At 35.5% G+C, this 144,179-nt stretch overlaps 2 protein-coding genes and 2 long non-coding RNA genes across 6 annotated transcripts in view; 2 read left to right on the top strand and 2 right to left on the bottom strand.

The window, feature by feature from the left end:
* The window catches only part of LOC105217030 (uncharacterized), a 1,506-nt gene extending 996 nt beyond the window's left edge, over positions 1 to 510 (top strand). The window contains exons 2-3 of the long non-coding RNA XR_851960.3: positions 1 to 43; positions 156 to 510. The exon at positions 1 to 43 is cut by the window's left edge and continues 429 nt beyond it. This is a non-coding gene — a long non-coding RNA (uncharacterized LOC105217030). The remainder of the gene's footprint in view (positions 44 to 155) is intronic.
* A 14,051-nt stretch (positions 511 to 14,561) lies between these two features.
* Positions 14,562 to 16,975, bottom strand: LOC128921442 (putative nuclease HARBI1). The gene is made up of 3 exons (XM_054229160.1): positions 15,593 to 16,975; positions 15,166 to 15,534; positions 14,562 to 15,109 (listed from the first exon to the last, which is right to left on the bottom strand). The coding sequence occupies exons 2-3, from the start codon at positions 15,236 to 15,238 to the stop codon at positions 14,562 to 14,564; spliced, it is 621 nt and encodes a 206-aa protein (XP_054085135.1). The 5' UTR covers positions 15,239 to 15,534; positions 15,593 to 16,975.
* A 35,427-nt stretch (positions 16,976 to 52,402) lies between these two features.
* Positions 52,403 to 53,348, bottom strand: LOC128921553 (uncharacterized). The gene is made up of 2 exons (XR_008470990.1): positions 53,160 to 53,348; positions 52,403 to 53,060 (listed from the first exon to the last, which is right to left on the bottom strand). It is a non-coding gene; the product is annotated as an uncharacterized LOC128921553 (long non-coding RNA).
* A 16,262-nt stretch (positions 53,349 to 69,610) lies between these two features.
* LOC105217029 (transcription factor SOX-5) lies at positions 69,611 to 136,354 on the top strand. Of its 3 annotated transcripts, none has more exons than XM_029043356.2 (8): positions 69,611 to 69,797; positions 78,970 to 79,905; positions 96,220 to 97,244; positions 98,507 to 98,670; positions 124,120 to 124,186; positions 124,327 to 124,454; positions 129,702 to 129,790; positions 133,521 to 136,354. In XM_029043356.2, exons 3-8 carry the CDS (start codon positions 96,367 to 96,369, stop codon positions 134,169 to 134,171), a joined length of 1,977 nt encoding a protein of 658 aa, XP_028899189.1. In that variant the 5' UTR covers positions 69,611 to 69,797; positions 78,970 to 79,905; positions 96,220 to 96,366; the 3' UTR covers positions 134,172 to 136,354. The 3 variants fall into 3 exon arrangements, with proteins under 3 accessions (XP_028899189.1, XP_028899188.1, XP_011190134.1); XM_029043355.2 differs by lacking the exon at positions 69,611 to 69,797 and adding an exon at positions 75,690 to 76,051; XM_011191832.3 differs by lacking the exon at positions 69,611 to 69,797 and adding an exon at positions 75,690 to 76,210.
* Positions 136,355 to 144,179: the final 7,825 nt, after the last annotated feature.

The following is a 144,179-nucleotide window of genomic DNA, read 5'->3' as shown; positions in this document are numbered from 1 at the left end:
TTAAAGCATAATGCGCATGCGTGGAAGAGAGAGACCGGATAAAGTGAGACTACGTTGATTTTCTCACAAATTGCTGTTATAAATTTGAAAATTTATTTCTCTTCCTTTTCATTGCAACTCCCGCATTAACTCAACATATTTTATGGTGGGATTAGCATAAACCAAAGTGTGGAGCAGGGCATTTTTTCGAAGGCAACATTTTTGAGTCTATGTCGAATTGAGGCGCTCGTTTGCTTTGATAGCGCTATCCACGGGGGGTGTTTAATTCATAGCGGTCAGAAGCCACTGGAACCAAGCAACAATGATTGCGGCCCTATTCAGCGGCGCATTTCAAAATGTTGCTTGATTTGTTAAGTACAGGGGGGAAGAACAACAAAGCAGCGCTTTCAGATTGTTTCCTCTTACATCTGTGCAGTTATAAAACACCTACATATGTATATACATACTTATGTTTTAAAGAATTGTATTTTTCAGTTAAAACAGGAAGCTATTAAACGTATGTATGTCATGTATGAATATTGTTACTATTTTAGTGAAACTGGGAATATTTTCCTAACCAAGTTTTTAAGACTCCGTTACAATACCTATGTATGTATTATCAGGGCAAACTGTCTTTACATGAACCATCTAAACATGGGGTGGTGCTACAGCGATAGTAGTTGATGGAGGCAAAGAATTGTGCCCAAAAAATCTCTTCGCTCGACGGACGTCTAAGTCAAATGCAAGAGTGCAAATAATTATTAAGGGTGATCCATTATCTACTTTTGAAAGAAAAACACTATTTGACATTTACTTTTTTTAAATATTATCTCATTCAAATGTTGGCTGCGGATACGATACTTTCCAAGGACCCAGATAACGAACAGTGCCTATGGATTCATTTTTACCGAAAACATCGGTAAATCACTCAAAGATTTTATAGAAATTTGGAAGGAACCTTTTTCTTACATACATACATATACATATATATACAGTGGAACTTCCATAACTCGAACTTCTATAACTCGAATATCTCCATAACTCGAACTTTTGAATTGGCAATAGAAGTCAAACTTCATACAAATCTCCTTCTATAAATCGAACTTTTCGACCAGGGCATAATACAAAATTTATAATTTTACTAACGAGGCACAATTAGAATAGAGTTCCTCTATATCGTATAGAGGAGAACAAAAAATATGATATTACTCTAATGGATTTCATAAATCATGAAAAAAAACATGGGATACCGAGAGAGAGCCAGACAGTAGCAAAGGTCAACAATCAAAATTAAAGAATAAATGTTTTAAAACGTTCTTAAGACGTTATGCGAAGTCAATAATTAAAACTGTGTATAAATCTATATTTTACAGCTTTTTGAAAAATGTATGTTTTAATGAAAATTCTATAACTCGGAGTCTCTCAAACTTGAAGTTCTTTTGTGGATTATGGTGATTCGAGTTAGAGAAGTTCCACTGTATATACATATATATGTATGTATATGAATGTTGGCAAGTCGATTGCTTCCATTACTAAATTTGTTGTTGATCTCGACTTTAAGTACATTAGTGAGTATGTCGATGCTTGTCGCAGACAATTAATAAAATTTTCTGCCCTTTTCAACTAGTACATACATTTGACAAGAAATGTTTCCTTAGCTCCAGAAGAATAACTGCACTAACTAATATTTCTACCGGATACAAAGGGATTAACACCCACAGATGCCAATCACCACACCCACAAATTCAATTAGACACACACCATGGGTGATCACCATCAGAAAAGTGAACGCCACTAATCGTTGCCAGACGCGGCCAATTTGGCTGGCATCCAACTACCAACATTTAGCGTACAATCAAACTATCTCTTCGAGAGGGAAAGGAACGTGTCTGCTCCGCGTGCTCAATTAAACATTAAGAAAATTATACAATCATATCTTGTATGAATGTATGCGTTTGGAATAAGAAATAAAAATAGAACACACATACAAACTTAAATTTGAGTCAACTTGTAAAGCCGAAGTTGTCCTTTGGAAGTTACATATTAGCACTTGCATACACACTCACACATGCTTATATGTATATACATATGTATATCAATGAGCGTTCTCGTACAGATTGGCGACTGATTGGCTGGAGCTGCTTGTAGACACTACCTGTTAGGCTTGCTGCGTGACAGTGCGACTGGGAGAGGTAGTGTGGACACTGTTGTGACCATGTAACAAGGTGCTAAATCATTGCCTTGACATTAACCCCAAGGAATGGTGCACTTAATCAAAGCGCTCGCCCGGCGATTGGGAGTGTTGTTGATGAGGCGTAAAAAGCACAAAAGACGAAATAAAAACAAACCAGTCGATGCTATTCAGTGCTATTTTTACTCCGATGTTAAAGATGTTGGTGCTTTGGATAATATATCTCAGTTATCAGCTTATAATTATTAATTTGTAAATATTCAGGCATGTTCTGGAAATCGCTCGATTTCAATACGGATTCGAAATTACAATTCATACGATTTGGTTTTAGGTGTTTGGAAATTCGTAGGATTTAATTTGTTTGCGAATTTCGGTTTCGAAACAGCCGATTTCTTTGTGACATTTTGACAAATCAAATATAACAGAATTCGTTGGATCAAAATTTTAACTAATTTGAAAAGAAACAGTTTTTATTAAAGAAACAATGGTTTATGTGGCCGTTTATTATAAAGGAAGAATCGAAAGGCGTCATCTGAGATACCATTCCAAATCGTTTCTACCTGTCGACTTGAGATGGTTTATTTTTGTTTCAGGTTTGTTTCCAGCTAATCGTTAAGAAAGCATGCATTTTTAGAAATACTCAACGAAATCATAGCTTTAGTTAAAGAAACACCCATACCTAATTTAATAAAATTGGCGGCGAGTCGTAGGTTTTTCGCTGAAGGTTCATATCAACGTTCAATTGGAAAGTATACCGATATTGCTACAGGTAGAAGCACAGTATTCAACATTTTATCCGCAATGTAAATTTGGAATACCAAGAGTAATAGAATGCATTGATGGAACTCATGCAGCTACGGTGAACCCATTTATAATCAAAATATTTTTTTTTTTTAACAGAAAAGAATCTGAATGCGCAACCAAAACTTAACCCATATGTTTTGAAGTTGTTCCTAACCCTCAAATAACATTTGTATACATTTCACAGCTGTCTAAAAGTTGCATTTTCATTGATGGAAGTTTTATTACATCGCATGATATCGGATCTGGTCCCAATGACTTTTTACTGTGCTTCCACCTTAACGAATTCTCGCTGCAACATTAAGCAATTTACAGTTTATAAAGGCTATTTATGTAAAAGACAAAACGTATTAAAAATCGTATTTGTAAATTGAAGCAAACATGAATACTGTGATAAATAATTAGTCTTCAAAATAGAAAAAAATTTTGGAAATTTATTTCTCAACATACTATTAACGTTTTAACTAAATATATTTGATCTAGCAGTGGATCTGCATGTCAGCGATGCGCTCCTCATTCGACTCAAATTTCTGCCAGGATTTTACTTTTATTTTCTGCAGTTTTTACCTATTTTATACAAACATTTTAAATCTTTTATCTTTTATTTACATACTTCTTATGACTTTCTCAAGACATTCTTGTGCGCAAGTTTGCTAAAATTTAAATCGGCATGTGTGCATTCCAAACCACACATTTATAATTTTTTACATGGGCGTGAAAAATCTGTGTTCATATGAGTGTCTATTGAATGTCATTGTAGTCGATTTGTTGTGATTTTTCATTGCATTCTCGTGTCTGGTGTATGGTGGCAGCTTCGTTGTTGTCCCTTGTGCACTTTACTTTTATGAATTTGCAGCATAGTTGAGCGCTTTTCTACACTTTATTTGCATATTGCCGGTGCCCACTGTTGCTTTGGTGAGTTTTGTTGTGGTTGTTGTGCATTTTTGTCACGCTTTTGTCAATGAACCGGCAAATGGGTACACTTCGGACTGTTTCTTTTTGCGCGAAACCATTCACATGCCAGCGTGTAGACACATGTGGTAATACTTCGACTGTATGCGACAGATTTCTGTAACAGTCCATAAATTAAAAATTCCTTTTTTCACTTCTGTACCTTTGAGGACGGTATGAAAAATATTGAGTTTTAATCTTTTACTTTTTTTGGTGGCACTTTATTTTGTTGGGACTTTAATAAATTTATGGACTAACCATGCTTGGAATTAATACTAAAATAACTGAATAACTAACAAACCTCATGCTCGGTCTCCTCCATCACAACAAATTGTTAAAAAAACAATTTTGAAAAATTGGTGTTCTCTTAGCTATTTTTAACACATTTTCCCTTTGATGCAATCAAATTTATGGACACTATGTTAAACACAATTATTTAATTGCTACATTGACACTTAGTTTGAGAGATTTTATTGAAACCTGCCACATGTATGTTCCTTGGCACCATAAGAAGGTTTTTTGTGTAGAAATCGAACCATTGCCACGATCACAAAATGGCGTGAACCGAGAAGCTCGAAGCTTGGTGGGTCTAAAAATAGATGGAACTACTCTACCAATTTTAACCGAATTTTGTATATAATATTTCCTTGACATCCTGACATATCTTGAAAATTGGCGAAATTGGTTTATATATCGGTTTATAACCACACTTACTTCCCACATATTATATAATCCATCTGATTCCTTCACTTTAAATATATACATCAGGCACATATGAAGCCATTGGAAAAAAATCTAATCGGACTACAACTCTTCAAGGGCCCAGATACCTACAGAATATGAGTGCCTCAGAGCACTACCGAAAATATAGCTCAATCTCTCTGATATTTTAAAGAAATTCGGAAGAAATATTTTCGTACTAATAATGCTCTTAATATTACGATTTTCAAACTTTCCATGATGTGTATGGATTAATTTACCTTTACAAAATTAAATAAATACAAGTTTAAGCTCCAGTTACCCATACTTGACTTGACCTAGAGAGACTTGATAACTGTCACATAAAAGATCCGTTTAATGGGCCTTGCATGTATTTGATTACCGAACGCATGACTTGACTTGAAAGTCTGTTGAATTTAGAATTTCAAGTTAAGTTGACATTTCAGAGAGTGGCATCTTTGCTCTCTCCCTTTATTTTGACATTTCAGAGAGTGACAGCTCAGTTATTTCGCGCGCTTTTTTGATAGCACGCTTCATTTCATTTTCATCATTTCATTTTCATAATCTCATTTAATTTTCTATATTTAATTTGCCATTTGATAAATAATCCGAATAAACACAATGAATGATGAAAAATTAATAGAAGAAGTGCGGGCGCGTGAAATTTTATATAACAAGGCCTGCGTAGGCTACCGAGTGCCGAGCCGGAAGAGGGACGCGTTGGTAAGCGTGGCGAAGGAGCTAGGTGCTACTGGTAAGTAATTGTTATTAACAATTTATTTATTAGATTGTAATATATTTTGTATATATATATATGTGTAGATGTTAATAGTTTAAGTTGTGTTTATTTTACAGAAGAGCAGTGCTCGAAGAGGTGACTGACTCTAAGGGAAAGATTCAGTAAGGTGGTAAGGAAAATGGAGGCACCATCAGGAAGTAGGGCGAGTAACGCCGAAACCTGGCCATTGTTCGATAATATGAGCTTTTTAAAACTATATATACGGCCCAGACCGTAAGTTAATATTTTTTTAATATTTTATACGTATTAAATATTTATTTCCCTTTTACAGAAATCGTTGCACCACAAACATTTTAGATGATATGTTTTCGCAGGAGCTGTTGAAGCCAATTAGTTCTCAGACTAATTTATCGTCGCCTTCGGAGTTGTCGTTTTCAACTCCGATCCGGAAAAGAGTAAAGAAAACAAGTAAGGAAGGGCTAAGTTCGGGTGTAACCGAACATTTTATACTCTCGCAATTTATTGATGTAATTTTATAAAGACAACACAATTCGACCCATATATTCGGCATAAAGTTCAATAGAATAACGAAAATCATCATAAATAGTATATGGGGACTGAGGTAATTCCTAAACCGATTTCACTCGTTTTCACCACCAAGATACAATGTATCGAAGACTATACGATCACTTAATTTAATATTACTTATAATTAGGTATATAGGATCTGGGGGAAGTTATGACCCGATTTTTACCATTTCAGGTGCAGAGAGAAACTGTTATAAGAAAAAAATTCAGAGGGAATGAATTACATTAAAATATCTGAGGGATTTACCTATATTTTCGGTGAAAAATTAACCTTAGGCACTGAGTTCTTCATGTTTGATATCAGGGGCCTTGAAAAGTCATGGTCCGATTTTGACAATTTTTCCACAAGTGATGTGACAGCTCAAATACAGTATTTGTGTAAAGTTTTATTCCGCTAGCTTCATTGGTTCCTTATGAATACATTATAAAGTGAACGAATCAGATGGAATTCAAAATTGGGTTATATGGGAAGTAGACGTAGTTGTGAACCGATTTCGCCCATGTTCCACCCGTGTCATCAGGGTGTCAAGAAAGTGTTATATACCGAATTTCATTGAAATCGGTCGAATAGTTCTTGAGATATGGTTTTTGACCCATAAGTGGGCGACGCCACGCCCATTTTCCATTTTGTAAAAAAATCTCAGTGCAGCTTTCTTCTGCCATTTCTTATGTAAAATTTGGTGTTTCTGGCGTTTTTCGTTAGGGAGTTAACCCACTTTTCGTAATTTTCAACCTAACTTTTGTATGGGAGGTGGGCGTGGTTATTATCCGATTTCTTTCATTTTTGGACTGTATAAGGAAATGGCTAAAAGAAACGACTGCAGAAAGTTTGGCTTATATAGCTTTATTGGTTTGCGAGTTATATACAAAAAAACTTATTTGAGGGCGGGGTCACGCCCACTTTTCCAAAAAAATTACATCCAAATGTGCCCCTCCCTAATGGGATCCTATGTTCCAAATTTCATTTTCATAACTTTATTTATGGCTTAGTTATGACCCTGTATAGGTTTTCGGTTTCCTCCATTTTGTGGGCGTGGCAGTGGACCGATTTTGCCCATTTTCGAAAGCAACCTCCTCAGGGTGCCAAGGAACATGTGTTCCAAGTTTCATTAAGATATCTTAATTTTTACTCAAGTTATCGCTTGCACGGACAGACGGACAGACGGACAGACGGACGGACAGACATCCGGATTTCAAATCTACTCGTCATCCTGATCATTTATGTATATATAACCCCATATCTAACTCTTATATTTCTTGGTGACACAAACAACCGTTATGTGAACAAAACTATGATACTCTGTGCAACAGGTTGCGAGAGTATAACAAACAGCGATGACGACGGCTGCTTCAAAGAAGCGTGCGAGCTATACAAAAGCATGTGTGCAGAGAGGAGCAAAGGCAGCGAGGCGGTGAGGTCGTTTGGTGTTATGTTGACCTCTATCATGAACGATATGAGCGAGGTAAAACAAATGAAAGCAATACAAGTTTTAACAAATTCATTATTTGCTATTAAATCGGAACCCGAATAATTTTTTTTTAATTTTTAAATAATTTGTTTGATGTTTTATACATATATTGAATTAATATGTAAAAATGTTTAAAAGGCTTGTTACCTAGACGTTAGAAACAACGATGTATCTCATTTTTCAAAAATAGTTTTAAAATGTTTAAAACGCTTGTTACCTAGACGTAAGAAACAACAATGTACCTCATTTTTCAAAAATATTTTTAAAATGTTTAAAACGCTTGACGTTTTATACTTATATTGAATTAATATGTAAAAATGTTTAAAATACGTAAGAAACAACAATGTACCTAAATTTTCAAAAATAGTTTTAAGAATGTATTTGAAAAAAAAAATAAAACAATTTGTTTTTATAACTCTTTAATTTTGTGTCTTTGTCTTTTATTTTTTGTGTGTTATGTAGTTATGTTGGTAGTGATTTTGATAGGGAAAAATTATCCTATTTTGTATGTACATTTATTTGATTATACAGCCTAGTCTTATTTTATTTACTAATTAGATACCGTCATAATTATGATTTTGTCGGTAAATAAAATATATACATATATTTTCGTAATAAACTTTACTATACAGAATTCATTTGCCATATGCCTGTGTAATCTTCCTAATACAGATAATTACCATCTTTTTCAGTAAATAAAACAATATTTATAGATATATCTATGGTGTATACGTATGACACAGGTATACTTACGTGCGGAATTATAACCAGTATGTGAAAGGGGCAAACACACGATATTTGTAAAACGTTATAAAAATTATTATTAGGTTTATTAAATGGAAATTCTCTTTGATGAAATACAATTGGTTTGTTACAAGTTTAATAAAATTAATGAGGGTTACTAAGATTCACCACACACATACAAAGCGCGGAAAAATATGTTACTAAGTCATGTAAACATATGGTTTAATAAAATATCATAAAAAAGTTAACGTAACAAAAAGTATAGTACTTCATACTTGGATTACAATTTTACACATTAAATACGATATAAATAAATATAAATAAAATAAATATACACTAAATACGATCTTCTTGAAATGAAACTGCTCCCTGGTTAATAACGGGTGATTTTTTTGAGGTTAGGATTTTCATGCATTAGTATTTGACAGATCACGTGGGATTTCAGACATGGTGTCAAAGAGAAAGATGCTCAGTATGCTTTGACATTTCATCATGAATAGACTTACTAACGAGCAACGCTTGCAAATCATTGAATTTTATTACCAAAATCAGTGTTCGGTTCGAAATGTGAAATCCGCTTTTTCATCGACAAATTTTGTTCAGCGATGAGGCTCATTTCTGGTTGAATGGCTACGTAAATAAGCAAAATTGCCGCATTTGGGGTGAAGAGCAACCAGAAGCCGTTCAAGAACTGCCCATGCATCCCGAAAAATGCACTGTTTGGTGTGGTTTGTACGCTGGTGGAATCATTGGACCGTATTTTTTCAAAGATGCTGTTGGACGCAACGTTACGGTGAATGGCGATCGCTATCGTTCGATGCTAACAAACTTTTTGTTGCCAAAAATGGAAGAACTGAACTTGGTTGACATGTGGTTTCAACAAGATGGCGCTACATGCCACACAGCTCGCGATTCTATGGCCATTTTGAGGGAAAACTTCGGAGAACAATTCATCTCAAGAAATGGACCCGTAAGTTGGCCACCAAGATCATGCGATTTAACGCCTTTAGACTATTTTTTGTGGGGCTACGTCAAGTCTAAAGTCTACAGAAATAAGCCAGCAACTATTCCAGCTTTGGAAGACAACATTTCCGAAGAAATTCGGGGTATTCCGGCCGAAATGCTCGAAAAAGTTGCCCAAAATTGGACTTTCCGAATGGACCACCTAAGACGCAGCCGCGGTCAACATTTAAATGAAATTATCTTCAAAAAGTAAATGTCATGAACCAATCTAACGTTTCAAATAAAGAACCGATGAGATTTATATATATATATATATTTATTTATATGCCACATGTATGTTCCTTGGCACCATAAGAAGGTTTTTTGTGTAGAAATCGAACCATTGCCACGATCACAAAATGGCGTGAACCGAGAAGCTCGAAGCTTGGTGGGTCTAAAAATAGATGGAACTACTCTACCAATTTTAACCGAATTTTGTATATAATATTTCCTTGACATCCTGACATATCTTGAAAATTGGCGAAATTGGTTTATATATCGGTTTATAACCACACTTACTTCCCACATATTATATAATCCATCTGATTCCTTCACTTTAAATATATACATCAGGCACATATGAAGCCATTGGAAAAAAATCTAATCGGACTACAACTCTTCAAGGGCCCAGATACCTACAGAATATGAGTGCCTCAGAGCACTACCGAAAATATAGCTCAATCTCTCTGATATTTTAAAGAAATTCGGAAGAAATATTTTCGTACTAATAATGCTCTTAATATTACGATTTTCAAACTTTCCATGATGTGTATGGATTAATTTACCTTTACAAAATTAAATAAATACAAGTTTAAGCTCCAGTTACCCATACTTGACTTGACCTAGAGAGACTTGATAACTGTCACATAAAAGATCCGTTTAATGGGCCTTGCATGTATTTGATTACCGAACGCATGACTTGACTTGAAAGTCTGTTGAATTTAGAATTTCAAGTTAAGTTGACATTTCAGAGAGTGGCATCTTTGCTCTCTCCCTTTATTTTGACATTTCAGAGAGTGACAGCTCAGTTATTTCGCGCGCTTTTTTGATAGCACGCTTCATTTCATTTTCATCATTTCATTTTCATAATCTCATTTAATTTTCTATATTTAATTTGCCATTTGATAAATAATCCGAATAAACACAATGAATGATGAAAAATTAATAGAAGAAGTGCGGGCGCGTGAAATTTTATATAACAAGGCCTGCGTAGGCTACCGAGTGCCGAGCCGGAAGAGGGACGCGTTGGTAAGCGTGGCGAAGGAGCTAGGTGCTACTGGTAAGTAATTGTTATTAACAATTTATTTATTAGATTGTAATATATTTTGTATATATATATATGTGTAGATGTTAATAGTTTAAGTTGTGTTTATTTTACAGAAGAGCAGTGCTCGAAGAGGTGACTGACTCTAAGGGAAAGATTCAGTAAGGTGGTAAGGAAAATGGAGGCACCATCAGGAAGTAGGGCGAGTAACGCCGAAACCTGGCCATTGTTCGATAATATGAGCTTTTTAAAACTATATATACGGCCCAGACCGTAAGTTAATATTTTTTTAATATTTTATACGTATTAAATATTTATTTCCCTTTTACAGAAATCGTTGCACCACAAACATTTTAGATGATATGTTTTCGCAGGAGCTGTTGAAGCCAATTAGTTCTCAGACTAATTTATCGTCGCCTTCGGAGTTGTCGTTTTCAACTCCGATCCGGAAAAGAGTAAAGAAAACAAGTAAGGAAGGGCTAAGTTCGGGTGTAACCGAACATTTTATACTCTCGCAATTTATTGATGTAATTTTATAAAGACAACACAATTCGACCCATATATTCGGCATAAAGTTCAATAGAATAACGAAAATCATCATAAATAGTATATGGGGACTGAGGTAATTCCTAAACCGATTTCACTCGTTTTCACCACCAAGATACAATGTATCGAAGACTATACGATCACTTAATTTAATATTACTTATAATTAGGTATATAGGATCTGGGGGAAGTTATGACCCGATTTTTACCATTTCAGGTGCAGAGAGAAACTGTTATAAGAAAAAAATTCAGAGGGAATGAATTACATTAAAATATCTGAGGGATTTACCTATATTTTCGGTGAAAAATTAACCTTAGGCACTGAGTTCTTCATGTTTGATATCAGGGGCCTTGAAAAGTCATGGTCCGATTTTGACAATTTTTCCACAAGTGATGTGACAGCTCAAATACAGTATTTGTGTAAAGTTTTATTCCGCTAGCTTCATTGGTTCCTTATGAATACATTATAAAGTGAACGAATCAGATGGAATTCAAAATTGGGTTATATGGGAAGTAGACGTAGTTGTGAACCGATTTCGCCCATGTTCCACCCGTGTCATCAGGGTGTCAAGAAAGTGTTATATACCGAATTTCATTGAAATCGGTCGAATAGTTCTTGAGATATGGTTTTTGACCCATAAGTGGGCGACGCCACGCCCATTTTCCATTTTGTAAAAAAATCTCAGTGCAGCTTTCTTCTGCCATTTCTTATGTAAAATTTGGTGTTTCTGGCGTTTTTCGTTAGGGAGTTAACCCACTTTTCGTAATTTTCAACCTAACTTTTGTATGGGAGGTGGGCGTGGTTATTATCCGATTTCTTTCATTTTTGGACTGTATAAGGAAATGGCTAAAAGAAACGACTGCAGAAAGTTTGGCTTATATAGCTTTATTGGTTTGCGAGTTATATACAAAAAAACTTATTTGAGGGCGGGGTCACGCCCACTTTTCCAAAAAAATTACATCCAAATGTGCCCCTCCCTAATGGGATCCTATGTTCCAAATTTCATTTTCATAACTTTATTTATGGCTTAGTTATGACCCTGTATAGGTTTTCGGTTTCCTCCATTTTGTGGGCGTGGCAGTGGACCGATTTTGCCCATTTTCGAAAGCAACCTCCTCAGGGTGCCAAGGAACATGTGTTCCAAGTTTCATTAAGATATCTTAATTTTTACTCAAGTTATCGCTTGCACGGACAGACGGACAGACGGACAGACGGACGGACAGACATCCGGATTTCAAATCTACTCGTCATCCTGATCATTTATGTATATATAACCCCATATCTAACTCTTATATTTCTTGGTGACACAAACAACCGTTATGTGAACAAAACTATGATACTCTGTGCAACAGGTTGCGAGAGTATAACAAACAGCGATGACGACGGCTGCTTCAAAGAAGCGTGCGAGCTATACAAAAGCATGTGTGCAGAGAGGAGCAAAGGCAGCGAGGCGGTGAGGTCGTTTGGTGTTATGTTGACCTCTATCATGAACGATATGAGCGAGGTAAAACAAATGAAAGCAATACAAGTTTTAACAAATTCATTATTTGCTATTAAATCGGAACCCGAATAATTTTTTTTTAATTTTTAAATAATTTGTTTGATGTTTTATACATATATTGAATTAATATGTAAAAATGTTTAAAAGGCTTGTTACCTAGACGTTAGAAACAACGATGTATCTCATTTTTCAAAAATAGTTTTAAAATGTTTAAAACGCTTGTTACCTAGACGTAAGAAACAACAATGTACCTCATTTTTCAAAAATATTTTTAAAATGTTTAAAACGCTTGACGTTTTATACTTATATTGAATTAATATGTAAAAATGTTTAAAATACGTAAGAAACAACAATGTACCTAAATTTTCAAAAATAGTTTTAAGAATGTATTTGAAAAAAAAAATAAAACAATTTGTTTTTATAACTCTTTAATTTTGTGTCTTTGTCTTTTATTTTTTGTGTGTTATGTAGTTATGTTGGTAGTGATTTTGATAGGGAAAAATTATCCTATTTTGTATGTACATTTATTTGATTATACAGCCTAGTCTTATTTTATTTACTAATTAGATACCGTCATAATTATGATTTTGTCGGTAAATAAAATATATACATATATTTTCGTAATAAACTTTACTATACAGAATTCATTTGCCATATGCCTGTGTAATCTTCCTAATACAGATAATTACCATCTTTTTCAGTAAATAAAACAATATTTATAGATATATCTATGGTGTATACGTATGACACAGGTATACTTACGTGCGGAATTATAACCAGTATGTGAAAGGGGCAAACACACGATATTTGTAAAACGTTATAAAAATTATTATTAGGTTTATTAAATGGAAATTCTCTTTGATGAAATACAATTGGTTTGTTACAAGTTTAATAAAATTAATGAGGGTTACTAAGATTCACCACACACATACAAAGCGCGGAAAAATATGTTACTAAGTCATGTAAACATATGGTTTAATAAAATATCATAAAAAAGTTAACGTAACAAAAAGTATAGTACTTCATACTTGGATTACAATTTTACACATTAAATACGATATAAATAAATATAAATAAAATAAATATACACTAAATACGATCTTCTTGAAATGAAACTGCTCCCTGGTTAATAACGGGTGATTTTTTTGAGGTTAGGATTTTCATGCATTAGTATTTGACAGATCACGTGGGATTTCAGACATGGTGTCAAAGAGAAAGATGCTCAGTATGCTTTGACATTTCATCATGAATAGACTTACTAACGAGCAACGCTTGCAAATCATTGAATTTTATTACCAAAATCAGTGTTCGGTTCGAAATGTGAAATCCGCTTTTTCATCGACAAATTTTGTTCAGCGATGAGGCTCATTTCTGGTTGAATGGCTACGTAAATAAGCAAAATTGCCGCATTTGGGGTGAAGAGCAACCAGAAGCCGTTCAAGAACTGCCCATGCATCCCGAAAAATGCACTGTTTGGTGTGGTTTGTACGCTGGTGGAATCATTGGACCGTATTTTTTCAAAGATGCTGTTGGACGCAACGTTACGGTGAATGGCGATCGCTATCGTTCGATGCTAACAAACTTTTTGTTGCCAAAAATGGAAGAACTGAACTTGGTTGACATGTGGTTTCAACAAGATGGCGCTACATGCCACACAGCTCGCGATTCTATGGCCATTTTGAGGGAAAACTTCGGAGAACAATTCATCTCAAGAAATGGACCCGTAAGTTGGCCACCAAGATCATGCGATTTAACGCCTTTAGACTATTTTTTGTGGGGCTACGTCAAGTCTAAAGTCTACAGAAATAAGCCAGCAACTATTCCAGCTTTGGAAGACAACATTTCCGAAGAAATTCGGGGTATTCCGGCCGAAATGCTCGAAAAAGTTGCCCAAAATTGGACTTTCCGAATGGACCACCTAAGACGCAGCCGCGGTCAACATTTAAATGAAATTATCTTCAAAAAGTAAATGTCATGAACCAATCTAACGTTTCAAATAAAGAACCGATGAGATTTTGCAAATTTTATGCGTTTTTTTTTTTAAAAAGTTATCAAGCTCTTAAAAAATCACCCTTTAAAATATTCTGCCAAAAAATCCCTTACACGGAATGCGATACAAGATGCATTGCGTCGAGTTGAACTTATTGAATGTAATGCACCTCCAACACTCTCTAAATCTTCACGCCATTCTCCCTCCAATATTCCATGGTCTGCGGTGTCTGTGTCTACAAATGTATCTGGACAATACCAACGATCATGGTCATTCAACATTTCAAAATTGTGAAGAACCAAGCAGGTTAACACAATTGTTTCGCAGTTCTTTGGGCTAAAGTCTATGACCTTTCGTAGAACACGCCATCGAGCGGTTAAAATACCAAAGCTATTTTCGATTACTCTACAAGCTCGCGATAACCGGTAATTGAAAATTGCTTTGTTTCGTGGCAGCTGTGCACCGGGGTAAGGTCGCATTAAGTTTTCCTTCAACGGTAACGCTGCGTCGGCCACAAAAAAATGTGGAAAATCTGTTGAGGATTCATTCCATAATGGAGCTCTTGGTGGTAGTGGCAATTTGTTTTCCAAGAGCGCTTTACCAAATTTAGATTGCTGAAAGACACCTAGAAATAAAATAAAAATAAGTAAATATCTATATATTACAAATCTTTTAATGTACCTCCGTCACTTTGTCCTCCATAGCTACCAATGCTGGCAGAGGTAAACGTATACCTAGCGTCGCAGGATGCCATTAAAACTATACTATAAAACTTTTTATAGTTATAAAATAACGAGCCTGAATTTTGTGGACGAACAATAGCTATATGCTTCCCGTCAATTGCTCCGACACAGTTGGGTATATTCCACAGTTTTAAAAAAATCTGCAGCAATATCTTTATATTGTGCGGTACTTGGCTCGCTAAGGTATATCGGGGACAGATGTAACCAAAGTATTTCACACGTTTCAAGTACGATATTCCGCACTGTTGTTTTGCCTAACTTATGCATCGAGGCTATGACCTCAAAAGGTGTTCCATAAGCGAGGTACCTAAAAAATATATGAGAATACAATTAAATGAATATGTTTCAAGGATTGTTTAACTTACATTAATGTTATAACCACTCGCTCCTCGACGCCAACTTGTTGTTTTGGTTTTTTTAAAAACGGACTAATTATATTTAAAAGAATATTGTACACTGTCCGATTCATCCGTGTTAAAAGAAATAGTTTTTGGTCGTCTTCTTTTAATTTTAAAAAGTTCTTCCAGAATGTTCGCTTTTACCCTTCATTACCTGTTCTTGAAGGTTTTTACTTATCAGCTCTTCCCGCTGACCGCAAGTAAATATTGAAAGCTATGAATCGGCATATTTCATCCATTCTTCTCAAGTTATTGGTCTCATAGGAACTTTTCCTCTTTGTTTACAATGAATAATGTAATTTTTGTATTTTGATTTATTTATATTATATAATACACAATTTGACCCACATATTCATCATATATATTGTATAAAATCCATTGAAAGTTGGAAACCCTAATATTAGGTTAGAAGCACCGAGGTCCTCATGTTCGATACATGGGGCCTTGAAAACCTATGGTCCGATTTCGGAGATTTTTAGAATGGGGCTTCCACACTATAAAGGTAGTATTTGTGCAAAGTTCTGCATCGATATCTTCACTAGTGCTTCCTTTAAATATTGTAAAGTTAACGATTCAGATTGTCTTCAAAGTTCTGGTATATAGGAAGTAGGCGTGGTTGTGAAGCGATTGGGCTATTTTCACAACATATCATTGGGATGTAAGAAAATTATTACAAACCAAGTTTCATTGAAATCGGTCGAGTAGTTCCTGAGATATGGTTTTTGACCCATAAGTGGGCGATGCCACACCATTTCTTATGTGAAATTTAGTGTTCCTGGCGTTTTTCGTTACTGAGTTAACTCACTTTTAGTATGTATGGGAGGTGGGCGTGGTTATTATGCGATTTCAACTATTTTCATGGTACGTAAGAGAACTGACTGCAGAAAGTTTGGTTTACATAGAATTATTGGTTTGCGAGTTATATACAAATAACCGATTTGGGGGCGGGGTCACGCCCACTTTCCCAAAAAAATTACATCCAAATGTGCCCCTTCCTAGTGCGATCTTCAATTCCAAATTTTACTTTTATAACTTTATTTATGGCTTAGTTATGACACTTTATGTGTTTTCGGTTTTCGCCATTTTGTGGGCGTGACAGTGGTCCGATTTTGCCCATTTTCGAAAGCAACCCTCTCACGGTCCCAAGGAACGTGTGTTCCAAGTTTCATCAAGATATCTCAATTTTTACTCAAGTTATCCGTTGCACGGACGGACGGACGGACGGACGGACGGACAGACAGACATTCGGATTTTGACTCGTCTCGTCACCCTGATCATTTTGATATATATAACCCTATATCTAACTCGTTTACTTTTATGACTTACAACCGTTATGTGAACAAAACTAGAATACTCTCTTAGCAACTTTTGTTGCGAGAATATAAAAACATTGACAACTCTAAGGAATGCATAACATTCACGAATTATTGAAAATTAAAAACACTTTCCCTCAACGGTCGCCCGCAATGGTTGATCAAAATGCAAACATGTTGGACATTCAAGGGACAAACTAACATTGATCTGACAAAGTTCAATTAGAGCGATTTTCCTTGCCAATTTGCGACAATGGATGGAACTTGGATACACCATGAATCCAATCGACAATCCGTTGAATGGTTGCTGCTCAGTGAAAGTTAATTCCAAAAAGTCCTAAAATATATCAGTCGGTTACCAAGGTTTTAGTCAGTGAATACCTCGAATAAAGTGTAACAATCAATAATCAATATTACTGCGAATTGTGGAATCGATCGGAGTTCAAGATTTCTCTGACTATTCCATTTTTTATTATTTTTAGAATTATGACATATGGTAACTTATACCTTAAACCGGTTAGTTGTAATTGTACCTATATTTAAACCTACTTAAAGACGTATTAATTTCGACCCCACAGTTAAGTAACAGTGCTCAACTTAAACGCTACTAACAATATTGATCGTTTCACACGTCAATATAGAAAACTAAAAATCTCATTCTATAGGCAACAATGTAGAAGACAAACTACAGCTGCCGCAGTTACTTGGCAGTTTTTGATTTTAATCTAGACATTCCAATAAACAAAAAGTAACTGCATTCAAGTGGACTTGAAAAGCAAGAGTAAAAATAAACCCTACGGCTGACAAAAATTAGGTCACATGAGACAAATACCGCAACAACAAAGCACTCAAGAAAAGGCGCGTGTATTGAAATAATATTGTGTTATTTCAGTTATTGAATTATCAAAACGCATAAAAAGTTAGACGAACATAGCTAACAAGTATCGATAGGAAGAAAAAAGACAAAGGCGAAATGGAAGAAAGAAAGAATTGGCAATCAATCAAAATGATTGCTTAATAATGCGACACAATATGATTGAAAACTGGCTAGTGACAAAGTTGGATTTTTTATTAAATTTCGAGTTGACCAAACCTTCACAATACCGCATAGGCAAAAATGAAAAAAGAATTGTGTGTGATAAAAGAGGCAAAAATCGGCGAAACAAGCGTTCAACATAATTGCAATAATTACGTAAATAACAACAGAAACAGTAATGGTTAATAACAATAACGACAATAACTGTATCAAAAAGTGTAATGACAATGACAGTTGTTAAACCAAAAAATGGCAGTTAACTATGTAAACATTTGTTGGTGGACAGACGCGCGAAAGAAGTATGTACATAAGCCCAACAAAACCGTAAAATCTTGAAGTCTTGAAGTTCGTGCACTACTCCCCGTTTATGCGTGTACTCAACCACAATAACAACAACAACAATCCGGCCAATATGACCAAAAGCTATACTCACACACACACACACACGCTGACAAACCAATTAATAAATAGTTGTACAACAATCAACAATCGGTAATAAAGCACATTACCGTGGCCGATTGTCTGTTACTGCGACAGTTGTGTTTCTAATGATTGTTGCGGTGAAATTGTCAATAATGAGTAATGAAACCACCTGAAGAAGCATAGGAAAATGGAAATCTTATTAAATTCATATGCCCATTTTAGCTTTTGTGGTTGCTTTGGCAGACATTCGCCGTCAATTTTCATGTCCATTCTATTATGTCGCTACGAAAGTGCATATTGCACTTCATTTGTATGTGTGTATGCGTGTGTGTGTGTGTATTTAAAACAATGCCAACTTAAGTAAACACTCCATTAAATACTCTGAAACTTTAAGGCATTTGTAGTTATTTTTAGAAGTAACTCCCACTACATAAAAAAATAATTAATTTATAACTTATCATATATACGTTTAATTTATATAATGATTCTCCTTCTGTTGCGATGGCGTTCCAATATATAGTCAGATTACCTTTATATTCTTCTTCTTCTTAATTGGCGTAGACAACGCTTGCGCGGGGTTACATGGGTTTTGTCGCGTAAACAATTATTTATTTAATTCAAACTATTTTCGGTCTTATAGTTACATATTTAAAGAATAATTTCTGAAATTTTCAAAACAAAAAATTAAAACTCCTCCATTGTGACATAATTTCCGGTGACTCCTCGGAAAAAAGGCGAGTCCGCGTTATCAGCATAACTCCTGACAGCATCATCCAAAATGAAAAATCAAAATAAGTGCTTTGTAAGAACATAAACTCGTGCTTGAACAAAGGAAAGGCAATTAAAGTAAAAATTGGAATTTTGGCAGACATTTTCACAAAAAAATAAAAATGTCTGTCAAATTTGCTTGACATTTTTTATTTTTTTAATACTTGTAATTGAAGAAAAATAAAATCCTTCGTTCAAGCACGAGTAAATTGTATCCCGAACACCTGTGAAAAATTTCATGAAGATCAGTTCAGTAGTTTTCGAGAAAATTTGACAACCGGCTTGGAAAATACGGTTCCGAGAAAAACGCGTTTAAAGTTTTCGGTAACAATAATACCTGACTTGGAGCGCACACCGCACTCCGCACCGACCTCACCTTCCAACTATGCTGGAAGAATATTGTATTTAGACGATTAAAATGGAAGAGAATCTTCTATAAATATTTATGAACATTAATACATTATAAATATAATGTATATCTTATAATATGATACGATACGCTATAAAACTGTGGTAGGGCATGAATAAACCTAAAAAGAGCTATAACACATAATCCAAATGGTCAAGAACTCTTCAGAAGTCAATTAAAAGGCCAATTGGAGAAGCACTAGACTTACTTTGGTGGTTACATTTAGAGGAATCAATTGAAGAGAACAAGGCGTTATAAAAAAGACATTAAGTTCTTTACTAAAAATCGGAGTGAAAACTGCGAACCGATTTCGTCCAAATTTCGTTGAAAATCGCCGAGAAGTTCCTGAGGTATGGTTTTCGATTTAAAAGAAAAGCAGCTCCACGCCTTTCTTCTTACCAATATTTGGGTGCAGCTCTTCTATAACATCTTAATATCATATTCAGTATTTTGATTTTTTAGTCTACATGTATAATCTCCTTGGTTAGTAAAATAAGTGAGATAAATAGCATCTTGGTTCCATAATAAGTAAAATTGGTTATCCCTTTCACCACACTCCAGAAAACCTGAGTTCATTTGCCAGAAAAAAAATAGTAAATCGGCTTTTAGTACATACTTACCACAAAATGATTGTTTGTTTAACCAACATCCATGGGCCCAACTGAAGTGTTGTGCGGTGTTTCATTTATTCTATTTCTATACTCAGACTTTTGTGTAACGGCTGTACGAAACATAACATTACAACAATCCGATTTGAGGCTTTCAAATATCTTTGATTAGGTTTTCTTTTATGTGCCGTTTCTGTTGCCTTTTACTTGCTTTTGTTTGGCTTTTGTAACGGCCTTTGTTCGCTATTGTCACATCTTGGGGCTTTTTACTCCACTCATACGCGTATTTATCATTTCTCAAGCATACTTTTGTGTGACGCTTTTTATTTCGGTTAATTAAAAAAATATATTTATATTTTCTACTTACTACTATTATTTTTTTACCAATTCTTGTTAAGCCGCAAGATCGCAACTACTTTGACCGTGCAACAACACCAAACAATAGACAGCCAAATTGTCAAATAACTGTCACCGTAAACTCATTTATCAATACCAACTTACATTGAGTTTCGACAGTTGTATGGTGACAGTGACTCGTCGAAATACGCTGATAGGTTACGATGCAACAGTAAATATCCAAGCGTACGTAGTATCTCGTACGTGGACGTTGTTGCGGCCTAGGTGAGCTCCAATTTTAGGTGTGCGACTTTTTGCTTTCAAGAAATCGGGCTATCGCCGAAAGACAGACTAATTTCAATGCGATTAACTGAATATGATTTCTATATATAAGGGTTCAATGTCATTTACAAACATGGTAAGCTCATGCCAGTGAATTAACCTTACTCCAAAAGACTACTAATTCTCAAAAGCTATGGGAATTTATATTTCCGTTTAGACTTTTTTCTTGTCCCTTATACCTCACTTTAGTCTCTCTAGTTGACTTTATACTGTAATATATATGTATCTATATATATCCGTTTTTTAGGGAGATATATCTATAAAGTTTGGAGTGTTCGATTGATTTTAAGATACAAACATAGGAAAATAAGGATTATATTTCTTTTGCAATCCAAGGAAATATTTTACAGGCTCTCATTTCTTTCTTTTATCAATGGTTCTTACAAAGAAAACTTTTAAGCGTTGTTTTACAACGATTTGTCAGATTAAAAATATACATAAAATATTTTATTTCTTATAGATTGTCTGTATGATGAAAACAACAACAACATCGCTGCCATGAATCATTGCACTTTATACTTTAAACTTTCGTTTTGAGTAAGCTGTCATCACTCATCAGTAATGCATTGAACTTGATGTCCAACTTGAGGTGAATGGGAATCGATGACCAAAAAGATGAGATGAGCAAATACATACTGACACGATGGTGGAAGTCACTGCAAACCAAATCTTTCAAGAATACAAATATGTATGTATACATAGGTATTCATACAAATACGTTCGGTGGGGGACAACAACATTCACCACAACAATTGAATAAATGAAAACAATTGGCTAAGAAGAAAAATTGTTTAACAAACAATACTGTTAATAATAACACCAACAACAGCAACAATAAAGTGAAGCAGCAGCTTTACAATAAAGAAACAGCAGAATACAATAGGTGGGAATAATGAGTGAAGAGAATTCCACAACGTTTTAAAAATAATAAATATTTATTAGTTTAAGAAAAATGCCGAGAAGTGGAGCCAATGCGCCAAGCAACGAGAGGAATTTCTTTTCGTAGCGTTAAGTGGCAATGATTAATGTGCGGAAACGTGTTGAACATATTTCAAAACAATTACGAATACATTTAAACCACTTTACATGCATACTTACTTACAAATGCGCATGTTTACATGCTGGTCCAGTGCTCATGTACATATGTAAGTGTGTAAAGGCATGCTCGTGAGCTGAAAGAGTTATGATGCAAGTGACTGCTACGGATCACAAATGAACAACAGGCAGAGGACCTATGGGGAGAATTTTAAGGACTGCGAGGTAGGGAGAGTCAAAACTTTGCAAATATTTACTTGTTAAATAAAGTTACTTTAAGTAAATCAGTGTTACATGCAAACTGTACATACAAGCAAATTTATTTTTTATATGCAAAATATATGCAAAGACAGAAAATTATTTTCAATCTCTAGGTATATAAAACTGAATAAAATATTTGTTAAATCTTTTGGTTTTTATATGTTTCATCTATTTATATACGTATATAGGGTGGTCCAAGAAGAGATGTATAGATTTTCAATAGCCTTTTTTTGCAGATCACGTGCATTCATTACTGGATAATATTCCACCGAATGGACCACGTCCAACATGCAGTGAAGAAATATAGCAGCCGTAGCTGAGAGTGCACACGAAGACCGTGCAGAGTCCATAACGATCCTCAAAAGTTCCAAGAAGTTCCGACATTTTCGAACCGAATTTTGTTTAGCGAGGAGGCCCATTTCTGGATCAATGGGTAGGTAAACAAAAAAATGCCGTATTTGGGACGAAGAGCAATCTGAAGCTCCCATTTCATCCAGAAAAAACAGTTAGGTGTGTGACAACTGTTATTACTCCATGATAACCGACTATTTGATGACTGAAATTGAAGCTCGTGATCTCTGCGACATTTGGATGCAACAATCAATGGATTTAATGATTTAATGAGGGTCGACTCTTCTTACACATCGCATCAAAAAATGTATTTATTGAGAGAACACTTCGGTGAGCAGATAATTTCACGTTTGGGCCGGTGAATTGACCACCACGATCGTGTGATATCACTGCGTTAGACTTTTTCCTGTGGGGATATGTAAAGTCTGAAGTCTATACGCTTCGATCCAGGCCTCGGAGCAAAACATCACACGTGTCTTTCGCCTGTTACCAGTCGAAATGCTTAAACGTGTTACGAAACGAAAATTCGACTCAACGGATCGATCATCTGAGAAGTAGCCGCGGCCAACATTTGAAAGTGAAAAAATAAATGGCAAATAAATTTAAAAAATTTAAATAAAATTTGAATTTGCTGTATTTTTTCTTTAAAAAAAGTGGGGAGCCTGGAAATGTATCACCCTTTATAAAAGAAAGTCTTGTTAGTTACACTATTTATAACTCAAGAACGGAATAATTGCTGACAATAGGTAATGATCGAGTACCTGTCGACGAATCGAGCGGATTTCCAATTTCTATAACTTTGTAACATCGGAAAACTAACTCATCAAATACGTTCAAAGTATTCCCAATCGCAAAAATAATGAATGGTTGAGTGAGAGCTAACCACTCAAAAACTGCTAAGAATTAAGATGTAGGAGACTTAAGCTACATAATACAGAATGAGATCAATGGTACATTTTATTCATTCAAATATGTTAACTGTGTAATAAACGAAGATGAAGCCACCAACTATACAATTGAATTTTTAACTGCTTGGATATGCCTGGCTTATCACCGCACAATTTACAAATAAAAATTGGCTCCATAGTAATCATGCTTCAAATCTTAAACCAACAAAAACTGCGCAACGGAATGCGTTTGGTGTAAACAAATGTGTGTACAATGTTATCTACACGATGATACTTAAATAAAAGTTCTCATTTCGAGGATCCCGATGATCCCAACCGCTATGACGTACGAGTTTAAACGACTTCAATTTCCAATAATATGCATTCGCAATAAATATTAAAAAACAAGTAAGGAAAGGCTACCCTAACTTAGCCGAACATTTTATGTATGTATGTGATTGGCGTTGCAACCGTTTAGCCGGTTATAGCCGAATCGACGATAGTGCGCCACCTCTCTCTCTCCTTCGCAGTTCGGCGCCAGTTGGAGATCCCAAGTGTAACCAGGTCGCTCTCCACCTGGTCCCTCCAGCGGAGTGGAGGTCTTCCCCTTCCTCGGCTTCCTCCGGCGGGTACTGCATCGAACACTTTCAGGGCTGGAGTGTTTTCGTCCATTCGGACAACATGACCTAGCCAGCGTAGCCGCTGTCTTTTTATTCGCTGAACTATGTCAATGTCGTCGTATAACTCGTACAGCTCATCGTTCCATCGTCTGCGGTATTCGCCGTTGCCAATGTTCTGAGGACCATAAATCTTAAATTTTCCTCTCGAAAACTCCTAGTGTCGTCTCATCTGATGTTGACATCGTCCAAGCTTCTGCACCGTAAAGCAGGACGGGAATGATAAGCGACTTGTAGAGCTTGATTTTGGTTCGTCGAGAGAGGTCTTTACTGTTCAATTGCCTACTCAGTCCAAAGTAGCACCTGTTGGCAAGAGTTATTCTGCGCTGGAGTTATTATACCGAACATTTTATACTCTCGCAATTTATTGAAGAAATTTTATTTACATAACACACAAATTTACCCATAAATTCGGCATACAGTTTAATAGAATAACGAAAATCGTCATACATAGTATATGAGGGCTGAGGTAATTCCGATTTCATTCACTATACTATATCCAAGACTATACGCTCACTTAATTTTGCTAAGATATCTCAGATATTAACCAACACATATATGCGGAATAAAGCCCACTGTATTTTTGAAAAACTTATAATTAGGTATATTGAAACTGGGAGATGTTATGACCCGATTTTAATAATTGTTGGAACAGAGACGCACTATTAGAAAAAAAATATTTCCTCTGAATTATATTAAATTATCTAAGAGATTGATCCATATTTTCAGTTAAAATTTATCCTTAGGCGCTGAATTCAACATGTTCGATATCTGGGGCCTTGAAAAGTTATAGTCCTTTTTGACAATTTTTTCACAAGTGAAGCCAGTGATGAAATGCACTATTTGTATAAAGTTTTATTCCGCTATCTTTATTGGTTCCTTATGTTTACATTATAAAGTGAAGGAATAAGATGGAATTCAAAATTGAGTTATAAGGAAAGTAGTCGTGGTTGTAAACCGATTTCGCCCATTTTTTATCCGTGTTATCAGGGTGTCAAGTAAAAATTATATACCGAATTTCATTCGAATCGGTCGAGTTGTTCCTGAGATGAGTGCAGCTTCCTTCTGAAGAGTGCAACGCATACATTTTTGTAGATTATCCTAATAAAAAAATTTAACTCAATAAAATCAATCAATCTGCTCATTTATTGCCGCCGGGTCAGCTAGTTAGAGATAAAATTATTATTTGGTCAAAAGTAAAAAGCATCGGAGGTGGAAATATAAACGCCTGTCGAATTAATATTTAACGAATCGAATTGACGACTCATATTATTGAGTTTACAGCCAAAGTAAAGTGTGCTCGAAGTACTTCCGTTGCTATTCTCCTATTGTAATTATTCCCTAAAGGAAAAAACATTTACAGAAATATTAATACTGGTTGCCACCGAACTTTTATGAGCGTTCTTTTCTAACAAATATAAGCATAAGGAAATATGCATGTTTTACAATGGGAACACTTTCCATGAGCCTTCATCCCTCTTGCTGTTTCGTAAAGTAAACAGTTAAGTGATCAATAATACTCATAATGACACTTTGAAGTATGTAAAAATGCAAATGAAGTATTTGTTAGCTTGATAGATGCTTATATTTATATATAATACATCTCAATGCCTATTATACAAACTATAGTTGGGAATAGAACGGCATTTTTATGCAAAACATTTTAGGTTTATATTATATGATCTTATTGTGGTTTTTAATGTTTATGCAGTGAGAGAATATAAGAGCCCCCACTTCATTCACATTCACTTACATATTGGTTGTTACTGAAAGTGCCTCTCAAATACAAAGATGATTTCCTCCGATTTACAATAGACGTTCATGTAAAAAAGTTGATAATGGATAAGAGGAGTCATCCGAGAAGGTAGAGGTCGATATTTGTTCAGAAAGACTTTAAGAGGCACTTCATGAAACTAGAACCCGGCCTAAAAGAACTTAGAGAAGAACAATCCTGAAGGGAACCGACATATAAATTTATGAACGGAAAGCGTTGTCACGCAACAGACAAATTTGGAAAGCTTTTGTGGGTAAACTCACTTCCTAATTTGTTTTTGAGAGCATGTCTTAATAACACTAGAATAATGAGAATTAAAAGTCTTTGAAATGACTTGAAGAAGAACAACAATTAATTGAAGCCTAATAAACTTAAAACTCATAATTTTCTGAAAAATAACGCTATATTAGAAGTCATGACTGTACAAATAAACAGCATTATGAATTTCACTAAAACAAGCCATAAGTAAAAATGCTATACATACGTCTACACGCAGGAGAAAAGCTTCAACATAATATTCATTTTCAATTTAAAAATTAAAAAAGACACTCATCTTTGCCTAATTATGAAGGGACTTCACTTGCGACTTTGTGACATTTGTCGAAAAATGTCCCATAATAGAGCTTTTGTGGCTAGCTCACCCTCTAAGTCTTCTCATTTCACCCAAGGAATAAGAATTGGTCAAAAGAAAAAAAAAAACACATTCAGATATACAATGCAAATTACAAAAAGTAAATCTTATATTATCCGCAAGTAAACGAGAAAATAAATACAATTGAATGGACGAAAAATCCCTCATTTGATCTGCTATAAGACCAGTGGCCACTTTGCTTCACTAATTCGTTTATAATTTGCGCCTCAATGGACACAAAAGAAACAAGGATGCGAAGAAAAAATGACGAAACCGCCGTACAGCTATAAAAGGTATATGAAAAAGGGAAGAATGACGAAGAAAGAGAGCATTATTACCCTGCACTTGAAATGTCCTTTGCTACGGTTTTCAAGAGAAAAGGAAAAACTCATAGAATAAAAATAAAAAGTACAAAAGCCAACACACATATGTATGTATGTCAGTAAATGTGTGTGTGGGGTGGAGGAGAGTGGACTAGCTGACCAGCAGCTGAACTGTCCTTTATTTGTGTTAATAGTTTGCTTGTATGTATGTCTAGAAGTGCGGTTTGTTGTTGACTGGCTTTTGATGCGTGAAATGGTCACTGGCCAATTTTGATATACTCGTAAGCGGATTAAGCAACAAACGATTTTGGCACTCGTGGTCAATTCAATTAGGACAGCTGTCTGCAACTCCGCCTATCGACACTTCTTATGCCGAATCCTCATATTCTTTATTGAAAAATGAAAAAAAGGTTGTCTGATCTTCTATAGATTTATTGAATGTATGCAAATGGAGCCTAACTCAGCATTGATGTATTTTAGCTTTTTAATATATTTTGCAGAGATTATCCTAATATCCTAATCCTTTGCGATAGCCAAAAGACCTACGTAATAATTCTGATTTTCAATTGAATCCGTTAAATTAATTCGCCACAGTTCTTGGGTAGTGCTCCTTCTGTCTCGTAAATAACCACATATTTTGTGTTGCTTCACACTTTCTCACACCTTGGTTGGTAGCCATTTCTTTTTAACTTCCTTGGTTGTTTTTACATGTTCTAATTACGAGCACGTTTATACTATCCTTCTAATACATTTTTCTTCTGGAAGTTTGAGGGCAATTAGTACGCGCAATGCCTTCTCTTAAATTGTTTGGGTCTTCCTTTTGCTTGCCAATGTCTCTGCGCATTTTTAGCGTAACACATTAAATTTATTTATAAGCATATCCTGCGGCAAACTGTCACTCCGTACAGGCGGGCAAAAGTATCCTTCCTAACATTAATTCATTGCCCATACGTCGGCAATAAAAAACCAACTTGCGAGCCTGTAAATTACTGCAGCCGAAGGCGCCATAAAGTACATGTATAACTGTGCTTGCATACACACATGTATCCGTATACTCGTGCATAACTACGATTTGTGCTTCACAATTTCGACAAACCATGAATCTCGCCCAGTCACTGTTGCTGCTCGTACTCTTGCTCAATGCAAGGGGTTAAGTGCGGTGAATTGGTGGAGTGAATATCCTGATTTTGACCCTTCGGGATATTTAGCAAACTTGTTGTTTTTAACGCTCATCGTCAGGGCTATAAAAATAATTAGCGAGCAAAGGGTAATATGGCAAGGATTTGTAGCAATTCGTTTTTAGAAAACAAAAAATCAAAGCAATAACAACAAAAATCACAAAGGCAATAACAATATTCGGAAGGGGGACTATTTTGTGTTTTTTGTATGAGTCGCAATAGATAATAAAAATAATGCGCTAGTAAACCAAAAATTCCAAAACGTGAACTAGCGAAACTACAGTTTCTAACGGCGAAATTTAATACAGTTATATTTATGCATAGGTACAAATTGCATTAATTTGAGTTTAAAATAATCCCTTGGTTGGTTGGTTTAAAAATTTCAAAATTTAAATACAATTTTTCTTTGGCTTATTAAATAGTACAATAGGTTTTTACCCTTTAGATGTTTCACCGATCAGTCTACGTCAGTTTCAATTGAAAACATTAAACGCATTTATCTCAAAACTCAATTTTTTAAGTAGTTGGACACGATTTCTCGAAGAGTTATGAAGCGATTTAGTTCAAATTTTGCACGCATCTTTGAAATAACATTATTCTTTTTTTTAACTATTTTTTTCGACCCAATATATGATGACAATTTTCAATACAAATTTCAATATGAGTATTTTCTTTTTTCCTTCATTCATTAACTTGATTTATGCATGTACTATCGAAATATATTTGGGTTGGGATTTAGATGAACCCAATGAATGAAGATGAATAATGAGTTATAGTGTCCACGACAATATTTTTTTTTGGACACATCATGGGCGATGATGTACAATCGGCTGAGTTTTCGGAATTTTAAAATAAAAATTTCACAGAATACTATTTAAATATTATATGTACCTTTGATATGCTGAATTGTTCAAATTCAATGCATGCAAACATATTTAAAAAAAATTTCTTAAAATACGCTTGTTTTCAATCTCTGAAACCCATCTCTAATGCCATGAACGGTCTCATTACAAATGTTTTAAGTTTTTGTTCCAAGAATCCCACAATCTAACTACAACATATGGGATGTAAAGTTTTTGTTAAGGGGTTATATACATAGGTGCGGGAAAATGGGGAAAAATTTGATTTTCTGTAGAGATTTTAAATTTCGTTAGTATGGGGACTTAAGGTGTCCTTGAACGATTCATTGAAATGAGAAAAAAAATTTTCTGCAAATATGGATGATTTTCTCAAAAATGCAACTTTTTTCATCTGATGAAATGTATCGAAAAATTCGTATCATTGATATGAAAATTTAAACGAAAAAATGAAATCGTTCAAGGACACGGCAAATAAATTACGAACAATTTGAAAAATCTTTCGGCAATCCAAGTCACCGTGACGACGTTTTCAAGAATCAGGATACAAAACGCTATAACTTCGTTCTACTGCTTAAATCTCTATTCAAATTTGAGATAACATTCTTAAGAATATATACTTTCAGATAAAATAATAAAAAAATTTCGATTTTTTGACCGACTTCAACGGGGTTTTACTAATGAGAAAAAGGCCGCTCGTAAAATATCAGACATTATCTAATTTTATAAATTAAGTATTTTTTTTAATTTTTGATATTTTTTTGAAACTTATATTATTCTAAATAAAAAAAATGAAAAATAGTTTAAATTTTCTCAATGAAATTAATTTCATAGAATTAAATACTACCGGAGATGTTTCAATAATTTTTTTAGATATGGAAATTTTATTTGAAATTATTGTGTGGCTTGATGATGGATCTATCGATTGAAAAATGCCTTAATTGCTTGTCTTTTCTTTATTGTATAAAGTTTTAATTTCGAATATTTTAAAATATTTTTCATTCATAAAAACAATTTTTTTAATATTATTTTTTGACATTAAAATACCAAACAAGGCACGTTTTGTGCTAACGGATCTCTTAAAAAAATAGAAATTTGATATTCCGAGTTATGTTCTTCACACTCTACATATCAAATGCCTGCATATGTTGCAGTATTAGGATTAACTCACTTATCGATGCCATCACTGATCAATTGAGCGTAAAAACTATAAAGGACAAGGACAAAACAATCGATATTCGCCATCCCCAATCAGAATATTGCGCATCAGTACATAACTAGGTATGAGCAAAGCCTAAAATTGCAAAAGTATCACAGATAAAGATCTTGCAAACATGGGCACTTGGTTTTGCAGACTAGACCAAATTTAACTGCTTCCCGTAAAGGACTCCGCTTACATGCCTTTACTTTCAATACACATCGTGGAAAACACAATAAAAAATAAAAAAGTTGTCCTGCAAGATCAGTAAAATATTTATTTGATGTTCAGAAAAATGGATTAAAATCAAGTTCACTACTTAAGCTGACAGCCGTGCAAAAACTTTGTCCTAATTGTTGTAATATTGAAGTTCTCCGTTTTTTTAATTCGCTCGTACAAGCTATTCTTCCAATCTGAAGTGTAAAGCCTACCTTTGTTACTTCCCTTAGCAATAGACATTCCCATAATAATTCGTTCAAATCATAATTGAGGGTTGAATTCATTTTACGATTTTCAAATTCCATCACGCTATGAGATTGCTTTCGATTTCAACTCCGTTGTTGTATTTGTGTATGTTTTCATATTTTCGTTGTGCCTAATCTCCCTACATAAGTAGCTTTGATTCAGCTATGTATGTTTACTGTCTACATATTTATCTACAAATAATGCAATGTTTTACACACTTAGACCGATTTCACACAGGCAATTTTTGTTGCGGCAATTCTTAACTTTATAGGAGAGGGGGCGACGAAGAGAGGAGAATTTCTCTCTCTTTCGCTTCCCTTGGTCGCCCCCTCTCCTATAAAGTTAAGAATTGCCGCAACAAAAATTGCCTGTGTGAAATCGGTCTTAGGCCACCTAGGATAAACACAAACTCGTCATAAATATAGAAATTCAAAGTTTGAATGAGATAATTTTAGTAATCTCTCTTTATTGCATAATAAACATGTTCAAAGTTTCCAAAAATCTCACTAATGATTAATGAGCGACGTTAAAATAATTGTATAACTTAGAACGGGAAACAATTTATATAGCAATGAAGCAAATATTTATTTATTATGTATGGATATTATTGTAGACTCTGGTTGCTGATATACTCCCTACGGTTACTACAATTGTAGTTTGTATCATGTATGGCGTTTTGTTAGCGTTTCTTAGCTAAGTATGGAGGATGCCTACTATCCATAGAACTTCATTTTTAACGTAAAAACAAGTACGGAAGGGCTATGTTCGGATGTCACCGAACATTTTATACTCTCGCAATTTATATATTTAAATTTATTAATATAACTAACAATTTACCTCACATACTTGTCATACATATATATGGTATACATTGCAAGTTTGAAAACCTAATATTAAGTATATGTGAGATAAATGAAGTTATGACCCGATTTCAGTCATTGTTGGCACTTAGTCATATTATATAATTTCTTCAAAATATGTGAGAGACTTAACTATAATTTCGGTAAAAAATTTTTTAGAAGTACTGAGGTCCTCATATTCGATATATAGGGTCTTGAAAACTTATGGATTGATTTAGACGATTTTGAGAAGTTCGGTGCCACACTATAGTACTTGAATCTAATCTACGTAATAATTAAAAAAAAGCAAAAACTAAAAAAAAAATTAAAAAAAAAATGTTTCTTTTTTTGCTATAAAATATTAATTTTTAAAATTTTTACGATACGCAGTTTTAAAGTTTGAGAAATTCTGTACAAAAAAGTCACATGGTGTTTTAAAATCTGTTCATTAGTTTTAAAGTTATGGCGGTTCGAAAATTGTTTTTAAAAAAATTTTGGCCCCTTATAACGGGTGATTTTTTTGAGGTTAGGATTTTCATGCATTAGTATTTGACAGATCACGTGGGATTTCAGACATGGTGTCAAAGAGAAAGATGCTCAGTATGCTTTGACATTTCATCATGAATAGACTTACTAACGAGCAACGCTTGCAAATCATTGAATTTTATTACCAAAATCAGTGTTCGGTTCGAAATGTGAAATCCGCTTTTTTATCGACAAATTTTGTTCAGCGATGAGGCTCATTTCTGGTTGAATGGCTACGTAAATAAGCAAAATTGCCGCATTTGGGGTGAAGAGCAACCAGAAGCCGTTCAAGAACTGCCCATGCATCCCGAAAAATGCACTGTTTGGTGTGGTTTGTACGCTGGTGGAATCATTGGACCGTATTTTTTCAAAGATGCTGTTGGACGCAACGTTACGGTGAATGGCGATCGCTATCGTTCGATGCTAACAAACTTTTTATTGCCAAAAATGGAAGAACTGAACTTGGTTGACATGTGGTTTCAACAAGATGGCGCTACATGCCACACAGCTCGCGATTCTATGGCCATTTTGAGGGAAAACTTCGGAGAACAATTCATCTCAAGAAATGGACCCGTAAGTTGGCCACCAAGATCATGCGATTTAACGCCTTTAGACTATTTTTTGTGGGGCTACGTCAAGTCTAAAGTCTACAGAAATAAGCCAGCAACTATTCCAGCTTTGGAAGACAACATTTCCGAAGAAATTCGGGCTATTCCGGCCGAAATGCTCGAAAAAGTTGCCCAAAATTGGACTTTCCGAATGGACCACCTAAGACGCAGCCGCGGTCAACATTTAAATGAAATTATCTTCAAAAAGTAAATGTCATGAACCAATCTAACGTTTCAAATAAAGAACCGATGAGATTTTGCAAATTTTATGCGTTTTTTTTTTTTAAAAGTTATCAAGCTCTTAAAAAATCACCCTTTAATATGGCAACCCCGCGTTACACAGACCTAAAACCATATGTTTTATTTTAGGTTTTACATGTACTATAAGATATGTCATTGCCAAAGAAAATAAAGAACTTTTTTTTTTTCAAGTGGCTTTTTTTCCAGAGAATGCCCCATAAATTAAAATCTGGCACTAAAGAGTAGTGTCCGACCGATACCAAAATTTTGGCCGATGCCGATGCCGATTAATCGGTCAGTTGGCAAAGAATCGACGATGCCGATTCTTTCATCAACCACATTATTTAGTAAATTAGTATGGTAACAAAATAAAAACAAAGACAAATAACATCACAAAATAGGTAAACAACTCAATTCATATGTAAATATGAAGTTGTTTAGTGATTTAATTAATATTCAAAACTAAATAAATTATTATTATAAGATATATGTTGATAGAATAAATAAGTTATTCGCGTTTTCTCAAAGCCAATCTGCAATCAGCAAAATAGCTTTTTTCCTTTAAGGGGGTATACCGGTGTGACATTTTCAAAAAATCGATTTTTTATTTTTTGCTTATTCGAAAGTTTATAATTTCAAAAATATCCTGTGAAAGGTAAGGTCGTATCTTGAATAGTTTTTGAATGGCAGCGTTCTAAAGAGCAATCGCTCTCATTATTAGTCGTTATAGTCGAAACTTTAAACGCGTTTTTCTCGAAACGACTTTTCACAAAATTACTCAACGAGATATTGACCGATCAACTTCAAATTTAAACTGAATGTTCTTGAATATATTTACTATACAATGACCTACGATCTTTTTGATTTGTTAAAAATTGTCAATTTGGCATTTAAAAAACGACCATTTTTTAAATTTCGACCTAAAAATCGAAATTTTTTTCAGAACTACGCCATTTTGTTAATGTTTGATATCATTCAATAATCGTAGGTCATTGTATAGGGAATATATTCAACTTTGATAACCTTTTTAAATTTTTGTGTTTCAGTTTCTCATTCGCCGGGAATCATGTCAGCAGTTGGGGAACTTTTTTTTTTGGCACCTCCCAAGACAACCCATAACTCCTTTATTTTTCAAAATTTTTGTAAAATAAAAATCTTAAAATATAGTTGAAAGTACACCTTATTATGTCCAAAAAATTTCGAAACATTCGACCGAGTACTTTCTTTAAAAAAGTTCACTAAAATCGCCAATTTTTCATGGGTTACACTGGGTTACCCCTTAAGGACAAATATGAGCATTATGGCCAATATTCGAAAATAGTAGGTCTAGTAAAAATAATCCGTTATTTTCAAAGAGATGACTTTTGTCATTTATATCTCACATTATGAAAGGCGGCAAATAGTGATAGTGACTCAATAGAAACTTCGGAAGCTTGTTTGGGAGGTTCTTTTCCATGCACCTTATTATAGGCCAGCACCATGTGACTTTTACGTGACCCTGTCTATGGCAAACTTTTAAAAATAAATTAACCTATTTACGAATGCTTCTATAATAGTGACTTTATGACATTATCTTCAAAATCTAAACAAGTTGTTAAACAAAACTGCGAATATTAGACATAAATCGAATGTTTCTAGCAGTGCTAAATAAAACCTTTCATTAATGCAAAATTTTTGAATTTCTTTATACTAGACTTAAATTATCACCATGATGAATTGTTAGTTTAGTCAAATGTGATTCTTTGTATTTTATATGGTAAACAGAAGAAATAAAATTTTATGCTCTAAAGAAATCAAAAATGAAAAAAAAATGTATTTTAGTATAATCCGAAAGAAATAGAAAGAATCGGCTAAGAATCGGCCAAATATGGCCGATTCCGATGTTTAATTTTGTGGCCGATGCCGATACCAAGGCCGATAAATCGGTCGGTCTCTACTAACGAGGTTAAATATCTATTTTCGGGTTTAATATTTTAGTACTTTTAATTGTGTATTATTGACGAATTTCAGTGAGGGTTTTATAGCTAAAGCCAATGAAATATTCGTTCTAGAGGTAATGTTTCTTGCATATTGCTTGTGAAGTTGGTGTACAGCCTCGAATATAAATGACTATAAATATTTTAAAGGCTCTAGCTTTTTTATTATAGATGGATAATGCACCACATTATGATATTGTTTTTCAGTATTCTTTAAATAAACTTTGGATGTATCGTTATGCTGTTTAATTAACAATTGGAGGTTACTTAAAGATGTATCATTGTATTTTGGTAAAAGTAATTAATCAATTAAAGTTACAAACAATATAAGAAATGTTTAAACTATATCATTAGAATCTACTAAATCGCCAATCATGAGAAGTAATAAATGAAAAAATGTTTTCATTTGCTTTGAGTTCATTTTGAATAAGAAATGAAATTGTAGATTCTTTATGATGAAGAAAATGAGGATAATATTTGGTTTTATGACGAAGATTTCTTTGTCGATTCCTGCAAAATAGGTGAATTGTGTAAAAATCCCTTCTGTCTCGACGATATATGATGAGTACTTTTATTTTTAGCATGCTTTGTTAGATAATGCTGAAATCTATATATATTATTGAAGATTTGATTACATGTCTCTTCCTTAAAAATAAGTTCATAAATTGTTGGAACGCCATAATCTGATTTCACAGAGTGGAGTTCAAATCCGGATGTCTGTTCGTCCGTTTGTCTTTCAAAACCAACCCTCTCACTGCCCCAAGGAACATCTGTTCCAAGTTTCATTAAGATATGTATTTTAATTGCACAGACGGACAGACGGACGGACAGACAGACATCCGGATTTCAAATCTACTCGTCACCCTGATAACTTTGGTATATATGACTCTATATCTAACTCGTCTAGTTTTAGGTGTTACAAACAACCGTTATGTGAACAAAACTATTATACTCTCGTAATAACTTTGTTGCGAGAGTATAAAAATAAGCAGCTATTAATTTTGTGAATTAGGAGTAAAAAAAAAACAAAATACCGCTATAATGGGCGACAATTGAAATATTGAATTCAATTCTAATCGCATATGTATGTATGTGATTGGCGTTGCAACCGTTTAGCCGGTTATAGCCGAATCGACGATAGTGCGCCACCACTCTCTCTCCTTCGCAGTTCGGCGCCAGTTGGAGATCCCAAGTGTAACCAGGTCGCTCTCCACCTGGTCCCTCCAACGGAGTGGAGGCCTTCCCCTTCCTCGGCTTCCTCCGGCGGGTACTGCATCGAACACTTTCAGGGCTGGAGTGTTTTCGTCCATTCGGACAACATGACCTAGCCAGCGTAGCCGCTGTCTTTTTATTCGCTGAACTATGTCAATGTCGTCGTATAACTCGTACAGCTCATCGTTCCATCGTCTCTCGAAAACTCCTAGTGTCGTCTCATCTGATGTTGACATCGTCCAAGCTTCTGCACCGTAAAGCAGGCCGGGAATGATAAGCGACTTGTAGAGCTTGATTTTGGTTCGTCGAGAGAGGACTTTACTGTTCAATTGCCTACTCAGTCCAAAGTAGCACCTGTTGGCAAGAGTTATTCTGCGCTGGATTTCGAGGCTGACATTGTTCGTGTTGTTGATGCTGGTTCCCAGGTATACGAAATTATCTACGACCTCGAAGTTATGACTGTCAACAGTGACGTAGGAGCCAAGACGCGAATGCGCCGACTGTTTGTTTGATGACAGGAGATATTTCGTCTTGTCCTCATTCACCTCCAGACCCATTCGCTTCGCCTCCTTACCCATGCGGGAAAAAGCAGAACAAACGGCGCGGTTGTTGCTTCCGATGATATCGATATCATCGGCGTACGCCAGTAGCTGTACACTCTTGTAGAAGATTGTACCTTCTCGGTTTAGCTCTGCAGCTCTTATAATTTTTTCCAGCATCAGGTTAAAGAAGTCGCACGATAGTGAGTCACCTTGTCTGAAACCTCGTTTGGTATCGAACGGCTCGGAGAGGTCCTTCCCAATCATGACGGAGCTTTTGGTGTTGCTCAACGTCAATTTACACAGCCGTATTAGTTTTGCGGGGATACCAAATTCAGACATCGCGGCGTAAAGGCAACTCCTTTTCGTGCTGTCGAAAGCAGCTTTAAAATCGACAAAATCGATCCTCTTTTCACGGGTCTTCTCCAAAATTTGGCGCATGGTGAATATCTGGTCAGTTGTCGATTTTCCAGGTCTAAAGCCACACTGATAAGGTTCAATCAGTTTGTTGACGGTGGGCTTTAGTCTTTCACACAGTACGCTCGATAGAACCTTGTATGCGATATTTAGGAGGCTGATCCCACGGTAATTGGCGCAGATTGTGGGATCTCCCTTTTTACGGATTGGGCAGAGCACACTGAGATTCCAATCGTCAGGCATGCTTTCTTCCGACCATATTCTGCAAAGAAGCTGATGCATGCACCATATCAGTTCTTCGCCGCCGTATTTGAATAGTTCTGCCGGTAATCTATCGGCCCCCGCTGCTTTGTTGTTCTTCAAGCGGGTAATTGCTATTCGAATTTCTTCATGGTCGGGTAATGGAACATCTGTTCCATCGTCATCGATTGGGGGATCGGGTTCGCCATCTCCTGGTGTTGTACTCTCACTGCCATTCATCAGGTCGGAGAAGTGTTCCCTCCATAATCCCAGTATGCACTGGACATCGGTTACTAGATTACCACCTTGGTCTCTACATGAGGATGCTCCGGTCTTGAAACCTTCGTTAAGTCGCTTCATTTTTTCATAAAATTTTCGAGCATCCCCTCTGTCTGCCAGCTTCTCAAGCTCTTCGTACTCACGCATTTCGGCCTCTTTCTTTTTTTGTCTGCAGATGCGTCTCGCTTTCCTCTTCAGCTCTCGATATCTATCCCATCCCGCACGTGTTGTGGTCGTTTGCAACGTTGCGAGGTAGGCAGTCTGTTTTCTCTCCGCTGCGAGACGGCACTCCTCATCGTACCAGCTTGTTTTTTGTCGTTGCCGAAACCCAATTGTTTCGGCTGCAGCGGTACGCAGTGAGTTTGAGATGCCGTTCCACAGTTCCCTTATACCGAGATGCTGATGAGTGCTCTCAGAGAGCAGGAGTGCAAGTCGAGTAGAGTATTTCGTGGCTGTCTGTTGCGATTGCAGCTTTTCGACGTCGAACCTTCCTTGTGTTTGTTGACGGGCATTTTTTGCTGCACAGAGGCGGGTGCGTATCTTCGCTGCGACCAGATAATGGTCCGAGTCTATATTTGGTCCTCGGAGCGTACGCACGTCTAAAACACAGGAGACATGTCTTCCGTCTATCACAACGTGATCGATTTGGTTCCGCGTGTTTCGATCAGGAGACAGCCAAGTAGCTTGATGTATTTTCTTATGCTGGAATCTGGTACTACAGACGACCATATTTCGGGCCCCAGCGAAGTTGATCAGCTTTAGGCCGTTTGGCGATGTTTCGTCATGGAGGCTGAATTTTCCGACTGTTGTGCCAAAGACACCTTCTTTACCCACCCTGGCGTTAAAATCGCCAAGCACGACTTTTACATCGTGGCGGGGGCAGCGCTAATAGGTGCGTTCTAGGCGCTCATAGAAAGCATCTTTGGTCACATCGTCCTTCTCTTCCGTTGGGGCGTGGGCGCAAATCAGCGATATGTTGAAGAACCTCGCTTTGATGCGGATTGTGGCTAGACGTTCATCCACCGGGGTGAATGCCAGGACTCTGCGACGGAGTCTCTCTCCCACCACAAATCCAACACCAAATTTGCGCTCCTTTATATGGCCGCTGTAGTAGATGTCACAAGGACCCACCTTCTTCCGTCCTTGTCCCGTCCATCGCACTTCTTGGATGGCGGTGATGTCAGCCTTGAGTCGTATGAGGACATCAACCAGCTGGGCAGAGGCACCTTCCTAATTAAGGATCCGGACATTCCAGGTGCATGCCCTTATATCATTATCCTTAAAACGTTTGCAGGGGTCGTCATCAAAAGGGGGGTGTCTCATCCGAGGCTTTCGTAGATTTTTCATTGGTACTTCGTTTTTATGTGGTGGGTCCCAAGCCCTACGCACAACCGCATAAGCGGGCTTCGCCTTCTCACTTTAGTTCGCCTTCAAACGGATGTCTGTTGGCTACCCAGAGGATACTTGGTCTAAAACCGGAAGTCGTGAGCTGCTTAAACCATGTGGAGAAGAATCGTTTCTGGCCACTCCCAAGTGAATGACAATCAAAAACTTTCCTCACTTGCGTGAACTTCTACACATGATCCCATCCTCCTATGTAAGAGAGAGAAAAAAACGACACAAAAAACGCAAGTGACCGTTACGTGCATCAATATGAAAGTTAACAAGTAAGGAAAGGCTAAGTTCGGGTGCACCGAACATTTTATACTCTCGCAATTTATTGCTATAATTTTATTAAGATAACACACAATTTGACCCATATATTCGGTATAAAGTCCAATAGAAAAACGAAAATCATCATATATTGTATATAGGCTGAGGTGATTCCTGAGCCGATTAAACTCATTTTCATCACCAACATACATTATATGTAATATATATATACTCATTTAATATGGCTAAGAAATTTCATATATTAGCCGATTTATAAGCTATTAAGCCCGTCGTATTTTTGAAAATCCTATAATTAGCTATATGAGAGCTCGGGGAAGTTATGACCCGATTTTAACCATTTCTTATACAGAGACACACTATTAGAAGAAAAAGATTTTCTCTGAATTAAATTAAGATATCTGAGAGATTTACCGATATTTTCGGTGAGTTCTTTAAATTCGATTCAATTTTTTCACAAGTGATGTCTCGGATCATATACAGTATTTATGTAAACTTTTATTTCGCTATCTTCATTGGTTTCTAATGTACATAAATCTTATAAAGTGAAGGATGGTGTGTGGTGGGATACGCAAGAGAAACGACTTTGGTTTGGTTTATATAGCTTTATTGGTTTACGAGATATATACAAATAACCGATTAGGGGGCAGGGCCACGCCCACTTCCCCAAAAAAATTGCATCCAAATATGCCCCTTCCTAGTGCGATCCTTTGTTCCAAATTTTACTTTTATAACTTTATTTATGGCTTAGTTAGGACACTTTATGTGTTTTCGGTTTTCGCCATTTTGTGTGCGTGAGTTTTATTTTTAGAAAAAAAACAAGTAAGGAAAGGCTAAGTTCGGGTGTAACCGAACATTTTATACTCTCGCAATTTATTGAAGAAATTTTATTAAGATAACGCACAAATTTACCTATAAATTCGGCACAAAGTTTAATAGAATAACGAAAATCGTCATATATAGATATCAGGGCTGAGGTAATTCCTGAACCGATTTCATTCAATTTCACCAGCAAGGGACACTATATCCAATACTATACGCTCACTTAATTTTGCTAAGATATATCACATATTAACCAATACATATATGCGTAATAAAGCCCAACGAATTTTTGAAAAACCTATAATTAGGTATATGGGAGCTAGGGGATGATATTTTTGAAAAACCTATAATTATGTATATGGGAGCTAGGAGATGTTGTGACCCGATTTTAATAATTTTTGGAGCAGAGACACACTATTGGAAGAAAACAATTTCCTCTGAGTTACATTAAATTAGCTGAGAGATTTACCCATATTTTCGGTTAAAATTTAACCTTAGGCGCTGAGTTCAACATGTTCGATATCTGGGGCCTTGAAAAGTTATAGTCCGTTTTCGACAATTTTTTCACAAGTGAAGCCAGAGATGATATGTACTATTTGTGTAAAGTTTTATTCCGCTATCTTCATTGGTTCCTAATGTATATGTTATAAAGTGAAGGATTCAGATGGAATTCAAAATTGAGTTATAAAGAAAGTAGTCGTGGTTGTGAACCGATTTCATCCATTTTCCACACATGTCATCAGGGTGTCAATAAAATATTATATTCCGAATTTCATTGAAATCTGTCGAGTAGTTCCTGAGATATGGTTTTTGACCCATAAGTGGGCGATGCCACGCCCATTTTCCATTTTGTAAAAAGATCTGAGTGTAGCTTCCTTCTGCTATCATTTCTGTGAAATTTTGTGTTTCTGACGTTTCTCGATAGTGAGTTAACCCACTTTTAGTAATTTTCAACCTAACCTTTGTATGGGAGGTGGGCGTGGTTATTATCCGATTTCTTTCATTTTTGAACTGTATAAGGAAACGGCTAAAAGAAACGACTGCAGAAAGTTTGGTTTATATAGCTTTATTGGTTTGCAAGATATATACAAAAAACACATTTGGGGGCAAGGTCACGCCCACTTTTCCAAAAAAAATTACATTCAAATGTGCCCCTCCCTAATGCGATCCTATGTTCCAAATTTTAAATTTTTTTTTTCATAACTTTATTTATGGCTTAGTTATAGCTCTTTATGTGTTTTTGGTTATCGCCATTTTGTGGGCGTGGCAGTGGTCCGATTCCGCCCATCTTCGAACTTAACCTTCTTATGGTACCAAGGACCACGTGTTCCAAGTTTCATTAAGATATCTCAATTTTTACTCAAGTTACAGCTTGCACGGACGGACAGACGGACCTACGGACAGATGGACGGACAGACAGACATCCGGATTTGAACTTTACTCGTCACCCTGATCACTTTGGTATATATAACCTTATATCTAACTCGTTTAGTTTTAGGACTTACAAACAACCGTTATGTGGACAAAACTATAATACTCTCTTTAGCAACTTTTGTTGCGAGAGTATAAAAAAATCGTATATAAGCATTATTTATAATTTTTGTTTTTTTTTTTTGCTCTAAAAAAATTATTATTTATGATTTATTAGAAAATTACTCAAAATCAATCGTTACCGGTGAAGAAAACCATAAAAACCAATATATAATCATTATTATGTTATTTTTTAAATAAAACGTATAATGATTACGGTCCCTGTAAATAATCCATCAAACTTATAATATACAATTTCAGAATTGTGCATAGAATCTCGAATTAGTTGCTTATACTAACCCATTGGTAGTTACTCAATTCTCTCAAACACGACGGTTTACATTATTTATCACTATATTCTTATAGAGACGCCCGAGTCAAAATTACTTTAAACGAAAACAACATGCCTTTGAAATGACATTTGCTTTTAAAATCACGCTTACATGGAAACAGCATGACGAGAATGAAATCTAGAGCATGGAGGACCGTATGTACCTACAGTAGTTCATCAAAAGATGATAGAAAAAGGATTGCTTGGATTGGAAACTTGAACAGGTTAGGTTAGACAGTTCATCTATACAATCTGTTTCCAACAAACGACAGCAAACAAGGGTCACTTTAATTGAGCGCGCAAAGAAAAGGTGAACACGGCAAAGAAGAAAGAAAGGGGTTAAAACAAAAAAAAAAAATACAATTCATTGAATTTAATCAAATGCAGCACCACTGCACTCAGCCCAAATAATTTGCTTTCTCGACCGGCAAAGCGCATGACAAGCAAGTTCACGAAATTATTGGGGAGTGATCTCGTGCAAGTACGTTGCGATAATGTTGATTATTTGGGAAAGGAAGCGTTCAAGGATGCTAATGAAATTAGCTGGTGAACTGGTTTGCGCGCCGCGTGAGACAATTAAAGGTCACCATACGGGCTACTGTGAGCCGAACGACAGATAATCTACAATTCATATTTAAGAGTTGCGCAATATGCAACGTCAGGTCACAGGGCCTCGAGGTTAATTTGTGTGTGCGTTCGCGTGTAATAGACCGTTTGAGAAGCACTCACCAAGTGGGAAACCCATATGAAACAAGTCTTCAATGTCCAACAATTGACCGCAAAATGATTGGCCAAACAAATTTGATGACTGCCGGGAAGTTGAACATGTTTAGTTTGAAATACATAGGATACATAAGTACGTGAATATATACAAATATAATATATACATATATGGTAAAGTCATTTCTAGATTTTATTTATTTTGAGACAACCAATCTGTATATTGATTTGTATGTGTATATGTACTTAAATAAATTTGCTTTTAGCTTTTTCTCTACAATTGTATGTATATATGTACATACATATGTAGATTTAAAACTCGTTCAGTGTTTAGACTTTTATTGCTTATTACCTCTTGGCATTTGTAATGGGAAAAATGACAGTTTATGCGAATGACCACATCCATACAAACGTACATATGAACTACCAATGCACCTCAGCTGATGGAAGATGAGAGATGTGTGCGGGTTTGTCTACCTTCTGGCACTTCAATGTTAATATGCGTGATTTTGATGTGGCTATCTTTGATTGTTTTTGACAGCATCTAAAGGGAAAGCGTTAAAAGGAAAAAAAAAACTTTTCGTATTGTTGTGGAGTTGCGCATGCGCATCAAGTTAGCAAACAAGCGCATATACACATTTGTACAATACAGATATGTACATCAAGAATGTATGTATGTATGTAAGTGAAATTGTGAGCACACAGCTGCAGTAGAATTTCGCGTTTTTTATGTACATACATGTACGCCGCTGAAAAGGGGTCAATCCGTGAAATGTCCTTAAAGATGTTTTTAATAAGTGCCTCATCATCGCTGGCGCATCGCGTAAATCTCGCCGTTTGTCATTCATTTAAATTTCTGATCCAGATTTTAAATTGTTGTTTTTACTTTTTGGTAGTGTCTATTGTGTGCTTAGAACGGTTACTTTAAGGTGTTCGCTCCGCATCCTCGCTGAAGAGGTCGATTGTTTAGTTGGCGCGTCTGCAACCGCGCTCTTCAGGTCCTTCGTTTTTTATCAAAACTTAAAGAAGGCAGAAAGGAGGACATTAGTTTGGACACATGGCCATGCTTTGAGGGATTCTTTGATTGAATTCTAATTGTTAAATGTTCGTTTGTATGTCTCATCATATGTAGCAAATGTTTGTGAAGAATTTCTCATGAAAGCTATTCACGTGCATTCTTTGTGCAGTGGCATTCTAGCATTGCCTTTTCAATAGTTAAATTAAATCATACAGTATTTGGAGAGTAAGTACATTTGTTTGCATTGAATTTAGAAAAAAAGTTGACAGCAGATGTAAGAAGCTGAGTGGCTACTAGTAACGGTTTTCTATTCTGTGAAACAGATATTTTTGAAACCTACTAGTTCTATCAAAGTACACTTTCATTCCATTGGTTAACTGAACCGATTCAGGTAGCCAATACTTAGACATTATTGATATGAATTATATATTATATACTAGTCCTGAACTCTGATAAATACAATTGTATAAATTTCGAGAAATAAAGGGTATCTTATTAATTAGATTCTTAAAACATAGGGACCTACAAAACTGGAATACATTATATTTTTCAAACAGTTTATATATTTGATGAACCCTTTTGTCTATTTTTTTTATTATAACTAATTTTTGAGTTTTATATACATATTTTTTTAGAAATATCCACTATTTTATTAAAAATAATCGAAAATAACTCGTATTTAACTGTAATTTGATCACAAAAATATTTATCTTTCTTAATCCCTCGCGTACTCGCAATTGAAAACAAACTGTTAATGAATAATACTGCGGCCAATAAAGTAGCAAAAACGTTTCAACTCATTTTATAAAGCTGTTTCATAAAGTTTCTATGTGACCGGGGTAAAAAATTTACAAACAAGATTTTGGTTTTTCGCAATCCAAATCCAATAGTACATATGTATGTGTATGGTATGTACACCGAGTCCATCAAACCACTTTAGGAAATAAACAACAACAGAATAAGCAAAATGTTTGTAAATAATTTCAATAAGATATTTAACATTTTGATCGATATACATTTATTCTTAAACCAGAGAAAAAGTAATATGTATATCGAATATTTAGACCCCAAAAGGGCTGGATTTGAATGATTTTTTTTTGTAATTTCGATTTTTTATAGCAAAAAAACACGCAAAATTCACAATTTTTTATAAATGTCTACCAAAAACCGTCCCTTTTTTATTATCCGGAAGACTTTCTCGATTTTTTTTGTTGATGGTAAAAGTTTAATAAGATTATAGGTAAGTATTCTAAATAGATATTCATTACAAGTGATCCATTTTCACTCATTTCCAATCTTAGGATGTAATAGAAATGTTATGAAAAAAATTCGATGTAATAATTTGTGAGCCTACAACAGCAGTTTATATCAAAGCTATTTATTAGCTGTGATCCCGTGTGCCAAATTTGTTTTATATCTTAATTCATTGCCAAGTTCATAATTATAAAAAGAAAACTTCAGAACCAAAAAATTTACCAGGTATATCAAATTTTTTCTATATTGAGAAATTATTTAAACTTGAGTTAATTCAATTCTCTGAATACCATTGAAGAAGAATTAGAAGCAAGTAAGGAAGGGCTCCCGAATCTAGTACATTTTGTACTCTCGTAATATGCAAGGTTCAAAGATAGGGTATAATAGATTATTAGGTATTGGTTTATATTACAGTTGAATGTACCCTATACCAAGGTTTACACCCGATTTGTGGAAGTTCTATACTCAAGAAAATGTCTAAACCAAATTTTATTAAGATAACACACAATTTGGACCATATATTCGGTTAAAGTCCACTAAAATAAGGGAAATTATAATATATAGCAAATAGGTGATTGAGGGACGGATTTCAATAGATATCCAATATTATGTGTTCACATAATTTATTTTAATATAGCTCAAACATGAACCGATATATACGATATAAAACTTACCAGAAGCTTACAAATCCTAATGTTAAGTATATAAGTAATCCTATTGTGAGAGCTAGTAGACTAGTACTCGTTTTGATACAGTGGCACACTTGCTTAATTCGAGCTGGAATATAAAGTAGTACCAACAGATGTCGCTAGATGTTTACGACTAGTAATCAATAGAACACTTGCTTTTAAAATATCATGTTCTCGATTCGAAAGGATATTGTGCATTTTAAGGTTACACATTTGTTAAAAACCTTAATGTTTTTGAACATGTGAGGTAATTCATGGTGGTTAAATCACACTAGCCCATGCATATGCAAAATTTACACTTACATAGTATCAATGCATGAAAAAAATGTGTAAATTTCGTACCATTAAAATGGTTTGGCATGTGCAAAATGTCAAATGCGTTTGTGACTTTGCACGTTCGCAACGCTTCTAAATTGATACAATTCGGATTGAATGCGAACATAATCGATTTTTGGCAACCGTTGAAAATCATATCAAGCGAATACAAATGAAATGCAAATGGGTGAAAGATGAAAAAGCATAAATTAAATGTCATAAAATGCGAAATATCGAAGGTCTGAGCATTGTAGAGTTCTGGCGAATATGTATATGTACATTAGACAGATTCTCATTTATGCTCTATATGTACATATGTAGCTTAAGTTGAATTCGGTTAAAAAAGAAATCAAAAACTACATAGATATAGATTTAACCCTTCATAGATGTTGTCATTCGGCAATAAATTTAACCTCGTAATGAAGTCATTAACGCATGTTAAGGTGCACATACAAAGTTACACATATTTAGAAATCAAATATTTATTTTGTGGTAGAACACTATTACCCTCCTTCCAATCGCTTATTGCGAAAATTAGAAATATAAAAAAAAAACGAAATCAAAAGTGGGCGTTGCTCTACTGCTGCTTGGGATATCTCAGTATCGTTGATCGAATTTAAAATAAATAAAATTGGCAAATTGCAATTTAAAGGTTCGCACAACTGTTCATTTTATGGTACACGCCCATTTTGCATTTCGGTTGTGTTCCCAACGGCTATAATGACCTATTGATTTATCATTGATATTGGCAATATTATTCAATTGGGGTAATAGTTTCATATGCTGCAAGGTTTTTATGTGATTTAAAAAATGCGGAAGACATTTTAAATACAACCAATATTTAATGCTTTTAAGAGTACAACTCTGAAACGGATGCCTACGCACGTGCTGCGAAAGGGTTGAATTTCCAACTGCCAACAGCAAAATTTTATATTTTCCGGTTTATTATTGTGTGTGTATAACCAACACTTTTATTGCGTTTCATGTCCTTACAATTGACCATTTTCAATTTACAATTTGGGATTCTGCAAGTTGAATCATTCAAGTTTTTAAACCTTTCTTTAAATATACACCATTAATGTAATGTAAGGTACTTTCTGCATCGGTGTTGACTGTGGTGTCAACCCCTTTGACCTCTGCTAATAAAAATTGCTCAGTATTATTAGTAGCACACCCCTCTATTGTAATAGCTAGTACGAATTGGACGTAAATATTGTTTACATTTATTTTCACGCTCGTAATCAGTAAGTTTTGCAGCCTCTCATCGGTTAAGTACTAAATCATGTCTAATATTCGTCGTGGTTGTTCAAACAAAAATATGAAACAACTAAATATTGCTTAGGATAGCTTCGGTATAACTCTTAATAGTGTTGAAAGCCCAAAATGTATGACCCTAAACGTCAGTTGATTGAAAATCTTATTTGAAGTTGGAAAAAATTCTAAATTGTCCAGGATCAAATATCGGTAAATGTACGACTGATTAAATAAACCAAGGTAAGGTTCAAAGGCGGCAAATATTTTCAAGTGTTCAGAGAAAACTTTACATCAAACAATGTAGCAAATGAATTCAATAGAATTGATTCGACGAAACCGTGAATTGATTTTATTCGCTTTTTGTACTATATTAGCTTTTAGTATTGGTAATTTACTCACTATATTTCGCTCCATTCAAGAGATATTTATATCAAAATAAATTTAACTAATACTTAAAAGGGACAACCATATGATGGCTACAAAAAATTGATTTTTATACTCTCGCAACCTGTTGCACAGAGTATAATAGTTTTGTTCACCTAACGGTTGTTTGTGTCACCAAGAAATATAAGAGTTAGGTATGGGGTTATATATACATAAATGATCAGGATGACGAGTAGATTTGAAATCCGGATGTCTGTCCGTCCGTCTGTCCGTCTGTCCGTGCAAACGATAACTTGAGTAAAAATTAAGATATCTTAATGAAACTTGGAACACATGTTCCTTGGCACCCTGAGGAGGTTGCTTTCGAAAATGGGCAAAATCGGTCCACTGCCACGCCCACAAAATGGTGGAAACCGAAAACCTATACAGTGTCATAACTAAGCCATAAATAAAGTTATGAAAATGAAATTTGGAACATAGGATCCCATTAGGGAGGGGCACATTTGGATGTAATTTTTTTGGAAAAGTGGGCGTGATCCCGCCCCCAAATAGGTTTTTTGTATATAACTCGCAAACCAATAAAGCTATATAAGCCAAACTTTCTGCAGTCATTTCTTTTAACCATTTCCTTATACAGTCCAAAACTGAAAGAAATCGGATAATAACCACGCCCACCTCCCATACAAAGGTTAGGTTGAAAATTACTAAAAGTGGGTTAACTCCCTAAAGAAAAACGTCAGAAACACCAAATTTTACATAAGAAATGACAGAAGGAAGCTCCACTGAGATTTTTTTACAAAATGGAAAATGGGCGTGGCGTCGCCCACTTATGGGTCAAAAACCGTATCTCAAGAACTATTCGACTGATTTCAATGAAATTCGGTATATAACATTTTCTTGACACACTGATGACACGGAATATGGGCGAAATCGGTTCACAACTACGTCTACTTCCCATATAACTCAATTTTGAATTCCATCTGATTCGTTCACTTTATAATGTATTCATAAGGAACCAATGTAGCTAGCGGAATAAAACTTTACACAAATACTGTATTTGAGCTGTGACATCACTTGTGGAAAAATTGTCAAAATCGGACCATGACTTTTCAAGGCCCCTGATATCGAACATGAAGAACTCAGTGCCTATAGTTAATTTATAGGTAAATCCCTCAGATATTTTAATGTAATTCATTCCCTCTGAATAACAGTTTCTCTCTGTACCTGAAATGGTAAAAATCGTGTCATAACTTCCCCCAGATCCCATATACCTAATTATAAGTAATATTAAATTAAGTGAGCGTATAGTTTTCGATACATTGTATCTTGGTGGTGAAAACGAGTGAAATCGGTTTAGGAATTACCTCAGTCCCCATATACTATTTATGATGATTTTCTTTATTCTATTGAACTTTATACCAAATATATGGGTCGACTTGTGTTATCTTTATAAAATTACATCATTAAATTGCGAGAGTATAAAATGTTCGGTTACACCCGAACTTAGCCCTTCCTTACTTGTTTTAACATAAATTGCTTTCTGAACATGTCTTGAATACGGTAGTAAAGTTATTTTTAAAAAGTCAAATTCGTTTTAAAAATTCACCAGTTAGAAGAAGGATTTGTTCGAAGCGCTATGTTGGCAGCTGGAAACTTTGAACGAGTTTTTCTCAAAACTTTCCCCCTTATTATCTCAAAAACGGCTTAACCGAATGACTTGAAATTTGTAGGAGGCACTCAGCACTTACTTAGAAACGCATGGAATGCTCTATTAATAATTAAAAATTCCAAAAATGTAGCAAAATTACCATTTTTTTTTTAATTTTTACCGAAAGTCCGATATTTGGTAATTCATTTTGACGTAGACCATTCCATGCATTTAAGCTTGCAGAATAAAATGCCTCTAATTTTTTGTTTGTTTGTTGTTAATAAATGATAATGAACTTAAAGCTCTATCTATTTCCGAGTGAGGTACATTAGCGTATTTTCTTGGAAAGGAATGCAAGCCAAAACCAAAACAAGGATTGTACGTAAACTTTTTTGGTGTGATTTTCACTTCTTTTTTTTTTGTTTTTTGACAATATTGAATTCCTGGAAGAAATGAAGGGCATTATTACGCCAAATATTTAATCTTAATAGTATCGTTGAATATTATATGAAAAAATATTGGGATTACGGTTTGTTTAAGTTAGATTTTCAGACCATTAATGTTGGAAAGATATTTGTACGTAAACTTTTTCTGCTCATTAGGTGTTATTTGTAACCCATTTCACCCATGTTAGCCGAGATCTCCAATTATGTTATGTACTTCACATACATATGTATAAGCAGGCCTGGTTGAGTTCATTTTCAATCTATATCATTAGAATTACAATAAAATAGAACGTACTAAATTTGACAGTAGTTCCTGAGATATGGTTTTTGTCCTAAAAGTGGGTGGTGTCACGCCTCTTTTAAATTTTTTATATCAATCTGAGTTCAGCATTTCCTTATTACTTTTCCTATAAAATTTAGTGCTTAGATTAGATTTAGGAGTTGGCGTGGTTATTATCTGATTTCACCCATTGTATATCTGTTCGATTAATGGCATTTTTGGGCTTGACAATGGTCGATTTCACCCATCTACAATAGCTTACAGTGTCAAAGAACGCTTTTACCAAGTAACATTGAGATATATTCATAACATTATTCATCAAATCATCACACTGTATCATGTACTTACACATATACGAAAAAATACTCGATCCGTCTCAAAAGACAATAAATCTCATCGTCTTGACGACTTTAAACAGTCATCGTCGACGTAACATGGATCCAATGGTACACACCAAAAACCATAAAACAATCGGGTCTTCGTTTGGCCCTTCTTCAAGTAGTCGTTGCAGGTTACGTCTTCTGATTCCAAGAAAACCGTAGCTTTCACATTTCCACTCTATATAACTAGGTTTTCGCGAAGTGAAGTCCACTAGACTACGGTTTTCTTCCCACTGCTACTATCCCAATTTGGGTTAATTCGACGACGCTCTATAAAGAAACGGAATATATTCAGTAGCGAAAACAAACCCGTAGATATAGACAGTCTAAAATAAGTAACTCAGTTCAATTATATTCCTCTAGACAGCGCTACTACGGTTTTTACAAAGAGATGAGATGTGGATTTGAACTATCATAATTGTTAAAGATGAATTATTCCACATAACTCAACATACAACTTACCTCTATGGTAGCAGCAACATGATCAACTTGTCAACCCTATTATGTTACTCTCTGTTTCGCAAAAAAAAATTGTTTAGCTAAAATTCAATGGCACACCCACAAATAAAGTTTACTGAAAGCACTTCACACACAGTTGCGTAGCTATGGAAACAACCGTTCTTTTTTGCCAACTTGAATTCACAGTTCTGCATGCATTCGTGTGTTTAGCCATCTGCAATTCCGTGTGTAGGCGTCTGAGCGCATTTCTGAATAATTGACAAACACCCACTGCGCCTTTGTTTGGCATCCCTTTCACAGTTATTTCGCTTTGGTTTCTATTGACAATTGGCAAACTACCGAATACTTACATGTGCAAGCAGGTATTCTCAAATGAATATATGTACATAGACATGCATTTACTCGTCTTTGTGCGTATGTGTGTGAAGTTTAATCCTTTTCGCAAACACTCTGGCACTCATTGCCTATAAAAGATTTGCTCTACTGGCTTTTCTGCAATTCGTATTTACCATTCACCATTCACCAAAAAATACAAAAAAAATTATCAATGGGATGACAAACGCAAGAGCAAATATAGAATGTGAACTTAGTTATGTAAATGTGCTTATACTCAAATCCATATATTTACGAGTATGTATATGCAATGTACTTGCCTTAGTTAAGCATGACCGAATGGTCCCAAAGGGCTATTAACTTGACACATATTTCATTTTGTTCTATTTGATTTGGAAAACTGTCAACTGCAATAATAGAGATTTTGAACAAATACATTTATAAGGTTTCAAAAGTTTAGTTAAAACTTCGATAGTTGATTGCTATGTCTTTAAGAATTGTACCAATAAGAACATGTATTTGTTGATTTGTTTAATCAAGCATATATTTTGGGACCTTGTAAGCTCGTTTATGATAAACATATTACATATTTGATCGCTCTCTAACGTGTCAGTCTCATTTTTGGCCAAATGCTCATATCTACCAAAACTTAGAAAGTGGCTTCAACTTGTGCAATTCGAATAGACTGGTATAATGAAATGCCTGAAGCATAGCAAGGAGTTATGTCAAATTAATGATATATCCGCATGCTTTCAACTAACTGTTATTTGTAATTAATCGAGGAAGATACAGAATTATATAAATTGTAATAATCCCACGCAAGTAAGAAGTTGGCTTAAATCACCATAGGAAATATGGGTTAGGTTAGGTTCAAAGGCTGACCCTCGCCTTTGTCGCTGGAACAGATCCCACTTGGACGGCTGAAGGTGCCGATCCGTTGTTTTGGCAAAAGACTCCTAAATATGAATCGCAAAGAAGACCCTCACGCATCGCCGAAGAGCTTTAAGCCACACATTTTATGAGGCGGCTAATTTCTATTCCGGGAAGTTCGCATGGTTTGCCAAAAGTATAGCTGCCGAGATGTTCCCTCCGTTGTTGACTTGATCCCTAGCATCATCGCATGTATGCACATTCCGGTAAGTACTCCCATTTTTGCGGCAGGGTGAACCTTTTTGAGTGCACGTAGTTTCGCCGACCTCTTGCGTTCTACTTTGGGCTAAAAGGATTATGCAATCGAGCAGGTTTTTGTTGCTAACCAAGTTCGCGAGAGGTCCATTAATCGAGAGCTCTTTACCAAAATCTCCCCCTCCAACCTTACACGCATTTTTCGATCCATTCGTGAAAATACTAGCTGCACACACGTCCCTCGGAGGAGACGTCCCGACACAATGGTCAGTATTTTCAGAGATGAAGTCAAAAATGCAGAGAATTTCGAATGTCTCAGCGTGGAACCATCCAAGGAAATATGGACAAACATATAAAAAGACACATCTGCATTGTGTTATTTGATTGTGTGTGTATATTGCCGAAATCAATGAAATGGTACCATATAAAAATGAAAACGCATACAAAATACACATGACTAATAGCCATTCAAAAAAATTGCAATTCATTATACGCATTAAAAATGTGTGCACTCACACATGCATACACATAAACCTATAAACCTGCCCTCGTATAGGTACTTACATATGTATGTATATATGTGAATGGCGAGCAATCATAAATTAGCACTTGGTGCATTCGACACGCTTGGCCACTGTATGCACGCTCGACTTTTGGCATTTTAAATGGACACCAGCAGCAGCGAGAAAAGAACACCTCAGCAACATTAGCTACTTGTACAACAAATGACTTCTCCTGTCGTCTTGACCGCCCTGCAACCAAGTGGGCATGGGAATCAATGCAGCACTCGCGCTAACTTTTTGCTGTTTCTTTAGGTCTTTGGCAGCAAAACTGCGCAATTTGCCCATGCCAGTTGGCTATCAAATACGTCGGTATCATGGTCATGATATCAGCTAAAGTAGTGGCAGCGCAGATGTTATCGCGCTGGCAGATTTCTCATATGTCATATTAATAAATCGGCGGATTGAAGCAATGAGTTGGAAAACTGGACTCTCGATGGTCAATTAAAAGTTCTAATCCGCGTGGAAACTAAGGATGAAACGCACGTTTCGTGAGTGGATATTTAAAAGTACTTATACATTCATATATACATATATACAAGAATGGAGCCAGTATGTGAATACTTACTTATTAAACATTGCGTCGGAGAAATATGCAGTAAATGCCACACATTTCAGAGTTTTTTATACATCTTATCTTATCCAATATGAAACAATTAACGCAAAAAGTGCAATCCACTGCTTCCAGTTTTTATAAAAAGGGTTTGAAGATATTAAGACGTTTTATAAAGAATGATGATATTTGAGGAAAGCCTATTCTGTTTAATAAATAATAATTAAAAAAAATTAATAAAAATTAATTGTCAAAAAATTAGGAATATTAAACTTGAATTGGAAACTTGTGTAGGTAGTGCATTCAGCTGCATACTTAGCTACATACATAATATATGTTTCTATTTACCTGTGGACCCCTTTTATATCGAGAGAATTACACACAAGTTCAACTGAGAAAATATCCTGAATATTTTTACAATAAATTATTTGTACGATAAGGTTCTGCAATCCATAAACTCAGTCGAAATGCCTAACATTAACCAAATTTCCTTTACTATTTACAAATACCGTATTCGCAAATGTTTTGTTGTTGCCTAAATACAGCCGCGACAACTCATCAATTTGCATTCGACTACAAAAAGAAAAGTAAATTTTCAATGGATTTGTTAGAAATAGTAGTACTCCCACTCCCACTGAATTATGGGTTGAGGCTTTTGGGATTACGAGCGATAATTTTTTATTTAAATCGTTTTGTATAGTTATTGTTGTATGAGTTTGCTGGCCAGCAACGCATGCAAAATTGGTAGACGTATGAGTACCCCTCAGTTTCAAACACACACACTTTCGTTTAGTTTTCCCTTTGCCTCTTTCTTGTTGCTCGTTCATTGTTTGCACCGTTTTGTTTACTTTTGCAAGCTTTCCTTTGAAATCGCGCTTTGTCAGCTTCTTAAGACGGATTTCGACCGCCTCTCCATATTATTATTCCTTCCGTGCCCTTGTTTGCATATACTACCTTTGAAAATTTGAATTTTAGAGAAAATATTTTATTTCATTTCAATTCTTGATAAGAAAGTAAGTGATCAAATGTTTCGCCTGCCGCACGGCCACCCTCGCGAGCTTTTCGTAACAAAAGATTTACCGAGAATCTCACATGTGTACGTGGAAATGTGGAAGAAAAGTTGCTAGGCGAATTCTGAAAAGCACACAACAGAAAAATTATTGCTATTATGCAAATGAGCAATTCACAATACCAAATCTGCTTGAAGCCTAGCAAGCAAGTGTTACCCGGTGCCACGTTGCTATGGAATTCAACAGGAAATTTATGAAACGAACAATACTTATTTTTACTATTGATTATGAGTATGGATAAAAAATACTACGACTCACCGCTAGATTGCCCTACCAACGCAGAACTATAGTCTACTAGTTATTAAACGCCTACTACATATCAAAATTTCACCGGTTTAAATGGAGGCTTTGTTTTGAGCAGGTGTTGAAGCGGACGTGTCCGCGGATTTTACAAATGAAAGCGCTATATCGGTCGCTGATTCGATTCATGGAAATCGCGCAGTGAACTTAAATAGCTCTTAGATATCGCATCAATATCTTCGCATTGACTTGGAGTGGGATAAACGTATTGGTAGACCGTCGATTGAAGCGTTATTGATACCACGTTTGCTCACTCCGGATTACTGAACCACGGAAAAACCACTCCACAGCAGTGTTCATCATTCTTCATGTCGTTACCACCGACACAAAGATCATTTGGTACTCACCAGAAACTAAAGCTCCGAAAAAAGAAAAGACTACCCAGAAGGGCCGGAAAGAGATGACCAATGTTTTATTGTATTTTCAAGGTGTGACCTACACAGATTCTAATTTCAGAAATACAGAAGAATTTCCGCCATGACAACGCGCCGTTCACACCTTCTATTCTATCACTATCAAACCTATCCACCGTATTCTAAAAATTTGTTCCCGTTGTAATCTTTTTTTTTTGTAAATGGAAAGAATCTCTAGACCTATTGAAATTTGAGGAGAATTAGAATGTTGTGGTCGCCACCTAAACCTACTATACAGCCCTCGGAATATATTCAAATTTCTAAAGCAGTTAAAGAAATTGGAACATTGGCATTTTTTTTATTCTAAAAATTTCCCATTTCTTTTACTAGTCTAATTCTGAAGGTTTCCAGTTATCGCGTAACGATGGCTTGCCCTTAAAATGTATTACGTCGCATTAATGCATAACAGATCCTTCTCTCATAATATTATCTCGAAATGTTACAAATACCAATTTATATAAATATAATTATATATGTATATATATAAAGATCTTTAAAACTAGTTAGTGTTTTTTTTCGAAATACTCCAAAAATAAAATTCGCGTAAATTTTAATTCATAATGCCAATAGAACAAGTGATGTTTTCTTATTAGTTGTAATTGTCAAGCGAAAGAACTTGTTACAAAGTCGGGCTTTCAATTCAATGAACTCAGAATTTCAGTGAATCCTTAATGAGATTAAATATGTTTTTGACGAGAGTGTATTTCTCAAAGAATTTCATAATACCTTCAATTCAATACTTACAAAAACAATTAATAATGTAAAAAAATCTGCAGGTCATTGAGTACAGAAAAAATAAATCCAACGTAAGCATTTCAAAACCCGTTCTTGCACACGCTTCGAGGCTAAGACACGTTCGGGGCTAGGTGCGTCGGTTCCACTGAAAAATTGGAAATTTCTTGGAAAACCTGTAACAAAGGAACAGCATATCGGCACAGTAGGAGCGCAGTTTCATAAAAGATCAGGAAACTATTAACAATACACACCTATAGAACGCACAAAAAAAAGAAAAAATAGAATAACCGAAGAAAACGCAAATAATTGACTTTTGTGCAATTTCATTGAGAAACAAAGTAAGCAGCCAACCAAACTAGACGACAGTCAACGAGTCAACCGACATCATTGAAGAGCAGGATACATGCACATACGTGTGCAGGACATTCCAGGACACCTGAACAACTACCAAAACACCGACAAAAAGTAAACGACCAAAGCGAACGAGCAAAAGACGCGCCAGACAGTCTGGCGACGATCGATACTGCGACTGGGGCGAACGGACCTCATTCATTCTTGTGCATGCGTGCGTGTGTATGTGCTCATGTATATTACTGGGTCTGTGCTTAACGAATTTCTCAATGGAACTAGAACACCAGCAGTGCACATACTCATAAAGTGTCGGAACGTAGAAGAAGAAGAGCAGTAAAGTGTCAAAATGCCATAATCCGCTTTAAGGTGTTGTAGAATACAACGTCTCGAATTGAAACAACGACGCTAACAATGCTGCTTAGCCAAGAGAAGTGAGGAAGGACTCACTACCGACGTATGGGTATGTATGTGTTCACCTACGCACTTAGATACATATGTATGTATATGTATAATATTTAGTTTCAAAATATGTTCGTGTGTGTGTGAGTCTGAGTGTGGGTAGGTGCAACACCTTGTCTCATGCGTTCACCTCAGCTGCCATATGACATTTTCGAATGAATTGAATGAATTTTTAATTTAGAGGATTCCCATTGTTCGTCCGAACATACATTATTGTTGTTACATACATTCATATACAGCCACATTTGTTTCGATTGCACACAAAAGGTGTGCTAAAGAAAAATATTATAGAAAAAAATAACTTTGAATGGAGGGACCCATTTGAAAAATAAAAAGGAAAAGAATGGCAGAACGTGCAATGAGACAAAGGCACAGTATGATGTGGATTAAAAGGATACACTTACAGTAATACATATTAACATATCTATGTATGTAGTCTGAAATATACCACGCAGTGAAACATCAAATTAGTCAGAGAAAAATACCAGTTTGCAACTAGAATTTACTGACTGAAATCGAACCAATCAGAAATGCATCAAACAATTTTTTCGAAATGTTGATTCAGAAACAGGGTTTTCGCTTCGTCCGTAATCGAATACTTTTTTTAAACAAACACCGACGACTAAAACAAAATCGTAATTGAAACTGTTCTTAAATTTAGTTATTAAATTATTTAGTTACGTATGTATATTCCTGTTAGAAATAGTACGAAAATGGGATATTTCTGAGAGATATCTAACAATTAACATCTTGGAGTAATTGCTTATATACATATACAGTGGATTTCCGAAATAACGAACATTAATTGTCAGGCCTGTTCGTTACATCGAATTTTTCGTTAATGCGAGTACTCATTTAGAGGTATGTTTTTCAATAAAAATATCCGAAAATTGCAGCTTAATGAATTGTTTTATTAAATTATTTGTTCAAAAAAGAAAAACCATAACAGAAATATTCAAATGTTGCCTGAGAAGAAGTAATGTGCTTAACAAACAAATTCAAAATACTTTTTCATTACAGATACTCGTAAATTTCTATAGCTATTTGAAAATTTGATTAATCGTCGTTTGCTTCGCTTCGTTGGCTCCTTCCCAAAGTTTTATCAATACGATAAGTTTGAATTGATATTGTTCATCTTTGTCACTTCTTTCATTTTTCTTCTTCTTGACTGGCAGAGACACAGCTTACGCGGTTATAGCGGAGTCCACAACAGAGCACCACTTATTCCTCGCTTTGGCAATTTGGCGTCAATCGGTTATACCAAGTGAAGACAGGTCCTTCTCCACCTGGTCCGTCCAAAGGAGTAGAGGTCTCTCTTCCTCGGCTTCCACCAGCGGATACTGCATCGAACACTTTCAGAGCTGGAGCACTGTCGTCCATTCGAACAACATGACCTAGCCAGCGTGGCCGCGGGTCTCTTTATTCGCTGAACTATGTCTACGTCATCAAATAAAACATGCTGCTCAGCATTCCATCGTCTGCGGTATTCGCCGTTTCCAATGTAAATAGGACCATACATCTTCCGCAAAACCTTTCTTTGGAAAAATCCTAGTGCCGTCTTATCGGATTTTGACATCGTCCACTCTTCTTCACCATAAAGTAGGACGGGAATGATGAGGGACTTGTAGAGTTTGGTTTTTGTTCGTCGAGAGAGAACTTTACTTTTCAATTGCCTACTCAGTCCAAAGTAGCACCTGTTGGCAAGAGTGATTCTGCGTTGGATTTCAAGGCTAACATTATTATTGGTGTTGTTCGTGATATGCCAGCAGCTGTACTCTCATATAGAAGATTGTACATTTTTTATTTAGCTCTGCAACTCGTATTATTTTCTCCAAGTTAAAGAAGTCACACGATAGTTAATCACCCTGTCTGAAATCTCGTTTGGTATCGAACGGCTCGGAGAGGTCCTTCCCGATCCTGATGGAGCTTTTGGTGTTGCTCAACGTCAGCTTACACAGCCGTATTAGTTTTGCAGGGATACCAAATTCAGACATCGCGGCGTAGAGGCAACTCCTTTTCGTGCTGTCGAAAGCAGCTTTAAAATCGACAAAGAGATGGTGTGTCGATCCTCTTTTCACGGGTCTTTTTCAAGATTTGGCGAATGGTAAAGATCTGGTCAGATGTAGATTTTCCAGGTCTAAAGCCATGATAAGGTCCAATCAGTATGTTGATGGTGGGCTTTAATCTTTCACACATTCTTTCACATTATAAAATGACATCCACTCCTTTCTTGGATATTTTTCTCCCTGTCTCTGAAGAGTATACATATATTTTATCAGCTAATTTCTTCCAAAATGTACCAATTCAGAAAATTCACAACTTCGCAATGTTTACTTTTTGTAGGAACAGTTCATATATTTCGAATGGTTAATCATATTTTTTTAAATAGTGGAGACGGTAGACATTTTTAAATTAATTTTTTTACACAATTTCGACACTTATATTTCTATTTGGTGCTGATTAATTATTTCAAGCTTTCTTTCAAATTCAGTATTTTTCTTGTACTCATTTTTTCAATTTGCACATTTATTTTGAATTTTTTCAAGTTATATTTTTAATTCGTCTTTTAGCACGATTTTGTTTGATTTTTAACTCTTTCTACATATATCTTCTTCATGTTGTTCGTTAAACCGAGTACTTACAAATCCCGGATGTTCTTTATTTAAAGTACTCAATTTAACAAATTTGCTTGTACGTTACAAACGGTTTTCGTTAAAACGACTATTCGTTATTTCGGAAAACCCCTGTATATATATGTACGTATAAAAAGAGAGTCGGATGACTTCTATTTCGGTTGAGTTTTTAGTAGCATAATAACTTCTAGGCTGTACTGAAATACTCGATAGGCTTAGTTATGCCGACATAATCATGATATTATTTTAAAAATATTATTTTTACTTCTTTATTATTAATATTTGCGACTTTATATACAGAGGCTCAACTAATTGATCATGTAAAAAATTTTCAATAGATTCTAATGACGAAAAACCTACAGTTTGAGCGAAATTTTGTAGTCTGATGTAACAAAATTTAATAAAATTAATTATAATTAACGACAATTGGTCTCGAAAGAGAGGAATGAAAAACTGTTTTCGGACACATAATGCCCACATTAATTGTTGAATATTTATTTGGGGGAGGTTGGCGTTGTCTGACTCTAGAAAGAGTTGGGAAAACTAGTTAAAGTCGATGAAAATATGTATGAATGTCGACCACCATGTCAACATATTTGAATACGGGTTAAAAGCTTTAGCTTAGATTTATGACAAAAAGACTTTCCCGAAGTTACACTCCAGTATACGTTAAGTATAAGCAAATATAGTAAAGAATTGACTGCCCACAACAGTCCCCTGAGGGCATTTAAAGCGAAGCATCGTTGACTATACATTGGTTGGGTCAATAATGAATGAAATGTGAAGCATTGTCGAAAATGCAAGATCTTGTCAATAGTTTCCGCAGAAGGCTTCAAGCTGTTTTAGATACCACAATGAAGTCACACAAAATATTAAAACTATTTTGATTCAAAGGTCAACTCACTGGTCAACCTTGATTTACCTAGTCAATCAGCGGTCAAAATGTTTTTTGTATTTTATTAATAACAACTTAAATAAATATTTTAATAGAAAAAATTATGAAAATCAAAGTAAATTTTCTAAATATAAATACGCATTCACTAATTCGTGATCAATTAGTTGAGTCACTGTATATATGTATATGTATGTATGTAGGCTTTGTACTTTTATAATAGTATATAAATTAAATTAAATTCATTATTAAGATAAACTAACTTATATTAATAATATAATATAATATATATTATATAATATTTAATTTTTTATTTTACTGGTTTTATGAGATTGTATTAAAGTTATTTTTATAATAAAATATAATCAAAGTCATTACATCAGATCGTTTAATTGTGTATATTTATAATTAAATAACAATAGTCAAACAAAATAATTTATTTTTTTATTCAGAATTTTTAAATTTATACTTAAATAATAAATATGAAATACCAAGCAAATATACAGTTTGCAAATTATTAAACATTTATGCCGACTATTTGAACTCAAAAGTATGTGTATGAATGTGTGTCAAACTCTTATTGTATGGAACTACAACAACTGTTTTTGGCATTCACATCTATGTGTTCTCTCAAGTGGTATTAGGTTATCTATGATTTAGGTCTGTCGCAGAGGTTTCTCAATTGAACAGTTGTCCCGTCAATGGTTTCACGTTGTATTGGTTTACTTTTGCCTCACCTTTTCAACAAATTTGTTTTCTTTTTTTTTGTTAGGCGAATCCATCTTTTTTGCACATTCATATGTGTATATGTACTCGCATATGCTCAATCATATTTGCAATCTCTTACATTTGTAGCTTTTCGAGATGTTTACTGATTTTTCTTTAAGGATTAAACGCAATCAATTGTCGGTTGACAATCTCCCCCAAAGTCTTCGTTTATTTGCTGTTTCTTTTTTAGCATACGAACAATTGCCAGTAATCTTGTAATGAGAATCTGCAAAACACTGAACTCTATAGTTGGACAAAGTAACGCTTGAGCACAATCATTAGAACGGTATCTGTTACATATGCGAATACCACATTCTCACATGTGAGTGTGTGTAATGTACACACATATGTATGTATGTGGTCAATTGTTTTTTTGTGTTTTTGTGCTATCTTCTATGCAGATAAGTACTGTGGTTGATGGTAATCGCATCGCCCTTTTCGCAACTGTGAAATTGAATGCACTGAAACTGATGCTAATCTCAGTTACTGAAATCCAATAACTAACAATTTTTTAAGAATTCGCTATGAGGAGCCGCCCATGTGTGCGTAAATCCTTCATCGAATGTCACATTTACTTGAATATTCAAACTCGAAGACATTGTGCAATTTTGGCAGTAAATCTGCCATCTCCTTCTGTGATTTTCAAAAATATTTCCAAACCCACAATGTTTCTACACCTTTCGAACTGATTTTTGCTCATTTTTTTAATTATTAATTATTCTTCAACAGCTCAAATCTGTTTTTTAATGTGCGCCAATAAAGTGGCTAAAATAAGGAAAATAGTTAGTTCTTCAAAACGATTTTTTAAGCTGAATATTAAATTATTCTGACAGAATAATTAGGTTATGAAACCCCGGCAAATAATTAAAAAGTGCTCCTAACATCGCTGCTTCTTCTCTTCCCTATGAAGAATCTGGAAATTCCCGCCCAACTGTCAATTAAATTTCTTTACATATGTTTTCAAAGTACAATAATGAACTTATATCCATCCGCTGGGCCTTCGTACTGAAACGAAGTTTTGAAAACGTTAACGTTAAGAGACAGTCACCAAAGTTAATTTAAATGCTCATGATTTCTTCCAGCTTTCCCTGCCACCCAACATTCGTCATGGTTTTACACCTCAACCCAAACCGCCCATCCTTTTCTTCTTTTCTTGGCAATTTTTTTTTCTCTACGCTATCAATCAATGAAAGGCGTGCTAACCCTTCGTCAGTCGATTCCTTACTATTGCTATTATCCTGTTCGTTGCTCATTTGCAGGAAAATTGCAATTGTATTCATTAGATCGGATGTGGAATGGTAGTCGAGGAGGCGAAAAAATATTGAAAAGTCATAAATAATGAAGTGAACCAGATCGACCGACCAGCCAGCCGACAAAGAATCCAAGCATTTGCAAAACAATGAAAACGTATGAACAGAAGGAAAAGAAATAAAGGCTGAGCCACTGCATAGAAGCGCACAGAATCGATCTAAAATAGGTCGGTATATCGGCTGCTTTCACATCATCCCAGAGGGCCTAAATTAAGGTGGGCTTGCAAAAAAACAACGCTGGCGCGTGGAACATAAAAAGTTGGCTCATTGGCGTAAGGAGGGAAAATGTAAGACTGCTGCGAATTGCGCAGCGATTATTTCGGAAAAATTACGTCTTTTGTGTATTTTCCATTATATTTTCTGGTTTTTTTATTATTTATTCCAGCAGAGGGTAGATCTGGAGCAACGCAGACAAAGAAACATGCAAATTTTCTTCCTCAACTGTTTTCTCCCCTCATTAATTTATCTTTACCCTAGCCGTATAGCAAAGGTATTTGCAATTGCTCGAAAAAATCTTTTCCTTGCACAAAGAGGCAGTGTAACGCTTTTTTACCCCTTTCTTGTTGTTGCGAAAAAAGAAACAATCTATTTGCGATTGTTTTGTTAGAAAATGAATGGAATATTTCTGCGCCGGTTACATGCCTATACATGGCACACATGCTTATTCCCCGATGTGAAATAATTAAAAAGTTAAGGATTGCAAATCAATATGCAAAATTTCGAAATCGCAATTCGGGGTCACAAATTCATACATATTGTAACTGTATTTGTACTGTGCTGACATTTGACGATCAAAAATGCTTTGTTGTCTTGTACCAATTGAAAATGTAATCGATATTTTATTAGTTAGTTTGCTCACATGAATTGGGATTTTCAGCATAATCCATTTCAATACCCAACAACATGAATTAAGATTTGCATGTGAGATTGTTCAGACAACGAGGTTACATGGTGGATTCGTTTCGATTATAAAAACTTTGCTATACAAAAGTATGAAAAATCATTACTCATTCCAGATAATGTTTTCGAGAAAAATCTTGAAATTTGTGGTTTTCGAATAGAGAAATAGAAAATTTTGTTGGTAATAAAATAAATATATGTATGTTTCAATTCTTGTTAATTCATTCTAGTTATTCAGCGATTATATCAATTACAATTATATATATATTTTATTAGGAGGTTTCCATACAATAATAAAAGCGCCATCTATTTTTGGCAAATATAGAACATCAAACAAATTATAATTTTTGATTCAAAATTTATTTAATGAACTCAATTTAATATAACAATAAATTGTATTTAAATTTTTTTTAAATGTTATTAAGATTGTTGAAGAGATTATAATATATAATATAATATAATATATAATCCCTTCAACAATCTTAATTTTATTTTTTTTTTTTATATTTTTCTCAGAGCATCCTCAGACGACTTGTCCTCGATCATGTCTGTTAAGTTTATAATAAAATTGTTTCAACTAATAAAATTAATCGAAATACCGGTAGAGAAAACCAAACAAGATGCAATAGTAATTTGAAGGGCGCAAAATTTCTTACATGTATGCCTTCAATTGAAATAAGACATGATTGCAAAACTGTATGTTTCAATTTATTAATAGTTAAACAAATTTTGTTACAAATTCTATATAATTTTAATTTCAAAATTTATAATTTTTCATTGTTTTCCATATTCCATTATTTTTCTGAGGCCTTTACCCTAGATAATGTTTACTTCTTCACAAATACCTTTCCTCAACACTTTTTAAAAAAGCGTCTCCGTTTTTATATTTTGATTGATTGGTTGTTTTGTTGAAAAGGTCACAAGAGCCCTCGACAGCAAGCCACCGCACCTAGGCCATCTTAGACCCAACCCTATTAAGCGCCAATTAGCAACTTAGCAGATTTTATGAAGCTTTGATAAACACGGGATTTCCTCGTAAACTGCAGAAATTTGAAATTTAAAATATTCCACAATCTCAAATTTATTAATTTTCATTTTACGTAAATTGAAAATATTTTTTACTCATACAATGTGAATTACACAATGTAAACACTTATTAATGAAAACGCCTAACTTTTTCAAAAACATTTGAAATTTGCTGATTATATTTATAAATCTACAAGTGCTTTATTTGACAATAAAACCCATTTCACCGATTTTACTCTCATCTGCTTCTAAATGCGTGCATATTTAATTATTAAAATACTCTTTCCCTAACGCTTTTCACTCAAATATGAAAACCAAAGAGAAAGAAACAAAAAGAGGAAAACAAACTTTATTTTTGTAATTTCTTCTTTCTATGTAGACGTTTCAGTTTTCATTTAATTATGTTATTGTTCAGGCGTTTTCTTCTCTTTGCCAGCATTTTATTCGGTGTCTGGTGGCAACGTTCTTTCATTATGCCGTCATGAATAACGGAACGATCATTTGAAAGGACTGAATAGAAAAATGGAGACCAAAGTGGAAGTCCTTTCTCGTTCAACACCTTGCCGCGTCAAATAATGAATGAATTAAAAGCGAGTGTCTACACACATACACTCGTGCAGACAAACGCAAACACACCCACGCATATTGAACTTTCCAAAGGAGGCGCCCAAATGAGTTGACTCGCAAGGACGTAACTACAAACGCCAATCTATATACCTTTGCACGCACACCCAACAACATGAGTGCCTTCATGTATATGCCTTCATACATACATAAGTACTGTATTTGTATGCATGAATGTGGCTTTGATGCCGTATGAGTGCTCAAACAAAGGCGGTCGCTGACACAATGGCGACAAATGGAGTCGCTCTGGGCAACACAGCGAATTACGCCAGTACTGTCGCTGCTCCTTCCTCCCTTTGTCTCTCTTTCGCTGTTCCTTCTGCGGCGGGTTGCACAACGTTAGTATGTGGGAACAGTGGTGGAAGATGTAGGTGAGCGGAAGAACGTAGTTCGTGTTCCCATTATTCACCAGAGAACTCATAATTAAAACGAGGTGTCTTTCAAATGGCATGCGTAAAACCTAGATGTAGACGTAAATTAATATGTCTATGTATACGTGCGTTGAGTATTGCCGTTTATAAGTCCATTATGAGTGGCTTTTGACTTTGGCATTTCTATGGGCATGGGTATAATTAAAATTTCGATTGCCAGAAAATAAATCTATTAGTGTAATTAAAAGTGGATTTTGCCCTGGAGGTCCTGGCAATAAAATTTCTTTAATATATACATTTACGTTTATGCCTACATATATTTCAGTTACATTTTTTATATGTATGTATGTGGGGGTACAAATGTAAATCACTCTTCATACTAGCTTTAATTTTCATGTATTCATGGCATTTCTTATTATACATACTTACATACATATATATTCACTGTATCTATTATATTTGTCTTCTGTTGTCTTTCTTTCCTTTCACTCATTATATTTATGCAAATGTTCGCCAAAAACAACAACTCAAACAAAATGGAATGCTAATGAATATTCTGATTGAGAAGATACTAAAGAATTCAAACAAAAACATTGTTGCCAGCAAAGAAAGGCAATGTAATAATGAAGAAAAGCCATATAAAAAGTAAATGCACATTACTACAATGAAATGAAAGAAATTAAAGTTTTTGTTGATGGAAGAAGGTACATGCGCATACATGTATATAGTACTGTCATGCATCGGCATGCAATTGTATGGCAGCAGGTGGCAGGGAGGCGGAAGTGAGATGAGCGACTGAAGACAAGCCACTGCATTGTTGCAAATTGCAATTGTTGTTCTAAAAAATAAATGCAAATGTTCTATTAACAGCGTTTCGCGTCACTGCAATTAGGGGCGTGGCAAACCGCCATTATTTCATATAGTCTTATGTACGTTCAAGAGGTTTGCTTGTTAAAAAATTAGATGTTTGTAGCTACTATGTAATATTAGTTTCTAAATAGTTGTACAAAATTTATAATACTATGTCACTTAATGACACGCTTTGATGAAAACATGCTTGATTTAAATCTTAAAACTAAGTAATTGTAGATTATACGAATATACTTAATTTTTAATATTAAAAAATAAAATATTTATTCTATGCATAGTTGAGGATAGGTACCAAAATTATTTTAAATTTTAATGATTTTTAAAATTCTCGTATTACAAAATAATTCTGTGAAATATATACTGTAATTTTAAATAAAATAAATGCCCGAATGAATTTCTAAACAAATTGTCATATATAATTTTTCCTCATATTTATTTCACCAATTTATCTTTAAATTTAAAATTCTTCTGTACGTGTGTATGTCCTTGAACTCCTCCTAAACGGCTGGACCGATTTGAATGATTTTTATACTCTCGCAACAACGTTGCTAGAGAGTATTATAGTTTTGTTCACATAACGGTTGTTTGTAACACCCAAAACTAAACGAGTTAGATATAGGGTTATATATATCAAAGTGATCAGGGTGAAGAGTGGAGTTCAAATCCGAATGTCTGTCTGTCCGTCCGTCCGCCTGTGCAAGCTGTAACTTGAGTAAAAATTAAGATATCTTGATGAAACTTGGCACACTTATTTCTTGGCACCATAAGAAGGTTAAGTTCGAAAATGGGCAAAATAGGACCACTGCCACGCCCACAAAATGGCGAAAACCGAAAACACATAAAGTGCCATAACTAAGCCATAAATAAAGGTATGGAAATAAAATTAGGTATGAAGGATCGCACTATGTAGGGGCATATGTGGATGTAATTTTTTTGGGGAAGTGGGCGTGGCGTGGCAAAATTGAAAATGGGCGTGGCGTCGCCCACTTATGGGTCAAAAACCATATCTCAGGAACTACTCGACCGATTTCAATGAAACTTGGTTTGTAATAGTTTCCTTACATCTCAATGATATGTTGTGATAATAGGCCAAATCGCTTCACAACCACGCCTACTTCCTATATACCAGAACTTTGAAGACGATCTGAATCGTTTACGTTACAATATATGAAGTAAGCAATAGTGAAGATATCGGTGCAGAACTTTGCACAAATACTATGTTTATAGTGTGGCAGCCCCATTCTAAAAATCGCCGAAATTGGACCATAGGTTTTTAAGGCCCCATATATCGAACACGAGGACCTCAGCGCTTCTAACCTAATATTATGGTTTCCAACTTTCAATGGACTGTGGGTCAAATTGTGTGTTATATAATATAATTAAAGTTAAATAAATAAATTGCGAGAGTATAAAATGTTCGGTTACACCCGAACTTAGCCTTCCTTACTTGTTTTGTATGCCTTCAGGTGGATTCGATAACTTTTGGTTCAATTTAAATAGTAATTAATTAATTTTAAATTTTTAATTTGTTCTGATGTTTAATATTTGCCAAAATTAGATGGCGCCATTGTTACTGTATATAAGCCTCCTAAATATATATAAAATTGTTTTTTATTTGGAAATGCTTTAAAATCGGGTGCCCCTACTTTCGGAGTACCAAATCTTCAATCCAATTATATATTAATTCCAATTATTTTATTATGTGTGTTTAATTTCATATTTTGTTTAAAATCCTAATAACTTGAAAAATAATGCAGGACAACGTCTGTCGGGTCCGCTAGTATAAACATATTTAAAGTAGATTGATATGCGAAGTTTATAATAAAAGATTAAAAGTATATTTACCTAAAAATTATTTCCATATTCAATATAATGAACGAATTACTTAAATAATAATCATGTCAATAACAATAACTTAAATCATCACTTAAATACTACTAAGTGTTCAAGGTGAATATTCTTTGAAATTTAAAATGTATTCAAAATTATTATTAATAAGCTAAGCTTCAGGGACTCTAAATCCAGAACTGAAATTTTATTCGAAAAATGCATAGATACTCGATGAAAGCTATTGATACTTTTCGTATCAAAGTCTATAATTCATTCAATTAAGACCACGTCTCAGTACGAAATTCTAAAATAGTAAGCGTTGTATTTAATACTAAACTGTAATTAAAATCAAATGTAAAAGTACTGTTATTAAAAAGTGATTTTATAGCAAACATTTTCTTATGAAATAACATTGCTTGCAAGCGATATTATTTTGTCGCTTACATTTTATAGCAACCTCTATGCTTGGAGAGTACTTTCACAAGGAAATGAAAAAGCAACCCTTAGTAAGTCAAGAATATTTTTTATTTAACTGAATGCATGCCAAATCCAATTTTTCATAGCTCCGTTAACAGTTTATCCACGCAACACAAGCTTCAAGTTTTTCAAACATATCTACATATATATCCACCATGTGTATGTGTTTGGACGTACATGAGGGTACTAACTGCGAAACCAGAATACACCAAACCTCCAAAATCATACATATGCATATAAAAACAGACTGTCTATCAGCTTTACCCCAAAAGGCAACGCCCATTTTACTGAGAGCGGTCGCGATGTTGTCGCCACAGTGTGTGATGGCATGGTGGCAACAAGTGCTTCGCAAAACGGCAAGCGTTAGAAGAGTCACTTGCTTGCTTGTGGCATAGAGTCATCTCTTTCTAGTGTGCTTAGCCACCTGCTGCGCCACAGTTGGCGATTGCCATCACTCGTCTACGCGCGTTGTCCATGTTCCCCACAACACATTTCAGATTACCTTTATATACATTTGTATGTGTGTAATAGGGGTGTGCGTTTTTTGTTGCTGTTCACCATTGGCGTTGTTGCATTGGACAGGTTGTACATTGGTTGCATTCGCTCGCCTTAATATATGGAGGCTTCGCATGAGAGTCTTTACTTAAGCTGGCGGGTTTTCGTTGGTATTGGTGAGCGCCACTTTTGGTGTGTGACGAGATTTGTAAGAAACCACTTACAAACAGGCGTCTAAAGAAATGCGTACCATTATGTAGTTAGGTTTTTGAACCAAATTAACAATGTGAACGAATATTTACTGTCACTTCTTGTAAACGAGTTGGAGCTCTCTTAGTTGCAGTCGTATTTATTGATCAGATATACACAGTCTAGTGCAATAAATTACTGAGAGCGCCATATTGCTATATTTTCTCAGTTTCTTTGAATTATATCTTGAGATGAAGACTTTGTCTTGCTTTACATGTATCAGAAAGTCGTAGGGGCACACGTGCTGTTTGCACATTCAATGAAAATATTCCAATTGTGTATTTTTCTTTATTTTTTTTTTCTAAAAACTCTCATTCAAGTTTTAAGTTTTTCTCTTTACCTGCGCCGCAACGCCGTTAGACATTTCGCCGGTAGACGCATGTACTTCACTTTGAGTTTCACTCCCATTGACTGTATCCCTCACTACAGTGGGCAGTTTCATCTAAATTCAACTTCTGCTGTAACTCAAGCTCCACCGCTGGCTTTCCATCCTCCTGGGCGAGTTTGCTAACATGTTTACACCTTGGCATGACAGTTTATTTGCTTGTTCACATTCTCAATCGTCTCAAATGTGTGCATTAGTATTCATATATATGTACATACATATATGCATGTACATAGCATAACTACTATACATATTCATATGAATGGTCGCATATTTTTTCTAATCTCCCCTTCAGTTTGATTTGTTGACGCGCGCGTCTGGACGCGAATTCACTTTTAGTCGTACGAATTAAGTAAATATTTACTTAGGCTCTCGAAACTTTTGCCGAGTCAACGAAATTAATTGATTTTCGATAAATAATTTTAAAAGTTTCACAAACTTGTATTTTTATCATCAGTACAGTGTTTCATTAAATGCAAGATGAAATAAGCTCAAGTAAAAACTTTAACATAAAAAATTAAATTTGAATATACCAAAATTGAATTAACCTACATATACATACATGAATATTGTATACAAGTATATTATAAATATATATGTATATGTAGTCCATATACTTCAAGTTTTTAGTGAATAGCAGCTTCAATAGGTATCAGTTTTTGAAAATCACTGCGTTAAGTCAAGTTTTAATCTTGTCTATAATCTTATATATAATTTGATTAAAAAGATCTAATGGAAATTAAATTTATATTTAGAAGTTTAGAAAACCGAAATCAAATAAAAAAGCAATCCGCAGCGTTTTCAAATATTTTTTATGAAAATTACTTTCCCAGCCAACAGAATCATATAATTGAAAATACCGCAATTTAGGTGATAAGCATGACTAGATACATTTAGGGGAATATATCTGCTGGATATTTGTATTGCAAAGTATTTTCTAGCATTATTAAGACATTAGCTGTATATGTATAAGTGTTCGCATAAATACGTTTTAGTAGCTTAATTTACATATTTATGAAAATAGAAGATGTTGGTCGGTTTGTGCGTTGTTCATTTGGCCCAAACTACTTGAACGTTTTATTTGGGACAAAAACATTAACCTTAAAAAAATAACATTAGTCTAAGAGCGGTTTTTGAGGAACGAACACCATTTCTTATAAATCTAAGGAAATTAATCATAATATGTGCCTGTAGTAGAAATGAGAAATATCAAAAAAAAATTTCTTCAAAGCCATTATTATGGTCACTTAAACATTCCGAAAACAATTATAATATGACACATATGACGAAGCTAAAACAGTATATCCGTTCGTAATATTGGAATGATAAGAGATTTTGTCGCATGTGGACCATGAATATCTGAAAACTGGTATTGCAAGTCCGTGATATATCCGACTATATAAAGTATTCCTTCTAAAAGTAAAGAATATCAGAAAATTATAACAAACGAAGTTCTGAGTTCAAGAAGGATCGGTCTCCCCTTTTGAAAAGCCATAAAAAGCATAACGCATATTTGGAAGTTATTAAATTAATTTTACAAATTTCATTACATACTTACATATGTATGTATATGTATCATGCGCTACATGTTGCACTCTGTTTAAACTTAAATATCGTTAGCTAAAATGCAAACGGCCCTATCTAACATTTTCATTACTTTACAGGAGAAACAAAAAACTGTATAAAACTATATATATATTAATGTGTTTAGAGCAATTTTTTTCAATGTAACTTGTAAAACAACTACAAATTTAAATTTGAAATAAAATAATGTTTTTTTAAATATTTTAAAAGTTATGTTACTTACGTCCTTTTGAAGCCAGATTTTCTGAAACAAAAAGCCCTAACTACAATTCAATTTTTTGAGTTATTTGTCAGTAACTTTTCAATACATTTTCAATGAAGTAATATATCGCTGTAATAACAATGGGTAGATGCTAAAAATTATATTTAAAACAAAATAAAGAAAAATGTATTTAAGTATGGTTGGCAAATTTTTTTGAATGCATTATATATTAAATTATTAAGTATATGAAAATAAAATTAATTCAAGAAGATTAAATAAATATGTAGTACAGTTCAGAGGTAACGGTAAATTGTACTTTATCAGCTTGTGTATTAACAACTCGTATAATAATTAATTTTCATAGGGTATATTGTCATAAAAATAATGACAGTCTGCTGGTAGTACTTTTTTCAGCTCCTGCAGATGCTTCCATTTCTTATTAGAAATTGCTAGTCTGCTCAGATGCAATTGGGAAGGTTCGACAACTGTGAATTGTTTTGAAGTTCTTTGAGGTAGCTGGGCATAATCGTCATTTATATCAGTTTTAAAATAAATAATTCCAGTCTGCTCGTATGACAATGCACGTACCTTATTGACAGTAGGGTCTCCTGTTTTTCTTCCTAAAAATTTAATAAGCAATAAAGTTTTGGAATTTTTTTTAGAAATTAAAAGTGTGCCTTACCTGGTCTAATAGATGAATACCTCATTGGAACAGACTCGTAATCGAGGAAATATTTGTAGTTTAAGGGGTGAACTTGTAGAGGCATAGGATTTTTCCGGGCTGCTCTTATTGATTCTACTAGTTGAAATGGCAAATGTATTTGTTTATTTTTGAATGTTCAATAAGAGAATGAGTGGAATCGCATTCCATTTGCGTGTGACCTACTACTAAGTATTTGTGTTCTATGATAATGTCTTTTTCCACACATAAAGAGAGCAACGCATTAGAAAGGACAACATTTCTGTTTTAGTAAGAACAACCATCAGAGTAGATAACTATGTGGTGAATGTGAGGATGTTTCAAAAGTTGGGGTTTTAAATGTTTTAAAACAATTGTTGTAAACGTTGATGAGACAAGAGTTCCTTCGGTTTCATCCCAAACGTAATTATCAGACTCGTGACTTATAACATTGTATATAGTGAAGTTGTGAACTTGTAGTTTCATTTTATAATAAGAGGAACTGGCGTTGGATTGTGGTATAAGTTTAACTGCCTCCATATCTATGCAAAATAGTAGAAATGCACCTAATTTGGCATTTTCGACATCATTTTGCTTTTCATTTCGCATCCTTTCAATTTCATTTCGGTGAATGTCAAATATATCCTGTGACAAGTTGTTTGATTTAAAAGATAAACATAAGTCACACTGGTCATTTCGTGGTTTAAATAACGAGTAATTGCTTGATTTAAAAACATTCATAAAAATTGGAAATGATACTCGAGCAATATCATTGTTTTTATGTTCTTCGCATGATTGAGAATAAAGTTCATAAATCTGTCTGTATGTTTTGAAATAAAAATATATTTTTGTTGTATATTTGCGACGATAGTGCGACTCCAACTTTGGTAAATCTTCTAACCAGTTTTGTAAGTAGCTACATCTTTTCTTATAGTGTAATCTTTCTTTATTTTGATCAGAATTTTGCGTTTTTAGACTCTTTTGGGTGCAATGTAAGCCACTGGATTGGGTCCAACAACGTATCATTTTTTCTGATAAGCCCAAAGTTGATAGAAACATTTGCCGACAAACTTGCATTCGATTTGTATTGTGCTTTAGAAAATAATATTTAGTATTGGAGCGTTTGGAATTTTCAACAGTTACACGTTGTGTTTTGGAACATTCAATGAGGTTTGTTACATATAATTTTTTTTCATCCCACGACATTATCCAGAACGAGTCAAAAATTTCTTTACGAGTATCTTCTGTAAAATGGGAGCAAAATCGAATGGAACTTTTCTCACAGAACTTCGACTTACACGCATCTTTCATTTCTCTGGGCTTTCTATAGCTTATATTTCCTTTAGATAAACCTTGATATTTCTGTCCTGCCATACGTTTTTGCTGGTTATTAACTCTCACATTTTTTGTAGTATTACTCGCATTTCTGGTTGCACCACTTGCTAAATTATTTTCCGACATATTTTCACTATCCGAATTCATATTAATGATATGTAATTTATTTGCTTAAAATTTGAACAATTCAATTATAGTTAAACACTGAGATCGTTAAAAAACACGTGTACTGTTTACTAAAAACTTTAATTGTGTTTACTGTGCTGTCTACTAGAAAGCAAAACGGTGTAACGGGACAAGGCCTTTTTTGTATTGTGTGGTGTTTGTTGTTGTGTGTAGTTAGGGCTCTTTGCATTTATCAAAACGAACACTTTGTAGTAAGGGCCTTTTGTATTTCGTTAATAAAACAACTATTTTTAATCGTATGACTCTGTAATTTTGTATGAACATGTAGTTTGAATAAATATATTATAATCAATCAAAAAACCCATTTTGATTTTTTTGTTAGTTAGGGCCGTTTGCATTTTAACTAACGATATGTAAATTCAGCGTTTTAAAATTTTTATTGAAAAGTGTTTTTGTTTCATAAATATATAGGTCAAATGTAGTAGAAAACCGATTACACAAAGTTAATCTAAGATTAAATAATAGCCTTATACGTACATAAATATATCTATCTGTGAAGAAATAAGGACATAATTTTTAACATAATTTTACATAAATAACATGTAATAGAAATCATTAATATCAATGTATGCAGTATTTCGCTTTTATTATAATTAAGAACATATTGAAACAAGAGCTCGCGGTCAATAATCCTTCAAAATTTATGATGTTCAATAAAATTATTTTAAAGCGTCACAAATCTAACAAATAGTGCAAACTGTTACCATACAGTATGCCAAAAAGAGTAAAGAAAAGAGAGTCTCCAATGAGAAAATCGATTGTGGTAAAACAAAATTTAGAAAATTGGGAACCTTTTTCAAACATATATATGTACCGTATATGATGTATATGCAAATGTAGCAGAAAACTTTAACTAAAACTTCCAACTTCACATTTCATATCAACAAACAAACCGTTGAATATGAAAGAAAAGAGCAAACTTTCAATAGTTGTGTCTGCATGCTATAAGTGCACACACATATGAATGAATGTGTGGTCGATATATGTATTACTGCATTTTTGGGGCGGCATTTCGCTGCCCCAAGGTCTTGTGGTAACACAGTAACCAGCAATATGGCTAACAACTTCTAGTGTACATACCTATGTGGCAACAATAACAAAACACCACCAATGTCAGTAGGGGAGCAACTCTTACCACCTCTTTATCATGTGAACATTTGTGTATTTACACACTGATAGTGTTCCATATTATCGTCTTGCTTTTCTTCTTTCTTCTACATTTGTTGGCTGAACTGAAACCCTCCTGTTAAACACTTGTATGTATGTATGTAAATCTATAGACACAGTCCCAGAAAAGTATACACATACCAGTGTATGGACATTACCTCTGATTTGAGCGCCAGTGCTTGTTCTTTGAACCATGGTGAATAGCATAGTGGCCATTTTTATATGAATGAGGTGAATTTTGGTGTATATGATAATTAAAGCAACTATATGTCATAAAGAAATAATTAATTATTACATTTTATCACTGTCCAAATATGCTAAATTGGACACACATTTGCCCAGTAGGACCGACATATAATACATAGACATGTATGCACATAAATATACATATATGTATGTATATGCATATTTATGAATAAGTGGGAAGCTCATATATTTACGAATAATATATTACGAATAAAATGAGTTGAGAAGTATGTTAGTAATCCAATTTGAGTAAACATGTATGCACATATATGCATAGATACATAGCAATTATTACATAAACAGATCGTATATAAAATATTATATTTTAATTCTTTTTTAGCTGCATATAATAATGTACATACATATACAAATGTAAATATTTAGGTAAATATCTCGTTGGCTACCCATTCACCTCTTAAACAATTCCTCACAGCAAACCAATATGAATTTCTGTTCAGGTGCCCATACAGTTTTCCAATCAGCTTTAGTCGAAGCGAATTTGAACAGACTTCGCCAGTCAATATATTGCCGCAATATGCATTATATGTATATGAATATACAAATCTATGCGAATATACATAGTATGCTGTATGTATGTATTCATGTTGCCTACTGTGGGGATGAGGTTTACATTCGCATTTGCGATTCGCAAATCCAACTTCGCCTCTTCGTATTCACACATTCGTCATCGACTCTGCCAACGATGTAGTCGGCGTCGTCGTCGTTGTTCGTCACCCAATACCATCCATCCCCACTGCCGTCAGATACAACAAACAGCGCATAGCTCCAGCGCCATTTACATATCCCCAAACATTGCCGCATTCGTTGTGTCTGTGCCTGTGTGCCTTTTTCTACTTCTTCTACTGTGTATTATTGTTGTCGTTGTAGCATTCTACTAACTCGCACTCGTATTGGAGTGTTGAACTGGATTGGATTGGATTCGGATTTTTTTGCGTATCTGTGAAATTGTTTTAGCCCGTGTCGTTTGTCGTTTGTTCTCTTTCGATTTTTTCTTCGATTTCATTCAAAGTGTTTGTTGTCGTTTTGTCATTATTGTTGCTGCTGCTGTTGTTGTATGCCACATTCGGTTCTTTGGCGCTCTTCTCGCTTTAGCCAAATGTCCACAAAAGTTCAACTCAGTTGTGTGACTTTTTCAATTGGCTCCAGTTTCACGCGGCGGTTTTAAAAACGTGGCCGACGCGAATTTAAAATTTTGGCGCGTTTCGTTGTGTGTTTCTAGTGTGTCATATAACGCTGTTTATGCGTTCGATAATTCGATAAACTACTGCTATAAAGTGGTTGAAATAAAATATTAATTTCGGGAAATTATTTAAAGTGTCTGACTTGTGTGTAAGCTCAAATATATATGTGTTCTCATGTATTACATACAAACAATTGACCGTTTTTGTATTCAAGAATAATAAATAATTGGAACAATGAAGAAAATAAATAAAATGCTAACCGCATAGTACTAAATAATTACAATGCCAGTGGAATAGGTGTAGATCAGTAAGAAAAATACTTATTATAATTTAATAACACTAATCTTTGTCCAATAAGAAATCAGTTCACACATTGAACATAATCACTTCAATCCCAAAAATCTGATTAGACATATAACAGTGTCTTAACATTATATGTTAATAACAGTTTAAACTCCGATTTGCCGTCGGTGATTTCTTATACGATTATTGGGGTGGCAGATGCCATAAAAATGTGATGTAGATTTATCAATCATAGCGGAACATTTTTGTATTTAAAAGAATGACAATATTTGTAAAAACAAAAGACATTTTAAATTATTGAAATAATATTTGTTTATATATGTACAGATGTCGCATATACATAAATATAAACTTACATAGATTCAAATATACCAATCTATAAAAAGTTCATGGCAATATAAAACGTCAATAACTATAATAATATAAATACAACTTTAAATTTTTTCATTTGTTTTTCAAAGTTTTTATATATATTTTTATAAGTTCAACCTGCGATACAGCTTTACTATGCTGCCGTCGTCACTAGATAAAATTTACTTGAAATCGTAGTTCAAATTTTTATATATGCCATAATAAACAAACTTTTAAAAGGATTTGAAACAACTGATTCTTAACTTGAATCGAATATACTGAAGTTGTAACAAATAAACTCCCTCTCTGAAAATTTATATTCTCTTTTCGGTCAAATATCTGCAATAAATGTAATGCACAAACTGAAAACATAAAAATATCGTTCGAATATATGTATGAGATTAAGATTATAAATTCCATGATTTATGAAAACAATATTTATGAAACGATCTCACGATTACCCTCATCACGCTCAACCGATGCGTGGGACGCAATCCGCATAAGAGCCTTTGCCGAGTTATGAAAGGCAAGAGATTTTTAAGGGTCGAGATCTCAAATTGCTCAGCTACAAAAAGAATACGTCCAACAACTTAGATTTAAAAATTACAAAAATTTGGAATGTACTTTTTAAGAGAAGACAGAATAGTTTTTTTGGTGCAAAAGATTGAGTCAGAGAGATCAAATGTACTAGAATTAGAATTAAAATTCTGACATATTCTGTGGAATGGTTAATTTAACTCAAAATGTGTTCTAGACATTTTCAAATATAAGAGTATAAACTGTCTAGATGGACGAGCGGGGACATTAAAAGTAATATCAGACAAGAGGAATGTACTACAAACTGATCCATTCAGTAGTTTTACCAGGAATATTATGCCAAGCATTTCCCTACGACTAGTGAGTGTTGGTAGGTTTATAAGTTTTAAGTTTATAAGTGACCTAAAGCAAAAATAAAAATTGTTTTTGAACGGACTCTAGCATTTTTTTCCATACCACAGAACCATACTCCAATATATGCCTTAGCAATGTTGATAAAAGAATTTTGGATCGCTAAATTCTTTAATAATAACACTGTGATAGTAAAAAAAAAAGACAAGACCAAATTCGACGGTTTCCCCCTATTTCGGGTCCTACGAATCGAACTGCATCATTACTTTTTTGAGTTACAATCATGGTTTCATACAAATTTTTTTTTTGAAGTTTTTCATCAAAGTGGCCCATTGTAAGAGAAAGGCACTTTTTTCTTCGGTCTCTAACTTTTTTAATGTTGACTTTTTTGGTAAACTTTCTTTGGCAAAGCTTCTCAGAATAAGTCCGTCTTTAAGTTCTTAGATGACTGTAAACCCCAAAATCAATGTTTTTTGTGTCCTTATAGCCAATATGTAAAAAAAAACTGAAATTTAATCCATTTTTTTAATGTTTTTGCACTCACGTTTCGTCAATATTTTAATTTACCCTTTGATACTTATACATTAAGTGACACCCCATCACATTATAAACCATTGCTTAGGAATGCACCGGTCTGAAGATTGGACAATATACTCAATTAAAGAGCTTGCATGGGCGCACTCCGAATATTATGTAACATGTTTTTGCTGTTATTTAAATATAAATATTATTACGGATATCTAACCTTAATGTATACCTATATGTATGTCAAACTCACATATATGTAGGTCACATTGCATACTTAGGTACCTACTCCTACTCCTATCCTCTTCGCCATTAGATCAACACATAACTACGTAAATAGAAAACATATTTACAACAGATATGTATTTTTTAATACTTTGCGAATCAAATAACAATTCCATAATATTCTTACAACTACGCTTCGCCAAGTTGTATGGTATTTCGTGAGAGAGTTTCAGTATTTCCAGATAACCATTTGAAACAACATTTTTATTAGAAAATAATATAAAACTAGCTAATGTTAAGTTTCTTAGGAACCTTGTTTTGATAGTGGTGGCTTAAGACTTATTTTAAACATTTTACTCTCTCATTATCAAATATACACATATGTATACATACATAAGTATACACCGCAAACGAACATAATTTTTTAGCAAAATTTTTGAAGTATTGAGTTTTTGAGTATATCATTTACGTAAGGTAAAGGGGTTTGAACTATAATTGTAGGTTAAACAAGTTAAACCCTCAAACAATCAACTATCACTTATAATAAAATTAGACTTATGCCAGCGTATTAAAGGTGACGAAACCACAGCGTTATACACTGCAGATCATTTTAAATCTTTTTTGATTTTTACTTATTTATTATAACCCCGAAGCTTTATGGCAGCACAATAAATGGTCGTATACTAGTGTGTATATAAAAGCGCTAACGAAGCGCTATTAGAAAGCAGCACTAAAATAATCAATTAAATTAAAATATGAATAAATTATTTTCAGAAACAATACGGACTATTAGGAGAACACACAAGAACATTAAAACATAAAATTAAAGTGATAAAATAAAACAATGGAGCAAGTTTCCCGAAATGTCAGGGAAGCGAGCCAAAGTCAATAAAATATATGATACCTGTGTATATACATACATATGAATGTATGTCTATTTGTACATGAATAGTACGACTTGTGTCGGTGAAAAATCATAAATAGTCATAAAAAAATTAATCATTAAAAGTGATTCCGTAAAAACGCTGAAGCCAACAGCAACAATAAATCGTGAACGCGCGGTCATAACAATAAAACCCAAATACAAAATCCAAAACTAAATATTAAATACAACAAAAACGTGGGTCAAAACCGTTTATTGATTGTAAAGATTTTTAATTTGTTGCTTGTTGCATTGTCTTTGTGATTATGTGCTGCTGGTGAAAGAATACTCGTGCAAATACAAAATCGAAAATCTTTAGCATCCCAGTTAAACGTTCGCGTGTGTTTGTGTAAGGTTTCGATTCGACAAGGGTGAGTGTGGCAAATTGGGCCATCAAGTGCAACAACAATAGTGACAAAGCACTGTGGGTTATATAGCTTGAAAGCTGCTGTAGAAATCATAAAACCTCCGATATACAATTTAAGTCAAAGCCAATACAAAATCACATAAAAATACTCAACAAGTTTATTACTTTTAAATCGTGTATTGGTCAAATACGGTACGAATACCTAGAGTGACACGTATTCCAATTGTAAAAATCCTCTGTGCTTGTTCTATCTACATAACTGTGCTTAAGCATGTGTGTGTGCATTCATAAATATTAAATATTTATAGAGCACAAGAGTAACAGCATAAGGTATTCACTATAAACATACAGCAACAAAAATTAATTTGAGTTTTACTACGGAAATATCAAACGATTAACTGGAAATGACTAAAATATTAAGGTAAGCACATACATATTTAAAATTTTCAAATAATCATATAACTGTAATCAATTATTTAAACTTTTTTGGAAATATAGAATAATAGAAAAATAATAGAATAAATTCAATAACTTATTTACATGCTCTGGCAAGTATTTCGAAGTTTAGAAATATTACCATTTTTTTTTAAATTGCAGTAACTTGACTCTTAAAAGCATTAATGAGACAATCAATCCTTCACTTAGGCACTGTCATTCTAAAGTATTTGTTTGATACCAATGAAAAACACGCATTTCTTTTCTGAATAATCAAAAAGATGTTACATGATTTACTTATAAAATCTTTCCGATCCCGAAAATGATGAACACATTACAAATATTTGCAAATGTAATCCTCGGTCTAACATACCGATAAACCATCGGGAGTGTCTTGTATTTCGACTCAAAACCTACATGATCACTCCGATATAGAGATTAAAAGGTCTACTTCCACCGATTTAATTTATATTTTTCCTATGAAATGAGTTTTGATAAATAAAACCATATACCGACCGCTATAAGTTAATCTTCAGAGATAAACCTTAAAAAGTTTCTGCTTGTATCCAATCCCCTCAATAATTCCAATTTTTCAATAATTTATTCCGAATAATCAGATTGGTTTAAGAAAGTTCCATGGCACATTTTAAAAATGATAAATGGAAGAATTTAGAAGACGTTATATCTTCCGTTTTTTGTACCATGAAAATATCCCACTGCTGGACAATAGTTTGCAATATAATAGATTGAAGAGATACCATCGGCTAGACCTTCACTGTCGATGCAATTAATGTAAATTTAATTTTAAATTTCATACTACCACAATTTGGTTATTGTTTTTATAATTAGACAAATTCTAAATATAATGAAATTAATATAAAAAATAACATTGACTAATTTTTTTGCCATAACTAAAAAAATAATTGATTTAATAAATATTGCCAATCAGCTCTGAATTAAAAGCCGATTGGTATATCACAAATGCATTTGCATTTTACAAACTGAAATATCGATTTAGAATACACTATTCTATGCTAGTATACAAAAAAGTTTCATTCAACAACCCACTAGTGAGAAGCGCATAATACCGACAGCGGGTGGTCGCTGCATTTCAAAAAAGCCGTCAAATAGTCTTCGGATTGCCATGAACAAAACCTTTGTTTTTAAACTTTTCGGTGACACTTTGTCTGAGATTACTTATAGTTAGAGTATATTATTCAAAAAACGCTTTTCTCACAGTATGCACTGTATGAATATGCTGCCAAAGAGTAGCACTGACAACAAAAATATTGGTAGATATTCGGTTTCTGAACAAATTTCGGATAAAATATTCGTACATACATTTATCACTATTGTTGAGGCAAGTCTAAAGGCATTTCGGACAACGGGTGGTAAAGCCGAAGTCTTGATTACCACTCATTTATATTCTCATTATTACCAAATTTTTCTAATAATTTTCAAAGTTTATTTACAAAAATATAGTTTGTATTCAACTACTTCCAACAATAATACTTGACTGCTACACAATCCGTTACGTTTATATGCATACACATCACAAACTAATGAAAAATATTATAAATGCATTACAAAAAACTGATTAACACAGACAATGGTTGGTCAATTGCCTACACTGGCAACTTCCGTTTTGGAACACTTCGCTCCAATTCGAACACACAACACTCTGCAATTAATTTGTACAGATAGTCTAGCGCTCCAAGCTGAAAGGTAATCTAACGGGCTTAAATTCGAAATCTGACATTGTAAGCGAAAAATGTTACTTTATTAACAAATTGCCTAACAAACAGAAATCCCAGTCCACTTAAGCAAACAATGCCACCGCACAAAACACTCACCAATTCATTCATACTCTCATTCATAACATTAAAACAGATTAAAAAGGGGATAGAAAAATCGATTCAACTAATCGAAAAGATAGCGGAAAAGTAAATATGTAACGTGGCTAGGCATGTCGTTGGCTTGGTTCCAAGACGTCTGCGCCATTCCACTACTTCGACCTGTCAGTTGGCACCACTCACCCGCCCGTTCGTACAGGCACGCATGCGCACCTATGGTTGTATGGTGGACTTATTAATCCCCGGTAACACCAGTTGAACAGTAATAGATATCAGTGTTTGAAATTTATAGCTCACAGCTAAATTACATTAACATGTAAATATGACGCGCGATTGCAGCAGCCACTGCTGAACAAATGAACCGGAGACGGGTAGTCTCAGAGCGTAGTCAGCAGGTTTTGACCGCCGGCAACTCTACACTGCGCGCGCAAGCGACTAAAACTTATTGGGACGCAGTGGGAGCAAATTGCCTGCTGCCACTTGACACATGAGCAAATATTTTCTACAAAACAAAAGCAACAATAACAATAACAATAGCCGTGTATTGGACACTCAAAGAAAGGGCAGTAAAGGTGGGCAGAAAAATGGTCGATAAAGAATGGAACCAACAAAAAAAAAGAGTGAAACAAAACAATAAGGCTCCACATAAATGCAACAGAAGCGGAGTGAAGCGTATGCAACGCTTGAGACTTCACTTTGGAAGTGGCTTTGGGATCGCACGTAGCTCCACTATCTGTCTCTTTGTCTGTCGGGCAAACAAGAATTATGATCGGCTTAGCCACATGCTGAGCCACCGCTTAAGGCACGCATTCAGCCACCAGCAAACACCAGACTAGCGCAGCCGTCTGGGCTTCCGAGTCACCACCGCGCCGCGCCGTTAAGTTCAAGGCTCGCGTCTCGCTTGTGTACGGGACTCGAAACGATTCTTGACACTTCAGAGTGGTTAACTGCAACTACTTCACCAAAGAAAAACAACACAGTTTTTGTTGCTTTTGTTGTAATTTTTTTATTAGGTCTACTGTCCTTTTCCGCGCCATCGCGGCTGCCAGCTGGTCGCATATTATATATAGTATGTTGCTTTTGTTGTTTACTTCTGTGTTCTTAAATGGCAAAACAGTAGTACCCGAAATGTCGTTTCGGTCTCGCCTTCGTTTGTTTGTCTCTTCCGTCTGTGCACCTTTTTAGGTGCGTTTTGTTCTTTGGCAGCCCCCTAATGTTTATAATTAACTACTTTCACACTCGAATACAATCACGCATGCACGCGCTCCTCACTGGCCGCCCGACACTTTGCTCCCATCGCTCACGATTTGATGCCAACCAATGCTGCAAATTGAGGCAATAAAGCCCCTGTAGGTGAACGCTATGAAGTGAGCCACAGGCAGTAAACCCCTGTTGCCCTGATTCTTTTTAGGTTGGCATGTGTTTATTGTTTTAATTAAAATTCCGATTGAACTGCACAAATTTTGCCCGTTCGTTCAGTAGTCGGTGCAGAAATATGAAGAAACATGTGCATTTGTAGCTTTTAAAAGAATGAAAAATGAGGCACCTTCAGAATACTTTGTATTAAATAGTTGTTATTATTATTTTATTTCTTTTATATTTCTTGAGCTCAGTATAATTTCAATGAACTGCAGTTTATCTGGGATGACTAAAGGAAAGCCGTAAAATATTCGCGAGGTGATAGGTTCGGATTGTAATTCACTTCGTTTCAGATGCTTTACTTCTCAATTAAACAAATAAATATTTGATAATGCATTATCTTTAATTTAGAACATGGTGGCTTTTATACAAAAATTAAAAAAGTTAAACTCGATATATCAATATATGTATGGCAAAAATTTGACCAAAAAAGTTAGTTTTTTCGTTAAAATTCTGTCAAAAACTCAAATTTTAATATTTTTTTTCCTTCGTTCAATAATAAAATGTATCCATGTACTACCGAAATATTTTTTGTTTATTAATTTTAGATTAACCAATAATGAGTTATGCTGTCTAAGGCAAGATCTTTATTTGAACACGTCATGGGAGATGAGGTACCAACAGTTCAGTTGTCGGAGTTTATAAAAAAAAAACTTTCGAATTGGCAATTGCGTTTAGAAATTAATTTTCATACAAATTTCCTTCCATAATTTAAACTTCCTTAACTCGAAGTTCCCCATAACTCGAACTATTGAATTGAATCTACTAAGTACGTGCCATTCTTCCCTCCTTCTTGGTATTTGGCGCCATTTGGAAATTCCAAGTGCAGCCGGGTCACTTTCCACCTAGTCATTTCAACGGAGTGGAGGCCTTCAATTCGTAGAATCGGATGCAAAAACTGATGTCAAAACATTATTAGCAGTTGGAAGATCAGCTATATATATGATGTATAGAGTTGGGCCTAAAACACTGCGCTGTGGTACTCCAGCCCTTATCTGTCGTTCATCAGATTGAAATCTCCTACTTTATTGGAAATTGGATAGTATCCAAAAGTAAGAATTGCATTGAAAAGCAAAGAGAGCGCCTCTACAGCAATATTTGGTAACTCAATTATCATTTTTGGGGTGATATTATCCTGGCGACTTTTTTGGATTAAGTTCTTTTAAGTTGCTAATAATTTCAGAACTTAAAAACACAATATTTAATTATTCACGTGAATCGGGGTATATATATTATATATATATATATATATATAGCGAGCTAAAGTGAGACCCGCTTATGCGGTTGTGCGTAGGGTTTGGGACCCACAACATAAAAGCACCCCCCAATGAAAAGGAAGCAACAGCTTCGGATGAGAGACCCCAATTTTGATGACGACCACTGCAAACGTTTAAAGGACTACGAAATAAGAGCATGCACCTGGAATGTCCGGAACATTAATTGGGAAGGTGCCTCTGCCCAGCTGATTGATGTCCTCGTAAGAGTAAAGGCTGACATCACCGCAATCCAAGAAATGCTATGGGACAAGGGCGGAAGAAGGTGGGTCCTTGTGACATCTACTACAGCGGCCATATAAAGGAGCGCAAATTCGGTGTGGAATTCGTGGTGGGAGAGAGACTCCGTCGTCGAGTCCTGGCATTCAATCCGGTGGATGAACGTCTAGCCACAATCCGCATCAAAGCGAGGTTCTTCAACATATCGCTGATTTGCGCCCACGCCCCGACGGAAGAGAAGGACGAAGTGATCAAAGATACCTTCTATGAACGCCTAGAACGTACCTATGAGCGCTGCCTCCGCCACGATGTCAAAATCGTGCTTGGCGATTTCAACGCTAGGGTGGGTAAAGAAGGTGTCTTTGGCACAACAGTCGGAAAATTCAGCCTCCATGACGAAACCTCGCCAAACGGTTTGAGGCTGATCGACTTCGCCGGGGCCGGGGATACAGAGAGCTGAAGAGGGAAGCGAGACGCATTTGCAGACAAAAAAAGAAAGAGACCGAAATGCGTGAGTATGAAGAGCTTGAAAAGCTGGCCGACAGGGGTAATGCTCGAAAATTTTACGAAAAGATCCGGCGACTAACTGAAGGTTTCAAGACCGGAGCACACTCCTGTAGGCCCCCCAGTGGTGAACTAGTTATTGATGACCAGAGTATACTGAGTTTGTGAAGGGAACACTTCTCCAGCCTGCTGAATGGCAGTGAAAGTACAACACCAGGAGATGGCGAACCCGATTCCCCAATCGACGACGATGGAGCAGATGTTCCATTGCCCGACCGTGAAGAAATCAGTGTACTCTGCCCAATACACAAAAGAGAGACCCCACAATTTGCGCCAATTACCGTAGGATAAGCCTCCTCAACATCGCGTATAAGGTTCTGTCGAGCGTACCGTGTGAGAGACTAAAGCCCACCGTCAACAAACTGATTGGACCTTATCAGTGTGGCTTTAGACCTGGAAAATCAACAACAGACCAGATATTCACCATGCGCAAATTTTGGAGAAGACCCGTGAAAATAGGATCGACACACACCATCTCTTTGTCGACTTTAAAGCTGACAGACAAGGTGACTCACTCTCGTGTGATTTCTTTAACCTGATGCTGGAGAAAATAATACGAGCTGCAGAGCTAAATAGAGAAGGTACAATCTTCTATAAGAGTGTACAGCTACTGGCGTACGCCGATGATATCGATTTCATTGGAAACAACACCCGCGCCGTTAGTTTTGTTTTTTCCAGACTGGATAAGGAAGCGAAGCGTATGGGTCTGGTGGTGAACGAGGACAAGACGAAATATCTCCTGTCGTCAAACAAACAGTCAGCGCATTCGCGTCTTGGCTCCAACGTCACTGTTAACAGTCATAACTTTGAAGTTGTAGATAATTTCGTCAATTAGGTCATGTTGTTCGAATGGATGAAAGTGCTCCAGCTCTGAAAGTATTCGATGCAGTACCCGCTGGTGGAAGCCGAGGAAGAGGGAGACCTCCACTCCGATGGAAGGACCAGGTGGAGAGGGACCTGGCTTCGCTTGGTATAACCAATTGGCGCCAAACTGCCAGAAGGAGGGATACGTGGCGCGCTGTTTTGGACTCGGCTTTAACCGCGTAAGCGGTGTCTACGCCAATCAAGAATAAGATATATATTCTTAATATTTTATAGGAAACATTCCGTATCAATTGTCATCCCAATCATCACGAGATTGGTTGAATCGTCTTTTATTAAATGATTCGTAGAAAACCGTATACAGTTGAACTTCTCTAACTCGAATTTCTCCATAAATCGAGCTCTTGAATTGGCAATAGAAGTAAAATTTTGTACAATTTACCTTTCGTAATTCGGAAGTCTCTCTAACTCGAAGTTTTTTTTTGTGGATCATGGTGATTCGACTGTATTACTGCAAAACGGTACCGCGAGAATACTAATACAATAAAAACTTGTAGGTAATTAAAAACTCACAGATCAGTTTAAGAAGTTTAGAAATTTGGACTAAAGTGGTCAGCCATATTTGAAAACAGCTTGCCGCATCGTTTATTTCCTAAAAATGCTCTTATATCATCCCATTATTTGAACTGTGTTGGTTATTTCACTACTCCGAAAAAGAGCCCACGCTTCAAGGGTAGCTAATGCCACCTCATGCATGACAGATCGCCACTATGTTGCCATTACTGTCACATGCTTCCTACGAAATTTCTTTCAATTGGCTCCTATAGTATTTTCACACCTGCGCCATGTTATTGTAGAGCTGGAAGAAAGGTGACGCAGTGAAAATTAGAATACGTTTTTAGAAGGAAAAAAACATTTTGTAATTTTTTTTATAATATACATAAGTGCATACGTACATATGTACATAGGCACATTTAAATATCGTTGGTATTATGTAGTCTAGTACTCTTATATAACTTTTAAACATGCTACATTCATTATTGCCATTTATTTATGTTTTGTTCCCAAACTACTAACATAAACCAAAGAAAATAGCGTTCAAATGTTAATTCCTCTAATTCCCACTTTTTATTAACACAATACGTGCTTAATTTCATACGTATGTATTAAATATGTAAATATATATGTATATAGTATGTATACAGATCTCATTCCTATTGTTCCCTCGGATATCAGTTATCAAGTTTTTTTTTTAATTGGAACTCACTTTCTTTTACAACGCAACTAGGCATACAACTTAGTACATAGTGATTCATTTCTTGTAGACTGTCCCGAATATTTGATCGAAAGCGAAAAGTAGACTAAAAACAATTACGTTCCGCTACTTTTAATGACAGAAAATATATTGGTCTGTGACGTCATGAAAAAAGTAGGAAGTTACCTTTATTATGGAATCTTGTTTATATTATTGTTAAGGCCGAGGATTTAAATGTATTACACTAAGTGGTAGTTTTTGGAAGTGAGAAATAAAAAGAAATAAAAGAACTTAACAAACTCAGCAGAAGAAAATAAAGGAAAATATGTATTTCTCTAATGCGATAATGTTTTAGTTACGACAAGGACCTCATTACTTATAATGAAACGACAAAGAAAACGCGAAGATATTTAAAAGTACCACAGAATATAAGTTTAGACCAAAGTATAGACTAGACTAAAAGTTATATGAAAATAAACTTATTCAGCGCTTTGTGAGGGCCGAATTTTAAGTTCTTGTGTCAATCTTGCATTCCGAAAACTTTATGCCGCAAAATAGTTGTTAACAGTTCACATTTATTACCCCTCCCGCCTCAGGATGTCTACAAAATCCACTGCAAAGCCCGTTTCAACTCTACCTTTTTAAAGAAAGTTTCAAAATTATTTAGTGAGTTTTCCAAACTTGACTTTTAAGCTTCTAAGCCGAACTTAATGTTTCTCAAATAAGAACGATGTTTAGAGAATGATTCATTAAAGCTCGAACTGTATAGCAAAAGAACTAATGTAATGTCTATAGCCAAGATTAAGTCATATATAATCAATATCAATATACATATGTAAGCTCACAGTTACTCATTTCTATTAGAGAAACCTAAGAAAGTGTTTAACAAAGCAGTTCTATAAGTGCATGCTTACTAATAACTACTAATTTGTTCCAATATTTGATCAGCAAATTCAACTTTAATGAAGAGCTGCTTATGTAAAACTAATTTTGAAATTTGCTATTAATTTTCTGCTTGTTTAACAAACTCAATTATATTCATTTAATTTTGTAATTGTTGATACAAATGCGCTAATTTGCGTTCAAATTGTGATGTTAAGTAAAAACTAAAAAAAGGGATAAAATAAATTTTAGCAAAATCTAAACGGATTGCTAATTTTTGTACACTAATGACTCAAATAAATCTTTAGGGAGTGTTTATTTTGATGAGGCTGTGTGAGTATTTCTAGGTCTTCAGAACAAAACAATAATATCATTATTAAATGAATGTTGGATGAAATAGGGTAAGACAAATGCCATCTTACGAAAGAATTCCGAAACAATGATTTTTATAAAAAATTAACAATAACCATATAACTAAATATACGCTAATTACAATTGTTCTGATTAATAAAAAAGCTACTAAAGATACAACAGGTCTGTATTCAATTCGATAAAAAATTTGTCAATGAGCCAATACCATCCAATTTTTGGTGAAATTTCATTTAACGAAAACATTCCCACCGATTTCAAACAAACTTAGTCCATATCTCAATTATTGAACAATTCTAATGTAAAAGTAGTAAAGACGGTATATACAGAACGGTGATTACAGACCAAAAACACCAAATATTCAATTTCGAAAAAATGTTGACGTTGCAGCGTTTCGTTTAAATTCAATACTTGTTGAAGTACTGAGGAATGCACAATCAACCTTATTCTTGTTGTCGTTGTTATCGTCGTTTCGTTCGTAGTAAATTCTTAAATAAATTGATATTTCTAGCGTCTCCTGAATGCTCTTCGCTTCCGGCTAATCCGACCACTCTACCTGGTGTGTTCAGCTGGTTACCAAACTGCATTATCTTCACAAAACCTTCTTCCAAAGAAGACCCTGGTATTTGTTTATTAACTACTCCTCATATTGCTCTAACTTCAGACTTCAGAGATGGAAGTGCGAATGGATTTAGTTTTTTGGAAATATCCCTCCAAAAAACATTGAAATTTAAAGGTTTTATCCCCTTTCTAAAACCTTTGACATATGCAGAATCCTTGGCCATTTCAGAAATTAAAATTTTAAACTGTTTCTGATTCGTAATTTTCATCTTCATTTTAAATATTCCTTCAAATAACCGAGCTCGCTTCCATCTCGCTCTCAATTATTACAACGACAAAGAACGACTGTTTGTATGTCGTTACTATACTCGTTTCAAATGGTGAAGTACTAATTTATTTTCGATAAATGTCGATAACGCAACCGGAATGCCACAAAGACAATCTTAATTCGTTTTAAAATGATAACGACAACAGGAATACAAATAATTCTTGATTTTCCATAAATGAAATAAAACAAATGAATAATTCAGAATGCAACGCATGTCCTTGTGCTTTGTTGATAGTTATTATGAAGTGAAGTAGCACCGCGAACAGCAAACGTTTGAATTTGAATGGCATCTCTGTCTGGACCATTGATATACGAGACAACAGTACGTTTTCACCTATAAATTTTCCAGTCAAAATTGTGTTTTTTGGCTCATGCCCAAAAACTTGGGTAAATATCATCACATGATCAAATGCATAATTTACAATTAAATAAAGGACATACAGACATTAATTTTTATACATACATATATATAATTAGATAATTTTGTATATGAATTCAATAATCGTTATCCAACGGAATTGCAAATGGATTGCTTACTTCTTTATTATATTATTGACATATGAAGTAGGTCATAGTCTCAATTAGCATATTTATTATATCTTTTCTTTCCTTTAAATATATGTATATTCATCACATTAATTTTGAAACACTAAATTTTTAGCACCGAATAACATAATATATTATACATATCTTGGTTTGTCAGTTCAGTGTAGAGAAATAACCTTATACATAAGTACTACCGTAACTTATGTAAGCCGAATATAAAAAAATATTCGAAAAAGCGCGCAGCAGGAATGCTAATTCTAACTACTGTGGAGCAGGAGCCCGACCGAAATGCACCAGCCAAAGCCCGAAACATGCAGAAGCTGTAAAAGACACATATACACACTCATTACTTTTCCATATACAAATATAATATTATTCATATGTGGATTCAACAAAAACTGCAGATCTCACGGTCACTGTGTGGTGCAACTCGAATGTGGTCTGGCATGTCACTTCTGTCCAACAAGCTGTTTGACACTTCTGTACCATGAAAATAAAAGTACCACAACAAAAACAAAAGTGAAAAGCCAAATACCAACTATACTGTTAAGCAACTATCATCTTCCGACAATAATACTGTTTGCTTTCATTGGGGATTAGACGGAGTCATGCAGGATATTTGCATCCACTTACTCGGAATGGGCTCCAACTTCAACGGCTCACGAACCCAGCGGGGACACGGGCGAGATGGGCACAACGTCGACTCCGACCTCCAGCTGTTACCATAAATTTGCAGCTTAATCCGTCGAACAATTTCGCCAGCTAGGCAGCCGCTCGTGATTGTGTTGTTGACTTTAGCGAATTTCAAAATTCGCAGATTAACACGCGAACATTTGCGGCAACAACCATTATTGCCACAACACTTTTAGTTTTTTCTTTTCTTTAGTGCATATATATGTACTTATATATGCGCTGTTGCAGCAATTGTTGCACATGCAAAGCGTGAGCGTAATGTCACACAAGTGGTGCAAAAGTGCCACTGCCACTGTGGCTAGCATGCACTTGCAAGAAGACAATCGCAGGAGAAACGCGTAAAAATCAGAGCTCTTTTATTACTGAAGGCGTACATTGGTAAATGTGCACAGGAACCTACCCAGCAGAACCCTAAGATTATTGTAGACTGAAATGATCTGCATTTTTCATCATTTTTATACACTCGCAACATGTTGCACAGAGTTTAAGAGTCACATAATTGTTGTTTGTAACACCTTAAACTGAACGAGTTAGATAGAGAGTTATAGATATGAAATCCGGGTGTCGGTCTGTCCGTCCGTCCTTTTCACCTACATAGTATGCAACATATACATATATGTATATAAGTATTCCTGCCAATGGACGAAGTCGAATGTGTCAGAAAGCGTTAACGTAGCGTCCGTTGCAAGTCATAAATTCCACAGCAACCTGCTGTTAAAGCAATTATGTTTCTTATGTCATATAATTGTTGTTGTTTGTTCTCTCCTCTGTTGCCGTGGAATTAGTATAGTTATTGTTGACAAACTGCAAGAACCGAATGCTTTTGCTCACAAACTGTTGGCGGTCAGCTTCTGCAATTTCCGAGAGTCGCGCGTGAATTTTACAACCTAATCAAGTTGTTATGACGGAAAGATCCGTAAGCAATTTGCAACAAATCCGCTGTTGATGACGAAAAATATATGTGTATGTTTGCACAAACCAGATGTAACTCTTAGTTAATGAAGAAAATTTAGGCAAGTGTTAAAATATAACTTTAATTTAAAAATAAAATCAAAGGCATCGGATATTATTCAAGGAATCATTGGTTCCTTCAGCTTTTGTAGCATTATGGGAATAATCCTATCCGGGCCCGCCCCTTTATATGGTAAGAAACTGTTATGAGCATATGTGACTTTTTTCTAGCTCACTGTGACAGCTGATTACCCTTGCTTGCTGGTTATCAGGAATGCTGGTTTGTTAGTAACTCAAGTGTCTCTTAATCAGAGAAGGCCAAAGCTCCTTCCTCAGTCTTTATGTATGTTGTTGTGTTCTTCTTTTTGTTTCTTTATCAGCCTGGCGCATTATTTGCAACTTTTTATCGATATGCAGAAATATTGCCTAGAGTCTGATTTAACATTCTTGACTGCTTTTTTGTATTGCTTCATGATATCTTTACAAGGTTGGAATATTTTAGTTTTATAACTTTCATTAACGGGTTTTTTAGTTAAGTTCTTAGTTTCTTAGGTCACCGTTTCACCAAGGAGGGGACTTCCTTTTAACTGTGTGGATTGTTTAATCGATGTGATTAATATCTTTTCAATAATTTCCACATCTGTATGTCGCTCTTGAATATTACTGATCCGATTATTATTTTGGTTAATTGCTGGCCTCTTGTTGCTTTCATATTAAATTTATTCCATGCTGTTAATTTTGGGGGTCGATATTGGATTTCTGGAGGATGCTGAAGAATATCCAGGAGTGATCCGACATGGTAGGCTCCTGACAACCTCCAGACATAGACGATAAGGCTGCCTGTCTCTGTTGATAGTCTTGGATCCCGGCCTTCCTCCCATCTCGCAAACCTTTTCGAACTTGAGAATATGAATGTTGGCCTTTTGCATCTTTTACATATCTATACTTAAATTCCTGTTTAGAATACATCCTGTCTGGTGTTTGTGCTGTAGATCCCTCATAAGGTGTACCTGGCGTTGGCGTCACAAACATCCTCTTCTCATCATTTAAAATTTACAATTACATTCATTGTGACCTCAGGTTATATTATTATTATAGTCCCATTTTATTGACATATTAAGATCACACTAAAAAACATGTACGACATAAATTCAAGGAATCAATTAATGAACTTATTTTATGGTAGGGGAAACTTTTGAGTGACTTATTTCCTTCTTTCTATCACACAAACTGACTGATATAAACGGCAAAATTCAACCTTGGGGACGGATATTCTCTTAATTGGTATTTGCGAGCTCGATATAAGGAGCGATTCAGACAATTTTTAGGCGAGAGTAGCCAATATCTGAAACAAGTGATAAATATACATATTTTGATATATTCTTAATATTTAGTTAATTTGTTCTGAGGAAAAAGGATTTCATGGTATTTAAAATGGTATTCTATGGAACGTAGACGAATATTAAAATATTCCTATTCCAATTATATCTTATTCCTTTTTAACATATCAGCATTACTCAATTACAACATTATGAAAGCCATAACGTTTGAGAACACATTACACGCCCTTGAAGGGAGTAGTCAAATAGAGTGACCATGTTGTTAACTCCTAAAGTTGTACATCCCTTCCATTGAGGAAATAATTAAAACATAAAGCTGTAATAAGCATCAGAAAAACTTTACGAACAACTGTTGGTGTCATAAGCCGATACTTAAGCTAGTCATAAAGCGTTTAAGTTGAGCCTCATGGAAATTAAATAAATAGCCTGATTATTATTATTTTACAGCTTTTCACTCCATAATGCTTTCGAAACAATGCCAAATATAACAAAACGAAGATAAAATAAGATTTCGCCAAAAGCCTCAATTGCTGAATATGTTGGTGAAGGAGTAATAGGCGAAAAAATAATACAGAGGGTGGAAAAATAATACTCACACCGACCGTCAGGGACAAAGGCAATGATGGGACACTCATATTATCCCAATTTCGTTTGCAGAGCAACACTTTAGGGCACTCGACGACACGCATCCATTAAAAATGTTTACTTATACGCCACTAGGGAACAATCTGCTTTGCGAAAGGATAAAGTTAAGAGTTTAGTGACCTCTATGTGGGTACAAGTTTAAATACTTGAAGTTCGTGCGGGCGTCAGCTCCTCATTTGATCGCCGTTGTTCTTCAATTAAGTAATTGATTTGAGCTATTAATGCTTTTGACCGTTAACCCCCCAGCTAATGCTACGCCTTAAACATTTTGGTCTCTCAGTTGCCTTCCCTGCCCCAAAGTATGCAAAACAATAGATAGCGAGCTGTAAGCGTAAATAAGCTTTGCTGATTTGGTATTCTATAAAAGTTTGCTTTGTTTTAGCTTTCATAAAATATCCAAATAAAATATGTGCTTTGTATGGAGCTGTCGTTTGCCTGTGGCCAACTCTTTGGCTTGCTGGCAAACGCACTTCCGCTTCCGCTTAAATAACCATCAACAGGCCACATCTCGATTTAGTAAGCGAAACATTCAAAGCGAAGCGTTCACTTATAGACATACATACCTCTTTTTTACAATTTATCCTTTCAACGGGTAGCTGGGCCACTCGAATTTCAACCCCGTCGGTCGCCATCGCATTGTGGTCAAAATGCATCAAAACTTATATTTGTAGCTCTGCTATTTTTCTACTAATGGTTGGCTAACCCTTACTTGAACTTGATACGTGCCGAGCCTCGACAGTTGTAAGTTCGCAAGTGGTCTAATAGGCTTTCAGCAAAGCATTTCCCTAGTTGGAGGAGTTATTACAGGTTGTTGTACAATCGATATCCATCCAGTCAGGTTAGAAATCTATGCTATTTCGAAGAATTCTCAATTCTTTATTTTTAAATGTCTTGCATTTGCAAGTAAACTCACTTTTAATCTGTCACATATTCCACCACCCAGCGAGCGGGAATGCATGAGTTTTCTTCTTCTTCTTGAAATCCTATATATACTTCATTATACTTAAGGTGTGGATTTCAGAGGCTAAAAACAAGGGTATTTAATATATTTTTAAATACATATATTTCATTTAAACAATATCCGATAACAAAGATACATAGTTAAATAGTATTTTTTGAATTTTTTATTTAAAAATTGATGATGAATTGAAATATTAAAATTTGAGTTTTTGACAGAATTTTACTTCATATATTGACCAAAAAATAGTTTGATAATTTTTTTTTTAATTCTGAACACACCTAACGCCTTAAATCATAATGGTATGCACTCAAGTACAAGTCAAAGTTAATTTCTTAAAAAACTTTACTTTTTCAAGACTTTCATAAGGTCATAAATATTAATCATTTAATGTATCTAATGAAACGAGAAGATTTGTATACGAATTAGAGAAGAATTATTTAAATCACTTCTGCAAATTTTCAAAATATGTATATCAAATATACAATAAACCCTCCTGCAACCACTGTGCGGTATGTGGTGAAGCCCACCACCGTTCGTGAGACGCTCGTTGTTCACGTTCACGGCGTTGGAGTGAAGTATTTCTTTGTGCTTAATGGAAATTTCATTAGGCGTAAAGGCACTTGAAACACTAAGCCGGACGAGAGCACAGCACAGGCCAGCAAATTTCACAACCCAATCCTTTTATTTTGTCAAACTGTCCTTGTATTCTTTTCTTATTTCACTTCATTTTTTTGTTGTTACCATTTTCACTTTGTGGTTAAGTACAAGTTTATAAGCATTTAATTCGTCGTCGGTCAAAACATCCCCCGACACATAACACCCCAATACAAATGGTGCTTAGAATATTACTCGTGTTTTTCACTCCTACATAAGTGAATATGAATTTATAAATTTGTGTGTAAATGCGGATGCCGGACATATGGCTGCGACATATGCTAACGAAATTTGGGTTAACACTGTGCTTGGCATTCGCATTTGTTGATGGGATTATTAAATTGAAACAAGGTTTGGGCTTCTAGACGTGTGTGTGTGTACATATGTTTAAGAGTGTGTATGCACTACTAGTCCTGAGCCATCGTACCAATATCAGATGTTTGTGGTTGTGGAATGATGTGTGTGTACATATACGGGTATTGACATTTTCCCTTTCACTCGCCTGTGATTTGTTTGCATTTTGCAATCGACATATTTGTTTGTTTATTGAAGATTCCCTTCAATTACTTGTTGAGGGCCCAAACGATGTGTTCAATACATAATGGGTGTACGACACACCCATTTCAATATATTTATTTATATTTAAAGTGATTTTCACTTATTTGGAATACGAGTTCGTTTGCAGACAATTTCATCGCAATAACACAACAAACAAATATGTAGATATGTAGGTTAGATTTTCTGGTTGAAAATATGTCATACATAGACTATTGCCTCTTATGGGATAACAGATGGAATTATTTATCTGCCGGTGTATTCGCTTCGACCTTCTATGCTCATTTGAGCACACTTCAGAGTTTTAATCCGAAAATGAGATTTTGGGAAAGAATACACTTCAAGTATTTTAATAGAAATTGGGAAAAAAGTATGCTCATTGAATTTTAAATAAATTATCTCTTTACAGCCACCATTTGCCAACAGCTCTAGCCACCAAACTCAACAACATCACTCCGACACTCCAACCAGGACCACTATTTTCCCACATCACCACCACTCCCACAACCATAACCACCACGCCAGCAAGCAAAACTTCACAGCGTTTCTCCACAAAATGATGGATCGCATCCCATCATTATCGCTATCAGGCATATCGCTCGCGCATCCACTCTCGTTATCCACAACAGGACAGCAACTTCAAAACCATCTTAATTCCGCATCGGCGGTCACATCGTCAACTAGCACAGGTGGACACCATCACCAGCATCATCATCATCATCACCATTTGGGTCAATTAGCCGCTGTTGTACATCAACAACAACAACAACAGTTGCAACAGCAACAGCAGCAACAACAACATCATCATCAACAACAACAAGCACATCTGCAGGCACATCACAACAATCACCATCTAAGCCATCATCAGTTGTCATTGAATTCGGCATCCTCGACTAGCCACTCACCAACATCTAGCAACTCAGCATCAGCGTCGCTGCACCATCACCACACCTCGCTGCTGGCGACACATTCGGGCATTCACGCATCCCCCACTGCGTTGTCACATCATCCACACAGCAGCAGTAACAATCACTCCGCGTCGTCAGCCACATCGCTTTCACTGCATCAGTCAGCTTCTGCTTCTTCGTCGGCAGGTTCAGCCGGATCGGGGAGCTCGGTGGGCTCAGGTGGGGCCGGTTCTTTAGGGGTTTCAAGTTCATCGACACATCAGCTGCAGCACCACAGCTCGGCAGCGTTGCATAGTCAGCATCAGCATTCACTGCACCACACCACCCACCATCACGCGCACAGTCACCTGAACGCGCACGTAGCCGCCGTTTCTTCGCCCGCTAACGCAACGAATTCGGCTAGTACCGCATCCGTGATGGCCGCCGCCGCCGCTGCACATCTGCACCACAATGCGCAGGCCACCTCACCGATGACAAATCTACACCAAAACATGGGCGGCCTCATGAATAGTGGCAGCAGCGCCAGGTAATTACGCCAACCAAATATGTAAATATGAAACCCAAAAATTCCCATCTACCCCCAACACTTTCATCACACGTTTGTACACATATTCCGAATTCTATTGATGTCTGATGTGGCGCATTAATTGGAATTTCCGCTGCTTAAAGCGAGTGTTTTGGGCACCACTCTCAAATTAGAGATAGAGCGCCCATTGTCATTTCATGAGAAGAAAGTGGAGTTAGCTATATTCGGTAAGGGTTATGGTGAAAAACTGAATTGATGGAATAATCGATTTACGTGTTCATTAGATTGAAGGAAGTTGCGGTCGGCAAAAGTAAAAAGAAGACATTGGAAAAATTGCGATTTTATTCTCAACATAGTATCCTTTTAGCTCTATACACATCAACAGCGATGTTCTAACTTTTTAAGCCGAACAGTTTGTAAGAAGACCTCGTTGGCGGCGATTATCTTCACAAAGTACGATAATTTCAGCCTATCGACACTTCAAGATAGGAAACAAGAAGAAGTGATACAAGATCAAAACAAAAAAATGCGGTAGATGGGCAGCAGTTAGAAGCCTAATAGCCTTTTTTGTGTGATAAATTGATCTCACTCAGAGGTCTAATTAAGCAAAACCCGGTTAATTGATCAATTAACTCCTGTGCGAAAAGGCTACAATTCGTTCAATCTGACCATGATGACGGCATACTTGTTTGCCGGTATAAAATTTAAATTCACCAAATATGCGGGTTTTCTGCATTTTGGTATTATCGATTCAATGCAATATGCGATATGCAATTATGCATAGTAGACCCCTTTCATTTCTGAGTAAGGCATGACGCAAACTATGTACATAGACGTTGTATATTCAAGTCAAAGAATTTCACACTTCCAGGCGAGAAGCTAAATGAGCTCAGATAGATAGAGTGAAAATATAGAGCAAACAGAGGTCAATTGACCTCTCTTGAGAATTTGAAGAAAATTATATTTTTTCAAATTGATTTTCTTGCTTTCCGAGGTATGATAATTATGTCAATTTAGGTTCTTAAGAATTTATATGACTTGATGCTATTCGGCAATTGATGCTAAGTTTCCAAACAATAGGAACCAACTGGAATAAAACTCTTCCGTGAAGCCATTTATTACCAATGAACGACGACCACTAACCATAAAATAACCACACAAATAAATTAATTCCAGCTCTCCCTCTCCTTACGCCTTATATGAATCTTTCTACAATATTTTATGAACTTTCCTCATAATTCCGTCAACTCTTGCTTTTGCAGCGATGTCTTCTTTAGTCTAATGATACAAAATACAACGAAGCGCCAAAACGAGGAACACATCAAAAGACCCATGAACGCATTCATGGTTTGGTCTCGACTGCAGCGACGAAAAATTGCACAGGATAATCCGAAGATGCATAACTCGGAAATATCGAAGCGTTTAGGTAAGTACAATTATGATAATTAACAAACAATATTTATAGAAAAATATGCAAACAAAGAATTATAAATCATCACGGAAGCATGCATGTATTAGAATACTCCGCCATGAAACGCTGTGTACGGGGTAAAAACATTTCGAAATCATTATTGCAAAAGAATGCACAGAGCGTATGGAACGGCTTTACACAAAACAAAAGTTGGATTCATTTCAACTCTCAATGGAAATAATGTCGAATTGAAGCTTTAGAAATGCCGTGCTAAAAGGGGTTCCCATGGTAATGGCAACGTGGGCACAAGTCCAATTGCGCTTAAAAACAATGAATAAGGCGCAAAAACATTCACTGGCCCAGTGCACTCAGAATGAAGTATTCACAACAATGAATTCGACGAAACAAATGAAGTTCCCACACACACACAGGTCTGCTTATAAAATTGAACAAGTGTTTGAATATTAATCTCATACCAGCCCAACGCGACTACAATGGTATGCGGAAAACAGCGCTGCAGCGAAATTCTCTACAAATGGAGTTACTTCAACTCCAGCTTCTAAAACTGACCGCATGGCGTGGTGCACACAATCGCTATTGACCTTTCTGAGTACCCTTAGCTGAGGCGGTCCATAGATTGCCGTGATTACAAGCATGTTGCGCCGTTAGCACGAGCTGTGCGCCTTTATGTTCATGTGTGAAGCAAATATTTCGGAAGGCTCTTCAGACATTGTACATATTGGGCGCAAAAAAAAAATGAAATGTGCATGTATGTGCATTTTTTTGCTTCAGTACTTCAGCTTATTGTTATTTTCGTTTTTAATTTGTATTATATTGTTGATTTTTGACCTCTAAAGGTTGTGCGTTGGTGTAGGAAAATTGAAATAATGATACTCGTATGTTCACAACAATAAAGGTCATTCAATGCGAGAAAATCACAGCTCAATCGATTGTTTAGTTTTTGAAGAGCTTCAATTTTTCATGGTACAAACGGATGATAACCCAATGAAATGTATTTAGTAAATCAAATATTATATATACATTAGGGTGGCCCTTATTTTCCAAAGTATTCCGATTCTCGATCGCACCCCCTAGAAATATGCGAATAGCCCAAAAACTAGTATATACAAAGTTTTGGGTCAATCAAAAAAGGTTTAGAGGTTGCGCAAGGAGCTTGAAATCCTGAAAAATTAAGAATTTTTGCCATTTTTATGTCTCCATATTTCAAAGCCACACTATCTGGTTTCCATACCGTAATAAGATCTGCATTTTATTACCTTTCCAAAATTACCACAAATCGGTCGATTGATGATAGAGTTACAGAAATACAAATATGAAAGTAAATTTAATGTGGTGCATTCTCAAACGTCGCATGCTCGTGATATACCGTTATAACGGTTCTAATGTTATTCTTTTTATCTTATTACGGTATGGAAAACCAGTAAGGGAGAGTGTGACTTTGAAATATGGAAGTCTGAGACATAAAAATGGCATAAATTCTTATTTTTTTCAGGATTTCAAGCTCCTTGCGCAACCTCTAAACCTTTTTTGATTGACCCAAAACTTTGTATATACTAGTTTTTGGGCTATTCGCATATTTCTAGGGGGTGCGATCGAGAATCTAGAAACTTTTTTTCTCCTCCATACAACTAAGGGCCACCCTAATATACATACTTACATATATACAAGTTCACACCGTTATCATATGCTGTCAAACTGACTTTTAGGCAAGTCAAATGTATTCTTGATTGTAAAATCCATATTTGTGAGTAATAATTAAAGCTGATCGCTACATTAAGACGCTATATCAGTTTGACATTTTCAAAAAGCGATTTTGTTTTATTTTTTGCTTATTCGATAGTTTATACCTTGCTACATCATAACTCAACGAGAAATAGACCGTTCGATCGCACCTCCCAGGACAGCCCATAACTCCGTTATTTTTCAATATTTTTGGAAATAAAAAATCTTTATATAGCTGAAAATATACGTTATGTCCAAAAAACTCGATCGAGTACTTTATTAAAAAAAATCACGAAAATCGCTTAATTTTTCATGGATTACACTGGTATAGCAACATTACATGAAATATTTAGGTAAAACTTTATCTTCTCTTAAAGTTACACATTAATAAGGATTTACTGAAAATTTGAAAGAAAACAAGTAAGGAAGAGCTAAAATCGGGCGTAACCGAACATTTCATACTCTCGCAATTTATTTATTTAATTTTATTAATATAACCAACAATTTGAACCACATATTCGGCATATGTATGGTATAAACTGCATTGAAAGTTTGAAACCCTAATATTAGGTATATGGGAGCTAGAAGAAGTTATGACCCGATTTCACTAATTTTTAGGACGGAGACATATTATTGGAAGAAAAATATTCCCTTTGGATTTCTTCAAAATATATAAGACACTTACCTATATTTTCGGTAGAAAATTTATTAAAAGCACTGAGGTCCTCATGTTCCATATATGCGGCCTTGAAAACTTATTGTCCGATTTCGGCGATTTTTAGAAAGGCGATTACTGAATTAAAGCATTTTTAGTAGTTTTCAACATAACCGTTGTATGGGAGGAAGGCATTTTTATAATTGGATTTACTCCATTTTTTTTTATTGTATAAGGTAGTACCTAAAAAAACGACTCTAGAAAGTTTCGTTGCTCTAACTTAAATAGTTAACGAGATATGTACAAAAAACTTGGTAGCGGGCGTTCATAGTGCGATCCTTTGTACCGAATTTGACTTTCATAGTATTAATTATGGCTTAGTTTATGCGTTTTCGTCATTTTGTGGGCGTAGCAGTGTCCGAAAGCAACCTTCCTATAGTGCCAAGAAACACATGTACCATGTTTCATCAAGATATCTCAATTTTTACTCAAGTTATCCGGATTTAAACTCCACTTGTCACCCTAATAACTTTGGTAAATATAACTCCATATCTAACTCGTTTAGTTTGGGGTGTTACACACAACCGTTATGTCAACAAAACTATTACACTCTCTTAGCAACTTTGTTGCGATAGTATAAATATGAAAAACTACGCCATTATGACATCATTTCGGGCGAACAATCTGGAAAAAGGTCCTACCCCTTCATAACTTTTAGCAGGTTCATATGAAGTGAAAAATACGTGTTAATTAAAAGATTTTTAGACTACATCTTCAAGACTATTACTCGGGTCGATAGAAGTTCTAGAATTTAGATTAGGACAATATTTTATAGAAGTTGTATAATTTAGTAGCACAATAAAAGGTTTCGATTTTTGAAATCATGAAACTGTTGTAACCCTTTAAGTTGTCAAACGTCTAAAACGTCAATTGTGTCAAGATATTAAAATTTCTCATTAAGATTCAAAAATTTAAAACTTATTCCCTGATGATGGTTCATATCTTAAGATTTTGGGTTTATTACGGGATTTTTATCTGTACCTCTCTTCTAATGTACATCTAAGTAATTCAACCTTTGCCACAACCAAAAATCCGATTTTCTTCATATATTCTTTAACTGCATTAGAGATATCTCAATAAAACTGGTTTGGCTTTCGCTCTTAATAAGGATAAATGTTTCGAATATCGACAAATTAAACAAGTAAGGAAGGGCTAAGTATTAAAAGTATTTTATACTCTCGCAATTTATTTATTTAATTTTATTAATATTATGATTTATTTGACCAACATATTTGTCATATATATTGTATAAAGTCCATTGAAAGTTGGAAACCATAATATTAGGTTAGAAGCACCGAGGTCCTCGTCATCGATATATGGGGCCTTAAAAACCTATGGTCCGATTTCGGCGATTTTTAGAATGGGGAGGCCACACTATAAGCATAGTATTTGTGCAAAGTTCTGCACCGATATCTTCACTAGTGCTTACTTTTTATATTGTAAAGTAATCGATTCAGATCGTCTTCAAAGTTCTGGTATATAGGATGTAGGCGAGGTTGTGAACCGATTTGGCCTATTTTCACAACATATCATTGGGATGGAAACTATTACAAACCAAGTTGCATTGAAATCGGTCGAGTAGTTCCTGGGATATGGTTTTTGACCCATAAGTGGGCGACGCCACGCCCATTTTCCATTTTGTAAAAAAATCTGAGTGCAGCTTCCATCTGCCATTTCTTATGTGAAATTCAGTGTTTCTGACGTTTTTCGTTAGTGAGTTAACCCACTTTTAGTAATTTTCAACCTAACCTTTGTATAGGAGGTAGGCGTGGTTATTATCCGATTTCTTTAATTTTTGGACTGTATTAGGAAGTGGCTAAAAAAAACGACTGCAGAAAGTTTGGTTTATATAGCTTAATTGGTTTGCGAGATATGTACAAAAAACCTATTTGGGGGCCACGCCCACTTCCCCAAAAAATTGCATCCAAATATGCCCCTTCATAGTGCGATCCTTCATACCAAATTTTATTTCCATAGCTTTATTTATGGCTTAGTTATGGCACTTTATGTGTTTTCGGTTTTCGCCATTTTGTGGGCGTGTCAGTGGTCCGATTTTGCTCATTTCGAAAGCAACCTTCCTATGGTGCCAAGAAATAAGCGTGCCAAGATTCATTAAGATATCTTAATTTTTACTCAAGTTACAGCTTGCACAGACGGACGGACGGACGGACAGACAGACATTCGGATTTGAACTCCACTCTTCATCATTATCACTTTGGTATATAAACCCTATACAAACAACCGTTATGTGAACAAAACTATAATACTCTCTTTAGCAACTTTGTTGCTAGCAACTTTGTTGCGAGAGTATAAAAATGTAGCAAAATAGGAATAATTAGAAGATCTTACTCTGAATGTGATATATAAAGACCGGTCCTAAGCTTCCTAAATTTAAGGTATAGGTACAAGTTTCTCTTGACTAAAAAGGGCTAAATTTCAAAATATTGGAAGGGCTATGTATATTCTGGTGTCCATTGAAAATACTGTCATATAAGGCAAAATAGGGTTTCAATACCGTCTATTTCCTATTATTTATTTATTATTACTATGTTCTATATTATATTTGCTCATTCGTTATTATACAACAGCTGAGATAAATATATTCAAAATCTTACCTTGGCCAACGATCATTTTTACGGAGATCAAAACTAATATAAATCGGACTACTACATATATTGCATATATTGCACCTTACAATAAATTGTTCAGATATAATGGACTGAAATTCTAACATACCTATACAACTAAAAATTTAGCTTGTTTGAATAAGCTATTTTAGAGCTAAGGGAGGGGTACATATTCTTATTAATATTAGTTATTATTAAGCAATCCATAAGCTCTTGGAAAGCTCTTCCCTTCTGATATTCCTTGCTTATCTCTATTGGAACAGACCCCTGGTAAGCTGCCAATAACTATGTTAATCTGCTTTTCACTACTTTATTCTTGTATTGCATGGTGTCTGCCGCGTAAGGTAAACATGATTCAAATTTATACACCTGTCAAAGCTTGTATGCACTTAAAACCACAAAAACCCATTTAAATTAAGCTCAAGTATCATTGTCAAAATTCAGCAACTTATTCTATCTGTATTTTGGCAACGCTCCGCTTGTGGCAATAGTCCTACGGCAGACGAGCAAAATTCACACAATGACAAAGCGAAGACGCAGGCGAAGGCGAACGCATAAGCGCGTACACTCGTTTGCATATTTAATAAAGTGCAAATGAAACAGTCAACGGCGATGACTCGACGCCAAAGACACTGAGCGAAAGCTCAACACTGAGCTGCTTAAGGATTTGCGCCTATTGTTATGCTAAGATGTAGCAGATTGTTACTGGCAAAGTTTAGCTGTGATTTGGGTGTTGCGGCCTTTGCGGGGATGAGGATGCATAGACATTGGAGGACACGTGCCGTTTACACAATATCGTTGATGTGTGTGATTGAAATTGAATTATTTTTGCCAAGCAAGTTGAGAGGCGTGTGTGTGTGTGCGTTCGCTGAAGCTGTGCGAAATTGTGCATTGGTTTGGCGTTGACACGCGCCGTTTATTTTCGATTCTCGACGAGACCTGCAACTTGAGCCCAATTTCGATTTCGATGCTGGAGATTAGCTTTGCGTAATCATTTAACTATGCAACTAGTTAAGTGGATGAGGGAGTACACATGATGAGTTGGCAGCATTTGTTGTTTGTTGCCACTATACCATTAACTAATGCAACCACCCCTTTCAAATAAACAAACCACCAGCAGTCCGCCCCTCAAGCAGCGGAGAGACGAGTGTTTTCAAATAGTTTGTGTATTCGTTGTGTCATTGTTTGACAGCGCGTTAATGTCAGTTTTGACAACTCGCCGGCGGCGAATGATGTGGTGTGGTGTGGCTGTGATGACACTCGTCTCTGGTGGTTTAGGTAATTGTTGGATTTCGTAACGAGTTGTTGTTGCAATCAGTGTAGAATTTTGGTAGACATTTGAGTAGATTATGTTTGTTATTGAATGGGATGTAATCGCGTGAGCTGTGGGAAACGGTTATCCCAGAAATACTCAAATACTTGCAGAGAGTATCGTTGAGAAAATCTCATAATTAAAAAAACGATTCAATGTAAGGAAGAAAGAAAGAATAACGGTGTATGTTGTACAATTGTGTACAATAGTAGAGCGCAAAATAATATAATATTATATTAGGTTAGGTTAGGTTAAAAGGCAATTATGAACAACGTCCTTTGTGGTACCAAAAACACTACTAATGAATCATAAAACTCTCACGATTCGACAAAGCACTTGGAATGTATTACAAATTTCTTGAGTCGGCTACTGTCAAATCTAGCCAACTCGCTAGGTTCGCCGAAAGTGTGCCTACCAAGATGTTTCAACCTCAGTCTGGCAAATGATGGCTATGGCAGAGGAAATGCTTAGATGATTCCACCTCGCCTTCATCCAAACAGCTTTGGCAGCTTGCATCTGCCAGAATCCTTAGATCGGAGAGTGTCCAGTGAGTACATCTATCATAGCACCAATATGGATCTTGCTAAGAGAAAGCAGTTCGTTTCCAACGCTAGTTGTTTTCCAGCGCTTGGTGAAATTATGTGATGTTTGTAAGTCCAGCGCTCGTGCACAAGTGGACAATGCATTGCCAACTCGCTCCAATTCCGGTATTAATGTTTCTACGGTATCCTCTCTTGCAAGCTTGTCCGCTTTACAATTTCCAACAATTTCGCAGTGACCGAGTACTCACACAAGTCGAATACCAAAGTAGCAAGCTATTGATAAGAAATTGAGCAGCGATCCATCCGTGAAAAAGTGTAGTGCGGCTCTTCTCCATCGAGTTCTCCCGGGTGCGTAGAGAAGAAACCACTGGGGGACGTTTCCGCGTTGCAGTGCTTATTTGTGCCCAATGTATCTGAGTCTGATGCCGCAATCCACCTCCAGGCACATTTATTAAGTCATTTAGTTGCTTAAATAAGCTGAAAACATCCAACTAAAATTCTGAATAAAGATTTTGATATTTTAGTAAACAAGAATGAAATGAAAAATACATACATTTTTTCCATCTTATACACTACGCTGGTAATCTGTAATGCCTTGTTAGCACTCAACGCTTTAACCGTTAACCTGAAGTCCTTGAAATACACCAATTGCTCCAAAGTACTTTCCACTCATTTGAGCATTAAAAAGCCATGCTCTCCATCCATGATGGATGGTTTGAAATTAACGCGGCTCCATTAGCGACTTGTCTGAAATCGTGAGCAATAGAAAACAGAAAAAACAATGCAAATTAATTACGAATGAATTGTTGCGAAGTTAAGCAAAAGGAAACGTGCTTTTGATTTTGTAGTTGCTTTTGAAGAACACTCGCTCATTAACTCATTGCATTGGAGTGAGCCAGGAGTACCATAGGGATTTTAGAACAATAAAGCAAACATTAATAATTTAAAAGTAAAATATATGTATAATTGCAAGTCGAAAACACATACAGTTCGTACAAAAAACAAACTGTCGATTGCTCATATATAGGGATTTTTGCATTCATGTCTGTCCGGATATTCATTTCATACCAAACGATATTTCCTCTTTTAAAAGCCACATATTTAATTTCCTAATCAGTGCGACACAATAATGATATTTTGAAAGAATTGACAGAGCGACGAACCTGATTTCCCAAAAATGCCTAACAAACATCCGTTCGGCAAGTAACAACTCCAATTTAAAATATAAAACCAGCTGGAGTACTATTTATATGCATTTTTAACACGCCTGCGAACAACACACAAACCCATAGTCTACTTGTCGGTCGGGTGCGCTGCCTTTCACTACGCCCACTTCACTCTAGTTGCACAATTCAATTTCGAGTTCGTTATTTCATTTCCGTAAAGTGAAAACAGGGAAAGGACAAACAACGGCGACGAAGTACAATCGAAAGAATGGGAATCGCGCCCATTGTTCGGCGACGCAGTCGAAACAGTCGCTGCTCCATTATGTTGGCACCCTGTGTGAGTTTGTGAGTTGACAATAGAAAGAGACAACTAGAGCACGTGAGCGCTTGACGACGCCGAAACATGTGGCGCAGCGCTCACATGCAGCTAAAATAGCAGATAAGTGAGAGAATTGATATTTACAAAATTGAAAAGAAATGAAAACATAACAAAGGCAACACATTGAAGCGTATGTAGAGGACGACAGCGAAGAGGGGGGATGAAAAATATTTCAATGCACTTAATATTTTTGCTGTTGAAAATTGTTGTGACATACTTTTAGGCGTATATGCCCGAGGTGCTCAGTTTCTCATATAAATATGTGTATTTTTACACATCGCTCTAGTATTCCATTATATAAGTAACGAAAAAAAATACTTTAGACTTCCAATTTTCACAAGTTGACTTTAAGTAGCCAATTTTTTTGTGACTATCCTTTTTTCAATAATTCGTTTACACACGCCCACCTACACACTCATACTGTATATACACACCAGTTTTCTCCTTAATTTTGAGTAAAACCATTATGTCAATTGACAGTGGCATAATATTTTCTGTCAGTTGCAGCCATTGTGTACATTTGTTGTTTGCACTTGTTGTTGTAGACCATTGTCAAAATTGTAAAATAAGCAAAGCTAGTTTGTATGTGTGTTATGCAATAGCGAAAGAGGATGAAGCTAGAAAGTGTGTGCCAAAGAAGGAGACAGAGCGAACAACAAACAAATATGTATTTGTGTATTTAGGTACATATTAATTTTTTTTTCATTTTGAGAAAAAATATTGGTAATCACTGTAAAAGTAATTTTTTCGCTGAAACGCTTTGTGCATTTCGAATATGTGTTGGTGTTCATTAGGTTTCTCAAGATTACAATATTAAAAAAAATTGTTTTAATTAAACAAGGAAATTTTTTGATTTTTTAAAGATATACCTACAAATATCGGGTGGTCCAAGTAGAAGTACTTTTTTCAAAAGAGTTTTTAAGACATATACCGCGTGAGTCGTGTCATGTTATTTTTGTTCAGTTTGTTTGGCATTTCATTACATCGCATCAATCAATGGATTTATTGAGAGAAAACTTCGGAGAACAGATATTTTCACGTTTTGGGCCGGTCGATTGGCCGCCAAGATTGGGTGATATCACACCGTTATGAGAGACTTGTAGAGTTTGGTTTTTGTTCGTCGAGAGAGGACTTTACTTCTCAATTGTCTACTTAGTCCATAGTAGCACCTGTTGGCAAGAGTGATTCTGCGTTGGATTTCCAGGCTGGTTCCCAGGTATACGAAATTATCTACAACTTCAAAGTTATGACTGTCAACAGTGACGTGGGAGCCAAGACGCGAATGCGCTGACTGTTTGTTTGACGACAGGAGATATTTCGTCTTGTCCTCGTTCACTACCAGACCCATACGCTTCGCTTCTTTATCCAGTCTGGAAAAAGCAGAACTAACGGCGAGGGTGGGCGGGCGGCGTGATATCGATATCATCGGCGTACGCCAGTAGCTGTACCCTCTTATAGAAGATTGTACCTTCTCAATTTAGCTCTGCAGCTCGTATTATTTTCTCCAGCATCAGGTTAAAGAAATCACACGAGAGTGAGTCACCTTGTTTGAAACCTCGTCTGGTATCGAACGGCTCGGAGAGGTCCTTCCCGATCCTGACGGAGCTTTTGGTGTTGTTCTACGTCAACTTACACAGCCGTATTAGTTTTGCGGGGATACCAAATTCAGACATCGCGGCATAAAGGCAGCTCCTTTTCGTGCTGTCGAAAGCAACTTTAAAGTCGACAAAGAGATGGTGTGTGTCGATCCTATATTCACGTGTCTTCTCAAAAATTTGGCGCATGGTCAATATCTTGTCTGTTGTTGATTTTCCAGGTTTAAAGCCACACTGATAAGGTCCAATCAGTTTGTTGACGGTGGGCTTTAGTCTTTCACACAATACGCTCGACAGAACCTTATACGCGATGTTGAGGAGGCTTATCCCACGGTAATTGGCGCAAATTGTGGGGTCTCCCTTTTTTGTGTATTGGGCAGAGTACACTAAGATTCCAATCGTCAGGCATGCTTTCTTCCGACCATATTCTGCAAAGAAGCTGATGTAAGCACCTTATCAGCTCTTCGCCGCCGTATTTGAATAGCTCGGCCGGTAATCCATCGGCCCCCGCCGCCTTATTGTTCTTCAAGCGGGTAATTGCTATTCGAATTTCTTCACGGTCGGGCAATGGAACACCTGCTCCATCGTCGTCGATTGGGGAATCGGGTTCGCCATCTCCTGTTGTTGTACTTTCACTGCCATTCAGGAGCTGCTGGAGAAGTGTTCCCTCCACAAATTCAGTATACTCTGGTCATCAATAACTAGATCACGCCAGTTAACAGTCGAAATACTCGAACAAGTCGTCGAAAATTGGACTCAACGGATGGACCATCTGAGATAATCTTTAATAAATAAATGCACTAGAATATTCTTTCGAATAACAATATAATTTTTGAATTTTCTGAGTCTTTTCTTTAAGAAATAAAGGAACCTCGGAATTCATCACCCTTTGTTAGAGTATATTTACACGATTTGGCCATCCTTAATGTATCCTCAATCAATAATCAATACTGAAGCTTTTTGAGCTAAAAAAAACTTTTAGTGAATTAAAAAGTGAATAATGCACACATAAAAGCTGCTAGAAAGTTGGGGTCGAGTGCGACTGGCGTTGTCAGATTAAATTGCAAAAGCAGCAATGGAAATGTCAAAGCTGTCATTCAACGCTTTTTGAATTGTAAGTAACACAGGTCAAGGGTTACGAATGATAGCAGTAGAAATGAGTTGGAGTTGGGATAACTGCATACTCGTATACTAAAATCGCTTGAAAAAGTATTGGATATAAAAATCGATTCTTATTGAAACGAATAAAAAGTTTAGCGAAATTACTGACTTTCATTAGAAAATCAGATTTAGTAGTTCCTTCCAATACTCCATTCTAAATACAAAAGTACGTGTTTTGGACGGACAGAATCACTCGCAATAACGGGGCTAAAGCATGCACGTATGTACGTGAAAAGCGTTTAGAATATAGAACAATAGCTAACGATCCATTCAACCGTCAACGTAAACAACGCAACGTGAACTGACGTAAATGAAAAGAATTTGATATAAAGAAAGCAGACAAGTAAAAGAAAAAAACACCTGTCAATTGCACAGCAGGCGACTGACAGGCGCGACACGGCGAAGTAAGCCCGCCCATTGAAACCCCAGAAAACACCTCGTTGCATGTACAGGCCAAATCCCACTCAAACTACTTCTGAGAACAGCACAATTGAAGAGTTAATATAAACAGTGAGTCTTAAAGTGGGGGATGATATACAACTCTAAACTTGCATATATACATATATTGAATAAAGGAGCCACAAACAATTTCAATGTGTATTTGATGAAAACACAATTCCAATTGCAAACATATCAATTGTTCGATAAGTTGCCCCGTACTTTTGCTTCGGAACTCTCTGGTGAGTCGAACAGAACCAAGTTGGATATAATGAGCCAAGCTTTCGAATTGTTTTGTGCATTTTATTTTGCCTACATGCGCACAACCACAGACACACACTTTCGTTTTTGTAAATCCTTTTCAACTGACGCGGCTCATTTGCGGCGCTACATCTCATTGATTAAGTCGATCCCATTGTGCTGCAACAGTTGTAATTCTTCTCACTAAATAATATACAATATTACCCAATTTTATTCTTTTCTGATAATGCTGAAATGCCAGTACTAACGATAACAACTATTACATTATGTAATAGTATAAGCTAGCTAAGCTCGCTTTGGACTTAATGAGCTTGTTGCTGTTTTAATTAAGCACTGATTGAAATAAAATATTTGCTTATCTAAAATTGATATTTGCTTATCTTGAAAGTCAGTGAAAGCTCACTTTCTTTAATCCAAAACTTGTTTACTATATACCTTGCTTCTCTTATAATAGAGAGGGAATACCGCTCTTATTCGAGTTCAACGAGATTGGTTAAAAAATAAGGAACTTCAAATGTTGTATTGCCTTCTTTATCAATCGGTTAGTAATTTACCCTCCCCCATTTCCAGAAATTGGCATGATATGTGCTTAAACCTTGACCTCGTCCATTAGTTTAAATGGGGAATGACTGGCATATTTCTCATGTGCTTTTACTTTGAAGAAATATTATAATAATAATAGCGATTTCATCCAGAGTTGATGTTATCTTCGCAAAAGTTTTGCAGCGGACGAGATCTTTGTGGGATTAGGGTTTTAAATAAAGTCTTCCAATTTGTTAATTTCTGTAATAAAATCTTGTAGTTGAGAAACGATGAAAAGGTGTGACATTTTCATAATAAATATGTATAGATCGGTAGGTATAGTGAGTGTCGGACGACGCACCTAGACTTAGAAGACCCAATTATGAAACCACCGAGACTGGCATCCCCTCACACTCCCATGTTCTCTTGATGAAATTAATAAATTCAAAAGGTTTATCTGTGTAACTTCCGAAACATCGTTCAGGGATTACCATTCTGTTCCTGTACGAAGTCTGTGCAAGTTTTGCATCCCATAGAAAATGTTTTACGGACTCTTCTTCTTCTAATTCTCAATAGTTTCAGTTATAATCATTGTATGATATCCGCCATCTGCTGGCATATCCACCAATCAAACAGTGTCCCGTTAGAACTCCTATCAGAGTTCTTAAATTATTCCTATTAAATTGAAACAATCGGAAAGTGCGGCCCATATTTCAATCAATCCACGTTTGTCTCCTTGTTGAGCAAGTCAAGTATTGTTTCTACTGAGACTCAGCCAACATTATTACATATTTGCCGATTAATTGCTGTGTACTGGAAACCATTGCAGATTTATCGTAACATAGGAAGGTAGTTCTGCAAACAGCTCAACTTAAATATGGAAGGAATGTACGAAATTTTATAAAATAGATAAATGTCCCTGAACAAACAATTATGTATATGATTTATAGATAAAATGGATTGTATCAACTTTTCCGACATATTCCATATATCCACTCTTATTTCAACTTACATGGCGATTTGTAGTGCTTGTTTCTTACTGCGGCAGCTCACGCGTAATCAGTAATCAGTGAATGTTGGAATTGTGGGTCCCGTCTCTAATGTGTTTATTGTACATACAAGTATGAAATGTCATATTTCAGTAACTACTGGACCGAATTTGGTGCATATCATGACATCATTATGTTACGGTTTGAAAGAAATCGGACAACAACGCTATTTTGAAGTTCCATCAAACTTTACAATATATAAATCAGGCACCAATGAAGATATCGGAATAAAACTTTGCAAAAATAGTACCTTCAAGGTATGGCACTTCTCATAAAACGAATATGAAAATCTCAGTGCCCAAGACACACTCTTGTAGGGATGCAAACGATGTTTTTGAAACATCAATGTTTTCTAAAACCCTCTATTCGGATACGCTTTATTACATTGGAATTTGATTTTTGTAAAATACGGAGAATTCGTTAAGGGAATTTGCGCTTGGACAATACTGCGGCTACTTTTATGATTTATTTATACAATTTAATTCTGGCGTAGGCTACTGCGTTAGATCAGAGATTCAAAGTACTGCATTTTAAAGATGCTATGGCTAAAAGAAATGCTTTTTATTTTGTTTCATATAAAATTCAAAGAATCGCGCTGATACAACGGAATCTTCGGATGAGTGTGAAACAGAATACTCGTTTGATATTTGGAACCAGAATAAACATTTGGTCCACCAAAAGGTGAAATGTAACCTGTCAAATTTATCTACAATTACAGGGATGGAAGGTTGAAGAAAAAATGTATCTCGGCTGTTACCCCTACCAATCAGAAGCCAATAGAGTTTGGGTTGACATGAATACTGTGTTTCCGGAGTTGTATAAATAGGCAACTAGGTATTAATATTTACACATTAAAACCACTTCAGTGCCGAGTAAACGACGTTTTTCTAAACGCCCTGGACAACTATCACGCAGAAGTAAAATCGAAAAGAAATGACAGTGAAAAAATTTTCCATGTCGTTGTTTTGAAATTCTGTTATTTATTGAGAAAAAACTTTAACAGACATATAATGCTAAGTGAAATAAAATGTATCAACTTAAGACGTACTACATTTCATTTATTTATGCTTCTGCTTCTGTATCCCAAAGCTTTTTACACTAAGTTTAAAATAAGTTAAAAAAGTTCAAAAATACATCGATGTTTCGATGTATCGATGTTTTAATGGCCGATGTTTTTGATTTCGAAGGGTTTTGAAGAAACATCGATACATCGAACCATCGATGTTTCATTTCACGATGTTTGCATCCCTACACTCTTGTCGGTAGTTAATCACTGAACGTGTCTCATACAAGGATTTTTGAATTTCTGATTGTCTTAATTAACAGCCAAATTAAGTGAAGATATTATATTAGACATACTAAAAATTAGAGCCGAAATTGAGTAACATCGGTTCATAAATTGCCTCAGCCCCTAAATATCTTAAAAAAAACGTTGCGAGAAGTTAGTTAATGAAACTAAGTGAAGCTATAGCCTATTTTAAAGTTAATATAAAGTCCTACCAAGACTTGAATATTTTTCTCTCGTTTGAGCCTCTCAAATTGCGAGAGTGTAAAATGTTAGGCTACATCCGAACTTGGCTTTTCCTTACCTATTTTACAATAATTGTAGAACAAGTACTGTAACTAGTATTATTTCCCAGCACGCTTAGAAGAAATCGAAGATATTACTAGTTATAGCAACATATTGATATATGAACGTATGTAGTTGCATAAATATGTCGTACGTTGAGCAGTGTTGCCAACGTGATTTGCCTTATTGTCAACGTGGCAGCCAGTTTCCTTTCCATTATACACTATGTGCGCCGCCTCGTTCGTCTGATTGACACTATCAGTTTTTGTAAAATCTGTTCGCCAACTGCCTTGAATGGTAGCTTATTAAACGCAACAACAGCACCAAAAAATGTAAATGACATAACACTCAAGCATTATGTGACAACAAAAACGAACACACAAAGCCAAAAGCAGCACTGCAACAGTAACGTGCGAGACGCGCATAAAAGTGGAAGTGGTGGCTTACAAACGGCATTCAAAACAGACATTTTTCAAAACCAAAGTACCAAAACAATCGAATGTTGCCACATTTCATAATAAAACCTACAACGAAACAAAATACAAAAATTTATTACAAAAGTGAAATGTCAAACTTTTGCACTTGAAAAGTTTGCTGAATCGGCTTTTTTAGTTTTTGTTGTAATGCCGTTGTTGTTTGCTGCAGTTGCCATATTTGCAATTTGCTTCCACATTTTGTTTGTTGGCTTTTTTGCATTTATTTTATTTTATTTTCATTTGTTGATTCTCGTTTTCATAAGTACGAAAGTAGCAGTGGCAGCCGTCAGCTCATTATGAAATTTTAAAAAGCAGCTACAAAAGCAGTTACAATAACAACAATTACGGAAACGAAAAACGAAGAGAGGCTGACAAAGGCCGACGCATACTCAACAAAAAATGGCGGCGCGAATTTCCCTTTTTGCTCCGGATGCCACGCGTTTGTCCCCCGAGACGAAGACCATAGAACAAATAAAGTGTACAAAAAAATATGAAGTGTGCTTCGGAGCCCTTCACTTTTCATTATCCACCAGTTTGGCCCCCTCTCACGCCCCAAGCCATGACACATTGCTCATTTATTGTAAAGCAATGGCAACTGTCATTAATTACTGTCTGGAAATTTTCATTTTTTATTTAATTCCATTCAAATTGAAACAAAAGTTTAGTAAAATGAGAATGTTTTGTTTGAATTTAAATGAGCAGAGTATGCGGTTGCCCATTATTCAACACTGCAGTGTTGTTTTCTATTTTTTTATTTGTTTACGATTCGCAATAACAAGATTAAGGTGCCTTACTATTAAAGTTAAAGTTAACATAGAAATTATTGGACAAGATCCTGCATTCAGGATAATAGATTAAGTTAGGTTGTATGGCTGTTACCCAGAGGGGCACAGTCCTTTATGAAGCCATGATAACCCTCCTTGATTAGATATTAGGATTCGACAAAACGCCTTGAACCTACTACAAATTTTGCAGAGCTTTTTCACTTCTATATCCGGTGTTTCGCGCGGTTGTTGAGATCCGAGAACTATTTTCCTTTATCTCGCTATCTCGGGACATTCCAGAAAATAGTGATGAGATGGTACCAACTCGTCCTCCTTTAAGCAGCTTCTACAGCTAGCATTCCGTAAGATGTTTAACCTTACTGCCTGAATTCCGACGACAATAACACAGCCACACAAGACCTGGGGGTCTTACTATTTGTACTATACATATGTTTTTGGGGTCGCTGAATCTGAATCCGAATTGGACGAGTATGGCGGACGATTTTTTAAAAAATACATCGGGATCGCTCTCCAATTCATACTCAGTGGTCCTCGGGGTCGCTATTGACGAATTTTAAAACTTCCCTATATTGCATCCGACTCCGAACGAGTTTCCGAAAAATTTAAAAAATCGCTGAAAATTTCTAGGGTTATGACAAATTCATTATCTTGTGGAGTTAAATGGACCTCGGCTTCGAATTCAGCGACCCCAAAAACTTTAGGAAAACATAGTTAGAACCCCGGGTCATGACAAAATTATTTTTTTGTGTGGATGTGTACATAATTACTCAGCACAAATTTCAAATTTCAAAACAAAAGTTGAATTCACAGAAAGGATGCTTTATTAATTGGCGTGTTTTATTTGACCTGCAAATTAAGCTGTTAGCTTATTTTGTATGGAAGACTTAATCAACATAATTATGTGGGTTTGTCATAAGCTATCATAGCTTGCATATTGAACTAGAGGCATTGCCAGTTCATCGCGTTTTTTCATTCACAATAGTTAGGTTTTTTCCAAAAAAAAAGTAGTTGGAAATAGCGGGAACCCAATTTTGACAGATAAAAATTTAAACAAACCAAAATTTTAAATTCTATCGATGTGCAAAATGGCAAATAAAAACTAATAATGATTGTAGATTCTTTAAAAGATCAGAATATTATAGAAAAGCGGTAAACAAAAGAAAATTTGATTTATAAAGTCGGGCCCGCATTGCCACAATTAATTTTTAAGCGAAGATATGAAATAAGCTAAATGCGTTTTATTTGTCCATGGTTTAGCTATTTGCATCACCACCATAAGGGTTAAATAAAACACGCCTAATTTTCTCCTTCGATGATGGCTACCAAAAATTGGTTTATCGATCACCAATGTGTCACATTGGATTTTTAGGAACCAAACTTCGAAAATAGCTGTCACGGAATGGAATTCACTCAGTAAATCTGCTGAAGAAGGCGAAACCTGTGGATCAGAAGTTGAAATCTACATCGATTACCTAGAGAATGTCAAAACATAGCTTCACTTTGACGAATTATTGTGTTGTTTTAACACCAAAGCACCGACTCACACCTTCAACACCGCTATGACGCAATTGGTCGATGTAGGCTACGAACTGCTACCCCATCTGCATACTTTTATTTATACAAATAAATCACTTCACTTGAATTTGAAAAAAATAATATATATATTTTTCTTAAAAAAAACTGAAATATATGAAATTTAAATGAAAATTAGCTCATAACAACTCCGTCATAAAAGCATTCTTATTAAATCACAATGCAATCAATTAGGCGATCATTACCTGAATATTCACAGAAATATGTACTAATGTGGCTATATGCATTCTCTTTATTCTATTATATGACATGACAATTGTCTAGCTGTCACATGCAATAATGGCTACCGCCAATTATGTCTATATGTAGGTATACATATATCTGACGTGGACAGGCAAATCACTCTTACAATTGTAACAGTTATAACTGATTGTATGAGAATGTTGAGATGTATTTATACTAACGCACACGCACACATGTGAATGTAAATACATATTTAGAGCTGCTTGGCTAGAAAGGAACAACAAAAGATATTTTATTTGAAGACAAATACAATTTCCTCCACCCAACTATAAATTAATATGTACAGCAGTGACCCTTTAAGGCGACCAAAACGCACCGAATGAAAGCATGACAAAATCGCAAAATGAGCAATTCCTGTTCTGACACCTTCATATTCCGAGAAAATAGCTACAATATTTGCGCACAGAGAGAGGAATACATACATCTGTATTTGAAGATGATTATACATACACATATATAACAATACTCGTATCAACAATAGAACAATAATAATTCGTATATGAAGACCTGTCATCAGAACAAGACGTTAATAACACTGCCAAAAACAAGCGCACAACAAAAGCTTTTACAAAGCACTTACTGTACATACTCGTCTGTATGTATGTATGTGATTGAATGGGGATTACAGTAGTGTACGACTACTTCTTGAACGGCACTCAAACTCATAACTGGCTTTATAATTGATGTGAAAAACAAATAGACGACATTGAACAGTATACGAAGCTCAAGGCACCCATTTTCATACAAAGCACTTGCCACACATAATGTTTGAACAAATGGCGGCGCTCCATACCAAACGAGGTCGATGTATCGGACAGTGAACACGTGAACGCCGGTGCAAAACCGGCCTCAATATTTGAAAACTATTATAGCCTGCTAGAACTGTAAACTCAAACACAGTTAGTACAGCAAAGGCACACACACCCATATATTTACAAAAATGAAAAAAGTCTGTTTGAGCACAGCTTAGAAACCAAATAATACTGATATGTCAAGCATGGCAACCAACTGCAACGTCCAAGTGGATGAACTGCTGCGAATACAGTTCACACATCAGTTACAATTTAGGCATAGTTGGCAAAGTAACATATCTACCGATTTATACCATTAGTGCAGCCAAGTGGCAAGGAATGCTGCATTGTACACCTCTATTACAGTCATATTTGTACAGTGGCTGTGGCATTCATTTACTCTAACCACAATGTCAATATCAACATTGTGACTGGAGCATTCACAGTTACACGTCAACTTTTCATACAAACCCACAAAACATGTCAATACAGAGTTCAAAATTTTATTGAACGCTCCGAGAGTTTCTTTAAATGACCAGCTAGAGTAGGAGACAACTCAAATGGCTACTTATTACATTTTTGCTTTCATTGGTGGCTCCATCTTTGGTTAGTTTTGTGTGCTTTATCGTTTGGTTAAGCTGTATCGATGGAACACTCATAACTCCGTTGCTTGCAACACAATAGATGAAGATGAATGGTGTGTGTGACGTAAGAACATAAGTAGGCAGCTAGTATTTGAAGTGACTCTAAAGTACAGTAAACAAGTATGTTCTTATTTATATTGGGGAGCTAAGTAGCACTAAATAAGTTTACGAGATTTAGTAATTAAAGCGAATTTACTAATTAGATGTTTTCGCTTCTCTTCATGTAATCATTTCATAACTTCTTTCTAATCAATCACGTGAAGTACACTATTTTGACGCTAAGGACTTGTTCTCTAGGGTACCATAGTCCTTAATTTGGATACTTTCAATATTAGATATCAATATCACTATGTATCTAGAATATACTCTCATCAATGAACTAGATCGTCAATTATTCACTAATTACCCATCAAGAAATAATATTTTTTTTCTGTTAGGTACGCACTATCCTCTAGAATAATTATTGGTATGGGATCTTCTGTGTCGCCGAGACACATCTGTTATAAAATGATTAATGTCGATTCCAGACATTTCGCTGTGTCTGGCTAATGCTCGACATGATTCGCCGTCCTCCAAGCAGCTTTGATAACTAGCGATTGACTTGATCCCTAATCTCAGCGCATTTGTGCCTATTGAACAGTGACCAGTAAACACACCAATGATTGCGACTGGAAGGACCATTTTCGGTCCACCTTGGACCAGAGAGATCTTGCTCCTGCACAGTTGCTCGTTGTTGTCCAGCGTTTGGCGAGCTCACTCGAAGTCAGTGTGTCCAGTGCTCTAGCGCAAATTGACCAAGCACTATCCATCCGCTTCCACTCCGACGTCAATATTGCTATCGATACAATATATCTTGCAAGTTAGCCCGCTTTGCAGTTTACAGTGATTCCGCGGTGACCGAGTAACCTCACAAGTCGGATTACAAAGTAGTTCGAAGCTACTGATAAAGATGTTAGACACTCACTAACTAGCTTAGAGCGTACTGTCATTGAATCCAAGGCCAGTATCTGTAGCTCTGCTTCTCTTCGGAGTAGTGTGCCTACTGCTACCATAATGGCACCCACCTCTGTCTGAATAATGCTTCAATTTCCCCTCTAAGTTTCGATCCATTCGTGAAAAACCTCACTGTGTCTCTTCTCCATTAGCTTCTCCCCTCCTTCATAACTGTTGAATGTACAGAGGTAGTCAAAATTATTTACACATCGGACGTTTTTTTACATGTCTCACAGAAAAAGCTTTCGCTTGTTGTTGTTGTTGTCGCAGGGTAACAAATTGCTATGTTGTTGTAAACCTTGATCTATTCCCGAGCGAATGAAGTCAGTTTGGCTAGAATAGCTAGAAATATGGCAGAGATATAAGCAAATGAACTGAAGACTCGCAGTAGTCAAAAGTATTTACACACATTATTTTTGCGTCAAAAGTATTTACACACGGCGATTTAGCCTTTATCCTTGGATTTGGTTTGAGCAAAAGTAGTAATTTGATTCTATTGCATTCTTAACAACCTAACTCAGCCTTAAAATATAAAAATTGGTAAATAAAATATCGAAAACAAAGGAATTATATATTATAACTAGATTGGAGACTGTTACTAAGTTTAAGGCTCGGGTTTAGGCTTCGAAGTTAGTTAAAATTTATAGAATTTGATGGAATACTGTTTATAATGTTATTAAAAAGAAGGAAACGAAGTATTGCAAGGGCAATTTAAAGATAATTGGGCGGAAACCTGTGATAACTCAAAGAGAATGCAGAAGATTGGTAGGAATTGTCATACAAAATCCCACAATTAGTCCTCTTAATATTGCAGCATCATCGAATCAGCATATTGCATGAACAGCCAATGATGCTACACTGCTAAGGACATTTAAAAATAGAAACATAAATACATACGTTGTGCATAAAGTTGACCACTACCGAAAATAAAAAAGTTTTATTTCCGAAACCAAAAAAGCGATTTGCCTTAAAATGCATGCTAAAGCCTGTCGTGGACAGATAAGGCTGAATTTTAGTTCCAGGGCTTCTTTAGTATACGCTTTATGCCTTTACCACGAGAGAAGAGGAATAAGACGCTAGAAGAAGAGGTTTAGACGCTAAATAGAGTCGGGAGTGACCTTATGATTTTTTGGGGGAATTTGCTTTACTTCTGTTTTGGAGATTTGGTACTAATTTAGAGACCCTAAATCATCCGGATATATTAGAATTCACATGACCATGCCATTATAGTGGTCTGTCGGCCTTTTCCAACTATTGACTACATTTTACAACTGGATAATGCTCCATTTCATAAAGGATCTTTACCTACAAAAGTTGAAAATGAAGTAAATCAAGTTGACCTCCGCACATCCCTGACCAAAACTTTAGTCAAAATGTTTGGTCTTTCGTTAAATATCAGAGGACAATTGATATAATAACCGAAAACGCCGAAATTACCGACATTTGGTCAAAATTAACAGTTAACTTAGCGCACAATTGGGTTGATTCAATTCGGACCATAAAGCAGGCTGGTATTAATGCCAATGGTAATGTAACCAATTATGAATTTAGCGCTTTAGAATAGGAATTTATACTGAACATTAAAATTTTAAAGTTATCATTAAATAAGAACAGGATAATAGAGTTTATGTTGTGTGTAAATAACTTTACACTTTTACTTTTTTTACTTTAGACTACTGCGAGTCTTCAGTTCATTTGCTTATATCTCCGCCATATTTCCAGCAATTCTAGCCAAACTGACTTCATTCGCTCACGAATAGATCAAGGCTTACAACAACATAGCATTTTGTTACCCTGCGACAACAACAACAACAAGCGAAAGCTTTTTGTGCGAGACTTGTAAAAAAACGTCCGATGTGTAAATAATTTTGACTACCTCTGTATGTGAGCAGTGACGAAAGTGTTTCATCACACATTTAAAAATTGTCGAAATCGATTTATAACATTTCAAATAATTGTGCGAATGTGTGTTATCTTAATAAATAAATTGCTTGAGTATAAAATGTTCGGATCCCCCTTAGTACATAATAATTTTTTTGAATTGCTTTGACATAAAAATATATAATGTTGTGACGTCATGAAAAAATCAAAGGGAGGGATTTGTATACAAATGTTATTAAAGTTTGTGTCGCAATCTTTTATTCATCATTGTCGTGTGATTTCCCCAAAGCTTTCTTCACTCGCATGGCAAAATATTTCGATCTTTTGTACACAGAACTAGTCCGCATCAAATTTATTCAAATGGAATGCACCATATAGGTAAACACCCACTTACTAATTAACTGTGCGAACTTTCATAATATCTAACAAATGGAGCACTTGACAATTGGAAAAAGTCGAGTTCCCGTTGAATATTTAACTATCCTTATGCACTTGCAACCAAATAATTAACATGGTTTCTATTATTCTGCATACATAACATTATGAGCCACAATAAGCAATAAGATTATGAATTAAGAGTGGGTATGTATATATGTATAGCATTAAAGTCATTAGCAAATAGGAGTTTTGTTTCCACTCTCCTCCAATTTCAATTTTCTCCCATTGGCTTTTTCAGACACTTGTGCATGTCGTTTTCCGTTATAATGCCTCGTTGAGAAGTAACATTATAACATATTCAAGTACAATACTTGCTCTCATATCTATCTAGCATATACTATTTTACATAAATACTCCCATTTGTACTTGTAAGTATGCACGCAGTACTTTGGCTGTCATTGTTCCTGACTGACAATGTACTTGTCGTTCTGTTGGATGACACAACAAGTCAGTACTTTAGCAGCATACTGCTTTCAAAAACATATGTACCTTCTAATATGATGGTATATATATAGCCAGGACACACTTATATCTAGACAAGTAGGGTTATAGATAATTCGAGTCGGTTTTCATATACCACCTGTAAGTAGCACACATACATATATATATACGCACGAGTACTTACAAACAACTTCACGTGGCTTAACGTGTGCTTCTCATGTGCATATGTATACTGTGTATCCTGTCAAGCGTTTGTACATTTATTTTCAAATTTCGCCATTCATTTCCGCACTCCAAAGCCGGCAAGCGCTCGACCGACTCATGCATACGTATCAAACAAACTCAGATTCAACTCACTCTCCGTACGCCTTGCCAAATCATTCAATTCAACGCCCACTCGACAAAACATAGCAGGTCCTGAATTTTGCCGTAATATACGAATATGTTGTCTGTGCACACCCACACTGACAGTAAAATGCATATGTTCTTAAGTTCTTATACGCTTTAGAAAGTGCGGTGACTGTCAACCTTACTTTCTTTACGTTTTTGTTTCCATTTTGAGAATTATACTCCATGCACTCATGACAACTCGGTGTACAAAACTGGCACTGGAAGCAGAAATGTTACCGGACGGATACCCGCGCACTGGCACTGGTACCGGTTCTGGTATATCCTATTCACTTATGCAATTGTTTTTGTGCGCACCGCATATCCTTATGACTCTTTTTCGCTTTAGTCAGCACCCCTTTCAGCATTCTCATACTCATTACCAATTGTTGTGTGCTGTTTGTGTGAAGATTCTGAGCAGTCATTATTTGAAGTACAGTGGCGCTGTTAACTGATTTATCATATGGCTCACTGTTTAATATTGGTGTATTCAGCCATTGATTCATTTATTTGTTAGAATTTATTCATTCCTTGGTTGTAAATGTGGTCGCCTTCTGTGTTACATTAAACCATCGTGTGCCTTATCTTTTGTATATATTATTCCGTTTTCAGTATCGGTAATTAGGAGGGGAAATGGTTGGACATTTTCGCTTCAAGCTGTGTATAAATATTGTACATAAATATATTCAAAGAATGGGTTTAATTGAAGAGGTCATGAACTCTCGCTCTCATATCGGCAACCGATAATATCGATCTAAATTATGTCGGCGAAAATAGTGGAACACAAATTATTCTACGCCTTGACAAACGATCTGGGTATTTCTGAGTGAGTACAACTTATGTCTATAAGCCAGTTCATAGTTAGCCGATCTTTACTCATTTCTAACGATCGCACTAACTACAGGTATGTAATGAACTGTCATACTGGCTAAGCCGTACTGTTCTCAATACAACAATAAATAGCAGTCGGTTTTCAATAGTATTCCTGTACTATTGCTTACTAGAAATAGCAGATATCAACATCAAATAGTTAGAATTAGGGGTTAGGTGGATTTCAGAGGAGTATTTTTAGATTTTTTTAATATATACAATTATATATTTCATTTAAACAAATCATCATTCAAAGATACATATTTTAACTCGGCGTATATTGACTCGAAAAAATAGTTGTATTAAAAATATAAAAAAACTTAATTTATGAACTAGATAATATTATTTCAAAGATGCGTGCAAAATTTTAACTAAATCGCTTCATAACGTTTCCAGAAATCGTGTCCACCGACTTACAAAATAAAGTTTTCAGATAAACGCGTTTTAAGTTTTATATTGTAACAGACGTAGCCCGATGGGCGGAACTTCCAAAGGAAGAACTCGGATCGATTTGAAATTTTGGCATAATATATATATTGCACAATTTAATACGACACACTTTTTTGAAATTTTAAAATTTTTAAACCCATCTAACCTTTAATAAGTATCCTGGACCTCTTTAAGAGTCTTTTCGAATAAAATGAAGCTTCAGTCAAATAATAAATAGAAAAACGTAACTAAATTTAAAAATTTCTATGTATTTTGTACCGATCGTTTCGGATTTATCCTTAACTTATTCTCTGAAATACACATCCCGTGTTGAACCCGGTATCTCAACTCCTTTATTTTTTCCATCTGGTTTAACACTTTTCTGTAGCAACCTGTTTTTAATTCATTTACAGGTGCCGAATGGAAACTTTTAACCGAGGATGAGAAACGCCCATTTATTGATGAAGCCAAGCGACTACGGTAAGTTTATGGTCCCAAGTACATTAAATCAAGCTCTAAAATTGGCTTGGCAATTATGCTAATGGAAAGTTTTCTAATTCCAAAAATATACAAGTTTTTGCGGAGCATATCTAAAATTTATCCTCACACATTAATTCCAGTGCAATGCACATGAAAGAACATCCCGACTACAAATATCGTCCCAGAAGAAAACCGAAAGCATTGCGACGAGATGGCTACCCTTATCCGATGCCATACCCATCAGTGCCAGTGGAGGCGTTACGCGCAGGTGAGTAAACGTGTCTCATAAAGTCGCATACTCACATCCGAGTATGTGGCAGTACAGCATGTGTAAAGTTAACATGAAACTTAGCTGAACCGTTCTTAATGTGTAATTATGTAAAATGCAGAAATTTTTGACAAATGCCAAAGCATGTACATACATACATCTCACAGAGCATAATTTTAGCAGCAATACTGAATAGTTTTCTCCTTTCATGAATATACAAAGATAAGTGCCATAAAGTAAATCAAATTTCCCTTAAAACAAGTATGGATTTGCAAATAAAATTTGCATTTTGTTATTACTATTACATATATATATGGATGTATATATCACATAAAGAACAACACCCACAAAGCACCTCCCTGCTTAGGAGTACTTGGTCGGAAGTACATTATTTGCCTGAAGACAAATTTCTAAATGACACGCACGAATGACAACAATGTCGAGCATCGTATATCCCACTAATGTGACTATGACATGTACCATATAATGTCCTGTGTGCGTATATATGTACATTGATGTATATATAAATAGATGTATCATTTTATGAGCAACCCTCATAAATACATCGCTGTATACATAAGTAGTACGTCGTAGTTATAAATTTTATTACAACAAAAACATATGCTAAGACTTGTTAAGTCATCATGTTTAACTATATGGAGTGTTCCTCCTTCTTGGCGATGCATCAGCAATAAAAAAAAACTTTGGGCTATTCACAATTAACTCACCCCATACATGAATTCTGCCCCCTTTTAAGGACTGCATTGCAGGATTTCCTTATTCAGCAATTTCATTACGCACTGAGCTGGAGGGTCTGTCAAAGGTGTGAGGTTTTGAATTAGCATTAATCACTTTTACGTATTTTTCGCAAAGTTTGGAAAAAATTTAGTAATTTTAATGGCTGCAGACTAAATACATGCAAAACAATATGTTCATTTTGAAATATTCAGAGTATAATATTTTTGTTTGCCTAAAGATAGTCGAGAAATATGTAGAGTTATGTATTTTAAAAATATTGAAGAGACGAGTTCAATTCCGCATATCTGACCATCTCGCGCAAGTGCTAAATTAAGCGAAAATTCAGGTTTGCCTATTCAACAATTTAAAAACGGACTGTTATTCAATATTTCAACAACTAATCTTCCAATTTAAAATACATTTGTTAGATTCAACAATTTAAAATTTCAATTTGAAATAAATTTGGTAGACCACATTCTCTATTAACTAAAATAGAATTAAGTACATATGGCTGAAATCATACAAAATATGTATATCGGTCAATTTATTAAAAAAAATTACTGAATTTCCTTTAAAAATGTGTGGATGCATCGCTTCATATATTATCAAGAATGATATCGTTACATTACCTTTTTGGAGTGCGATTGTCAGAGCTCTTGACGTCATGGACGAAAGAAGGGAAGCTTTGTATACAGCTACTAATATTGAAAGCTCATTTCGTTTATAACCTAGTGTGTTGTCGCTTGAATTTAATATATGTTTTCCCTCGGATGAGAAACCCCCCTTTTGATGACGACCCCTGCAAACGTACTAAGGATCATGATTTGAGGGCATGCACCTGGAATGTCCGGACTCTTAATTGGGAAGGTGCCTCTGCCCAGCTGGTTGATGTCCTCATACAACTAAAGGCTGACATCACCGCCGTCCAAGAAGTGCGATGGACGGGACAAGGACGGAAGAAGGTGGGTCCTTGTGACATCTAATACAGCGGCCATATAAAGGAGCGCAAATTCGGTGTTGGATTTGTGGTGGGAGAGAGACTACGTCGCCGAGTCCTGGCATACACCCCGGTGGATGAACGTCTTGCCACAATCCGCATCAAAGCGAGGTTCTTCAACATATCGCTGATTTGCGCCCACGCCCCAACGGAAGAGAAGGACGATGTGACCAAAGATGCTTTCTATGAGCGCCTAGAACGCACCTATGAGCGCTGCCCCCGCCACGATGTCAAAATCGTGCTTGGCGATTTTAACGCCAGGGTGGGTAAAGAAGGTATCTTTGGCACAACAGTCGGAAAATTCAGCCTCCATGACGAAACATCGCCAAACTGAGACTGATCGACTTCGCTGGGGCCCGAAATATGGTTGTCTGTAGTACCAGATTCCAGCATAAAAACATTCATCAAGCAACGTGGCCCTGATCGAAACACGCGCAATCAAATCGATCACGTTGTGATAAACGGAAGACATGTCTCCAGTGTTTTAGACGTGCGTACGCTCCGAGGACCAAACATTGACTCGGACCATTATCTAGTAGCAGCAAAGATACGCACTCGCCTCTGTGCAGCAAAGAACGCCCGTCAACAAACACAAGGAAGGTTCGACGTCGAAAAGCTGCAATCACAACCGACAGCCGAACGATTTTCTACTCGACTTGCACTCCTGCTCTCTGAGAGCACTCATCAGCATCTCGATATAAGGGAGCTGTGGAACGGCATCTCAAACTCATTGCATACCGCTGCAGCCGAAACAATTGGTCTCCGGCAACGCCAAAAAACCAGTTGGTACGATGAGAATTGTCGTTCCGCAGTGGAGAGAAAACAGACTGCCTACCTCGCAACGTTGCGATCGACCACAACACGTTCGGGGTGGGATAGATATCGAGAACTGAAGAGGGAAGCGAGACGCATTTGCAGACGTAAAAAGAAAGAGGCCGAAATGCGTGAGTATGAAAAGCTTGAAAAGCTGGCCGACAGGGGTAATGCTCGAAAATTTTATGAAAAGATGAGGCGATTAACAAAAGGTTTCAAGACCGGAGCATTATCATGTAGGGACCGAGAAGGTAATCTGGTAACGGATGTCCAGAGCACACTGGGATTATGGAGGGAACACTTCTCCGACCTGCTCAATGGCAGTGAAAGTACAACACCAGGAGATGGCGAACCCGATTCCCCAATCGATGACGATGGAATAGATGTTCCATTACCCGACCATGAAGAAATTCGAATAGCAATTACCCGATTGAAGAACAACAAAGCGGCGGGGGCCGATGGATTACCGGCCGAGCTATTCTAATACGGCGGCGAAGAACTGATAAGGTGCATGCATCAGCTTCTTTGTAGAATATGGTCGGAAGAAAGCATGCCTGACGATTGGAATCTTAGTGTGCTCTGCCCAATCTATAAGAAGGGAGACCCCACAATCTGCGCCAACTACCGTGGTATAAGTCTCCTCAATATCGCATATAAGGTTTTGTCGAGCGTATTGTGTGAAAGACTAAAGCCCACCGTCAACGAACTGATTGGACCTTATCAGTGTGGCTTTAGACCTGGAAAATCCACAATGGACCAGATATTCACCATGCGCCAAATCTTGGAAAAGACCCGAGAGAGAAGAATCGATACTCACCATCTTTTTATCGATTTTAAAGCTGCCTTCGATAGCACGAACAGGAGCTGCCTTTATGCCGCGATGTCTGAATTTGGTATCCCTGCAAAACTAATACGGCTATGTAAGCTGACGTTGAGCAACACCAAAAGCTCCGTTAGGATCGGGAAGGACCTCTCCGAGCCGTTCGATACCAAACGAGGCTTCAGACAGGGTGACTCACTATCGTGCGACTTCTTCAATCTATTACTGGAAAAAATAATACGAGCTACAGAACTAAATAGAGAGGGTACAATCTTCTACAAGAGTGTACAGCTCCTGGCGTATGCCGATGATATTGATATCATCGGAAGCAACAACCGCGCCGTTTGTTCTGCGTTTTCCAGACTAGATAAAGAAGCGAAGCGTATGGGTCTGGTGGTGAATGAGGACAAGACGAAATATCTCCTGTCATCAAACAAACAGTCAGCGCACTCGCGTCTAGGCTCCCACGTCACTGTTGACAGTCATAACTTTGAAGTTGTAGATAATTTCGTTTATCTGGGAACCAGCATTAACAACACCAACAATGTCAGCCTTGAAATCCAACGCAGAATCACTCTTGCCAACAGGTGCTACTTTGGACTGAGTAGGCAATTGAAAAGTAAAGTCCTCTCTCGACGAACCAAAATCAAACTCTATAAGTCGCTCATTATTCCCGTCCTGATGTATGGCGCTGAAGCGTGGACGATGACAACATCCGATGAGACGACTCTTGGGGTTTTCGAGAGAAAGGTTTTGCGCAAGATTTATGGTCCTCTAAACATTGGCAACGGCGAATACCGCAGACGATGGAACGATGAGCTGTACGATTTATACGACGACATTGACATAGTTCAACGAATAAAAAGACAGCGGCTACGCTGGCTAGGTCATGTTGTACGGATGGAAGAAAACACTCCAGCTCTGAAAGTATTCGATGCAGTACCCGCTGGAGGAAGCCGCGGAAGAGGACGACCTCCACTCCGGTGGAAAGACCAAGTGCAAAGTGACCTGGCTTCACTTGGTGTTTCCAGTTGGCGCCAAAAAGCAAAAAGAAGGAATGAGTGGCGCGCTCTGGTGGATTAGGCTATAATCGCTTAAAGCGGTTCCTACGCCAAATATATATATATATATATAGTTTTAGCAGTTTGAAAACCATCATCAGCTGATAACAAAGCAAAGCAAAAATTATTAATTTGTTATAAAAAAACGTCTTCAAAAATATATATACATATATATAATATTTACAATTTTACACAATGTCGTTTTGTACGATTTTCGAAAAAATGCAGAAAATATATGAATTTAATTACATATGTGTATGTATTTATATACTTACCCACCCACTTACATCAAACATTTATTGTTCAAACACTGGTGGACGTTGCAGTAGCTAAAAAGTAGCAATTGAGACATTGTTTTGGTGAAAAGATAATACTGCCCACAAACTATTGTCCTCATATAATAACTTCTTTGAGAATTTCCAGACAACAACTGCATACTTACTTCAGTAAACGAAATTATTGGTATGGCGCTTGTAATTATGCACCAAAAATTACCTATAAAGCATATATTTTTACTATTCATTTATCTTTAGAAAAATCGTATACTTTGAAGTTTGCCACCTCCTCTTGCTTAAAATACCAACTTGAAAAAATGAGACTTTAAAGAGCTGAATCATAAAACAATTACATGAAGTCAACAATTTAACCCTTTCTCATTTGACGGCTTAATTTTGATATGAAAATTATTAACAATGAATCAAATTTCAATTTTTATCTTCGTATTTTGAAGAGGATGGCAATTATATTAAACAATAGCGCCGTAGCGCTACCAGTATTCTACATTTTATACAAACACTGTGTTGCGCTCCGTTTTTCAGGTATAACGCCAGGGTACTTTGCGCCAGGGCCAGCAGCAGCATATCACTTGGGCAGCCATCTGACACAAACGAATTCGCCAGCATCACAGGTGAGTCTCATATACATATAAATTTATGAAAATATACAAAAACAAAAGGCTATGCATAAGTACTCGAGATAACAAGCCAAAATTGCCGAAATGCATTCGAAAGCAAATCGAGCTATTCCAATTTGTGTAGTAGTAGGTTTCATAGTGGCAGCGGAAAATACCGAATGGATGTGAGCGCAAGGCGCCTACCAATCAACTCAATTGCATTTATGGTCGACATTAACCGATTGTTTAACAACGGCACTGCTGCAATGGTTACGACGCGCCGACCACCTCCACAACGCATTTGAGAAGCGCCAAGTGGAAGCGGCACCTGCGCTTCGTTTGTTTGTTGTTCAATTTAATTACATAATTACGGAACTTCCACATACTGACGCCTACTTTCCACTGCTGCCTATTATAGTTTTATACACACACTGAAACCATTGAGCAATGTGAACCTTATCACAGCGAAGCCATCAAATATTGCACTGCACTGCGTTCCTTTCCAAATTGCTCTAGGCCTATTCAGCTGCAACTCAATGCATGTGCACGTAATCCTTTGAACTTTTTCACACCAATTTACAGCGGACATGGATTTGTGTCAAGTCATCGTCAGCTTTGTTATGATGAATTTTTCATAGTGCAGCACACGCTAAAGGTGGAAGGAATATAACAAAAGACAGCAGCAGAAGTGTATCACATAATGTATGTATGATGTGTGTGTTGCTGTCAGTGCTCTTCAGTGAACTTGCAATTATTCAATTATTGATTTAACGAAGCGCACATTGCGCTGCAAACAGTTTCCAAAGGATACAATTAAGGAAGCGTGTAAATAAAAGTCTCTCGAGGTGGTTAACATGTTGAGAATTAGGGTAAGACAGTTATAGTTTTAGGCGTGACAAGTACTTTTAATTGTTTAGTATACAGGCGTTTAAGCCTTGTTCCACATATCACTTAATGAAAACGACATGTGGGCGTTCTGTACTTGACATATAGTGCAGGACCTTGTTTGCTTGTTGAGTGAGGAGCGACAAATTACACCTGCTACGGATGGGAGGGTAAAATAAAGACAATATTTATTTTAATATGAGCGCTCATCGAAAAAAAATTGTATACGCCAACTTCTTTTTAATAATTTTTGAAATTTTTATTTTTTTTATTTTAATAATATTCTGCATATCTTCGACTTTATCGTATAGCCAGTTCTTAAAGATTTATCGTTATTTTCATCTTGCCAACATTTTGATATACATATGGTAAAAGCATTGAGTTTCATTTGTAGTTACTTTTCTTAGTAATGATAGTAATATATATATATTTTTTTTTTTGTGTAACAAACTTATATATAACATAATCTAAATTTAGCAATGCTCCTATTACTATCACAGTTCTGCCGACTTTTCAATTCTTTGCTCTCTTGGCTAAAATTTCCATAACGTGAATTTAACTTCTTCGCAACACCCCTATAATTACCCAATTTATAATGACAGCCTTAGCAACATCACTCAAGTAGATACTCAATCAACTTGCAACGCCCGCATATTTATCAAACTGTTGTCGAGTTTCACCGCCACCAACTTTTCAACTCAGCCTGCAACACCTCAACTATTCGAAATAACAATGCAATTGAATACAATGGGTAGAAAAGTCATGGCATTTAATAGATTGTTAACAATGTATACATTCGAAACTAATTCAATAAAAGTTTGTAATATACATACATACTAAAGTATATAGTTAAGTACGTAAATAACAAAGGCTCTATATTTACAATTAATAAAATTTTTAAGCCCAAGCCCATTTTTAAGCTCAAAAGTTTTACGCGATTACATTAGTACATTTATTAATGGCCTCACAATAGAAGAGTTTCAGAGTTACTTTAAAGCTTCTTCTCATCATGATTTAAAACACAGTTTGATTCATATTTCATTGAACCAAACACTACACACTTTAATAATATAAGGTCTTAAATAAAAGGTTTTATTTAACACTGATATAATTATCCGATTTAGATCAAATATGCACTCTTTTGAAGATAATTTCACCACTGTGACAGAAACTTTCATTGGTATTGGCAAAAAACTGGGATTGTCGATTTTTAAAGGCTTCTCTTTAGGCGAATTTTTCACAAGCAACATTATTCGCCTTAGACTGGAATAGGAAGTCATGTAGTCTTGGTGTCAAGTCCAGACCTACCATTGCGGCAAGATGAATCTTACTAAAAGGAAATAGTACAGTGAACCTCCTACTCTTCACTCTGTGCCAGGAGGCATTAGTTGTTGATCTATCACAACAGAGCATTAGCTCGTTCTCATTCCGTTGAAATTGCAAGCTTGTCGGTTTTGCAATTTCTAGCAGCACTACTATGATCAGACACCCAAATGAATGTAATAATTGATGCTATTCGTAATGACGTTAAACATTCCTTGACTGGCCTTGAGGTTGCAGAGGGTAAATCCCTGTATTACCGCTCTGATATTGTAATGAAGGATCATTCCTTTGAATGAGGATGCACGTAGTAACATTACAACTTCCAAGACTTTAATGGCAGCCACCCCTCATTGAAATCCCCTGCAATGATCTGGTAAGCTGAACTACAACTACAACTGCAGGACGAGTTCCTTTCAACAGAATTCCCTTCCTAACTCCTACTCCAATAACTAAAGACGGAACCACTAATAGCATGTTCCGCGCGGCAATGGTCCACTTTTTCAGAGAGCCGAAGTACCTTAAGATTTTGAAATGTCCCTGTTTAGAGCCCTACGTGTACTCAGCTTTCCTGAAACTAAAAGCAGCTTTCGCAGCATTATATTTAAAATATTGTAATACTATTAAGTCTTACTCGAGAGTTCGAGAGGAATCCAATATCACTGCAGTACTTAGGAAGCTTCCGCTCTTACAGCTTTGATAGTAGATGATTCAAGTATAATGGATATTTATCTCTGCTTACTTATCTCTAACATGACATTCGAAAATACTGAAGCCAAAAATATTATTTTGTTAAAAAAGAACTCCTCAAACCATGTACATCATATTAGTTAAAGACATTGGTGCCTTGAGCATATCAAAATATTTATTTCACTTTCAAAGTTTTGAAATCCTTTAATTGCATACAAAATACATCCTTGATAATTCAATTTGTAGCCTATTGGTAATCTGTTAATAAATCCCACCAGCAGTTTTCCACACGATCTATTTACACAAAATAAAAATAATGTGTTAACAACATAATTACGAGTATACCCGAAAGCGTACTGGAAATTCAAACACCCCTACCCCGTTTCCATTCAGTTCCAGCACATATGTTGCAAAGTGCAGTCAATCTTCGTCGTGAATCCACCCTTATAAACTGTGCGGCTATCGTTCCTCAACTACGTAAGCTGTAATTGGAGGAATCAAAACACAATCAACGGAAAGGAAAACAAAAACGAGCGTGAAATGTAATAACAGAAATCTCAATAGATTTGAATTGAAAAGCAAACATTTAAACAAATGCGATTACAACTGCATTCAATTACAGTCTTCTCGACTGCGTGAAGGGCCGGTTAAAAAGGGCGGGTAACCTGTGTGGTATATTTACTTTTCCACAGCACTGGTTAATTGTGGGTGCAGAAGTATGGCTTTCCCTTTGATTCGCTTGTTATCTCGGTTGAAATAAATTAAAATGTTTATAAAATTGGACCAAACAATTATTTAACGATTTACTTAAGCTTTCGCTTTGTTTTTCTTTCAATTATCCTCTCAATAGACCGGCCAAATGGATGTACCGAAATTCGCGCTCGATCGAAGCTCGTACCTGAGCTCGGCGGCCACAGCTGGCACATTGTACGAGACCTCGAAGGCTGCCCAAGCGAGTGCCGCCTACAGCGCCTACTTGGACCCCAGCGTCCTAACCAAGGCATACTTCGATTCCAAAATGTATCAGGACCGTGCTGCCAACTATGCCTTTGACATTTCGAAAATCTACGGTGCTCAACAGCATGGCACGTCGGCGGCGGCCGCTGCAGTGGCGCATCAACAGCAACAACAACACTTGCTCAATGGCCTCGGCATCGGCAGTTCACACCAGAATAGTAACAACAATAATAACAACAACCATGCAACAGCGAACAACAATCTGGACGAACGTGACAACACACCGCATTTGGATAGCAGCGGAGGCGCAAGTGGTGGCATCCCAAGCGGTGTGGCGGACTCTAAGCCACATCTACACTCGCCAACAGATGCACAACTTGACTACTCACAATACGCACAGTATGGGCAAGTTGGTGGAGCCGCCGTCGGTTTGGGTGGTGGCGTCGTCAGCAACGGTGGCTTGGGTGGCATTGGCTCGGGTGGCGGCCCCGGCGCAGCTGGTGCTGGCGGCGATTTTCGACGTCCGCTCACAGTCATATTTTGACCACCATCTGTCGAGAGTGAGGAACTCAACCTGTCCATGACGAATTAGGTTTGCAAAAACTGAGGTTAAAAGCATAAGTACATATGTATGTATGTATGTGTATTAGCGATAACAGCGAATCATATGAATATTTCACATTACAACGGTTTTATTTCTAGAATCTTAGTACACAGCTGCATATGTAGATCATATATATGTAGAGTTAACGTATATATAAAATAAATATTTGCATATATAAGAGTAATTATAGAAAAATATAAGGAAGTACTTAAGTCCAATTCTTTGAAGGATTGCAACGAAAGCGTAACAGTTGGAGGCTTGATTTGTGTTGAAGTGGAATTTATAATGTAGTGTGTAAAAATTCTGAGTGAAAATTTGTTAGATTAAAATATTAAATGGTTACGAAATACATAATTCGGTTTACACATAGTTGACAGGTTTGTTTGCGAGTGGCAAGAAAGCGCTCAACTCAGTTAAAATTTCCTCGAAATTCGTTAGCAACACTGTAACATCTAAACTGTGAAACTGAACAATTTAATCAAAATATTATGTCAAAATAACATTAACAGCCGGTTTCACGAAACAAATTTAAGTGAAAAATAATTAATTTCAGTTTCACCATTTGACTTAATTTTTATTTAAATGGTCATGCTTTGCCATTTAAATACCTTCATATGTAACCATGGTTACGCTTTTCTATCAGCTGAATTCCCATTTGTTTACCATTTTGACAAAGAAATACAATTTATTTGTTTACATACATAAATCAGCTGTTATTCGTACTAACATCCCTGCCTTTTAGTTTTTTGGGTGCCAAATGTCAATAATGGTGAAACACAGGAAACTTAAGTGCAAAGTTAAATAAAATTAAAATTAAAATTAAAATTAAAATTAAAATTAAAATTAAATGGAACTTAATTTTCAATTAAAAAATTTCGTGAAACCGGTTGTAAGTCATATTAATTATATTTAATTTTCTGCTTTGCACTGGGATCCTTACATAATACATAAAAGCCCTTACATCACTATGTAGCGCTTTATTTAAAATTGCTATATATTTTAATTCGTCAAATAGTATTTTCGCACAGCCAAATTAATTTAGTACATTATCATAACCAACCAGTTTTTGCATTACGCACAGCCGGCTACTCGATTAACGATTTGCTTTTATCCATTTTTGTTTTTGCTGTTCATAGAAAGTTCGGTAGTTTCATCAACTTATTGCTATTTTATCAATAAACATACCCAAATTTGTATTCCATTAAAAATTCATATAGTAAAATAAGATTTTTCCTTGTTTGGTAAATCGATCAGCGCTTTAATCAAACAAAGAACGGTTAATTGATCACACACAGAAGAGAGGTACATATTTTTTTGGATTAAGCCATTCTATTAAGGGGTTAGGTGGGTTTCAGATTTCACTTTTTTTTAGTATATACCATCATGTATTTCATTTAAACAATTCAGCATCGAAGAAAAATCTCGTTATATATTTAAACAGTATTTTGTGAAATTTTTCTTTACAAATTCCGAAAACTCAACCGTTGGTACCTCACCTCCCATGACGTGTCCAAAAAAAGCTCTTTCAGTGGAGAGCAAAACTCATATTGGTTCATCTAAAATCAATAAACCAAAAATATTTCGATAATGTATGGATAAATATAGTTAATAAACAAAGGAAACAAATAAAATATTATAATTTTAATTTTAACAGAATTTTAACGAAAAACTCATATTTTTGGTCAACTCATATATTGGATCGAAAAAAAATAATTGTAATAAAAAAATTCAGTAACTAGATAATGTTATTTGAAAGATGTGTGCAAAATTTGAACAAAATGTATTCATAAATTTTCGAGAAACCGTGTCCACCGACTTAAAAAATTGAGTTTTGAGATAAACGCATTTAAAGTTTTATATTCAAGCTGATGTGGCCTGATGGGCGGCATTTCCAGAAGGTCTCTTACAATTTCACTCGGAACGATTTGATATTTTTGGAAAATATTTGAAACATATTGAACTATTTATTTTATAAACTAATTTTAAAAATGTGAAACCCACCTAACGCCTTAAGTCATTTTGTCAACCGTTTTACTCAAAAACCGGAAATTGAATTGAAATTTCAAAATTATTTCTTCAAAAACAAATAATTTTAATCACAAATTTATAACAGGCACTTGGAAACATATTCTTCATTTTTAAATTTTTACTTAATTTTATTTAATAAATTTTATAACAAATTTAATTTTTTTTTTTGTGACAAAAATTTGTTTGACTAAAAAGTAGTAGTATAAAGTAATTTTCAAAATAGAAGTGTTTTAAAAGCTCTTATAAGAATATCAGGCACATAACAGTAAAAATGTATTGAATTTTTGAGATTATTTCGAAATATGTACAACTTAAAATTTGTGACGGATATATTAACAATATAATAAAACATATGTATATTTTAAGTAATTAATGTATATTTAATGAGTAAGAAATCAATACCATTAAGCATTTATTATTAAAAAAATGAAGTACGAATAAAATTGTTTAAATATTAATAGAGAAATAACGAACGAAGTAATTTCAAAAGGCGTTAGCATTAAGCAGAGTTATTAAGCAACACACACATAAAACAAATACGAATTAGTAAATGTTAATAAATAGAAATGCATAGCATAATTAAAACTAAAATCAAAATTACACACACGTGAGCATTGTAATTGAAATATTATTATCAATAAATCAATAGAAATATGCAAATACATAGCACTTTCCATATTATTAATGAGGAGGCAAGTGCGCGCCAAAACAACACTTGCAACCACAGAGTAAAATTAGCGTTTACATAAAATAAAGTTATTTACGCGATACACATGCACTTACATACGTAATTAACTCAAATTAATGGCAAGCGAAATGCAGAATCTTTGCCACAAAGGCGGCATTGGCAAACTTATTAACCCGCTGCGCTGCAAACCGCAACTCAAACAGCACTCAAACCGACTCAAGTGAGCGCAAGTAAAGCGTTTCCACATTTATTTCTGTATTTGCTCTTTTTTTGTGCCTTCTGTCACCAGTTGTGACAAAAAAAGTAAAAAATCATAATTACGAGTTTAGCGGCGCAAAGCGTAAATCCACCCTTAAATGGCTAAAATATTTGTTTTATTTTAATTGCTATTCGGCGCTTTGGCGTTACAGTCAAAACGAAACGAAACGTGCGCCACTTAGCGGATCGAGCAGGTAAAAGTAATTGGAAAATAGCACTAATTGCAATTTGCGCCAATTTGAACGCGCTTCAACTACTCTGGCTTTGAGTATCCTCTTGGTGGAAAACTGTTAGCCTAAACGGCAGGCATAACTCCCCCAATGGCGCCGCTGCGGTGCTCTTGTACTGCGTAATGAGCAATTAACTCAAATCATCATACTTCGCTTCGTCGCAAACGGCCGCTTGAAAAGGTTGACACCTTCGCGATTCGGTGGGATGGCGATGCTGGAATTAGTTTAATTGAAAAACCTACATAAATATTTTGATTTATTAGTTTTGCAATTAATGCTCAGATATGCTAACAATACACAGAAAACTCGTATGTGAATTGTTCAGAAACTATCGCGTCATTTTAATCCTCTCTGTAGGTTTAAAAAAATTATATTTTTTTCACCTTATCCCAGAAATGATTGTACTGTATTACATCTATGTATATTTTTACTCTATGTGACCCTGTTTAAAATTTTCCGATATCAACCACAATATATATTACGATTTATTTGAGCCTCGCAAACGAAACGGTTACCATAATGTGTTTAACGTTGTTTAAGCACAATCCGAAGGAGTTTGTGCATCGTTTCGTGATCGACGACCAGACTTGAGTCTACTGGACCAAAATACAGGTGAGACCGTGGACTTCATCCAACGTGGACAACGGCCAACGTGAAGACGAAGACCAATCTATCGGTCGTGAAGGTTTTCTTGGATACATGATTTATGGTCTACATAGACTACCTGGACTATGCCGAATTATTGAGACGATGATACACCGTTGCATTAAAATGGCTGAAACCTTTTAACAGTAAAAAAACAGATTAGAATTAAATAGATTTGATATGAAGTCAACCATTTAATAAGGTTATTACGAAAAAGCAAATATGAAAAAAAGTAATTTGGAGACTCTGGATTCATCAAAATCTTTAGGATTGAAGAAATCTGAAATCAAGTAATGACTTAGGACTTATTGCGACACAAAGTACTTTGTTAATGGTCTGAAGATAATTTCCTTAGGAGCTCGATAGTAAAATTTTAAATTTTTTATTATGCCCTGGTCGAAAGTTCGATTCATAGAAGGAAATTTGTATGAAATTTGACTTATATTGCCTATTCAAAAGTTTGAGTTATGGAGATCTTCGAGTTATAGAAGTTCGAGTTATGGAAGTTCCACTGTATTAAGTTGTGGTGGACTGGGAAAAATCTGCTTGTTATGAGGAAGTTGGCAAAGTTACAGAAAAAGTTTCACAATGAACATTTCATTTATTTTTAGGCATGGCCATCATTTTGTTCTGACTTGTACACTATAACATCTCTCAAGTGACGTTAAAGAACCGTCAGTGTCAAGAAATATCCCAAATCAGTATATCAGTATCAAAATCGCAGTTTTCCGTACAAACAATAATTTGATTAATATATTTTCTATTTGTTTACATATTGTCTATATGCTTAAATAAAATTAGCGAAAAACAAGTAAGGAAGGGCTAAGTTCGGGTGTAACCGAACATTTTATACTCTCGCAATTTATTTATTTAACTTTATTTATATTAATAATACACAATTTGACCCACATATTCGTCATATATATTGTATAAAGTCTATTGAAAGTTGGAAACCATAATATTAGGTTAGAAGTACCGAAGTCCTCATGTTCGATATATGGGGCCTTGAAAACCTATGGTCCGATTTCGGTGATTTTTAGAATGGGTCTGCCACACTATAAACGTAGTATTTGTGCAAAGTTCTGCATCGATATCTTCACTAGTGCTTACTTTATATATTGTAAAGTTGACGATTCAGATCGTCTTCAAAGTTCTGGTATATAGGAAGTAGGCGTGGTTGTGAAGCGATTTGGCCTATTTTCACAACATGTCATTGGGATGTAAGGAAACTATTACAAACCAAGTTTCATTGAAATCGGTCGAGTAGTTCCTGAGATATGGTTTTTGACCCATAAGTGGGCGACGCCACGCCCATTTTCCATTTTGTAAAAAAATCTGAGTGTAGCTTCTATCTGCCATTTCTTATGTGAAATTTAGTGTTTCTGACGTTTTTGGTTAGTGAGCTAACCCACTTTTAGTAATTTTCAACCTAACCTTTGTATGGGAGGTGGGCGTGGTTATTTTCCGATTTCTGTCATTTTTGGACTGTATAAGGAAGTGGCTAAAAAAACGACTGCAGAAAGTTTGGTTTAAATAGCGACAATTCACAGTATATGACAAAAAGGTTGCACGCCAAATCGGTGAGTGGATTAGATATCGTGTGACTTTGCTAAAAGTCCCTGCTCTTTTACAATATGGGAGATAAAGTCTATTTGTGTTTTCTAGCTAATAATAATGATAACCCGCAAAGTAAAGAGAACGAAAATAATATTTAGCTAATAAGGAGATAAACTTCCATGTTACATATATGAAAATGAAAGAGCGGCATAAAGAATAAAGAAAACAGCAGGTATGTCTATCAATTCGTAAAATTAGCAATATATGTATATTTTTTCAATAGAACGCTCTTATTATTTTATTGAACGTAAACGCAATAATAATCTCTCAATAAATATTTTATTAATTATAGTATTGCAATTATTTGCTATATACACTTAAATACTTATTTCATCAATTTATTTGCAATATTTCCTTTGACTTTACTTTGTTGCAAATGCCACAGCACCGAACTCTTATTCGATAAAAAAAAATTTTAATGATTATTATACTTTTGAACCAGCGAACAAATCAATAATGGTGCTTATATAAATTATTCCATTATGTAATTCAACCAGCGACATCTATTGGTCGTCTTCTTATGAAACATATTCAGCGGGAGCTGACAGCAAAAAATTTCGCATATAAATATTATTACACAAAAGTGTATCGTAACTTCAGCAAGATGTTTATAGCTGGTCAACAAGGACTTAGCAAAGATCACAATCAGATGAGGATTCCGTTTTGGGTTGAACATTTTCTACACTTGGGTTTTATTTATTAATTTATCTTTTATTCATCAGATTGTCTATTAATCTACAGATAAATTAGCTATTGTCGCAATCTATAGATATTTCATCTTAGCGCGGACAATTTTCACAAAATTGAGAGTCTCCACTACGGTTTCTGTATTTGCTAAATCTCATTGCTTCCAACAGTGCCCCTAAAAAGTTGTACTTAATCATCGAGAGCGACATCTAACTTTACAGTTCGAGGTCATAGGTGAGAGCAAATTAGTATTCGCCTTGTCATGTTCTAATTTTATAAGTGCGAGAATTCAAATACACCACTTCAAAATACATAAATACACCTCGAGAACAAAAATTATCCTTGATATGAACAGTTTGGGGAAGAGATAATAAGGCACAGAATTTGTTCTCACATCTTAAACGTTCTGTGTTCTCGCTTTTTTGACACCATCTGTCCATGTGAAGTCCTGAATACGTAAAATTATCCTATTTCGTTGTTCTGAAGTTATTTCTTCAGATGCTTTATCCACCTTTGATGTTATGCTGTTGTTATTGTAGGAAAAACAGAACAGGAAAAATTGTGTATACTATCCTGTTTTATTTAAGAATAATATTTGACTACAATTTAAAAATAAACATTATCAAAACAAAAATTACATTACATGTGTGTCAAAGCCACAGACATCAGAAGAAACTATTATTCATTCTAAAATTGTGTTTTAACTCAATCCGAAAATTTAAAAAAAATTACCAGTGATTGCCCCACCTAGCGGCGAATGCCCAAGATATTTGTAACCTACAAAATTGCCGCCTGATTTATCGCTTACGAAGCACCCGTTACTATTCGGACTCAGTGCACAGTTTACGCGATATAAAACTTTTGAGGCGAATTCGGAATTCAAATTGCATTCACGTTTAAATGCAGTTACACCTATTCGTCGCTACGTGCTTTAAATATTTTCAAAAGCTATATTTTTCGGATTTATAATTTGCTTTAATTTTATTTTTTGAGATTCTATATATTTTAGTAGTCATATTTAAAAATTTTGTATAACAAAATATATGACAAAATAAATTACGAAGTTAATTCCTCATGCGTACCCATGTCCAGATCTTGTGAAAATCAAGAACTGAAGACTGAAGTGTGTTCTTTAAAAAAACGATGATCCTTATTTCCCTGGGAACACTTATGCGTCACATTCCATATCACCTCTTCCCAGAATGATGAATCGATTTTGCTCGTGGTAGACTCATTTTTCTCTAGGTGTTTTAGTAATTTAAGTTGAATTGAATTTATCAATTCTCTAATTGGGTGACAGATGGCGCCCTTAAAGTATATTGCGGGAACAGCAACAATATTTGCAAGAACACTGCTTTAACCCATGAAATGATATTAGCAAATGTAGCAATCCACCTAGTCATGAATTAAAGTCGCCAGCTACTACTTTCGCTGGTTCATATCAGCGCTGGCAATGGGTTGTAAAATTGGCTAAATATCTTTAGATAACTAGATAATCCTTGGTTGTCAGAAAGATTAATTAAAATATCAATCCTAGGAAACAAAACAATCCACACCTGGTTGTGGTCTTTGATTGTGGAAACTTTCTAACAAGCAAAACAATCCACTACTGGTTGTGGTCTTTGGTAGGTTCATCAAAGGAGCTATAAAACACGGGCTAAAAATACGAGACATTTATTAAGTGCGATTCCCTGCTGTCATAATATGTAACTTGAACATGCCTCAACATTTGCGGAGAATAGATCTAGCATATAGATGGCGCTAAATGAATTACTTGCTGGATTAACTTACATAACCGCACCCAATGAGGAGAACATCACTCCTGCGCTAACAAATACTTCTAAAGTTTTTTCACTGGTTGAACCCCTTTAACCGATTACTATGGGATTTGTTGGTAGAACTATCATTTTTATGAACGAGGATGCCTTATTGAAATAAGGATTATAATTTAAGAATATACAACATTGCCTTTCGTGTCCATTTCAATATCTTCCATTCACTTTTTTTAAGTATTAATTACTGTATTATACAGCATTGGTACAGTATTGGCAACGAATAAGTTTGTTTGACTTCCTTTAGCACATTTTTTTATCCACATCTATCTCTTCGTAATAGATTACTAGCCAGCTGTGTAGCTTAATTTCTCTTAAAGAGGTTATCTCCAAGAGAAACATATTCCTGTACTTTATCTGCCATATTATTTTGGACAAGGGACTTTTAGCAAAGCCACATGACACCTAATATACTCACCGATTTGTTTTTACGTTTTGAATCTATTGTGAATAGTCGATTGCCACTAACCCTCATGAATGATCACAATGAATTGCGGCTGACAAAATAATATGAAGAGAAAGGCATTAGGAAAGAAGAAACTACAATAATACACATATGTATACAGAGAAACCTGGCAACAAAGTTGCTACGCGAGTATAATAGTTTTGTTCACATAACGGTTGTTTGTATCACCCAGAAATAAAAGAGGTAGACATAGGGTCATATATATGTTTATATAAATGAACAGGTTGATTTGTATATACAGTGGAACTTATCTAACTCGATTCACCATAATCCACAAAAAAACTTCGAGTTAGAGAGACTTCGAGTTACAGAAATTTTCATTAAAATATAAATTTTTCAAAAAGGTATAAAATATAGATTTACCCACAGTTTAGTTATTTACTTCGCATAAAGTTTTATGTTAATATGTTAAAACATGTTTTCTGTAATTTTATTTGTTGCACTTTGCTATTGTTTGGCTCTTGACGTCAGTATCTCATGCCTTTGTTACACGATTTATGAAATCTATAAGTGTAATATCATATTTTTTGTTCGCCTCCATACGAATATAGGGACTCCTTTAAAATTGTTCTTTGATAGTACAATTTTAAATTTTGTATTATGCTCTGGGCGAAAAGTTCGATTTATGGAAGGATATTTCTATGAAATTTGACTTCTATTACCAAATCAAAAGTTCGAGTTATGGAGATCTTCGACTTATAGAAGTTCTTGTTATGGTAGTTCCACTGTGTCTCGAAAACCAATCAAGCTATATATAGATATACCAAACTTTCTGCAGTCGTTTCTTTCAGCCACTTCTTAATACAGTCCCAAAATGAAAGAAATCGGATAATTACCACGCCCACCTCCCATACAAAGGTTAGGTTGAAAATTACTTAAAGTGCGTTAACTCACTAACGAAACACGTCAGAAACACTAAATTTTACAGAATAAATACCACAAAGAAGCTGCACTCAGATTTTTTTACAAAATGGAAAATGGGCGTGGCGCCCCCTTATGGGTCAAAAACCATATCTCAGGAACTACTCGACAGATTTCAATGAAATTCGGTATATAATATTTTCTTGACACCCTGATGACAAGTGTGAAAAATGGATGAAATCGGTTCACAACTACGACAACTTCCCATATAACTCAATTTTGAATTCCATCTGATTCGTTCACTTTATAAATCTCTCAGATATTTTAATGTAATTCATAGAGAATGTATTTCTTATAATAGTTTGTCTCTGTACCAAAAATGGTTAAAATCGATTCATAACTTTTCCTAGATCCCATATTCCTAATTATAGGTTTTTCAAAAATATGATGGGCTTTATAAATCGTTTAATATGCGATATATCTTAGCAAAATTAAGTGAGTGTATAGTCTTCGATATATTTTATCTTGTTGGTGAAAATTAGTAAAATTCGTGCAGGAATTATCTTATGAGTAATAAAATTACCGATTTTTAGTAAGTATATACTTTGTAATTAATTTTTATAATGGTTTTGTTCA

Source organism: Zeugodacus cucurbitae, chromosome 4 (genome assembly GCF_028554725.1).
Source record: "Zeugodacus cucurbitae isolate PBARC_wt_2022May chromosome 4, idZeuCucr1.2, whole genome shotgun sequence".
Lineage (NCBI taxonomy): Eukaryota > Metazoa > Arthropoda > Insecta > Diptera > Tephritidae > Zeugodacus > Zeugodacus cucurbitae.
The sequence above is the reverse complement of the archived record's forward strand: the minus strand, read 5'-3'. Positions and strand labels throughout refer to the sequence as shown.

What these genes read in the sequence shown, in the direction of transcription:
- LOC105217029 (XM_029043356.2), top strand. Translation starts at nt 96,367, where the DNA reads ATGATGGATCGCATCCCATCATTATCGCTATCAGGCATATCGCTCGCG. An exon ending in AATAGTGGCAGCAGCGCCAG is followed by an intron (nt 97,245 to 98,506) that starts GTAATTACGCCA and finishes TTGCTTTTGCAG; the next exon opens with CGATGTCTTCTTTAGTCTAA. An exon ending in AGTGGAGGCGTTACGCGCAG is followed by an intron (nt 124,455 to 129,701) that starts GTGAGTAAACGT and finishes TCCGTTTTTCAG; the next exon opens with GTATAACGCCAGGGTACTTT.
- LOC128921442 (XM_054229160.1), bottom strand. Translation starts at nt 15,238, where the DNA reads ATGGCATCCTGCGACGCTAGGTATACGTTTACCTCTGCCAGCATTGGT. An exon ending in TGGAGGACAAAGTGACGGAG is followed by an intron (nt 15,110 to 15,165) that starts GTACATTAAAAG and finishes TTTTATTTCTAG; the next exon opens with GTGTCTTTCAGCAATCTAAA.